This window comes from Sminthopsis crassicaudata, chromosome 2, assembly GCF_048593235.1.
Source record: "Sminthopsis crassicaudata isolate SCR6 chromosome 2, ASM4859323v1, whole genome shotgun sequence".
In the NCBI taxonomy this organism is placed as follows: domain Eukaryota; kingdom Metazoa; phylum Chordata; class Mammalia; order Dasyuromorphia; family Dasyuridae; genus Sminthopsis; species Sminthopsis crassicaudata.
This window is the reverse complement of record NC_133618.1, coordinates 665,129,171-665,273,349: the sequence shown is the minus strand read 5'-3', so window position 1 is coordinate 665,273,349 and position 144,179 is coordinate 665,129,171. Positions and strand designations below refer to the sequence as shown.

Here is a 144,179-nt window from a genome sequence, read left to right as displayed (position 1 = left end):
GCAGAGTATGAAGATGATGGAATATTACTGTACTCAGAGAAATGACAAATATGAAGAATTCAAAAGAAAAAAGGCTTATATGATGTGCTGCAGATTGAAGAAAGCACCAAGGACACTGATGTCAATAAGACAAACACTCAGTAAAACTTTAGTCTAATACAATGGACAATACTGGGGCCATATTATCAAAGTGAAAGCACACATCCATTATCCTTTTTTAAGTTCTTATAAGTTTTACTTCATCAAAGAATGAAATTCTTTGTGCTTGGCCACTTTATTATTTAGATTTCCTTTCTTTTATTCACAAGTAAACCATGGGAGTGAAATGTAACCTGCCCCATCATTTGTAATCGCTCTCTCTATCCAGTAGTTTGATGATTTTGTCCACTTCATTTAGTATTTGTTGGACAGCATCTTTTGTGTACAAACAAAATACATCAATACATTTTTATAAAATTATGTGAGAGAGAAAGAAAGACAGAGACAAAGAGAGACAGACAGACAGAGACAGAGAAACAGAGAGAGAGAGAGAGAGAGAGAGAGAGAGAGAGAGAGAGAGAGAGAGAGAGAGAGAGAGAGAGAGAGAATGCAAAGATGACTTATTGCCCTCAAGGATCAAATATAAATGCCTCTATTGGACACTGAAAGCTCTTCACAAATTGGCCTTTTTCTACATTTCCAATCTTCTTTCACTTTATCCCCTTCTTCATATGCCTGCAATCTGATCACACTGACCTACTCAGTGATCTGAATATGGAGACCCCATCTCCCACCTCCAGGCTTTTGCATTGACTCTCTTCCTTACTCACCTCTGCCTTTTTGAATTTCTATTTTCCTTTAAACTGAGAGTACAGTCAGTCTTTTTTGGTCTCTCCCCTAAGCTGCCAGTGCCTCCCAGCATGAAATAACCTTGTATTCCTTTTGTGTATACTTGGCATATACTCATATGTATCTATGTTGTCTCCCTTATGAGAATATAAGCTCCTCGAGGGCAGGGACTGTTTCCTTTTTACTTTTATATGCTCAGGGCTTCATTCATCTATGTATTTATCTCATAGTAAGAGAAAAAAAACATTTGCTGCCTGTGATTCTTTAACTGCTGTTATTTCGTGAACTTCTCTGTGTACCATAAACACATTAAGTGTATTTATTGTAGAAACTACAGTGAATAGCTGTGTGACTCTGGGCAAGTCACTTAACCCCAGCCTCAGGGGAAAAAAAAAAAGAAAGAAACTACAGAGTCAATTTTGACTTTAAAATGACAAAAAGTAATCATTAAAACCAAACTTATTTTAGAAACATCATGTAGATGATCCCTTTGCCAAGATAAACATATTTAAAATGTTGTATAAAATATAACTCTTAATTTGAAAGGAAAATCACTTACTTTTCAAGTACATTTATTGAGGCTTTAGCTGGTATCCCTGTGTGGGTCAATCTTCCAGATTCATTCTAACCCATATTATTAGCTTGCTGATATTACTGCATTCCTTTCCACTGGCCTCTTATTTCTTCCAATGAACTTTTCTTACCTAAGAGATTTTTGTTGTTCAATGATTTTTAAGTCATTTGGACTCTTTGTGTCCCTGTTTAGGTTTTCTTGGCAAAGATACTAGAGTAGTTTGCCATTTCCTTCCCCTGCTCACTTTACAGATGAGGAAACTGAGGCAGAGTTAAATGACTTGGCCAGGGTCACCTAGCTAGTAAGTTCCTGAGGTTGGATTTGAGTTCACAAAGATGAGTCTTCCCGACTCCAGGCCTGGTGATCTTTCCACTGCACCACATACACCTAAGAGAAGATCAAGATTTACTGGTTCTATGAATTTGACTTGTTAGAAATGTGTATGATTTCCAAGTAGAAATTTGCGATATGCAGCTAGCTAAATTTCTCAAATTCATTTTCAACATCTCTTTATCCCCTTTCAGTTACCTTTTCTTTCCCTGAGAGAAGCTCTCTCACTGTGGCCCAAGTGCTATTGTTCAAATTTTAATTCTATGAACATTTATTTAGATTTGTAATAATAATAGCTAGCATTTCTATAGTGCTTCACAGCTTATGAAATAAGGAGACACAAGGATAAAAACAAAACATTCTCTTCTCTCTGGTGTTTATATTCCCTTGGAGGATGCCATCAATCCCTGGATCCCAAGAGTCTCCATTGAAGACCTCTACTTAACCCCATTTTGCCTTCAGAATCCCTTCACACTCTTGGCCCTCCAATGCACTCAGCTCCGCTTTGCTCCTTTACAGACCTTCATCATCATCACAATCTACCTGTCCTGCGCACCATTCCATCAGGACCTAACAAATCAACTAAAAATATAATGAAGCAATTTAAGCTACTGGATCCTGGGAGACTCAGGAGCACGTGGGACTTACACAAGATGAACAAAACTCCATTTGCTACTAATGGCATAAATGTCATTGGAAATAACTCTTGTGGTAACATATTTTGTGGCTGATGTTACTTTAATCACCTTAGGTAAATAGCTGGTCTACTTCACCTATACATTAAGCCAGCTGCTATTTTATGAAAACAGAAAATATTCATATTTACCCACGGAAAGACTGTTGTCTGCCATATTCCTTTTTGATGTTAACTCAGTATCTAAGGAGCCAATATAATTTCCCCTCCTAGTTACCATTATTGGATTCTGAGGTATATTGTCATCAGGTGACAGTTTATGGTGGTATAACCCCATTCTGATTTGAATCAAGCTTCCCCTGAGAAAGCTTAGAAAGCTTCCAGTATGGTAGCTTTCTCTTCTAGATTATACCACATGGATTTAGAATTCTATTTCCAAGCTAAAATATTGTATATGATTATGTCCTATGAGATTCATTTAAAGAAACTGGGGATTTTGAGACTAAAGAAGTGGGTTCAGAAAGGATATGATAATTGTCACATAAAAGAGGAACAGAACTTACTCTGGTTGGTCCCAGAGGTAGAACTTGGAAAAATAGGTGCAAAATGAAGAAAAGACAATTTAGGCTTGATGTCAGAAAGAAACTTCCTGTCCCGAAATGGATCCATCTGTTCCCAGAAGTAGAAATGTTCCCTTCACTATCCTTCTTCAAGTACAAATTAGGAGGTCACTTGGCTGCTACATATCAGAGAAAATTCTCATTGTTATAGGTCTGACTGGATGGCCTTGGAGGACCTGTCTCATTGAGATTTCCATACTTACCTAGGCAATCCATTACACTGGGGAATATTTTAATTGTGCACCCTAAAGAGTACCCAACAAACAAAAAAGATCCGTTTCAATTTTAAACACGATAAGGAGCACTACTTTTTGGTACATAGTGACAAAAATGAATATAAAGTTCCATTAACAATTTCAGCAAAGCTTCTCACCCACTTTTAAAAAGCTAAATTCTTTGAGGGCAGGGACTGCTTCCCTTTTATATCTATCACCAGTGTCTTGCAATCAATCAATCAATATAGATTTATTTAGCACCTACTATGTGCTAGGCACTGAGCATTCAAAGAAAGTTAGTAGACACTTGATAAATGCTTGTTGATTGATTGATATATCCTGAAAAGTTGAAGGAAAAGGATCATCCTTACTGATTGCCTTTTTGTGTGATTAAATGAAATAATTATAATAATTATAAATAAATAAATAGTTATAATTATAATGAAATAGCTGTTGTTCATTTTTTGTTTTCAAAAAGAACTAATGATATCATGGGGCTCTGAGGTCTTGACTCAGGCATGAATTTGTCTTAAGTGAAGCAAAGTTGCACAAAATTATCAGTTTTATTCTTCCAGAATCATCAAAATTCAAAGACAAGGCAGAAGTCAAGAATATGGACAATGGTCCTGGATGCAGGAGTTGACATTGGCATCTTTAATGTCTGATCAAGCTTTAAGTACTCCACAGAACCTGCTTCGACCACCTTCATAGCCAGTGGACCAAATGGGTTTTATCATCCATTCAGACAGCGGAATCTTCATATGCCCCCAAAATTCACAGATGAATTTGAGTCAGTTACCCTCAAGCTTGTTTAGCCTGTCAGCTGAAACTGTTTGCTGAGGTCCAACTGCTGTGCACACTGCAGATTCTTAGAGCTACAGTAAAAAAGTACTAAAATGGCAAAGGAGAAATCCTGCAGGGTAATTAATTTAATGCCAGGATCAGACAGAAAAGCTGCTTCTAACCAAAGCTGAATTCAAAAATAATGCCAAATAAACAAAAAATGACAAAATATAAATACAAGTCACTTTTAGCTGTGGACTCTCCAAAAAGATTCCAAGATATAGAACTGGATGGAGATCCATCTGTAGCATAAAAAAGACCACTCTAGTTAATGATGGCTTTAATGACATGTTGAAAGGATTCACACATGTATTTCATGTGTTTTATTTTGTGCATTTAAAACTATTCTTGTTTATGATATATGAATATTAAAAAATATTATTGTTCTATAACAATTAGCAGGATGATTTCAGAAAGAGCCGGAGAGACTTACATGAACTGATGCTGAGTGAAGTGAGCAGAATCAAGAGAACATTGTACACAGAAACAAGATTATACTATGATCAGCTCTGATAGATGTGGTTCTTCTCAACAATGAGATGATTCAGGCCAATTCCAATAGAATTGTGATGGAGAGAGCCATCTGCACGCAGAGAGAGCATTATGGGGTCTGAATGTGGATCACAACATGGTATTTTTACCTTTATTGTTGTTTTTTCTCATTTTTTCCCTTTTGATCTGATTTTTCTTGTGCAGTATGATAAATATGGAAATATGTTTAGAAAAACTACACATGTTTAACCTATACTGGATTATTCATTGTATTTATTAACCTTTCTTGAATAACTGTAAATTTTTTTCAGAATGAGTGACCATGTTCATCTTTCCCCAACCCTTACAATGTTGAAATTGATTTTGAAATGACCTTTTTATGGAATGATCCTCACTAGTGGTGGCTTGATTTTTTAAAGGCTTTATTTTATTTTATTTTTTTTATTTCTTTTAAAAAAAATTTTCCCCCACTTACATGTACACTTTTGATTATACATCTACATTTTTTACATATTTTCTTATGAATCATATTGGGAGGAAAAAAATCAGAACAAAAAGAAGAAGAAAAATGAGAGAAAAAAGTAACTGAAGAAAAAGGGGGGGAGTGAACATAGCATGTGTTGATGTACGTCAGGGGGGAGGGAGGGAAAAAATTGGAAATAAGTTTTGCAAGGGTGAATGTTGAAAATTATCTTTTCCAGCTCTTTTTGTAGTGGCTAGAAACTGGATATTGAATGGATGCCCATCTATTGGAGAATGGCTGAATAAGTTGTGGTATATGAATGTTATGGAATATTATTGTTCTGTAAGAAATGACCAGCAGGAAGATTTCAGAAAGGCGTGGAAAGACTTACATGAAATGATGCTGAGTGAAATGAGCAGAACCAGGTGATCATTATATACTTCAACTACAATACTACATAATTATAAATTCTGATGGACAAGGCCCTCTTCAACAATGAGATGAACCAAATCAGTTCCAATAGAGCAGTAATGAACTGAACCAGCTACACCCAGCGAAAGAAATCTGGGAGATGACTATGAACCACAACATAGCATTTCTGGTTTTGTCTGCTAGCATTTTTTATTTCCTTCTCAGGTTATTTTTACCTTATGTCTAAGTCCAATTTTTCTTGTGCAGCAAAATAACTATGCATAAAGCTATTAGTCAACTCCCTAAGAAAAAATCTCCAGGACCAGATGGATTCACAGGTGAATTCTACCAAACATTCAAAGAACAATTAGCTCCAATGTTATATAAACTATTTGAAAAAATAGGGGATGAAGGAGTCCTACCAAATTCATTTTATGACACAGACATGGTACTGATACCCAAACCAGATAGGTTGAAATTGGAGAAAGAAAATTATAGACCAATCTCCCTAATGAATATTGATGCTAAAATCTTAAATAAGATATTAGCAAAAAGACTTCAGAAAATCATCCCCAGGATAATACATCATGATCAAGTAGGATTTATACCAGGAATGCAGGGCTGGTTCAATATTGGGAAAACTATCATATAATTGGTCATATTAATAATCAAATTAACAAAAATCATATGATCATCTCAATAGATGCAGAAAAAGCATTTGATAAAATCCAACATCCATTTCTATTAAAAACACTTGAGAGTATAGGAATAAATGGACTTTTCCTTAAAATAATCAGCAGCATGTATTGAAAACCATCAGTAAGCATCATATATAATGGGGAAAGATTACAACCATTCCCATTAAGATCAGGGGTGAAACAAGGTTGTCCACTATCACCATTACTATTCAATATTGTATTAGAAATGCTAGCTTTTGCAATAAGAGTGGAGAAAGAGATTAAAGGAATTAGCGTAGGTAATGAGGAAACCAAATTATCACTCTTTGCTGATGATATGATGGTATACGTAGAGAACCCCAAGGACTCAACTAAAAAGCTATTAGAAATAATCCACACCTTTAACAAAGTTGCAGGATACAAAATAAACCCACATAAATCATCAGCATTCTTATATGTCACTAACAAAATCCAATTTTGTCCGCCTGCATTTTGGATTTCCTTTACAGGCTAATTGTACACTATTTCAAAGTCCGATTCTTTTTGTACAGCAAAACAACTGTTTGGTCATATATACATATATTGTATTTAATTTATATTCTAACTATTTAACATGTATTGGTCAACCTGCCATCTGGGGGGGGAAGGAGGGGAAAAATTAGAATAAAAGGTTTGGCAATTGTCAATGTTGTAAAATTACCCATGCATATGTCTGGTAAATAAAAACTATTTTAAAAATAACTATGCATATACATATGTATACATATATTGTATTTAATATGTATACATATATTGTATTTAACATATACTTTAACATATTTAACATGTATGGGTGTGCAATAGGAGGGGAAAAGTTGAAAAAGAGGGATCAAGGATCAATGCTGAAAAATTACCCATGCCTATATCTTGTAAATAAAAAGCTATACTAAAAAAAATTAATGTAATCAAAATTATCTATTTTATACCTAAAAAAAGAAAATTATCTTTGCATCTATTTTGCAAAATAAAAATCTATTAGTATTAAAAACCTATTCTTGTGAGACATCCATAAACTTCATTAAAATAAGCAAGGGATCCTTGACCCCAAACCAGATTCAGAGACTCTGTCTAAGTATATCTGGCAGAGTGTAGGACATCATTATTATTGAGAGGCAGAACTTCCTAAAATAAAGACATGAGACCTCCCTTGTAGTCAAGCCACACTTAGAACTTAAAATGGTTCAAGAAACTGTAGTTATTTAGTCTGGGGAAATAGTAGCCCCAGAGGGGACATGATAGCCATCTTTATCAAAAGACTGTCACATGTAAAAAGAATTAAAGTTCTATTCATCCCCAAAGAGGGAAACTACAGGTAGAATTGGCAGAGAGGCAAAATGAGGCTTGATATTGGGGAAACTTCCTAATCATTGGAGCTGCCCCAAAGTAGGCTAGACTAGGAGCACTGAGTGGTGCAGTGGATAGAGTACCAGCCCTGGAGTTAGGAGATTCTGAGTTCAAATCTAGCCTCACATACTTGACACTAGCTTTGTGACTCTGGGCAAGTCACAACTCCAATTAACTTGAAAAAAATAGGATGGGCTGCCTCTGGAGAAGGGGTTACCTGTGAGATTTACCATTGTTGGAGGTTTTAATGTAAAGGCTGGGTAGCCATATACTGGGAATTGTTAGGGAAATAAAATGTTTTCAGATAAAGGTCAGGCTTTTTTTTGGCTACTAAAGTCTCTTCTCGCTCAGAGTCTGTGATTATGGGAAAAATAACAGAAAAACTGTCAGAGTCCCCTTAATAACTGTAATTCCTATCCTCATTATCATTTTGAGAACGTCAGCACAAGCAGTTATGATTTCAATGTACCCTAATTATAGTAATTTTTGCCTGGATAGAATTACAGGTTTATAGAATATTCAGGCTGGAAAGGACTTTAGAGCTCTTTTGAGCCTTACAGATCAGGAAACTGAGGTTCAGAGAATTTAAGGGATTTATAAGGTCAGGCAAATAGTGTCAGTTCTAGAATATCTCCATCCTCCTAGACGATGACATCTCCACAACTTTACAAATGAATGACAGATCTAGATTTAAAGTTGGAGAGAACTTGAGGGGGTCATCCAATACATCCCTTTCAAATCAAGGTGAAAAACATTATGTCCAAAGAGGTGGTGAGATTCATAACCAGGATTTGAATCCAAGCCTTAAGAGTCAGGATTTAAGAGTCTCACCTCACCAAATCTCAATTTCTTTCTCTATAAAATGAGAGGCTTCTATAATTCCAAATGCTTTAGCCTCTCTAAGCCTCAGTTTCTTCATCTATAAACTAAGTATGTTGGAATTAATGACTTCTAAGATCCCTTCCAATTCTAAAGCTATAATATAAAATATAAATATATAAAAAATATAAAGCCATAATCCTGTGGTCTCTTTATTGTTAGTATCCTTTCCATCTACTATCTCTGCTTTACTAGGCCATCCATATAATATTTGTCATCATTTAAATGGTTGCAAAATTCAATAACTTCATCTATTTATGGCTCATCTATAAGCATACCTTCTTCGCTCCTCATTTTTTAGATCTTTTAGTATGCTGTTCACTCCATCAGTGTTATCTCCATTAGTACATAAGCTTCTTCGGTGCAGAGAACCTCTTTTTGCTTGAATTTGTATTACCAAAACTTAGTTTGGTGGCTATCACATAGTTATTGCTTAATATGTTTTTGTTGACAAAATGCAAATTAAAACACCTCTGAGGTATCACCTCACACCCATCAAATAAGCCAGGATGACAGAAAAGGAAGATGACAAATGCTATAATGGATGTAGGAAAATATGTGCATTGTTCCACTGTTCCACTGTTGGTGGAATTGTGAACTGATCCAAACATTAATTCGGAACTATACCCCCAAAAACTATATATATACACACACACACACACACACACACACACACACACATATATATATGTATATATATATATGTATGTATATGTGTGTATATATATGTATATATGTATGTATGTATATATATATATATATATATATATATATATATATATATATATATATATATATATATATATATAAAACTGTCTACCCAATGACTCAGCAATAGTACTACTAGATCTATACAGGAGGCATTAAAGAAAGAGGAAAAAGACTTATATGTACAAAAATATTTAAAGCAGATCTTTTGGTAGTGGCAAAAAAAAATGAAAATTGAGGGGATACCCATCACTGAGGAATGGCTGAATAAATTATGGTATATTAATATGATGAGATAGCATTGTGCTATAAGAAATTATAAAGAGCATGATTTCAGAAAAACTTGGGAGGACCTCTATAAACTGACACAGAATGAGATGATCAACTTATACTGTAACAGCAATATTGTAGAGTTAATCAATTGTCAAAGGCTTAGCTACTCTTATGATAATAATAATTCATGACAAATCCATTTTAAAAATTAGGAAAAATGCAATTTACCTCCAGTGAGAGAACTGATGGAAGCACAGTTCAGATTTCCCTTTATTTTTTCTTGTTTTATTTGTATTGGAAAATGACTATGTGGAAACATTTTGCAGGACTTTAGGGGTATAATGGATATTGGAGTTCTTGCCTTCTCATTGGGCAAGGGAGAGGCTGGAAGGAGGAAGGGAATTTGGAATGAAAATAAAAATAAAATTGAATTTCAAAAAAAATTAAAACAAAAGTGGTGAGAAGTTTGTTTAAGAGCTATGGGGAATATTTGGTAAATAACTACATTTTAACTCTATTGAAATATTTTCCAAGATAAGTAGGCTTAGCACATAGTAATTGTTTAATAAATGTCTATTTTATTAGATAGTAATTTTGGTAAAAAGTATGTTGTTATGTTCCAAATAAAATTGTCGAATGAAAAATTCCAAGGAAATAAATGTTTGTTGATTTAGTTCAACTTACCTAGAAGTTTGAAGAGAACATTTCAAGGATCTAAGTTTTACTTTGAACAACAGAGATCTCAAAATTTTTATGATTTAGTAGACAGTCTTTGTAAATTTCGAGGACCAAAACATTTGTTATCCTGTGGGAAATTTTGTATTGAACCTTTTTGAATTTAATTGATTTCCAACAATAGAGTATACCACTGAGCTTTTCCAGCTATAATAGACTGGCCAGAACTTGTGCATAGTCATCAGCTTTCAGAACCCCAGATCACTCTATAACAAGGGTTGGGAAAACATATGGGAAAACATATTAGTAAAGATACAGTTTGCAACACAAGCATCAAAGTTCTACCAAATAGATACCTAATTCGCATGCAATTCACATCCTATCTGTGCCAAGATTCCAGCCTGTAAGCCATAGACCCTGAGGAGCCTCAACATTATTGTAAGGAGACTGAAAATCTCTATGTATCCAAAAGGGATATTCTTATCTTTATTTAGCTCCTATTCTGTTTTTTTAATATATGAAAAACCTACTATGTGCAAGGCAGAGGATTCCAAGTCAAGAAACATTTATTAAACATTTTCTGGAGGGATTGGGGTGGAAGGAGAGAGAGGGGAAGAAAAGGAGGGAGGCAGATGGAAAATGGATGGATAGATGGATGGATGGATGGATAGATGGATGGATGGATAGATAGAAGGATGGATGGATGAATGGATGGATAAATGGATTGCTAAATGGATAGATAGAAGAATGGATGGATGGATGGATAAATGGATTGCTAAATGGATAGATAGAAGAATGGATGGATGGATGGATAGATGGATGGATGGGTGGATAGATAGATGGATGGATAATTGGATGGATGGATAGATAGATGAATAGATAAATATTGAATAAAGGAAGAAAATCCAAAAGATGAAAGTTTTAGAAGCTGTGGAGATTAGAAAAGTCTCCTACAGAATGCGGGATTTGAACTGTTTTGAAGGAAGTCAGGAAAACAGAGGTAGAGATAAAGAAGGAGAACATTCCAGCCAAGAAATCAGCCAGTTCTGAGGAACAGATATGGGTGGGGGGAGTTGCAAGAGAAGGGCATAGATGATGAATCATATTCCAACAAATGGTAAAGGTAATCCCACATGAAACAGACCTGACCTTTAAGGAGGTTATATTCTACTGAAAGGACTATATCTTCTACTCAAATAAATCTAACATAAGGAAAATTGATGGGCAACAACTGGGATGATTAGTTAAGGTTTGACTGAGAAGGTGGTACTTGAACTGAATCTTTCTGCAGTTCAAAGAATTAGAAACTGATGGGGATGTCTATCAATTGGGAAATGGCTAAACAAGCCATGGTTCATGAGTGTGATAAGATACTTTTGTGCTGTAAGAAAATAAAGGAGAATCCTGGGAAGACATATGAACTGATGAAGAGTGAAGTGAACAGAACTAGGAGAAGTCTGTATGGTTAGCAACATTGTAAAAAATAAATAACTTTGGAAGACATAGGAATGCTGATCATTCACAATTCCAGAGGACTCGGGATAAAATTAACTACCCAAGTCCAGATAGAGAAGTAATTAATAGTGCAATTTAAAGCATATATGTTAGAGGACTGGCAGGAGTGGGGGGACAGGATGGCTAGTATGGGAGGCTTTTTTATTTGATTATACAATTTGTAATGTGATTTGGTTTTCTTGCTTTTTTCAAAGGAGGAGGGAAGTGGGAGAGAGAATTTAGCTGTGAAAATTAAATCAAAGTATTTTTTAAAAAAACAAGATAGTAACTTGTTACTAACACTGAAGGGGAAATCAGGAACAGCTTTCTTTTACTTAATCCAAATTAGTGAATTTGGACTGTAGTCACTGGGTTCTAGGGAACATTCTCTACTAAATAATAAAGAGACTTTCCTGTGAGGACACAAGCTACAATAGCACTCTACCGGGCTGTCCTTTAAAAATTAACATTGGCTAGTTTAGAGCGAATATTTGTGGTTGTACTTTTTTACATGGCATAGGGGAAGAACAATTTTGTAGCTAAGAGGCCTAGTTTCTGAATACTATTCAATTCACTATGTTATACTGGACTAAAACTACCAATTATTCAGAATTATGAAATTGTACAGCATGAAGATGCATTGGGATAGTTTAGTGATATAGAGGCTAGAATAGAGGGTCTGGAGTCAGGAAGACCTCAATTCAGATCTGGCCTCATTTACTAGTTATATGACTGTGAACAAATCATTTAACCATACACCTCAGTTTCCTCATCTGTAAAATGAGCTAGAAAAGGAAATGGCAATCACTCCAGTATCTTTAAAATCCCAAAGTAGCTCATGAAGAGTAAGAGATTGAAAAGACCAAACAATATGCAACTCCCTTATTTGATATATGAAAAAAATGGCAACCACTCAAATATATGACCCAGAATAAGTCACATCTCTCTGAGCCTCAGGTTTGTCATTTGTAAAAGAGAGGACTTGGACTGGGTGAGCTCTAAGATTTCTTCTAGGTCTGTCCCCCAAGACATTATGGCCAATTCAGTCATTATACATATAAAACAGTCAATCCAGCGGGAGAGTCAGAAAGCTCTAGTTCTACCATCTCAGTACTTCCTTGCACCTCTCTAAGACTATAAGTTGTCCTATTGATTCAGTTGAAATAGATTCTTGATTCCATTGAAATTATAGATCTGGGGGGCAGCTAGGTGGCGCAGTGGATAGAGCACCAGCCTTGAATTCAGGAGGACCCAAGTTCAAATCTGGTCTCAGACACTTAATACTTCCTAGCTGTGTGACCCTGGGCAAGTCACTTAACCCCAGCCTCAGGGAAAAAAAAAAAAAAAAAAGAAAGAAAGAAATTACAGATCTGGAAACTGGCAATGCAAAGGTCCCAAAACCTTCTTCCTTCTTCCATACCTCAAAAATACTGATGCTCCCAAGTTTTCTGTTAAGATCAGGTTTTATGCAGGAGAGCAAATATCCAAATACCTAGGAATCATTTAGCTACACTTTACAAATGGAAAGAAAAAGCACATTTGCTTGCAGGGGAATGCATCATCACCTGCAGAAAATATTGATTGGACAATATGGATGTGATATCAACAGCCCTACACTCTATTAGGAAAACTATCTTACTCAGCCCTCAGGGCCTCTCTTATGGTATAATTTCCCATACTTGAAAATCACCGTACTGCAAGAAGTCTAAATAAATTCTTGAACTCAGATTATTCTTTCATCTAAGCTTCTCATTTTAGCACCAATCATATGTCACTGGACAACTAGATGAGACAATTTGAAATGAGCTTAGATCTTTACACCCTCTTAATCAAAAGAGGCACTAGATAAACAGAGAGCCCTATAGACACATCAAAAGAGGGGAGGGGATGATGAGCTTTTTATACGCTTATGAAAATAGGCGAGAGGTAGGAAAAGTAATCCTTTGGAAGGTCTGACTTCTGATAAACTTGTCTCTAATAAGGAAGCTGACATCTAACAGCAGGAATATGTCTCCTTAATTCAGTAGAATTCAGTTAAGTTCCTACTCTAAGTGAGGGCCTGTGCTGAATAATGGAGCTACAAAAACAAAGTAAATAAGCCTGAACGTAAGCCTCCTTAAAAGACTTCCATTCAGCTGACACACAAATAAATATATAACAACTAAATAAAAATAAATGAAATAAATATAATAAAAATATTCATTTATTTTATTATATTTATTTCATTTATTTAGCTCATTTGAGAAGGGAGAAAACACCAATAACCAGGGAAATCTGGAAGGAATTGTGTGTGTGTGTGTGTGTGTGTGTGTGTGTGTGTGTGTATGTCTGTGTGTGTAAACACACATAGATAGATAGATAGACAGACAGATAGATAGATTATGGATAGATATAGATGATTTATACTTGAACTGGGTTTTAAAATACTAAGCATTTGATGTGACCCCAAGACAAAGGGAGGATAAAATCTGTTTAAGTCAGAGGAACAGCCAATGCTGAGGCCTGAAGGATGGAGAGGGAATGTCAGTGTCAAGGAATAATGATTAAAATAGTCCAATACAAGTAGTCCAGAATACAGAGTTTGCCATCAGGAATAACATACATGAAGTTTGGAAAACTAGGAAGACCGCTAATGGGCTTTAAATGGTAAACTGAGGAATCGCATCCCAGAGGTAACAGGAAGTTGTCTAATATCCTCGAGTTGAAGGAGTGAATGCCATGGTCAGACCCACATGTTAGCAGATTATTGTGGCCATTGTGTGAAGGATGAACTGGAAAGGAGAGAGACTGAAAGCACAGAATTAAACTAAGAGGATATTACAATAGTCAAGGAAAGAACCAATTAACCTTTGTCAACATGAAAAAGATGAGAAGGAATAAATGGTAAATGTTAAGATTCTAGCCCTGAGAATTGTTATTTAAGAGTTAAGACTTGGCAAGAATTGGGCTTCTGAGAGCTTGCAGTGGGAATGGATATGGGGATAGAAGCCAATCTAGCATGTTAATTTGCTAAGAGGAAATAAAAGGATATTATTATTCTCACTAATTATCATGTGAAACTCCTTTTCATAGATGGCCCATCCTCTTTTCAGAGCAACAGAAGAATTATGAAACCTATTATTTGTTTCTTTATGCTTGTAGGGAACTACTCAACCTTCTGTATTACAATGTAATAAGAGTGTTGATTCCTTAAAATTATTGATGTATATAGCTGGAAAGCACAATGGCAGTAATCTAATCCAACCCCTTCATTTAATACATGAGACATCTGGATGTCAGGCAGCTGATGTGACTGTTTAAAATGGCTCAACCAGGACCTCAAACCAAGGATTACAATGACTTATTCTAGTCATGTCAGCTCTCAGTTCTTCTAGTTGATTTCAGAGAGAAAAACTGATCCAACAGTCAGAAAGTGTAATGTCCTTGTAATCCTAACAAGCATCTTGTAATCCTAACAAGAAAGGACATTCATTCATTCATTCAACAAGCATTTATTAAGCACCTAATATTTGCCAGAGCTAGAAATATAAAGATAAAAATAAAAATAGCCTTTGTGCTCAAGAAGTTTACATTACACTGCACAGAAAATCAACAGAAAATCTGAACAAAGTGAATACAAAGAAATTTGGGGAGAAAAGCCCCCAACAATGGTGGAGGATCAGAAAAGGCCTTGTGTAAGAAGTAACCCTGGAGCTGGGGCATGAAGGAGTTTAGATGGCAATGGTTAGGGAGGGAGTGCACTGAGAAGATGGCCTGAGCAATGCCATGGAGGAAGGTGAGATGTAAGTGAGGAACAGAAAATCATCCCTTGGAACAGACAGTTCCAGTGTGAGGAAACAGTATAAGGAAAAGGAACAGGAAATCAGCCACCAAGAATAGCACCATGCAGAATACAATTAGAGTTTCCAAACTATAGTACCGACGGTTGTTTCGGCTCAATCAACTCATGACTGGAAGTATAACCCAAGGGGACAGAAGGACCTGCTACAAATATATATGTATTCAAAGAAATTTTCTTAGTTATAATACCACATACACACACACACACACACACACACAAACCCACACACATATATATTCATTCTCCAATCATCGGCATATGAAACATATATATTCTTTATTTATATTTGTATATATTATGCATATGTAATATGTGTGCCTTTATATATACATTATTGTATATATTTCCATATATACATTATATATAATGGACAGAATAGATACATATATAAAGAATAAATATATATATAAATGAAAAAATTATATATATATATATATGTATATATATAAAATGAGAAGGGATAGGATTATAGAGGAAGAGGACTGAAGAAAGAGCTCCCAACAGTGACCTCCATTTCTTTTTCAGTGAACTACAAAGCAAAATGATCAGCTGAGAGGAGAAGATGCCATCAAAGGTTTCCAGAGGGATGAAAGAGTTTGAAATCATGGCTAAGGAGAGTGGGATAGCAACCTGATTAGGAAAGTGTAAAAGGATTGCCTTTCTTCAGGGAGAGCCCAGTTGATTTTATGTAGCATAAATTTTAAGGGACACAGTGAATCATTTCATTATTTTCTTCAGTACGATTGGCAACAGGTGAATAAGACTGAAGAGGGCAGACTGTGGTTATCATCTAACACTGGGCTTTGGCATGGCATGGTAAGACAAAGGGCAAGGAATTTAGAGAGTAGGAGAGAATAAAACTGATTTACTGGGAGAATGAAACAGGAAAGGGAGGAAAGTCTAGCCAGAGTGGGGATGATGAGCTGGAAAAGAATCAAGGAGTAAAGAATTGGAAGTTATGTCAAAGATAAAGAATTTTATGAAAAATTGCTCTGAATCACTACTAATAATAAAATGCAAAGCCAAATAACTCTAAGGTTTTATATCCCATTCAACAAACTGACAAAAGTGATAAATAAGAGGAAAATTCAATGTAGGAGTGGGTAGGAAAAAACAGGGCACCCTACTATGCCATTAGTAGAGCTGTAAACTAGTCCAAGCATTCTGAAAAGCAATTTTGATCTATGCTAAGAAAGTGGTTAAAATTCCTATTGTCTTTGGCTTCAAGATTCCCTGGATACTCCAGGGAGGTCAAAGACTGAAAGAAGGACTCCACATGCACCAAAAAAGAACAGGAAACCAAGTTGATGGCCAACCTTTGGAGAATAGATTTTAAAATTATGGTATACAAATGCAATGGACTATTATGGGGCAATGTGAAATGATGACTACAAAAAACACAGAGAAACATGAGAAGATTTAAAAAAAACTGATGCAGAATGAAATAAGAACCAGAAACACAATATACATAATAACTACAACAGTGTAATTGGAAAGGGGAGGAAGAAAAACCTTAACCTTGTGTAATGATAACAGCCAAACTTATCTTTGAAGATGGGATGAGATAATATAAGTTCATCCTTCTTTGTAGAGGTAGGAGACTATTGGTAAGGAATATTGTACTTATCAATCAATTACAGAACAAATGTTCAATTTAGCATCTACTATGTACCAGGCACTGTGGATGCAAAAAGAGATTTAAAAATATATAGTTCCTGCTCTTGGTTCCCAAGGAGCTCACAATATAATGTGGGAGACAATAAGCAAAAAAATCAATATAAGTTCTATTTAGTATAAATAGCAGGTCATTAAGAGAGGGAAGGCCCTGGAATTGAGAGGTCTCCTATTGAAGGAGAGATTTTAGTTGGGAGTACTTGGCTGATGTACTACTTAATGGCCTGCTTTTTCATTTTCTTTTCATAAAAAAAGTCTTACTAAGGAAGTAAGGAAGAACACATTTAGGATGAAAAAAAGGAAACAGGTATTTATTAGGCATCTACTATTTGCCAGGTACTGTGCTCATGCTATTATCTAATGTGATTCACACAAAAATCCTGGGAGGTAAATGCTATTATTCCCACTTTGTTGTTGTTCTTGTTGTCATTGTATCATTCACTCGTGGCCAACTCTCTGTGACTCCATCATACGCCAGACCTTTCTGTCCTCAATTATCCAAGCCTGTTCAAGTTCATTTTGATCTATCTCATCCTCTGCTGTCCCCTTATCCTTTTGTCTGCAATCTTTCCTAAACATCACCCCATCCCCACTTTACAATTGAAGAAATTGAGGCAGACAAGTTAAGTGATTTGTCCAGGGTCACACAACTAGTCTTTGAGATCAGATTTTAATCCAAGTCAGTGCTCAGTACACTACACAATATTGCCTTCCCTTATATTCCTTTACCTTATGATAATAAAAAGCAATATCAAAGCAAAAAGAACTCATCTGGGTCTCAACCCCTGAGCAAAGGGCCAGCCTGCCCACAGGAGCATTCTCAGTGGAACTGTGATGATCCTGAGTCAGTCAAAGGTTTCCAAAAATTCTCTTTGTTACCAAAAGGACAGAACCTTCAGATCACTATAACTTTTAAGGTTTTCGATTTAAGAACGAGCCAGAGTGATTTTGCAAAAGCAAAGCAATATATACTTGCAAGAACTTTCCTTCTGGGAACTCTAATTCTGCTACCACTGATTAATCCAGCTACTAACTCCTCAGTACTGAAGATGTTGCCATCTTGTTACATCCTAAGACTTCAGAAGCAATCCTGTCAAAGTATATATTACTAAAATAGAGGTACTGGACAAATAGGTTTGGTGTCAGAAGATTAATGTGAGTCAAATTCAAAGTTATTATTAAAAGCTCCATTCTTCCCCCAAATCCAAGAGCATTTTCAGTATTGCCAGTACAGCAATTCTTCCTCCCCTCTAAAGCTGTCTGGAGACTATGAATCAAGACAAAGAGAACAAACTTCTGGGCAGATTTTAGTTCACTTCAACAAACATTTATTAAGGGTTATGTACCAGGCCAAGTCCTGCAGGAGGGGAAGAGGGAGATACATGGTAAAAAATCAAAACTGGCCCTACTCCTCAATAAGTGGTCTATTGGGAGGCTGCAACACACACGCAAATGTGCAAATAAAAGCTCTATCCAAAATCATTTCAAATGGGAGAGAGCTCAAATGACTATGGGTGGGGAGAAAGGCCTTAAACAACATAGCCCCTGAATTGTGAGTTTAAAGTATAAGACCTACAGTCTGGGGGACCTCCTACTATGAGATCCAGATCCAGATTCCCAGGGACCAAGTTCAGTCCTGGAAGGGAAGGGAATCGGCTTTTCTAAAAACTCTGCTTCATTATGCCCCATGCCAGAAAAGAAATCTAGAAGAAATCTCTCCAGTGAAGCTTATGTATGGCTGATGTTTAAAGTCTTACAAAATGAATCAGTGGGCTCAATCTAGAAAATGATTCATTATACAAACAATATACTATACAAAATATTTTGTAATTATGTACATTATATAAATAGTAGGTTTCAGGTACAGTGTGAAGACCGAGTTAGCACCCTGGATGCCTTGGAATCAGCCGGAGTCAGGATAAGCAAAAGTCCTTGGTCTTTATTCTTGATCTTTAGGGGTAGAAGTGAATTGAATGGATGCAGTTTCTCCACGACCTTCCTTCTCCTCTAGTGCCAAAGTGACCCTGGCTTGTCTTACTTCACCCTCTAATCCCTCTTACAATTCTCTGTATACACCAAAAGATCAAGCCAGCACAGAATAGTGGGAAGGGCCATTTTCCAAGCATATGCTAATAGAGTATTGTCCAATCGGTAATTAGCCTTAAGTGCTCAGTTGTCTGAATCCAGTGCATCAACTCAGAGTTTCAGCCCTTTACATCTCCCGCTTTCTTTTGTTTTAGAACCCGGGTAGTCCCACTATCCCTAACTTCTCAGGGAGGTGAGAACCCCAAAAAGGAGGTGATCATGCCCTCTACCCCATGACTTCTCAGGAAAGGAGGTGAATGCACTAAAAAGAAGATGATCATGCCCTCCCTGACATCTCAGAAAGGGAGATGAAAAGCACCAAAGGGAAGTGGGAAATCAAGCCAGATATTATTAGCAGGTTTCTAGGCTGAAGGACACTTCCTAGAAACAGGTATGCACAAACCCATCAGCATAGGAGTTATTACACAAGCACATAGCAATAATGCACAGGCTATTGGTGATGACTCTCCCCACAGTCAGTGCAGGCTCGATGTGGTGTAACAGACATGAATTGTACATGCTAGTAGTGATATAACAAACAATATAAATCAACATGGTGTTGTAAAAGATTTCCAGAAGTCCTAGAAGGAGGGTATGTAAACAACAGTCACACATATACCTTCTTCAGCAGCCAAGAGATAGTCCAAAGCCAATCTATTGTCCATTGCTATTGTCCAATGACCCCCGGAAGTTTTTGAAGTCATGCAACAGTCTTATGTTTCAGAGAATCCAATAATTCCTGAGGGTTTTCAAGTCCTACAACAGTCTTATCATGTCTCAGAGAATCCAATGATTCCTGAGGGTTGTGAAGTCCTACAACAGTCTTATCATGTCTCAGAGAATCCAATGATTCCTGAAGGTTTTGAAGTCCAACAATTTTTGATGTCCATGAGTCAAACGCCATAACTGCCAGGCTCTTTCAGTGGTCGGCACAGTCAGCAACAGAACCACCCAATGGGTCTTCTCTTTCATTTCAAGGGTCTGCTCCATCTCTCTCTGATGGATAAGGCAAATACAGCTCATTGGCACCCATCTGTTTCCTTCTCCATCTGTAGACATACAAGCAAACCCTCTCCCCCAAGCAGTTAGCCTATATGGTCCCTTCCATTCACCACTTTCTGGGTCTCTCCACATCACCTGACGATTATCTAAAGACAGTAGAGCTGCTCACACTGGACACTGTCCTTCCAGTGGGTTGTACAACCTGTCTGCTGGAGCCAATGCATCTTTGTCAAAAAATCAAGAAGTTAATAGTATAAAGAGCTTTAGAAGTTCTCTAGGGTTACCTGTGACTCCTCCTTTCTTTTGTTTTTGGAGGAACGTCATAATGTCTCTGTTTCTTCTCTCTACTATTGCCTGTCCTTGAGGATTAAAGGGTATGCCAGTAGTGTGTAAAATCTTATACTGTGCACAAAAGTGTGCAAAATGTTTAGAAGTATATGCAGGTTCATTTTCTGTTTTTATTGCTTGTGGCATACCCATAATTGAAAATGCTTCTATAAGGAATTCAGCCACCACTCAGGCTGTCTCTTTTGCTGCTAGTATTGCAAAAGTGAATCTTGAAAAGGTGTCTACCACAACATGGATTAGATAGACAAACAAAAGATTTATAATGGGTCACATCCATTTGCCAAATTTCATTAGGTCTCAAACCACGAGGGTTTTTCCCTGGAGAGAGTGTAGGAACTTAGAAAGGAAGGCAAGCTGGACAGGCTTTTCCTATCTCCTAGCTTCCTCTCTTGTTATTTCAAATTGTAAATGTAAAGCTCGAACAGCCTGATGATATTTAAAATGAGATTCTTGGGCTTCCTAAAATAAAGGAGTATTGGTCAACATGGTTAGAAAGCTATCTGCCTTTCAATTACTATCAAAAATAGGACCTGAAAGTCCACAATGAGAGTGGACATTCAAGATATAAATCTTAACTGGATGCTTTCTCACTTGCTCTGAAGTTCCTTATATTAGAGGCTACAAATTTTGTTTTTGGCTGTGGCAATTCTTTGAATAGGTCGAATGAAATATTATATTTATGTCTCCTGGATAGTAAGTAAGAGCTAGAATGATTACAATTCATTCTGCTGAGTGGATTGTAAAGGAGTTCTGACTATTCTCATTATAGTTAAGTCACAAGAGTATACAGCACAACTATTATGTTTTGATGCATCTGTAAAGATAGCTGATCCTTTAAGAGGAACTTTACAAACTTTTTCTTCAAGAATCCATCACCAATTATGTAATAGTATGGTTATCTTTAATGGAGACCCATGTGTAAAATGGAGTTGTGACCAATAAAATTTCCACTCTGATATGATTTCACAGCACACATTAATTTGTGCATTAGTATAAAAGGCATATATCTTGTCAGGTCTTATTCCAGATAATTGTACTGCTCGCTTAATGGCCTTTAATAAAATTCTAACCACAAGCACTGGGTAAGGAGTAAGGCTTTGTTCTGATTGTGCTGGGAGGTTCACCCACCCTATCACATTGTCTCCTTGATGAAGGACTGCTGTGGGTGCCTCTTGTGTAGCAAAAACTGATATTTCCAAGGGTTTTTGAGTGACTCTTTCAACTACATTGGATAAAACCAGTTCAACTTCTCTCAAAATCTCTTGAGCTTCTTTGATAAGCTAGTGTGGTGAGTTTAAAGCACTGTCTCCCCTTAATATGTCATATAATGGTTGCAGCTGATAGGCAGTCAAGCCTAACACTGGACGTATCCATTGGATATCTCCTATCAATTTCTGAAAGTCATTTAAGGTGTTAACTTCTCTATTCTTAAGGAAAGTTTCTGTACTGTAAGCACCTTAGGGTATACTTCATATCCTCAATATTGAAAAGGAGCATGTCTTTGAATTTTTTCTGGAGCTATGTGCAATTTATAATTCCTTAGTGTTTCCATGGTCTTTTGTAGACATGCTTCTAACATTTGTTCTTCAAGTGCACATCCCAATATATCATCCATGTAATATAATAACATTACTTTGGGAAATGCTTTTCTTATTAGAGTAAGAGCAGCAGCAACATACATTTGACACATAGTACAGCTGTTTTTCATTCCCTGTGGCAAAACTGTCCATTCATGTCTTTTATAAGGCTCAGTTAAGTTAATGCTGGGCACTGAAAAGGCAAATCTTTTCATATCCTCCTTATCTAGAGGGATAGAATAGAAACAATCCTTAATGTCTATAACCCAAAGAGGCCATTCTCAATGCAACTGAGTAGGAGATGGAAGTCCAGGCTGAAGAGTTCCCATAGTTTCTATCTATTAATTTACAGTCAACATCCTCCATTTTCCAGATTTCTTTCTTACAACAAATATTGAGGAATTCCAAGGACTTAGAGAGGGTTGTAAGTGTCCTTGGTCAAGTTGCTCCTGTACTATATCTGATAAGGTCTGAATTTTATCTTTAGCTAAGGGCCACTGTGCTATCCACACTGGTGTTTCAGTTTTCCATTGGATAGGAACAGGTGAAAGTGGTGGCAGGCCTTGAACAGCAGCCCTGCCTAAAAAACCGAAATACTCATTTTTAATCCTAATTGTTGTAAAATGTCTCTTCCCCACACATTGATGGGGATTTTTTCAACTATAAAAGGAGTAAAATCTCCTGTTTCACCTTCAAATATCCATCTTAAAGGGGTAGCACTAACTTCAGCTGCTATTGATCCTCCTACCCCAGACATGTAGGTGTCTGCCTTAGTCTTTGGCCAGTGACTGGGCCAGTTGGCACCTCTAATGACTGTGCGATCTGCACCTGTGTCTACCAGTCCTTCTAATGCTATGCCATTTATATAGATGGTGAGCATAGGTCAGTCAGCTGTCACAGCTGCTGTCCAGTATATTCCTGGGTTTTTCTGCTTGGAGTCCGAACATGGGTGACTGTCACCAGGTTGCTTATTAGAGGTCTGTATCAATAAACCTGAAGCTACTACTTCTTCTGGTTGATAAGTTACACATTATCTACCTGTGTTAGTGACTGGGATATTATTTACACATTCCCCAGTTTCCCACATCAGTGTATGGATGGACACTGTTTTGAAGTACTCTCAAGAGGAGAAATGGTCAAGCCTACTCTGCCTGGAGGCAAGGGATCCATAGGCTGGAGAGGAACAGATTTCACCTCTCCAGGGGGTATTTCAGTTGTCCCAGCTGCATATAACTCTATTCTCCCATCAGGTTGCTTCCTGGCTGATTGATTATGTAATCCCTTTCTCCCATCAGATGGCTTCCTGGCTGATTGGTCATGTCTGGGTATTGGAGTTCTAGGCACTCTCTGGGTGTGACATCAGCTGCCATCATGCCCCAAGTGTTTTTTGCCTGGGGCCCTGGAGCTGCGCCCCTTATCCTGTTTCCCTGAATCAGTCTACATTCTGACACCCAACAGAGTCCTCTGTTGCATTTTGGACATGGGGTTTGGGGTCTTGTTCTCCCACCCTGTTTTCTCATTCTGTCTCTATGCCAACATTGAGCTTTCAGGTGCCCTACTTTACCGCATTGAAAGCATTGACGAGTCTCTCTGGAAACCCCTTGCCAAAAGGGATCCTGTCTTCCCATGTTGGGATCTTGGGAAGTCTGCATCATAGCCTGACTATAAAAGGTATTTGTGCCCACTGTGGCACAGCATTTTATGATCTCCTCTAAAGGAACATCCTTGCATAGTCCTAGTATAATTCTTCTACAAACCTCATTGGCATTTTCTTTAGCAAGTTGCTTTACCACAGTGTCTGTAACTGCATTTTCACCATTAGACTGTATGACAGCTGTCTGCAAACGTCAGCAAAGGGCCCTTGTGCAATTTTTGTGAAAGTCTCACCCTTGTCGTTTTTACCGGGGAGAGAAGCCCATGCTTTGATAGAAGCAGCAGCAGCAATTTGCTTATATGCTGCTAAGGGGTAATTAATCTGTACTGAAATGTCTGCATAAGAACCTATACCTGTTAGTTGGTCACCGATGATTGGAGGATTAACTGCACTATGACTATTTTGTTGGAATTGTATCCTACAGAGCTCACTATATTCAGAAATCCACAGCAAGTTTTGTCCAGGTTCTAAGCATGTCCTTGCTATGGATTTCCAGTCCCTAGGGGTTAAGACTTCATAAGCCAAATTCTGTAATAACATCTTAACATAAGGTGATGTAGCCCCATAAAGAGTGCAAGTTTTTTTCAGGTCTTTAAGGATTTCTGTATCAAAAGGAGTGTATCTTCTACTCTCTTGATCTGAAGAGTTAAACCGTTGAATCACAGGATACATTTCTATGCTCAAATCAGCTATATCCTGCCCTTCTTTTGGGGCTTTAAGTACTGCCTTTTGTAATCTAGTCATAGGAGGGGGTGATTGCTGGGGGGAGGGGCTGATGGTATCACTGCCCCTCCCCCTACTTCTTTTCCCTCCATCCTGGAAGGTGGAGTTGATGGGGTTGTGTCAATGACCTGCAGCACAGGCAGAATTGAAGCTGCCTTGTGAGAGCATCACCTGTGAGAGAATCACCACCATCCTCATACCCTCTGGTGATATTGCCATTAATCTGTCCTTTGTCTTCCTCCTTTTCCTCTCACTTCCTCATCTGGCTGTTCTTAAAACTTTTCCTTTTTCTATAACTTGTAGGATTCTTTAAGGCCAATTGTATATACAGAATGTTTCCTTGGAAACTGAATGAGGACCTTTATCATTGTAGTATTCACAAAGGTGTTGTCCTACCAGCTTCCAATTATCTAGCCCTATTTCTTCTTCCTCTAAGAACCAAGGGGACATGTGTTCTAATGTACCCAAGAGTCCAGCGATCTGCTCCCAAGTTATAAGTAAGCCTTGTCCCTTAATCAACTTAAGTATGCTTTCTATAGTGTCCCCTCAGGGTACAGGTGGGGGTGAAGCTGGGGATGGGGAGTGTGGGGGGAGGAGAATCTTTTCCTAATATCTGCCCCATTTCAGCTAGAAAAAGTTACTAGTTTAGCCCTTAAAAAAGTAAGTTCCCTGTTTGTCTATTAAAACACTCCTGACTTCAGGGCTGGTGCTCTATCCAAGACTCAGCCATTCTTAAAGTCTAAATAACAAAGCTATTCTTCTTGACTTAATAGGCAATCCTCTTTGACCCATTCCCTACCACCACCATTGATGGTGACCACAGGAGCCATTCAGGAGCTTAAGAAGGGAACAAGGCACAGGCCTATTCCTATGCAAGTTCCACAACATGTCCCAGTCTGGTGGATCAAGGTGTTGCATCCATTACAGAAGAAAAATAGAGATTCTAAGTTGTAAATAGAGTGCAACCAAGCATGAGAGGCAACCTGTGCTGGAAGCCGAATGTCACATACAGGGGGACATATGGCAGGCCAGTTTGACTGGGATGAAGAATCCACGAAAAAAAATAAAATAAAATAAAACCGGAAAGGGATCCAGGGGAAGAGAAGACAGGAAGTATTGAAATGTCAGGCTGAGGAACTTGAGTTTTATCCTAAAAACAATCACGAGACTCTTAGATCATGATTGTCCTAATATAAAGCGCTAGTTTCTAGGAATTAAAAACATCATATGAGGTGAGATCCCACCCATCCTTTCTCTGAACTCAGAAATCTGCTCTTCCCCAAACTTTTATGCCTTAGGCTGGATTCTGCCTTCAGTTGGGTTGTTCAGAAAGGACATCATAGAAAAAACAGAACCCCAGCTCTCCAGTGAAGGGGGAACTTTCCCTTTATGACTCCTGAATGGTTCCCATGGTCACCATCAGTGGTGATGGGACTGTGTCAAATGACTGCTAAGTTCTCTTTCAGTTCTGACCTATGATCCTATGAACTTCGACCAAAGCAGAGTCTGCTTGGATCTGGAGTGCATCATTCGAGATACCTGCAACCCCTTCCCAGAGCGGCATCAGAGCCTGGCACTCATCTTGCAGGAAGGCACCAGCTGCTGGGGTAACTTGCACTGAATCAGCCACTCTCCTGTAAGCTCCTTTTATTCAGTTTAATCCAACAAGCAAAATAATGATCAACCAACAAGCACTGATGAAGCACCTACTGTGTGCCACACACTGTGCTCCCTGATTAAGAGAAAGACAGCCTTCAAAGATCTGAGCACAGCTACATCACCAGAACCAAGAGTGATCATCACTGGACAGGTGCTAACTCAGACATGACAGTGGAGCCCTGCTTGTGTCCCCTCTAGAACACTGCCAGTGGCCTTAGAAGGTGCTGTTACCCTAGAAGAAGTGGCATTTGATCCATGGCTGGCACCCACTTCTGAGATGCTACAAGAGCAACAGGTGTCGGACACAGAAAAGCAAAGGGGCAGCTACAAGAGAGCCCCAGAGGGCCTGCTTTGGGGCTATAGTGTAACCCATGGAAAATCACCCTGTTACAGCTTGGGGCTGCTGGAGGGCACCAAACACCCCTCTGGAGGTTTGAAAGTACTGAGTCTTCACTGCCTCTGACAATCAGTAGCTCCCTTCCAAACTCAGCTTAAAGGCCTTAGCCTCCATGAAGCCTTCTCTGAGCCTCCTTCCCCACTACCGCAGAGCCTCTCTCCTAATCCTTATATTTATTGTTCATGTGCTCATGTGTGCACAGGGGATTTCCCCCTGCAGAACACAAATTGCTTGAGGGTAAAGATTAGTTCTTTTTTTTCTTTGTTTCCAGTGCCTAGAACAGTACTAGACCCTGTGTATGTATGTGTGTGTGTAAATATGTGTGCAAATATATATGTGGACAAATATTTATATACAGATATAGATAGTATTCATATGTTTGAATGTGTATACTTTTTTTTTTTAAACCAGACCTCTAATGTCATTGTTATGGAGGGCTCCCAGTAAGGAATTTCCTCCAATCCTACTTGGCCACTTAGACTCTTTGAGAGCATAAACGCTGGATGCTCTGGATTAGTAGGGTCTGGACATGTGTCCCACAACCACTATGTTGGCAGAGGCAGAATCTGAGCACAGGTCCTTCCGAGTCTGAGGTCAACTCTGAGCACAGGTCCTTCCGAGTCTGAGGTCAACTCTGAGCACAGGTCCTTCCGAGTCTGAGGTCAACTCTGAGCACAGGTCCTTCCGAGTCTGAGGTCAACTCTGAGCACAGGTCCTTCCGAGTCTGAGGTCAACTCTGAGCACAGGTCCTTCCGGCTCTGAGGTCAACTCTGAGCACAGGTCCTTCCGAGTCTGAGGTCAACTCTGAGCACAGGTCCTTCTGAGTCTGAGGTCAACTCTGAGCACAGGTCCTTCCGAGTCTGAGGTCAACTCTGAACACAGGTCCTTCCGAGTCTGAGGTCAACTCTGAGCACAAGTCCTTCCGGCTCTGAGGTCAACTCTGAATACAGGTCCTTCTGAAGGGGAAGACATGTGCAAACAATAAGAAGGCCAGTGTCAAAAATGGTGATACCATAAGCGAATTAAGAGAACAAGGAATAGTTTATCTGTCAGATCTATTCAGAAAGGAAAGATTTATTGTAAACAAGAAATAGAAAAGACTATGAAATATAAAATAGATAATTTTATATTAAATTAAAAGGGTTTTGCACAAACAAAACCAATGCAACCAGGATTAGAAGGAAAGCAGAAACCTGGAAAACAATTTTACATCCAGTATCTCTAATAAAGGTGTTCTTTCTCAAATATATAGAAATATATATATGTATTTCTCAAATTTACACAAATACAAGGCATTGCTCAATTGATAAATTGTCAGAAGATATTTAGTTTTCAAATAAAGAAATCAAACCTGTCTAAAATCATATAAAGCAAAGATCTAAGCAATGATTTGACTAGAGAAGTGCAAATTCAAACAATTCTGATGTACCATCTCACACCCATCAGATTGGATAATATGACAAAAAAGGAAAATGATAAATGTTGAGAGGTTGTGGGAAAATTGGGATACTGATGCACTGTTGGTGGAGTTATGAACTGACCCAACAATTCTGGAGAGCAATTTGGAACTATGCCCAAAGGGCAAAATCAATACCACTACTAGGTTTATATTCAGAAGAGATCATAAAGAGAAAGGACCTACATGCAAATATTTGTAGCTGCTTTTTTTATGATGGCAAAAAAAAAAAAAAAAAAAAGGAAATTAAGGGGATGTCCATCAATTTGAGAAATGACTAAAAAAGTTGTGACATATGAATGTAATACAATACTATTGTACAATAATAAATGATGAGCAGATGAATTTTGGAGAAACCTAAAAAGACAAGAGCTGATGCAAAGTGAAATGATCCGTACCAGAAAAATATAGTACATAGTAACAACATTGTGTGATGGTTAACTATGACTGGCTTAGCTCTTCTCATCAAGACAATGATCCAAGACAATTCCAAAGGACTCATGATGGAAAATGCAATCTCCATCCAGAGAAAGAGCCGAAGGACTACAAATGCAAATTGAAGCATACTATTTTCACTTTATTTTTTCATATCCTTTTTTCCTTTTGGTCTATTTCTTCTTTCACAATATGACTAATACAGAAAAATATGCCAGTGTTTCTGGATCATAGCGTACATGGAGAGGGGAGGAAAGCATAAGACTGGAAATGTAAGAAGGATCCAAGTTTTACGGAATTTTAAAGGCCAAATACCAGATAGTGTGTTTGCTTTTGTAAGTAAAAGGGAATGACTTCAGTTGTGACTAAAGGATGACATGAGCATAAATATTCCTTAGAAAAACCACTTTGGCAAATGAATGGAGGATAAATTGGAAAGACTCGAGGCAGGGGGACTAATTAAAAGATCATTACAATAGTCCAGGAAACAGATAAGTGCTTGAATGTAATGTTCTTGCCAAAATGTAATGTTCTCTGTTGACGTTCTCTTGGGATCTCTGGAGCAGCCTTCGTTTCAGTTCAGTAATCACGAGTGGAGCCAGGCATTAAAGTCCAAATTCTTTATTGTCTCTTTCAAAGTCCTATCTCCTTCACTTGGGGCTTGGCTAGTTTTCTGGAGGCCTTCTGGAGTCTTGGTTTCAGTGGGGAAGCAAAGGAGAACCTGCCACCAAGGTGGTGTGAGATGGGATGAAGCTGTCTGAGTCCAAGGGCTTGTGCTCCAGTCTTCAGCCTCCCGCCTTCTGTCCACTTGTCTCTGAATCTCTCTGGCGAAGGCGCCCAGCTTATATGCCCCACACTGAGTACACACCAGTCATTCTATCATGAGGAAATCATTATTTGTTGTAAGTTAAATCAAGGCTAAACTAGATTTAACCATTGTCTCCTCAATTCCGCTCAGTACTTTGTTTCAAGTTCTGGCCCATAACATCTCCTTGTAGGATCAGATCAATCATACTGAACTGTGCTAAATTAGATAACTAGTCTCTATCAATTCCATTGTCTTAGTACCTTGTAAGAATCCTTTGTTTCAAGTTTAGAGTTCTGGCCCATTAACACCTGAATCTCAAAATCATATGTAAAACATGCTGGAAAATAGAACATTTAGCCGTAGATTGTTATACGAAGTGAATGAGGGAGAAATCAAGAATGACACCAAGTTTGGAGCCCAGGTAACTGGAAGGGGGTGGCCAGATGGTACAACAATTAGAGCACTAGCCCTGGAATCAGGAAGACTTGAGTTCAAATCCACCCTCAGACATGTATTTACTACCTGTGTGACCCTAGACAAGTCACTTAATCCCAATTGCCTCACTTAAAAAAAAAAGAAAGAAAGAAAGAAATTAGATAACATAAATTTGTAGTGGACCCCTTTCGGCACAGTTTTGTGATTTCTTTCACTTAACTTCAATTCTCTGATAGTATAGATGGGACAATTGGTCATCACCCTAGAAGAGCAGATACCTTAAATACATTCTGATAACAGACTTCACTGATAAACCAAAAACTAGCCTGAATATATATATATATATATATATATATATATATATATATATATATATATATATATATGGAGAGATATAACACCTATCTTGGTCACTAGGTGGTGAATTATTAGGCCATGGTAATTTATGAAATAAAAGAAATACAGAATGAGTCCCACTTCCTTCCTGGTTCCAGAGTCCGAAGTTCTCAGTTCAGATTTGGACTCTGCCATTGAATATATGATCTTGAACACTTAATACCTCTGGACATCAGTTTCTCCAAGTGTATAAGGAGGGGAACAGCCCTCAATCAGTGATCCTATGATTCTCTTTGTTAAGATAAATAAAAGGAGTTGGTGGTGGTGTTCAGCTGTGTCTGACTCTGTGACCCCATTGGAGTTTTCTTGGCAAAGACGCTGAAGTAGTTTGCCACTTCCTTCTCCAGATCATTTTACAGATGAGGAAATAAGTGACTTGCCCAGGGTCACACAGCTTCTCCGTGTCTGGGGCCTGATTTGAACTCAGGAAAATGAATCTTCTTGACTCTAGGCCCAGTACTCTATTCATTGTAAATTAGAAATAAATAATTCAGCGACATGTGTCTTTGAGAAACAAAAGGCCACCATGAAGATTACAGCTATGGATATGGAAAAGGTGGGTGTCAACATCCTCCTTGTGCAGAGGAAGAAATGGACACTCAGACATGACTTGTCCAAGACCACAAAGGAGCTAAGGCAATAGAGATGGGATTTGAACCTTTATTCTGACTCTGGCATCCTCCTCACAGTGCCATGATGGCTTCACAAGGCAGAGAAATTCTGCAAAAAATTCCAAAACTAGGCAATCTGCACAGTGATCAAATCCAGCGCCTGGCCTTCTGGCCCTTCCTCCTTCAAAACACTATCTCCTCATTCTTTGCCCTCTCATTCATTGGCTGTCCTCCTTCTTCCTCCCCTTTGCCTCCTGGCTCCCCTGGCTTCCCGGGAGTCTCAGCTAAGCCCCACTTTCTGCCAGAAGCTTTCACCTGTCCTCCTCCATCTTATTGCACCCTCTCTGAGATTACCCCAGTTTGGCTGGTCTGTCTCGTATTAGTACACAGCTGTTGTTTATATATTTATCTTATCTGCACATGCATTTTGTCTCCCTGTTACACAAGAGCTCCCTGAGGGAAGAAAATGGCCTTTGCCTTCCTTTATATTCCTAGTACACTAAAGTGCAAGGCCTGCCAAAAAAGTGGGCCTTTAATAAATGCTTGTTGACTGACCAATATATAAATAAGAAAATGACACAGCTCAAAATGCCAGCCTTTAATATCTATTATCTGGGGGCAGCTAGATGGAGCACCAGCCCTGAAGTCAGGAGGACCTGAATTCAAATCTGACCTCAGACACCTAACACTTCCTGGCTGTGTGACTCTGGGCAAGTCACTTAACCCCAATTGCCTCAGGGGAAAAAATGTATTATCTGAATCCCAATGCACTCAATTCCATGAAGGGTCCCACTGGATAATAAGAACTTTTTTCTGACATGGAAATCCCAAGGCCTTTTGCAGATTAGCATTGCTACCTACCACTAGGGGGCATTATGCTATTTTCCTTCATATAGATATCTGACATTTTGAGTTCAGGGGATTATAGCACCCTACTTGTTGCTGGAAGGGACCTCAGTGGTAATGTTCCACAACCCCTTCATTTTACAAATAAGGAAACTGAGGCCTATGGAGGTTAACTGAGTTGCTAAAGCTCACACAGACTGACTCCAGAGATAGTGTGTTCCTTCCACGATATCCCAGAATGTATCTACTTTGTTCCCATCCACCTAAGTCTTGGGTCAGCTCTTACCATCTACCTGGGAGGGCTCTACCTGAAGCCCCACTAACTCTCCACTCCTCACCCTTGCCAAATCCCCCAAAGTGAAGTTCTTCCACACTTTCTGGACACAGTCGCAAATGAAGATGACAAAGTAAGGTTCCAAAAAAAAAATTAAATTAAATTAAAAATAAACAAAGAAAGAAGGAAGAAGAAAAGAAAAAAGAAGTAGTAAGGTTCCCAGAATCACAAAACTTGAAAAGCTGGAAAATAATCTCAGCATCCCCTTGCTCCAACTTATTCCCAAAAGCAATGACTTGTCATTATGATAGCCCTAAAAAATGGCTTCCCAAGGGGCAGGTGGGTGGCACAGTGGATAGAGCACCAGCCCAGAAGTCAGGAGGACCTGAGTTCAAATCTGGTCTCAGACACTGAACACTTCCTAGCTGTGTGACCCTGGGCAAGTCACTTAACCCCAATTGCCTCAGCCCAAAAAAAAAAAAAAACTTCCCACATGACTAATATAAATTATGTTTTACATATTTGCACATATATAATCCATATTAAATTGATATTTTATGGAGGGAAGGAGGAGGAAGGGAGAAAAATTTGGAACTCAATTTTTTAAAATGAATATTAAAAACTGTCAATGTGTAATTGAGCAAAATAAAATACTATCTAAATGCCCCCCAAAAAAAATTGGTTCTCCAGCCTCTGCCTGAAGACCAACAAAAAGGAAGAACTCACAATTTCTGCACACAAGCTGTTCTACTTTGGATCCGTTCTAATTATTAGGAAGTTTTTCCTGACACCAAGCCTAAATCTGCTTCTGTAACTTTGGGGACCAAATGGAAGCCTGGTTCCTCTTCCTTTATGCTAGCGCTTCAAATAATTAAAGACAGCTATCATGTCTGAGTCTTTTCCATTTCAAGTCACAAAGAGGAGATTTAAGCAAATGAGGAGGGGAAAAAACTACTAGTAAATTCTTGGTATATTCATCCCGGTACCATCTCTTATTCACGGATCTAAGAAAGAGACTGTATGCCTTAGGAGGGAGGCGAAGGAGAGCCAATGAGAGCCCCAAGACATGGGAAGATGAGGAGATGCAATCAAAAAGCATTAACTAAGCTCAGAACGTCTGCGTGTGGGGCCCATATCTCCCACTTGTCAAGTGGACCATGGACAAGTCACCATTTCTCTGTCCACAATAGCCCAAGGTTATTCCTTTCCTCTAAGCTGGTTGGTCCCTTTACTGTCTCCCACAATTCACACCACACACACACACACACACACTCACACACACACATACACTTACACACACACACACATACACTCACACACACACATACACTCACACTCACACACACACACACTCACACACACATACACTCACACACACACTCACACACACACACACTCACACACACACTCACACATACACTCACACACACACTCACACACACACTCACACACACATACACTCACACACACACTCACACATACACTCACACACACACACACTCACACACACACATACACTTACACACACACACATACACTCACACACACATACACTCACACTCACACACACACACTCACACACACATACACTCACACACACACTCACACACACACTCACACATACACTCACACATACACTCACACACACACATACACTCACACACACACACACACACATACACTCACACACACACTCACACTCACACACACACACACTCACACACACATACACTCACACACACTCACACACACACACACACATACACTCACACACACATACACTCACACTCACACACACACTCACACACACATACACTCACACACACACATACACTCACACACACACACTCACACACACACTCACACATACACTCACTCATACTCACACTCACACTCACACACATACACTCACACACACACTCACACTCACACACACACTCACACTCACACACACACATACACTCACACACACACACACACATACACTCACACACACACATACACTCACACACATACTCACACACACACACACACACTCACACACACACATACACTCACTCATACTCACACACACACTCACACTCACACACATACACTCACACACACTCACACACACACTCACACTCACACACACACTCACACTCACACACACACTCACACATACACTCACACACACTCACACACACACTCACACTCACACACATACACTCACACACACACATACACTCACACACACTCACACACACACTCACACTCACACACATACACTCACACACACATACACACACATATGAATTCAACTCCTTCATCTCCCTCAAGTCACTGACCCTTTACTAGTCTCAGTTTCCTCATTAGTAAAACAGAAATTATGAGAGCATCTACCTCATCCAATCAAACCGGTTAATGTATGTAAAACACTTTGCAAAGCCTAAGGTATTATATAAATATCATTATTATGACCTGAAATCCAGCTTCTCCTTGAATGTCTGAGAATCCAGAGCATATAAAAACCTTTCCCTTCTTTAAATCCCTGGGGCACTTGCCTCTACTTTCCTGTAGCTTTTCTATTAGTCTCATATCTCCAGTAAGACCAGAAGCTCAGGCTGGGCACCTGGCGGCACTTTAAAAATTCACACTTCAACTATGAAGCCATTCAGTGAATTTCCACGAGTCAGCCAGGACGTGTCACTGCTAGCGTGGCACACTAGGTACTCGTTGCCGTGACTGTCTCTGACAAAGACACAATCTCACGGCTTCTCTGCAGAAATCAGCTGTACAAGGAACATCATCTTTAAGGGTCAAAGATACCCACACGTGTGTACCCTCACTGTCTAGATGGGCAGATAGTATCACTCTTGTATGTGAAGGGCCAGGGATGGAATCTAGAGCAGTGCAACGCCCCGCACAAAATAGCAAGTCAGGTTTTCTCTGGATTTGGTCTTTCTGCTCTAAACTTCCTATACCTAAGTTTCCTAGGTGTCTTAACTCCACAAAAGGGCCAGCTGACAATTATGCACCAGGCAGCAAAAGCAGGCCCTTATACTGCAGGGGAATTAAGCCAGATAGAGTCAATTCAATATTTACTAAGCATTTTACTTTGGGAACACCACCATGTTAGGCAATGGGGATATAAAGATCAAAAACAATCCTGTTTCCTCAAGGAGCTTACATTCTGCTTGGGAGACAGAGAGAGAGAGAGAGAGAGAGAGAGAGAGAGAGAGAGAGAGAGAGAGAGAGAGAGAGAGAGAGAGAGAGAGAGAGAGAGAAAGAGAGAGAGACAGAGAGAGAGAGAGAGAGAGAGAGACAGAGACGAGAGAGAGAGAGAGAGAGAGAGAGAGAGAGAGAGAGAGAGAGAGAGAGAGAGAGAGAGAGAGAGAGAGAGAGAGGGAGGGAGAAGGAGGGAGGAGGGAGGGAGGGGAGAGAGAGAGAGAGAGAGAGAGAGAGAGAGAGAGAGAGAGAGAGGAGAGAGAGAGAGAGGAGAGAGAGAGAGAGAAGAGAGAGAGAGAGAGAGAGAGAGAGAGGAGAGAGAGAGAGAGAGAGAGAGAGAGAGAGAGAGAGAGAGAGAAAGGGAGAGGGAGAAAGGGAGAGGGAGAAAGGGAGAGAGGAAAGAGAGAGACAGAGACAAAGACAGAGACACAGAGAGACAAGGAGGAGAGGGAAAGAGAGGAGGGTATACACAGAAAAACAATCACAAAACATAACAAAGCAATAGAAAATAATTTCAAGGGAAGGTGCTAATAACTACAAGAAAGACAAATAATCCTTGTTCCCGGAAGGACACTGAAGGGAAGCCAGACATCCAATGAGGTGGAGTTGAAGCAAGACCAGCCATGCTAGATATGAATGACCAACTGGACAGAGCATGGAGCGAAATGAGATGCCGTCCATGGGGAAACAGTAGGAGACCATTGGACCAAATGGAGAATACTTAAAAGGGAATAATATCAAAGTGGGTAGAAACTAGGATGTTTCATGGTCATTCAGTCATTTACAGTCATGTCTGACTCTTCATGACCCCTTATGGGGTTTTCTTGACAAAGATACTGGAACGGTTTGCCATTCCCTCCTCAGGATGAAGAAATTAAAGCAAATGCATCAATGACTTGCTCATGTCACACACCTAGGAAGTATCTGAGGCTGGATTTGAATTCAGGTCTTTCTGACTCCAGGTCCAGCACTTACCCATCATGCAGAGTTCCTTAAATGAATTCTAGAAACAATAGGGAGTGTTCCGTGACTCCAGCATAGGGAAGAATGTTACAAGATTATCAATCCAGCAGCTGTGTGGAAGACGGAAAAGGCAAATGCAGGTCCAGGAGACGGGTTATTATATTAGGAGGCTCTGACAATTTTTAGGGACAGCCGGGCAGGATCTTCATGAGTAGTGACAGAGAGGATTATCACTTCTAGGTCTCTGGAGGTGCTCTGTGCCAATTGAATTTTAAATATATGATTAAATTTGTGCTAGCTATAAAATGTCATTTAAACAAAAGTACACTTCAGCCAAACTGTCAAAATGATCAATTCTTCTAAGTTAATAAGATCAGAATTAATGAGGTGTTACTGTTTTATTTTTATACATTTTTGTATTTCATATCACAGCCAGGATCAGCTGGCCGCTCTCATCCCAACTCTAACCTTTAAACGGCTAACCATTTGACAATTTAAAAAAACAAAACAAAAAAAAAACTATTATTCCTGAATGTATTAATCAGTCTATATAATGAACACGTATCAGCATTTGGTATTCAGTAAACAACCTATGGGAAAGTTGATGGTGCAGTGGACAGAGGGCTGGCCCTGGAGTGGAAAAGACTCATCTTCACGGAGTCAAATCCAGCTTCAACCAGTTTTCTGGTCTGTAAAATGATCTGGACAAGGAAATGGCAAACTACTCCAGCATCTCTGTCAAGAAAATCCCAGAGTCACACATGACTGGGATGACTAAACAACTAAACAGGTGAAGCCAGTCTAATGTGAAAGGTTATTAGTTCAGGGCCTAGGTAGAACAACTAAGTTGGTCCCAAATTGTTCCCCTATAAATCAGGCCAATCATTGAACTAGAACGTTTGATGAGAACAAATCACTGCAAGTACATTTGTTCTATTTGAAAAACTTCAGGGCATTCAGGCCCCACTGATAATGAGACTCTCACACTGTCATCTGCAAACATAATTTTGTGCTACGTGAAAAATATGTGCGTATTTTGCACACACACACACACACACACACACACACACACACACACACACACACAGCGGGAAGGGGAACATTCCGTCTGAGATTTGAGCAGAATAGGGTATGAAATCTGTATGTGAAAACTCCCACAGATTCTTGGGTAAAATACTTCCTTCTCTGAGCCTCAATTGGTAAGAGGTTAGACTGGATGAATCCTGAATCCACAATATTATCTATGATCTTCTTTAAAATCTCTTCTACCTCTAAGGTTCTTAGATGATATCCTGGGGCTAAGAATTCTTACAGCTTCAGCTGGAACCCGGAAATGGTCACTGCCTGTAGTTGCAGAAGCCATCATAGGTTCTGTTGGAGTGTGATCCAATTCCCACCTGTACAAAAGGAATATTCACACTCAGAGCTCCCACCCTATTCAAATATGTGACAGAGTATGTGTGTGTGTATAAGAGAGACAGTTAGACAGAGAGAGACACACACACAGAGAGAAGCAGGGGACAGAGAGAGAGGAGAGAGCTAAATGCTCTCTGGGAAAGGTTTATTTTTTAACTATCCTGTTAAAGGAAATATGGAAGGAAGAGTAAAGACTCCCTTCAGCTTTCCTCACCCCCACTTTGGCTCTATGCATTCCATAAAGCTCAGTCATCCTTTCTACCAAGTGCCAACATTCACCAAGTCCTGAGAATCAAGTTCTTAATTTTCAGGATATCTTCAGGACTCACCGAATCCCAGTTCTGTACCCAGAAAAAAATTATCTGCCCAAACTGTTGAGTAGAGCATTAATCTCTGTCCTTTGAGGGGGAGGGAAGGAGCCTGCAGTGGATAGTGCACTGGCCCTGAAGTCAGGAGGACCTGAATTCAAATCCAGCCTCAGACATTTAAAACTTACCTAGCTGGGACCCTACACAAGTCACTTAATCCCAAATGCCTCACAAAAGTGTTATTTTTGATTTTCTGATCTCCATTTATTTGAAATTACAGGGGCAGCTGGGTGGCGCAGTGGATAGAGCACCAGCCTTGAATTCAGGAGGACCCGAGTTCAAATCTGATCTCAGACATTTAACACTTCCTAGCTGTGTGACCCTGGGCAAGTCACTTAATCCCAGCCTCAGGAAAAAAAAGAGAGAGAGAGAGAGAGAGAGAGAGAGAGAGAGAGAGAGAGAGAGAGAGAGAGAGAGAGAGAGAGAAATTACATAATAGTAATAAGTAACAAGTGCTTTACAAACATTCTCACAACTCTTGAGTAGACACTACTTCTCCATTTTAGAGATGAGGAAAATAGAGAATGAGTTGCTTGCTTAAAGTCACCCAATGAGTGTTTAAGGGTAGATTTAAACACAGGTATTCTTAATCCTAGATCCAGATTCACTATCCTACCTCACTCTCCATAATCCCCAACTTGCTTTTCTTTCTCATAGTCACTACACATGGTTAAATAAACTTGGCTTGGAGGTACAAGGGACTATGAATTTTTATTTTTAAATGTCATGAGCCTAGAGTATATATCCCAGGGAAAAATCAGAACCCTCCTTCAAATAAATTTGTTTTTAGCAACAAAACGTGTCAGCTTTTTTTTTTTTACATCAAGTAAATATCTCATCTTTGGAAATCACAGTAAGTTAATGCCTCACTTAAGGCCCATGCCCATAACAAGGAAGAGCCAAAAATAGAGGAGAAAGATCACTAAACCAACATGGAAGACTCCCTCAGACCACTACTTTAGGTTGGTGGCAAAATGGATACAGCAATAAAGCTGGAGTCAGGTAGGCCTGAGTTCAAATCCAGCCTCAGACATTTCCTAGTTGTGTGATCCTGGGCAAGTCACTTTGAAGGAAATGGCAAACCACCCTAGTATCTTTGTCAAGAAAACTCTTGGACTATTGGTACCTGAAGTCACAAAGGATGGGACAGAACTGATCCACTGACCAACAGCTGAATTTGTTTTAATTTTCAGCAATATTAAGAAATGTAGTTCTGCTTTTCCAGTCCCAGGAAAGAAAGCAACCGTATAAAAAGGGATGCAAATGGAAGCCATTTACATCTGTTACAACCAACAAGGAAAGAGAGAGGAGGAACACCAAGATAGACCAAGGAATTCAGTCAGGCCTTCTAATTCAGAGACAAATAATTTTATAAACCTTAATAGTCAGCAGCCATCTCTGTCTCATAGCACTATAACCATTTATGTTCATATGATACTTACTGCACTACATAACCATTATGTTCACAATACTGAGTCACCAAGAGGCTTTCAGGAAGCTGTTTAAAGAGGACATTTTTAGAAAGATTTCCATAAAAATTAGTTTTATGGATTTCTTTTTAAATATTGATACTTAAAAGGGTAATGTTGGCTTTAAAATGTACTTATTTGGAGTCCCTCATTACTCCTGGTTGGATGAACGGCAGTGCATTGTACCATGAAGCGAGTGCACACATGGTTGCAGAAAGGGCTGTTGGGATAAGCCAAGATCAGCTGTGTGCAAACACTTGGCAAAAGTCAAGATTGTAAGGAGGCTGGGAGCAAAGAGGGCTAAAGGGAATGGATCTGAAGTTTCTATCACTGCCCAATGGGACCAAAAACTAAGGTCAGAGAATCACTTCCTATTGATTGACTAGGATCACAGATCCAGAGATGGGAACTCAAAAGTCATCTAGTCCAACCCCCCTTTATTTTAGAGATAACAGGCCCAGAAAAGATAGGCGGGGTGCCCAAGGCCACCTGGATATAGGGATTTGAACTCAAATCCTCTGACTCCAGTTGTAATCATCCATAGTAAGGAATATTGCACTTGTATTTTTTAGTTTCCATTTTTTCCAGTAGCAGTGAACCCAGAGTAGGCAAGCCCCTGTCAAAGAGGAAGGCCCTCAACAGCCTCCCCCCCCAACTCTAGCTGAGAAAAAAGTGTCGTTTGCATCTCAAACTGGACTCCAGAGTGTCCTTGGGAGTCAAGGCAAGTCCTAGTCAGTCTACAGGAGGCTGAGAAAGCAGCTTGTGCAGCTGGGCTCTGCAGAAAAGCACACCATCCGATCTTTCCGGTCCATCACTTTCCGTGGTTGACTTTCACCATTGCCTTGCCCCTTCCGTGTGGGTGGGTGCCTTTTTCCACTTTGCCCCATTACCTTCAGATGAAAGTTTCCTCCTCTCTTTGGCCTGTGACAAATGTGCAAACCCATATGGATCACGAAGCCTTCTGGGTTCCATATGCATACTCATTTCACCTACCATTGTGGTGACTGCCTGCTGACCTCCATTAAGTTTAAGGTCTCTCTCCCAGCCCGAGTCCTGTCCACATAACTGCCAAACCCTTCAGCATCCCCCCCGCTGCAAGCCCGGCCTTGCTGCTGCTGCTGGACAATCCTGTCCCACCGGGCATGACCCATCTGGGCTCTGCTCGGCATTTAGTGGCCCTTTTGGATTGGCCATTTCCCTCACCACCACATTTCATATTAGAGGACAAAGAAAAAGTGAAACATGAAATGGCTTGCCAGGGGTCTAACAGTCAGTATCTGAGGCTACACTGGAACTCAGGATGTCTTCATGACTGCAGGCCCAGAACTGTGGCACCCCCTGCCTGTCTCAAATGAGAGGGGTGCTTGTGTGGGTTATGTGTGTGGTGTAGTACAGTGTTACGTGTGTGTCTCTTTCACACAAACACACACACACACACACACATACGCCTTCTTTAGTGGGCAGGAGGGTGAGAGACTCATCATTTTCCATTTCTAGGATGTGAATCTTCGTTGCTTTCCATCAGGAAAACAAAGTCCTCCACTATCTTCATTCCACACACATAGAACTGTAAGAATAAGCAGACAGCTTGTGGTCTGGATTGCTCCGAGAACATCGGTCTTCAATGGCAACTCCCAGTATTTGCTCTCCTTTTGAAACTATTACCTGTGACCACACTAATGGGGTTTCAGTCCAGAGATCTTTTTTCCAGGAGCCAAACTGGAAAGGGATTTCGTCAAGGACTCCCCAGATCCCTCTTTGGAAAGGGGAAATATCCCCAAAACTTATATGTTAGGAATCTTACAAGATGCTAAGTAGAATTGAGGAGACACTGGTTAAATCTAGTTTAGCATTGATTAAATCCTACAACAAATAATGGTTTCCTAGTGATATAATGATGTATACTCAGTGTGGGGCATATAAGGAGGCGCTCTCAGGGCCAGAAAGGACAAGCCCACTGGAAGTTCTCGGAGCCTCATCCAGGATTCAGTCTCAGAGATTCAGAAGCCAGAGAAGCCAGGCGGGCAGAACTAAGGAAGACAGAGAAGTGGTGACAGGCTGTCCTGTGGAGAACACTGAAAGCAAGATCCGGAAGGCCTCCAGAAAACCAGCCGAGAGCCCCAAGTAAAGGAGATAAGACTTTGAGGAAAAAAAGGATTTGGACTTTAACTCCTGGCTGCATTTGGGAGGATTCTTGAACTTCTGAAACTAAGGCTGCCTCCAGAAGCCCCCAAGAACCCCGATCCCAGAGAACATTATATTTTAGAGAATATTTTACACTTCTACTTCCTAAAACTTGCAAAGGCTTTCCACCAGAGTTCTGTGCCAGTCACAGTTTCGAAATTAAAAATGTGATTTATCATTAGAGAGCAGAGACTACACCACACAAATCTCTTTCCCCAAAAGCACTAATGACATGACAGGTACTGAGTTGTTAAAGAATGTTAAGAAATTAAATACTTTTATCTTAGATTTCAAAAGAGGGTTGACCAGTTGGGTAAAAAGAATTAAGAAAATGCTTAGCTGTGGCTAGACCTTAAATGTCCTTCCCAGACACACCATTTACAAAGGTCTTAGAATTTGCTGTATTTTAGAAACCAAATAAAGGGTCTATTCCCAAAAGATGCTAATATTATACCATTATAAAAACTACTGTACAATTTAAATTTTATTAGAGAAATTTTTACATTTTATCACAATTCTCAGAAAGTCCTACGAGTGTATGCATTTCACAGGGATATGCTAAAAACCAGTATCTGTAATGTTTCCTTTGACAACAACCCTGTTAACATAAAAGGTTCTTGTCATGTTTATTGTCTAGATTAAAAACCCATGTACACTTGTTTAATAGCAATCACAAGTCCCTGCAGTGGTTAATTTTAGCATAAATCCTTAAACGATAGCTTTTTGCAACTGGACCACCATTCTATGGTCTATCGATTCCCAAGAGGTTAATCTACAAAAAATACATAGGGTGTCATGTTTTGCGTGGTGATTTTTCAAAAAGAAACAAAAGCCTGCTAACAAAGTAGAACATAAGTATAAGGGAGATGATAGGTCTATAAAGTACAAACATCTTTTCCAGTTGCGTTATTATCAAATGAGAAATAGATATTTTCTATCAATCAAGGGGAGAAGCATCACTGAAATTTTTTAATAGTTTGCCAAATATACAGTTATTAGGATTATCTAAATATCACTTAAATGATAAAACTGGTGTAGATGATTCTATAAAATAATGAACAAAAGTTACATATCATCAACCCCTGTAGTCCAGTAATGGCCCCCAAAGCCCAACAGTGTGAATTACAGTCCAACACATTTTTAAGGAGACATAATTTAGACATTTAAATCAAAGAAACTAAGACCAGACTACGTACATTCATTCAAGTACAATAAATTTAGCTTTTCAGTTTTATAATCATCAGTTAAAAACAAAAGTTTAGGTGCAATTTCACATGTTCTCATATACTTTCCAGTCCAGTTCCCAGAGCAATAAAGTGTCTTTGTGCACTCCATTTTCTTTTTATAAGCAGGTGCAATATACATTGTTTATAGAATATTTCACTTCATATTAAAACTGTTAATACATACTGAAGGTGAACACCATATTAAAACAACCCCCAATAACTACAAAATTTCAAAAAGACTTGAAACCACGCTAATTATTGTTTAAACACTTAAGCTCTATGATTCCTTGTATGGGAGTTATCAAAATAATTGGGAATAATTGACTCTGACTCAAAAAAGAGGAACCTTTCTAGCCTTCCAAAATATTAATAGGATATATTACAACTTAAATCATTTCCCCTACATTTCAAAAGGAACTTTTATCTTCACTATCATTTTCATACTTTAAAAACATAGGATATCAAGGCCTAAAATAAATATTAGTACAATACTACTACTAAATTGTTCTATATGAGAAAAATGTGTAGTATTTTGCTTGTGGATATGTGATGGAAATGTACTTCACAGTTAATTTTATTACATTATTCTACTTTATATGTCACTGAACGAACATCCAAGTAAAACGTACCATCCGGATAAGAAATAAGAAAATTTAAGGCCTTTGGATGTCATCTATCATCAATACATAAATTCCAAGATCGAGCAGCAGTAATGCTGCCGTATAATATGAACACAAAATGTTTCCAGCTGTTTTAATAGCCATCTTACCTCTGAATATGGACATATTTAAACTGTAGATGCAGTTTGTATTTCATATATTTAAAGGTGATTTTTTTTAAAAAAAAGGTATATTCTCTAAGGACCAAAGTAAAATAATCATATTCTTTAAAATTGTTACTTTCTTTTAAATGGTGGCTAAACTTTAACGTGAATTTTCATTTGTTATCACATAAGCTAATTCATGTTTCTGAAAATCTGACATGTTTTTCCATACTAGCCTTGACATTTTAAAGCCTCTTGATAACTCCATCCTAAGAGGTCAAGAGTTCCATAAATAAGGTTACAAAGATACCAAATCAAGAGTTGAAGGCACTCAAGAAGGAAGGATATTGCAAAGCAATGTAAACAATGTGAAAAGCAAACAAAATCATTAGCAAATGACCAAAGGCAACTACTAAAGCCATGGCAACTCTTTAAAATGGACACTTTAAACTAGATTCCTATGTTATTGACAACAAATCCCTTAATGGTTACTACCTTCTTTCCTCCACTCTAAAATTTTTTATATAGATCAAATATATGAAAAGAACTGCAAGCCAACACCCTGGGTAATAGCAATCCTCTTAAAAATTCACCTGTATCCATGCAGAGAGGCGAAAAGGTCTTATTATTCTATTGAATGCAATCTAAAACTTGGAAATTGTGAATTGGTAATGTGTAAAAAAACAAAAAAAAAAAAAATAAGTTCTTTTTGTACATGCATAACAATTAACCAACAATGGTTTGAAAATACAAGCTTCATGGTAAAGCCATTTAATATATGTTTTCATAGTTTTTTTTTGTAAAACTATTTAGATAAAATATTGAACATTTTTATAATTGCTTAATAGTTTATGATTCAATCTATGCAACTTCCATCCATATTAAAAATACCAATTAACATAAATACTTTGTTATAAAAACTATTGTACAATTTTCATTTTATTAGAAACTTTTACATAGTTATCACAATTCTCAGAAAGTCCTCTGAGCAGGTGCATTCATAGGGAATATGCTAAAACCAGTATCTGCAGTGCCTTGAATAACTATGGCAATCCTGTTAACATAAAAGGTCTTTGTTATGCTTAGTGTTTAAATTAAAACTCTGGTTTTAATAGTTTAAATGTTTGATAGTGAGCATGAGTGGTTAGTTAACAGTGGTTCATTTTAGCACAAATTTCTAATGGATGATTGGTTGTATTTTTTTTTTTAAGGACAGTTGTTTAACCATGTCTATTCTGATTCTCTATGCTAGATAAGGAACTTAAAAGGGGGGAGGTTGGGTGAGAAACATGTAAAAATATAAACAAAAAGAATTAAATTCTAATTCTATCCCTGAAAAACAGAATTAACTGTTTTGACATAACAATTGCATTTCACTAGCCAAAGACAGGATACTGATGTCACAAAAATATAATTGAAATGGATAGGGGGAAAACAATTCTGGTATGCTTATTTCAAACTTTAATTATCTAGAATGTGCAAAAAAAAAAAAAAAAAAGTCTTCAAATAACAAATTTCATAAACTTACAGTAGCTACACAAATGCTAGTCTACAGAAAGGCTCTTACCATAGTTAAATCAGACTAAAAATAATGTTAATCTTATGAGTTTCAGGTTTAATAAACTCATAATATTAATGGCCTTTTTTTAATGGGGGAAAAAAGTGGTAATTTTCTTGATTTGGTTTTCTTTGCTTTTCTTTTTCAGCCCAAAGATTTCACCATTATTCTGCTGGCCTTATGGTGTGTGTGTGCGTGTAAAAAAAAGATAGAAATTATGGGAGTAAGTGGGGGAGGGGGAGGCAAAGAAGATGGAGGAAGAGGAGAAGAGATGGTATCCTAGAGCACATGACAAAAGCCTAATTATTGCTATTACAGAAAGAAACCAACTCTCAAAACTAACTCCTAAACAACCACACAAGCAATTGAACTTTTCTCCTGCTTATAAAACTTTAAAATGCAATGGGACTTTAAAATTTAGAATTTATTAAGGTACATTCAATCACAAAATGAACTTCTATAAAGCAGCTCTATTTTTTCATATTCAGGCATTTTAACATCCTGCTCTTTGAGTTAGGAAGTCATGAGTATTCCTATTGATCCTCCGCACCTATCTGAACAAAAGGAAGAAAGAGAGGGAAAAAGGGAAACAGAGAAAAAGAGAAAGATAGAAAGACCAAGACATAGGAGTTTATAAGCACAAATAATTCTGACCCTTACGAATGGTTTAAAAATATTTTCTCTTTTAAAAGCTATCATGTGGAAAGGCTAAAAGTTAACCAACAGCCAAGCATGTATTTTCCTGGAATGTGGCAAATTTAGAAATGATCAAAATACAAGAATAAGTATATGGATTACAATAGAAAAGATTTTTAAAAACCACAAATATAATCAACATTTCCCCTTCAACTTAGTCTAGGACTTAAATACAAAAGGATTCAAGTACTTTTGACTGATTTTCAACAGACCCTAACTATAGAGTTTGCAAGATGCTAGAAAACTAACATTGATGTGTTTTGTCTAATGTTTTCTCATTTAAGCAAAACTAGAACTAAACTCAGATGACATTTTTCCATTGTGAACTAGGCTTTCAAATTATGACTACAACCAAAATAGCACTCCCTCTTCCAAAAATGTGAAAAAGTTTCAGGTATGCAATTAAAAAAAAAAAAAAAAAAAAAAGTTATGGCATCATGAAAGTTTTTTCTTGTTCACTTATAGCAAATACTTAAGAATCCAATTTTTTTAATTTATACAAAAATACCTAAGAATGTGTGTGCAAAGTGGCATCTTCCCTCAATAAAATTCAATTCTAAAGGTGAAAGTCATCATTAATGTGATCTAAAATATAAGATTATGTTTAATTAAACTCTATTGGCTTGAATAATAGTAAAAAGTTGGATTTTATGGGAAAAGCATTGAATCCTATTATAATACACCAAAAGAAAAAAATAAAATAAAATTTGCTACTGAATAATCACTAATAATACTAATGACTACTGTCGTTGGTTATGTTGAGACATTACTTTAGCATCAAGTCCATAGGGTTTCTCTCAAACAAATGATGGTAAAATGAAATGGCCTCTAAAAGCAAAAACAATATTTAAAAAAATTACAAAGAACAAAATCTCAAACCTCCATTAAGTAAGAGTTTTGATTCTTTCAGAAAAGAAAGCTATAAAAATGCATTCATCTCTAAAAGGCAGTTGTAGTTTTTTAAAGAATTTTTTTTTTGCTTGTTTGCTTTGGGTGCGAATTAATGCCCTTTAGATTCCAAACTATTATTTCAGATAGACAGTATAGGAAGTCTATTGTTGTCTTTCAAACATGCTATTATGAAAATGAAAGGGATTATCTTTTTAAAATGCAACAAAAATATTATCCACTTTGAGAAAGAAGCACCTTAGCACCTATGATCTGCTGGTCTGAACATGGAAGAGAGAATCTAGACTATCATTATTACTTCTTCATCAACTCAGACTTTCTCCAGTTTAGTAACTTGCTCCAGGGCCACAGATGAGGCTCAGGACATCAACTTGTCCCTTCTAGTTTTCAGTCTGTTTTCGAATCACTATGGCTCAATGGCAAGGCGGGGTGGACAGGGATGCACTGATGAATTTGCTACAGGAAGCTAAAACTGAACCCTTTAAACTTTTTTTTTTTTTTTATTTAACTTAGGCCAAACAGACATAAGACAAGTACCACCACGTCCCCTGCTTAACATTTCCTATGTTTTTTCCTTTGTTCATAGTTTTCTAATGAACAGCTATTAATTAGTTTTCCTGAGTAAGAGTATAAAAAAGTGAACCCTTCTACCAAAAAGTACAAAGACAAATAAAATGTAGTTGAATCACAATACAAATTTGTTACATAACATTACGAGGGAGATTTGTTGCTGCTCTTCATTATCATTGGCCCCATAAAAAGAACGTAGCAAAGAATTTAATTATCTAAAATATTTTGCAGTACAGTAATTAGATGTTTCAGCCCATAAATATATCCCTCATCCTTCGTGTTGCTAGGAAATACATGAGCAAAATCAATCATCCGCACTTCCACATCTGTACTTTCAGGGAGCTCTGCGGGACAATGGTAGAAGACTTTTTCCAGTTGAGAAAGAACGTTCCCATTCAAGTGTTCCTGTGACATACAACCGCTGCTTTTCCATACACTGCCTCGCTCCCTGTTTTCAACTTTTAATGAAGTCTGACCAGGATGATTCTTGGAATATGCTTCTTTATGACGCACATACACTTTGCCTACAGAGGCCCCTCGTTTTCCATTCTCTGTAGAACTCAATAAATGAATGTTGTTGTTATACTCAAGTACTTCAGTGTCTGGCAGCTGCCCTTTGGCCCAAATGGTCTTCTGTGATGAAGTTCCATCACCCAATTTGTTAGCTGCTGACAGAGGTGAACCTTCATAAACAAAAAGTAAGGAACTTGCATAAAAGTTAAGTTGATTCTGGCTTTCAAACCACTTAAGAATTTTCTCAATCTTCTGAATGCTGGCAGCAACTGCATCTTTTCTCAAACAATAACCATTATGAAAAAATCTGGACACTCCTGCCAAAAGGAAAACAAGATCATTATAGGAAAATGATAAACAAAGCTATCAATCACTTTTTAGAAGAGCCTCTCACATCCCAGAGAAAACTATTGACATTCCTCCCGATTCTAGTCCCTCACTTTTTAGGGAGGAAAATAAGAATAACATTCAGACATTGTTTTTTTTTTTATTTTAGAGTAGTTGGGACTAGTAGAAAATGTCAGAATCATAGCCACAAAAAATGGAAATGTGCTTTTCAGACAAAGAGATGGAACAAAAAACAGTTCTATTCACAGTCTTTCAATCACCCTCCTTTTCAAGAGGACTCGATTCCAAACACCATTATGAGAAACTCTAATAAGGGAATCTAGTAGAATCTGAATGAAGGTCAGCAGCTTATTTCACATTTAGAAAAACCCAAAATCCCCCCCCCCCCTTCTTAGTATCTATTCATCCAAAGTAGATTCATATGAAAAGAATGTGAAAACTAGTTGGTTCTTTGGGTCCCAAAATGATATATGGTACATAGCTAGCACTTAATAAATGCTCATAGATGGATGCAGATGTAGATCTAGAATGTTAACTTCCAGATATTGCCATCTTTGCTGACTTTTATTCTATTTATTGTAATTAAAACAATATTATGTGTCATGAGGTTCAGCTAACTCTCAAGGGTGTTTAGGGTGTATGCAGTATATGAAATTAGAGCTCAATAGATCATTCATTACCCATAGTTCAAGATTTTTACTGTTTCCTTTTTATGCCCATTTGGGATTCAAGGGGCATACATACTCATCATTAACTTAGATTAAGTAGTTTCTGTATTCTAAAATATGAACTATGAAAATAATATGTATAGAATATTGGCTATTCAGCCTGGAGGATTATTTTAATCAACTATTGTGCTGAAGCCAGTCTGCTTATTACATTAAGTATATTACCATTGTAGTACAAGAAAGAAAATGTAGTCTAACAAACTAAGCAAAATTCTTACTCTTCATGTTGTAAGTATGGATGTTTCCTGCACATACAAGGAAAACTCTCGCAAAAACTCCTCTAAATTTTCTAAGTTTTCCTCTATCATAGGGTTAGATTGAATTCCCAACAAATTTAACAGGAAAGTAGGTATGCATAACATTTTTTGCTACAAAAACTTTATATACGTATCTGGCAAAAACAGCTTCCAATCTTAAAAAAGAAAAAAAAAAAAAAAATCCTTCAACTCACCTATTAAATATGGCACAAGAAGGCAAAGGAGAAAAATGCTTAAAATACCTTTACTATATAGTTTCTCCACACTAAAGTCCTACTTTGATTCATCCTTATGAATCAAAAGTTCACTATGAACCAGGGTTCTGAAAGGTGATGTGCAGTTGATATAAGCTCTAGTAAGTCCCACCCAATTTGGGAAAAGTTTCAAGTATGAGTTCAAGGATGCCTGCATTTCTGTTGGACTAGGTTAGTTCACAAGACTTTACCAAGTTGACTAAAGGATAAAAAGTTTTTCAGTCACTTCTGAAAAAAACAAACAAACAAACAAACAAACAAACAAACAAACAAACAAAAAAAAAAAAAAAAAAAAAAACCCACTCCCGAAACTTGCCTATTAAGTTGTAGAGAGGTTGAATGGAAGAAATACCTAACTTAGCAAAAAAAAAAAAAAAAAAAAAAAAAAAAATCTGTTCAAAGCAACTTGTACATTAGGAATATTCTCACTAAATATGATTATTGGCTTTGAGCTAGTAGAGACCCAGGGACATACATGTCCTTATTTTCTCTCTCTGTGGAAACTGGGTCAAAAGTATAAAATGAGTTGGCCATGATCTTACAGCTATTAAAATTAGCAGAGCTGGTATATGGGAACCTATACCTTTCCATGTTTTATTTTTGAAAATCTCTCACTCATCTACTGTAAATTCATCTTGAAAATAATTTCTCCCACTGGAGAAGGGAATAAGACAATTAATGTAGCTTCAAGAACACTGAAATTATCATAAAATCCAATTAAATAATAGACACCTTGAGCCCTTACCATCTTTGACGGTTTCTTTAGTTAAACTTCTTCCATAGTGCTGGTTCTGTGTCTCATAACTATCAGAATGAGCATGGTAGACCTGCCAGGAAAAAAGAGAATATACATATTTTAGAATAAGTATATTGGGGGGGGGGGGGGGTGTCTCAATTACAAACAGCTAATCTTTACTCCATGTGAAGAGTCAACATCATTTTTCAATGCTTTGAGCCAATGAATAATTTGAAAGGTCATCTCTTAGATATAGTAGATACAAGGCTGGGAGGCTAGTCAGGAGGTTACTGCAAAAGTCCAGATGAGAGATAAGGGCCTGAAATTGATGTCAGTGTGAACAGAGAGGAGGAAATGAAAGTGAGATGCATTATGGGAATGGATATGTGGGACAAGGAAAAGGGAAGGATCAAAGATGGCACCAATGCCAGAAGGACACCACTAAGAATACCTCAAAGGACAAGAGTATCATCAACTGGAATAGAAAAATCTGGAAGAGGAATGAGTTTGGGGAAGAAAATAATGTAATAACACTTGCAATAAAGATCACAACCGATCCATATCTGCCCCTCTTGGAAGATACTCTTCTACCAAAACAAAAAGGGCAGTTGTAGGGATCTTATTAATTCCTGCCCTCAATGCAAAGTCTGCTCTCCAAGGAGCTCCTGAAGCTGGCAAAAGGGTCTACCACAGGGGTGGAGGTGGGATGCCTTTCCAAAAGCACCTTCCCAATTGCAGCAGGCTTATAACTACTATGATAGGCTACACTGGCTTAGAAACATTGAAGCTGAGAGTGAGAATAGGACAGTTATGAGTAGATACAATTGACAGGACAGGGAGGAGACAACACTCATGTTCCCACTCTCTGAGCAGACAGATTGAAGCTCTGGATAAATGAGCCAAAAGTGACCTCTGGTTCTTCTGTCTCTCCTAATGTTTACACTGGCTGCCTACCTCATCACTTCCTACCCCCTCCAAACACACACACACACACACACACACACACACACACACACACACACACACACACACACAAAATCTCATTTCTGCCTCTCCAAATCCTCATTCACCTTAAAGGCAGTGCAAATGTCACACCCTCCATGAAGACATAGGAATCCCTGTTGCTGTCTCCTCCTCCTTCCTTCCCCTAGTTGTTCATTCTTTCTTCCTCAAATAATCTTGTATGTATTTCTCTCTCCTTCCACTGACCCTGCACCACATAGAAAAAGGTGCCCAACATTTGCTACACTGAATATTAACAGTGAAAAGGGACTTACGAGATCCCCCTAGTCCAGCTTTCTCCTTTTACAAGTGAAAAAACCGAGACCCCAAATTGCAGAGAGACAGAGAAAGTGGAGAAAGACCTGGCTCTGCAGCCTGGATGACCCTAGGCAAGTACCTTGGTCTCAACAGTATCAGATGCTGACCACCCTCTCCTGGGTTTACATGACAATCTTCTCTAGGCATAGTTTTAGCAGATGCACACCCCAGCCTCGCCACTACCACTACCACTACTACCCCATTCCTCTTCGCCCCTTCCTCCCCACTGTCCCCTGGCCAATAGTAGATGGTTTTTTTTTTATTGATTATTGATTATTTTATTGATTTTATTATTTACTGATTATTGATTTTATTGATTATTTTTATTATTTTATTGATTAATCTTCTACTTACTTTCACTACTGATCACTGTGAATCATATTCTTTCTTCCCATCCCTCAGGCCACATCCCTCTCCCCCAGATGATTAAAATCACCAGGATTCTTTCTATTATCCCATCATACTGCCTCAAAGTAGAGATTTCTCACAACTAGAAGAGAGCCATGAGATCACCACAACCAATGTCAATTGGAAGATTTACAAAGAATGCTACAGGTGAATCCATCTGATCCTCTTCATGGCCCTGTTCAAGTGGGATTCCAAGTATTATTATGCCCATTTTACAAATGAGGAAACTGTGGCTCAGAGGATTTAAGAAACTTAGCTATAAAATGGGCTTATCCTTTGATCCAGTAATGTCATTGCTAAGTCTAACACCAAAGTTAGACTTCTTTTTTTAAGACATCCAAAAAAGAGGGAAAAGAACTATTTATACAAAAATATTTATAGCATCTCTTTTTGTAGTGGCTAAGAACGGGAAATTACGGGGATGCCCATCAATAGAAGGATGACTAAAAAACCTGTAGAATATGAATGAAATGGATTATAGTACTATAAGAAATGACAAGCAAGAGAATTTCAGAAAAACCTGAAAAGATTTACATGAATTGATACAAAGTGAGGAGAACATTGTACATAGTAATAGCAATCCTGTACAGTAACTGGAAATGACTTCTAATGTACTTAAATGAGTACTTAAGATGTATCCATCTAAGATAATCTCAAAAGACTCATGACAAAGTATTCTATCTGCCTCCACAGAGAGAACTGATATTGAATACAGACTGAAGCATGCTATCTTTCACTTTTTTTTCCTTTTTGTTTTATTTGTGTCTTCTTATACAAAATGAATAATATGAAAATGTTTTACATAACTGCACATATATAACCTATATCTGATTACTGTCTGGGAGGGAATAGAATTTGGAACTCAAAAATTTTAAATAAAAATACTTTTAAAAATTGAAAAAAATATTTTATTATTATATCATGTAAAAATTTTCACAACCAGGAAATTTAGCAACAGGTTCTGTTTTTAATTTTGATGTGTAAATTTGTGTTTGAGCTCTTGTCATATCAAATAACCCCTATAAAGGGAAAAGTATTAATAAATTCCTCAAAGGGAGCAAAGAAGGCTCCAACCTCAATACAAGCATTATCATGGCATATAACTAAATTTAGAAAGGGGCAAGAGTTTTCAACCCCACCTGCAGAAATAATAGTAATGGCAGACACTTTTTTCCCTGCCACTGCCTTTACTAGATATGCTGCCATTGCCAAATTGTGTCAAATAATGGCATTTTTTGTTTATTCATGATTTTTCATCTTTTGAGGGGGGCACTTTATGGAATGTAAATATGATTAGAATGAATACTGAATAAATTCCTTATTTATAGAAAACTGTTGTTTTTTAAAAACAACTTTTGCCCAGTATACAAAGTTAAATTCCTATTTACCAATGAAGAATCTTTATTGGAGGTTTAGTGATATATCTTGCACCGAAAATTTCCTTATTTTTCTTCCGTCTATGCATTTGTTGACATCATGAGAAAAAAAGAACTGATGCAATAGTCTGCATCAAGCAAAACTTGTTCACTTCTCTCTGTAGAGAATTTATCCTCCATGTGTGGCTTTGTTCTCTCAAATGTTGATATTATTATGAACAAAAAAACAAAAACAAAAATCACACTACTTCTTGGCTTTGCTCTGTGAATAATTACTTGATCATTAAAATTTGCTCAAGCATCTTGCTATCCTTAAATGGCACCACATCATCTTATTTCAATCATTCAATGACAGAATTGCAAAACCAAGTTATGCCACTTTTTAAAGCTACATTTCCCATGATTGTAGACAATATAAAATACTTGGGAAACCACCTGTCAAGACTAAGCCAGCAACTTTATGAACACAATTATTAAACAAGTTTCACAAGATAGATCGAAACAACTGGAAAAATATTATTACAGGTAGGCTGAGCCAATATAAATTGGAAAAAAAAAAAAAAGACAATTAAAAAAAATTAAAAAGACAAAAAAAGACTAATTTATTTATTTAGTGCCATATCTATCAAACTATTAAAAAGTATATGATAGAGCTAGAAAAAAAAATAACAGAACCCCAAAATTCCAGCTTCTGTCATAAGATCTCATTATTTCATAAAAAATAGCTGGGAAAACTGGAAGATATTATGTCAGAAACTCAGCATAGACCTACATGCTACACACCATACCAAAATAAGGTCAAAATGGGTACATGACACTATAATCAAATCAGGGGAGGAAAGGATAGATAAAATCTTTGGAGGAATTTGTGGCCAAGGAACTAAAGAACATTATGAAAGGCAAAATGGACCATCTTTGATTACATTAAATTAAAAGGTTTTTGCACAACAAAACCAAGATTAGAAGGGAAACAGAAAGCTGGGGAAAAAAATTTTTACAGGCAGTGATTCTAATAAAAGCCTCATTACTTAAAATACATAAAGAACTGAGTTAAATTTATAAGAATTCATGTCATTCCCCAATTGATAAATCAAAGAATATGAACAATCTTCAAATGAAAATTTAAACATAAGAGTGATATCATAAACAAATTAGGAGAGCAAAGAATAATTTATAGATCTACATAAGAAAATTCATAACCAAACAAGATACAGAACATTACTAGATATAAACTGGATAATTTTGATTGTAATAAATGAAAAAGATTTTGTAAAAACAAAACTAATACAACCAAAATTAGAAGGAAAAGAGAAAACTGGGGAATGGTGGAGGGAGAATGAAGGGAGCTAATTCTACAGTAAGTATCTCTTATATATTACTCATTTTTCAAAGATATATATAGAGCAGTGGTCCTCAAACTTTTTAAATCGGGGGCCAGTTCACTGTCCCTCAGACTGTGGGAGGGCTGGACTATAGTAAAAGCAAAAACTCACATTCTGTCTCTGGCCCTCAGCCCATTTGCCATAACCCGGCAGGCCGCATAAACTTTCTCAGCAGGCCACATCTGGCCCGTGGGCCATAGTTTGAGAACCCCTAATATAGAGAATTGAGTCAAATTCATAATACAAGTCATTCCCTAACTGACAAATGGTAAAAACATATGGACAGGCAGTTTTCAGATAAAGGAATCAAAACTATCTAAAATCATATACTCTAACTCATTACTGATTAGAGAAATGCAAATTAAAACTACCACTCACCTAAAAAGAATGATTAATATGACAGAACAGGAAAATGACAAATCTTGGAGGGGATGTGTTAATGAAATTGTGAAAGCATCCAACCATTCTGCAGAGCATCCTGCATAGCACAGAACTATGCCCAAAGGACTGTCAAACTATACATACTCAAAAGGGGACTACCTATTTGTACAAAAATATTTATAACAACTTTTTTTTGTGGTGGAAAAGAATTGGAAATTGAAGGGATACCATTTAGAAAATAAGAAAGTTGTAGTACATGATTTGTTAGGAGTTTTTTTTTTTTTTTTTTTTGGGGGGGGAGGAAGGGTTGTACATGATTTGTGATAGGATAGTATTGTGCCATAAAAAATAAAATGATAAGCAAAATGGTTTCTGGAAATACTTGCATGAACTGATGCAAAGTGAAGTAATAAGCAAAACCAGCAGAACATTGTACATAGTAATGGCAATACTATATGATGATCAACTGTGAGTGATTTAGCTATTCTTAGTAATACTGATCCAAGATAATCCCAAAGGGTAAATAATGAAAAATGTTATCTCCTCCAGAGAAAAAACAGATGGAAATCTGAATGTAAATCAAAGTATATTTTTTTCACTTTTTTTTCAGGGGGAGGGGAAGGGTTGACTGTTTTCTTTCACAACCTGACTAATATGGGAATGTTTTGCATGATTGTACATGTGTAGCCTATATCAAATTCTCTACTGTCTCAGGGAGTGAAGAAAAGAAGGAGGAAGAGAATTTAGAAACTCAAAAAAAATTTTTGTTCCAAGTCAAGAGATATAGGGAAGCTGGGAAAGAATTTAAAATTATTTAATTTTTTTCAAATAAAAACCATACCCCAATACAAAAGAATAGGTTCTAAACTCCATGGGAAAATGAACATTTCAAAGTAGAGCATGCTATTTTTCAGATTTCAACATAAATTCTTATTATTTTATGACAAAATAAACAGATTTGTTTCTTTTGATTTTCTATGCCATGATTTCAACTCTTAATTCTAAGAAGAGACACCACTAGGGCTAGGTGGTGAAGTGGATAGAGCACCAGCCCTAAAGTCAGGAGTACCTGAGTCCAAATCTGACCTCAGACACTTAACAGTCCCTAGTTATGTGACTTTGGGCAAGTCACTTAAACCCAATTGCCCCAGAAAAAAAAAAAAAAAAAAAAAAAAAAAGGAGAGGCCACTTTATATAGTCTCTATCCTGAGTCCCCACAATGCCTTTAGACTCCATCTAAATTGAAAGTTATCCTAAGGTCAAAAATTAGTTAGGAATAAGCAGATCAATTCCACTTCTAAGCAACCACAATGACAAAAAAGAGAGCAAGAACATACTAGCCAAATGTTTTATTTTATAATGATCATGATTGGAAGTGCACTGGGATTAATCCTTTAATTCCTTGGTGAGAATTCTGGCTCTGAAGTATGTTGTTTGTGTGATCTTTCAACATACTATTTTAACTCTCAGAGATTGTTGCTTTATCAAAAAATTGATACAGATAGACTATATAACAACAAAAATTAAAATTCTTTCAGCTTCCTTACAGCTGAAGATTTATAAAGCACTTTATATGACATCTGAGCCACACATCAACACTGAGAGACAGCTACTATTACAATCTTCATTTCACATATTTAGAAACTGAGGCAGAAGTGAAGTGACTTGCCCAGACACACATAGTTAAGATGCCTGTAAGATTGAATCAGAAATCAGATCTTCTCAACTATAAGCATGGTTCTCCAGTCACTACACCAAACTCAAAAACCGTTTCTGGCTCTAGATCTAAAAATCTTTTGAACTCTCTGGGCCTCGACCTTCAATAATAAAATTAAGAGTCAGAATTAGTTCTCTTTTTCCAAGATTACTTAGACTACTTTTCTTTGAACCTATAAATACTGAAAAGAAAAAATACATTATTTATAGTAAATGAGGTTTCACTGGAAATGTTATTTTAACTTCATATTTTACTTCTCTTTATGACATAACTGTAGTACATACATTTTACATGTAAATTTCAATGTATAGTTCTAGTTCCATTCAATTTTTCTGAAACATAATCAACAGACATTGAAGTGTTTGCTATATGACAGGTAAAGTGGTAAGTGAGGAGGCTACAAAGAAAAAAAATGAGAGTATTCATTCATTAACAAGTTGTGGGTGAATATTTTTCAAATATATGCTTTTGAGAATCTTGGATGTAGCAATCCATAGAACTACCTATACAAATATTAACAAGTGAGGGAAATCTAGACTCAATCCGTTTATCTAAAATTTTCCATAGCTAATCCCAATCAAAAAATTATCTTTGTTACAATAAGAAGAAACAAACTATTTAAAATCCCTTAAGCATTATAATGTTAGTTTGCTGCAACTACTCTCTGGACAGACCCAGTCTATATTCCAGTTAAACTGCACCATCTGCCAACCATCCCCTGTGGACAACCCCCTAATTCAGTGAGTTTGATCAGAATGTTCCCTTTATCTCTCCCCCTCCTTTCTTTGACTAGCCCTCCATCACTCCTGTCAGCTGAAATCCCCCAGATCTTTCAGCAGCAAGGTCAAAAGCTCCCTTCTCCAAGAAGTGAATTTCATTGACAATGATCATGATAATGATGAGTCAATGAAACCATAGTGTTTACAGCGTAGATTCTCTATGAATCACTGAAAACAGAAAACTGCTAATCTACCCGAGAATTACCAGAGTTAACTCTGCCTTTTAAATATACAAATAGAATCTTATTACAAATTTTCTTTCTGATAAAAGACAAAATTGCAACCCAAATCTACCTTTACTGTGACAGGCCCTGTACAACTAAACTCAACATAAAAGACTAATTTTTGAATTGGTGATAAGTTAAACACAAGCTGGTAAATGCTGGAATAAAACATAACTGAATAGCATGGGATAGATAAGTCTTAACAGGAGCCAAGTCATGGCTTTCTCTCTGGTACATTAGGGAACATCTGTTCTCAGAGTTTGTTATCAATGATCTAGACTTCAAAAATCGTTTCAACAATCTGGGGGTCACTCCAGCAGTTCCAGGAGTCCTCAAGAATATCATGTGTCAGAATAACACATGGCACAGAATAGAAATAGACAAGCCTTGGATAAACAAATCACTCTAGGCATGGTGTTTACTTCTTACTGAGACTTGTAAGTGACTCCTGAAGGTTTGTTAAAAATGATTCTGTCTACTATTAGTGCTTTCCAGAAAAATCACAAAATCACTCAAACCATTCTTTTTAAAATCTATCTTTTTAAAAAAAATCTTTTAAAAATCTATCCTACTTGTGATCTATGTGACATTCTTTGTATTTTTTTAATTAATAAAGTGTGGAATGTATGCCCACATTAATTTCACAATATTCCTTTTATCTGATATTTAAACAATTCTTCTATTTATTCTGGGGTACCCCATACATACACTGTACCTTACCATGGTTTGTGGTTGGCAGTCTAGTGGTTCTCCCATGACTCACAGCTTTTAAAATGCAATTATAAAAGAAGAGGATGCCCACAGCTTGGTGACATGTTCAATGTCTGTGGGAATTTCTTAAAGGGAAGGCAGTGTTAGAAATTACAATCTGATCTCGAGGTGCCCCTATGACTGGTCTAACATCTCCTATTCAGCATGGGAACCACCCGTATCTGATTCAAAAAGATTTGAGAAAGCAAAGTTTAGGGTGGAATGAAATTAAGGAATCCCAATGCTCCCCCCACCAAAAAAAAAAAAAAAACCTTGCTTCTTCTCCCAAATACAAAGATGGGAAATCGTATTTTGGGTTCCTTCACATACAATGTTTCCCTCTTTCAACCACGTCTATAGCACTGAAACAATGATCCTTATGATGAGGTTTATTAAAAAGCAGACCAAATTCACTCATTTTATTTTTGCTTTCTGAGCATTGATATATCCTCATATAAATTCCTGCCCCTTCCAGAACTATGAGTTTAGTTAGTCAAATATTTTGTCTATTTTTTCCTCAAATATGTCAAAAAGCTCCTTTCACGGCCACTTTGGCAATATTATTGTCAACATGAGGTAAATAAATAAACAGAAACAGAAATGTTTTACACTGTTAATCTGAATCCAACAAATATGGCTTACCCTCATGCCAAGCACCAAGAACCCAATCTCTTCCATTAATGGGTACTTGCTGACCTGCTGCTGAATCTTCTCAGAAGAGGCGAATGGATCATAGCTTTTCCGCCCTATTTTTACATCCATTATACAGGGCTTGTTAAATTTATGCGTCACATCTTCCAGTTTTAGGTATAAATCTGTTTTTTTAAAAAAAATTTTAGTTAGCAATGCACAAAACTTTCGCACTATATAAATGATGCTGAAGAGTAAAACAAAAGAAAGAAGTACATATTGAAATTAACTCGACTACTTAGGTGTAATGGGGCAACTGTGTGGCACACTGGTTAGAGCACCAAGCCTGGAGTCAGGAAGACTGAAATCTAGTCTCAGACATTTACTAGCTGTATGACCCTGGGCAAATCAGCCTGTTCCTCATCTGCAAAAACAGCTGCAGAGGAAATCACAAATCATTCCAGTATGTCTGCCAAGAAAACCCCAAATGGGGTTATGATGAAGAATCAGACACGACTAAAACAATTAAACAACAGCAATCAGGTATAATAAGCCTAAACTTCAAAACCCTTGGTTTTCTACCACCCAAGTGAGCTAGCAGGTCTAGTCAGGAACAGCACACTCTGGAGCTGGCTGGCTGCCAAGGATGGATGAAATCATGCTCAACCAGAAGTGAAAGGCATCCAACAACCAATCTGTATGGCCTGCAAAAGACACAAACAGCTTCATTTTAAGGCAATGGAATCATGTGAAACAGCTGTGACCAGGCCTATTCCTCTGCAAATCCATTGTAAACCGTCAAGGCATCTAAGCTTTAGTACTAATTTTTAACAGTTCTGTGACAGGCACCAAAAACCCTGAGTTACTTATATACTACACAGAGCTCTCAAATTTAATATAATTGGGGGGAGGGAAGAAATATACAAAAGAAAACATGATGCAAAAGAATATGTGTACTGAGATCCAAGTAATGGGAAAGTGAGATGCCTTTCCTCCTTCTGAGGAAGGCAGAAACAGGGGTGCTTTCATAGATTATTAATAGATGGACTGAAAGAGAGAGAGGGATTCACACAGATAGTGCAAAGCTAAGTCCCAGCGAATGGAAAAGAGGATGAGAACAAGGAGGGTAGTAAACTGTCTAATTCACCTATAACATTGAATTGGACAAGGACTAATATGAGGCGAGGCTGGAAAAGTTGACTTAGAAACAGACTTTGGAGAGACCCTGAGTTCTTGGATGAAAGATTGATGTTGTACTCACTAGAATAAGAAGTCAACAGGCTTTTGAGCAGAATGATAGCATGTCATGAGCAATGCATGAAGAAAAGCACGTTGGCAGCAACATAAAAGACAAGTTGAAAAAGGGAGAAACAGGAGACAAGAGAAGCTCAGTTAACATACTAGTTTAATAGATGGCCACTTAGCACAGAATTTTGAAATACAGAAGGGTAGGGAGGGTTGTTGGGGGCAGGATGGGAAGAAAAACGAATGGTATTTTTCTGAAGAGAACAGGATGAAAATATTTCATTAATAAAATAAAAAGTAAAAAAGAAACAGGTGGTCACAAAAGGAGTAGAAAGAAGACAGCCATTGTTTATTATGGAAGGAGAGTCCTCGGGACTAACTGGCTGTGGGAGATGAGACAGAAGTGTCAATAACAGAAAGGATGATGGGGCAAAGACTTCGAGGGAAGGGGATTTCAGCTTGGGGCTTGAGCCTGAGATGCCAATAGGACAAGCAATTGAAGATATCTCAGGGTTACCTGAAAGAATGAGACCGAAAATCTCTCTGGAGATCTGGAAGTCATCTTCATTGAAATGAGAATTTAAGCCATAGGAAAAAGCAAATGAGGAACAGAAAAAAGTGGTACAGGAACCAAAAACTTTCTTTTGGGGGGAAAGAAGAGAAATAAGCAAGAAAGATTTGATTCTGAATTTAAGCACTATTATATCAATGAATTCTCACTAAAAAACAACAACAGTTGGGAAAGAATTTGGGTTGGAAAAGGCAAATAAAAAGGGTATTTGCTAAATGCTTACTATGTATCAGGCACTGTGCCCAGTGCAGAAGTTTACACTCTAATAGGGAAAGATAATATATACTGCAGTGTAGGAAGGGAAAAGGACAATTTGACAGACAAAGAAAAGGTGATTGGAGTCTCAAGAATGGAAAAAAATGAGGTGAGGAATGGCTAAGATTCTCCTAATATGGCAGGCCCAGGGAGGGAGGATCAGTTACTCTTTATTTACTAATAAGGAGAGGAAAACCAGAGCAGACACAATTATTGGTCTGGTTGAGCAGCTCTATTTATGCTGTTGGTTTCAAAACTGAAAGATGTAAGGGGAATGAATGAAATAAATGAAAAAAAAAAAAAATCAAAACTTTATTCAGTATTTATGATGTACCAGGCACTTTTAAATAAATAATAGCGATACAAATCCATGATATAAGATAGTCCTTGACCTCAAGAAGCTTACATAACATGTAAAAAGAAGGTAATCCATGTTGGAGCCAGAAAGGGAGTATTTGGTCTAGGAAATCACAAGGACAGTAAGTGAAGCCAGAAGACTCTGCCCTTTCCAGGAAGAGTAGTATTGATTCATTGCTCCCAGAGATAGAGATACAATAAGGGTAGGGCTAAGGAGAATGACAGAAAGATGGCATGAAAACAAGAATGCCAATCCTAACTCTGCCACATAGTTGAACTTAGGAAAATCAAATAAGGAAACTGAGTCTGATAAACATTTGGAACTTTTCTCTCTCCACTATAAAATGAAGAAAAATATGACCCCTTAACAGGGCCATTGCAGTAAACATAAACCCTTTGTAAATGCAAAGCATTACACAGAATCCTCAAGAGGCTATTGGTACATTCTACAAGTTCCTTTGTAAATTGGCTACTAGTAAATTGGAGCAAGTTTTCCCACTGAGACATTGTTTTAAGGGGTGATCAAGTTCCCAAATTACTATGAAGTGGCTGTCCTAGCTGAAGTATAACCAAACCACTAACAGCACTAGTACTACATGTTCAATCTGTAAGCAAGCAGCCACCTATCTAGAGAAAGAATAGAGACAATGTCCTTCCTTTTCCTGAGCTTACGATAAAATCTGGAGATAGCTAATGGTTTTGCCGACATATGGACTAGGAAAACTAAAAAAGGATGTACAAATCCCAAGCATTGGATGCTTGAAGAGAGAGCTATGTGTTGACGGGGGTGGGAGCAGGGAAATAGAGAAGGAAGATTACAAAGGCATTATCTCTTCCGATGATTTATTTTGGCAGCCATAGGAAGACTGGATTTAAAAAGGGGAGGCAGGGCAACAAATTAGAAAGCTCTAACAATAGTCTGATCAGCAGAGTAGGTAAAATTAGAGCAAAAAGTGAATCATTCTACCAACCTCAGAAAGCAAAGGAGCTTTGAGTAACAACAAAATGGTAGGTAATGGGCAGTAATTACAGGTTTATAGTTAAGGAGACGATAACTAAAATCATGCTTTCAGTAAGTCAGTCAAACATTTGTTAAACACCTACATGTGCCCTAGGCCAATGCTAAGTATATAAAAAGAGACAAAAGACAATCCTGGGTCCTCAAGGAGCTTACAATCTAATGGACTGAGACAACTCACAAATATACAGAAACAAGAGATATATAGGGAAAGTAGAAATAATTAACAGAGAAAAGGCACTAAAATTAAGAGGGGTTAGGGAAAGCTTCTTTTAGAAAATGGAATTTTGGTTGAAATTTAAAGGAAGCCAGGGAATGATAATAAAGCAGAAGAAGGAAAGCATCCAGGTATGGGAGCTGGGTGGCAAAGGACCAAAATGCCATCATTATGTTGGAACCAAGTTATGGTGTGTCTGACCATAGTTGATCAGACCAATATGAGGTAAGAAGGCTCTACCACATGTCGGACACAAATGGTCCCTATGAAGATTTGGCGCGGAATGGGGAACACTAACCTAACCCTAACCCTAAGTTAAGAGTGGAATGGGGAACAGCAGAAAGAATGTCCAGGGTCAGGAGATGGTGTCTGGTTAATGCAATAGCCAGGAGGCTTCAGAACTGGGTCAAAGAATATGGTGCTGGGGAGTGTGAGAAATAACCTTCAGTGAAGTTTCTTCATTGCTACAGTCTTATCTCTACAAACAGGCTCAGCTTTACAACCCATATAATGAGGTAATGTTAAAGCTATGATTATAATAATAAAGGAGTGATACCATGCTTGGATTAGTTAGTATTAGTACAAAGATTGTGAGGAGCAAAGGTGAGGAGAGACAGAGGATTAGGACAAAGGAAGCTTCAAGCTTCTCTACGTTGTACTCTCTAGGGGTCACTGCCCAAGAGATGAGCACTGAGCTCTTTCTCATGAGAAAGAATAAAGATCTCTTCTGAGCTTTGACTCAGGCTCTAACTTTTGCACAGGAGTGCATAAAGAGGAATGAGTGATGCAGTAAAAAAAAAAAAAAAAAAAAAAAAAAGGAAGCATTTTTAAAACAGTAGAACAACCATATTAAAGATGTCATTTAAAAAAATTAAAACTGTCCAAAATAAATTCACATTAAATAATGAAATAATTCACATGAAATAAGTTTCACAGGCAGTCTTCTCATTTTTCCATATGGCAATGGACATGTTTGTTGATGATTTCCAGTTTTCTAGTTCATAACAATGATTTTAAAAGAAGGCTTCTAACTTATTCCTTTTTTTCCTGTTTTTTTTTTGGGGGGGGCAGTGATAATAACTAAAAAATCATTTGGAACCCCCTCAAAAAAAAAGTAATTATCAATGTGAACTAATAATGGTTCATTAAGAAAAATTCAAATCAGACAAACCCTATTTGTTTTTTTCTTGACAAGGTGAAAAGGTAACAAGAGCAACAAATCCACAGAATACCACAGATAGAAAATACTTGGATTTTAGACAAGAATTTGGGGGAAAAAAAATGAAACAAAACAAACAAAAAACAACTTTCAAGTAATCTTTGTTGGGAAGATAAAGAAGTTCATGGGCTAAATGACAACATATTAAAAGGCATCAAAAGTCTTAAATAAATGGAATTAATGAAGGCTGATAAATGTTTTGTCAACTTTCATCTCAAAAATATTCATAATCTGACCTATACCCATCTTCAAGTCAGATCTTTCTTCTGTTCTACATTAATAACTTTAATTAAGGCTAAGATTTGGTTGTTTGTTTGTTTCTTTTTGGTTTGGTTTTTTGGCAGGAGGAAAAGAAGATATATTTGCCCACTAAAATCTGAAAGATGGTCATTCAGAAGAAAGATTAGATTTGTTTTTCTTGGCTACAGGAAGCAAAACTGAAGGTGGAAACTGCAGAGGCAGATTTTGGTCCAATATAAGAAAAAACTTTACAATGGGCAGAATTGTCCAAGAGCAAACAGGTAGAGATCTTTATGCAGAGGTCAAGCATATCATAAAAAAAGAATGTGTACCCATTAAAATTCATCTTATAGATTAAACCAGATCACCTCAGGAGACAGTTCCAGTTCAGAGAGTTTATGTTCCTATAAATTTATAATCTAAACAGGATAAAATGTAAGACATGCAAAATAAAATAAAGGCAGCTATTGTGACCTGTTGTTCTTCATCTCCTCCCAAAGTCCAAAGCTAGGTAAATCATTTGCATTGATATGACAAAAGACAATCTGTGAGAGAAATCAAAGATCAAATACATCTCTAAGGTAGGGCTGCTAAGCAATTGGCATTACAAATTCTAAAATTTTTAAATTGGAAAGCTTTAAAACAGTTTATATGAGGAGCAGGGAGAGGTAGATATGTGATATGTATGAGGATACATGTATATTATATTGATCAAATCATGTGAAAAAAATCTTTCCAGGAGGGGAAAGGCCCAGCTTAATCACCTTTTTTCCAAAATTATTATTAAACTGTGAAGTGAGCAATCAAGTATTTATTTATCTTTGTCTAAAGGTTTATTTTTAATCATATTTTTAATGATGAGATTATGTTTAAAAGTCACAACTTTAAGAAAATTTAGAAAAGACCTCAGTGATCATCTAGTTCTAATTCCCTGTTTTTAAGCAAGGAAAGAGCTTCAGGGTTGTTGCTCAAGATCTCAGATCAGGGGCTCTTCTAGCTTTCCCATTTTTTCCATGTCACCATAGCTGCCTTCCCAGACTCTCCTGGATACAAACTATCAAGAATTCAACTAAAACATATTGCAAATCATCAGTAGTAAGAAAAATACAAATAAAAACAACTCTGAGGATCTGGATACAAAAAGAAAAATGACAATTACTGGAAGGGATGTGAAAGGACAAGCACACTAACACTGTTGGTGGAGCTATAAATTGGTTCAATCACTCTGAAAAGCAATTTTGAACTATATCCAAAAAGTCACTGAACTACATTTGCCATTTAGACCTAGCAATACTACCTGAAAAAGATCAGCAAAAAAGGGGAAAGATCAAACTGTACAAGAAATATTTGTAGCAGAACATTTTCTTGCAGCAAAGAATTAAAAACAAATAATGTGCCGCCAACTGGGAAATGACTGAACAAACTGTGGTTAGGGACATAACCGAATATCACTGCACACTATCAGAAATGACAAAAGATTTATTCAGAAAAACCTGGGAATATAGTAGAAACTCAGTGAGCTAGGAAAAGCATTTGTACAGTTAAGATAATCTCATAAAAGAAAACAACTGTGGAAGATTTAAGAATTATGATCACTTGTAACTTCATAATCCCCATGATGAATCCCTCCCTACCTATGCACTAGTGTGGTAAAGAAGGAAACATAACATCTTCAGATACAAACAATTGTTTTTCATTTTTGTTACAGGGGAAGAATTTTTTTTTTTAAAGAATTATAGGGGGAATAGGAGGGCAATGATGATTTCCCAAAAATGTATGAATACATTAAAGAAAAATAGAAAAGAGTAGGAAGAATTCAGATAGAAACACAGATAAACACAAAGCAGTTTTGGAACTGATTCAATTTCAATTTAATATATATTTAAAACAAGCTCTACATAAAGAATCCCAATTTCCATTCACTGTTTTTATGTTCTACTCAGTGAATATGGATATTCTTCTATTTCATTACCATAAAAAAGAAAAAAAAAGAGAAAGTCTTAAGAGGTCTTATCGTTATAAACTTGTTACAAGAGAGCTTTTACTTGGAGACAGCTGTGAGAGACACAGTGCTAGAGATGCAAGAAAAAATAATAGGAAAAAGCAAAGGAAAGAAAAGGGATGGGGGAGGAAGAGAGAACAAAGCAGAGAAGGAGGAAATGGAAGGGGCAAAAGAGGAAAAGTAAAAGAAGAAAAATTTTTAGAAAAAAGGTCTTACTATCCCCAGGGAGTAACAAATAAACAGTGTGGCTTGTGCAGCTATTTTCAGGTCTTGAGATCAAACTTCCAAAAACTTGTTAGCCATTCTGCACTAAGAACAGGACCACAACCCATTTGTGATCCATTAGCACTGACAGCTCAGGGGCAGCTTTACTCCTGGTCATCAGACCACACCAGAGTCTTATCATGGTCACTAGAGTCCCTTCCACTAAAAGGTCCCAACACTACAAGCCTTGTCAGCGGCTCCCAAACTGAAAACTGACATAAAGTTACTCTGAATAAGAAGCAATCGATTTGTTGATTTTAATGACAAGAAAGAACCATGGAAAACAAGTCACGATTTTTAAGCTGAAAGCAGCACCTATAAATAGCTTCCTGCCTGAGCTCAGCTTGAACAGGCAGTTTTATTGTGGCTAGGCTCTGGTCTTGGCAGATTCAAATTGAATGCCTGGTCTGGATCCTAATGACAGTTCTGAGCTTTCTGTTCTGCCCCCTAATTGGGATTTTCCTTTTCTTCTTCATAACAATCACCTCTAAGAGATTCCACTACAGTTCAGAAGTGATCAATCCAGTCAAGAGCACAACTGGCAACTGCTGGATCCAGGACACTTCTATTAGGTGATAGAGATATAATCACAAAAGAGGTCCCTGCTCTAGAGGCACTCGGGGCTGGGGTGGGGGAGGTCCAGAAAGCTTCTTGCAGAATGTGCTTCTGGAGCAGACTTTTGGAGGAAACAAAGAACTCTAAATGAAAGGGTGTTAGAGGCACAGAGATGACAGATGGAAGGGCAGGTGTGAGGAATAGCAGGAGGCCTAGTTTGCTAGAAACAGTGGAACTCAAAAGGTAGAAAGACCCAGTACAGATGCCTTTAGAACCAAAGAGCAGCTTATCTAACTGAATGGATTGCCTCAAGGCAAGAAGCAGCCAAGAGCATGTCCAGAGAAGGTACCAGTCAGAGCAGAGGTCCTTCAGCTGTCTTGGGCTCAGATTGGAGATTTAGGGCAGGAGATCTATAATAATAATACAGATGAGACATCCCCAAGATGGTGGCCATGGAGGAGTCAAACAGGAGGAATGTCAAGGAGACAGAAACAGCATTTGGCAATTAGCGACTAAGTAGGGTGAACAAGAATGAGGAGTTAAAGGTAGCAAACTTCTGTGCCCAGAAGATTGGTAGTGCCTTCAACATTTGGCGGACAGAGAAAACAGGTTCCCTTCTAGACATAGTCCAAGAAGCCTGATGGATGTCCAACATGGCATGTATACCGAGTCTGAGAGCCAATGAACATTTTACACACTTTTGCAACTATGGGATGATGAGGCAGTAGGAAAAGACGTGATGTTCAACGACTGGAAAGACAGGAGTGCAAGCTTTATCCCCACTTTACAAATGATCAAACAGAAGCTCAGAAAAATAAAGCGACTTGCGTCTGGTCCCGAAGACGTAAATGTTAGAGCAGGGCCATGAACTACATCTTTCCTAGAGGGGCGAGGCCATGGGACCCCAGCAAAGCTCTCTGTTATTAGGACTCAGAGACTCATCCCCATTCTCTTTTCTTTTTTTCTTTTTCTCTTTTTTAAATAATACTCTCATATTCCTGCTCAATCGAACACATTATAATGCTAATATTTTGAAATGTACATTTGTCCTATTGTTTTAAAGGAAGTATCATTATGGCAGAATTAAGTTTAAATACAATTTATAAACATTCATAATCATATCCTGCCCCCAAAACTAAGCATCACACAAAAAGATCTGCATAAATTCAAATCATTTAAAAGTTGCAATTATCAGACTAGTCCAAAAGGCAACACTCTCTAAAAGGTGCTAATGACATCTTCAAGTTTTTCTATCCTTTAGTAAGGCAGCTTTAGTTTGCACAGTGGATAGAGCTACACCTGGAGTTCAAATGTAACCTGAGATCCTCACTAGCTGGATGGCTCTGGACAAATCACTTCACTCTGTGTGCCTCAGTTTCTTCATCTGTAAATGAGCAGGAGAAAGAAATGGCAAACCTCTCCAATGTCTCTGCCAAGAAAACCCCGAATGGGCTCATGAAGAGTCCCGTGCAACTGAAAAACAACTGAATGACTATTCTTCAGTATATGAGATTACAATACCCGATGTCTCTTGCCCAGGAAGCTACAATCACTACCCACTTCTTTCCATAGTGATTGATTGTAGACTAAAAGAATCATATTAGAAAGCCCAGAGGATATCTGGGCACAAAGCAAGATCAATTAATAGATACAGTAAATTGGAAAGCGGTTTGAAGAGGCCATGATTTATGAAACTTGGAAAAAGAAATCCTACTATTCTGTAGAAATCTACAGATTATCAAAGGGGCAAGATGGTGGCTATAAAAGGGTCAATCAGTCTATAAGCATTCATGAAACATTTACTATGTACTGGGTATCCCTGTTCTGACAGAGCTCATGCTCTTTTGGGGAAAACCGCATGGCCTTCACAGAGAGGTAGAAGAGAATCTCAGAGGGGAAGCCAGAGCTGATTGACCCGACGATTGCTGGCTGCTCCCTTGGTTTCTACTTTGACAGTCCAATGCTGTCTGCACTAAACTCTCCAGCCTCTCTTAGCCCCAAGAAAGAAACTAAGAGGCTATCCTGGGGCATCCTGCTGAAGGTCCCAGCAAGGCTTTCCAATGTGAAGCAATCCCCCAGGCCTCATCAGCTGTGCCAGAACCCAAAGTCAGATGGCAGTAACAAGCCAGGAAAGAGGAGTCTGACTGGTCGGGTCTGAACAAGTCTCAGGGAACAGATCACCTTCTAAAACTATGCCATCAAGACCCACTGTGGCAAAGCACTTTGGTGAAATGACAATGAAGAATCTTGGACCCTACAAATCCTGGCTGTTGTGGTTCAGTCATTTCAGGCATATCTAATTCTCTGTGACACCCCCCCCCCTTTCTTTTAGAGACACTAGAGGGGTTTCCCATTTCCTTCTCTTGGAAGGATCCACCAATTTATCATTTTTTTGTTTGTTTTTTGGTCCTTGCCACTGCTAGTCTCAATCTCAGAACTGCTTCGCCTGCTCATTTTACAGTTGAGGAAACTCACATAGGGTGAATTGACTTGCCCAGGGTCTCATGGCTATTGTCTGAGACCAAATTTGAACTCATTCCTGGTGTTCTAGGCCATCTAGCTGCCCTCCAACTGTATTTGACTCGAGGATCAAAATGAGCTCACTATAAGCCTCAATATGCTCTGCAGATAACAGCTATCAAGTGTTAGGTTCTAATGAGATAATAAGATATTAGGTTCTTACCAAGTGCTAAGTCGGTACTTGACAATTCTCTAGTTCCGGCATGACTGGGAGTTTTACTTGGGAAATTTCTGGGGAAGAGCTTGCATGCTTAGGAGGAGCAAGTTCATTGGTTGAAGTAATTTTCCCCAGAAGCCCTTGCATTATCCCATGCCCGTTCTCTGGGAGGATAAAAGAGGGAAGTCACTACTTGGGATGAGAGTTGACTGTCTGGAGACAACTGCTCTCTACAGGAAAAAGAATCTGTCAGAGAGATTTGAGTTGACACAGCAGATCTCCTCCCAGAGAGTGACCGGCAGCTTCTGGAGACGACAGCATGTTACAATCAAGAATCTTCATCTTATACAGAAAATGTTTTATTTTTCCTTAGATACTTAGGGAAAGTTTGTTTAAACCAAATGGCCAGAGAGTTCATGGGATATTAGACTGCTCCTGCCACATATGGCTATGGGGGTGGCCACAATGCAAAAGTTCCCCCATTAGGAGAAAGAGAAAGCCTAAGGAAAGAGGTGGGAGACACTGGAAACAAAGAACCATGGAAAGTACCAGCTGTGAATGTGGGCAGCTGCTGTATCCCAGAGGCTAATGCACTATTTATAATCAGGCAGTGAAGAAGAGAAGGATACCGCTCTTTTGGTAGCAAGCCATACAAAGACTGCTTTCCTAAGCATAAGTATAATTTCTTGGAATTCTCAAGGATCTTTTAGTCCAACTCATACTGAAATACTTCAAGGCTCTGTTTAAAGATCTCCACTGATGAAGAATCTACTCCTCTCTGAGGCGTCACTGTACTTGTGGAAAACTTCAGTTTATTTTTGCACTACTGATATTATAAGTGCTTCTGGTTCTGCTCACTTCACTCTATCAGTACATTTAAATCTTTCCAGATCTTTGAAATCATCTTTTTCCTCATTTCTTTCAAATACAATAGCTATTTTTTCTCATTCACAGGTTACAATTTCTTCAGCCATTCCTTGATTGAGGGGTGATTGTTTTCCAGCTTTCCACCACCACAAAAAGAGGTTTTTATACACAAAGGATCTTCTCTCCTCTTTCTTTGATCTCTCTGGAAAACACACCTAGTCATGGTATAGCTGGATCAAAGGGCACACATTTTGTAATAATAATAATCACTAACATTCACTAACAATCACTAACACTTCCAATGTGCCAAGCACTATACAAATATTATCTCATTTGATCCTCACACAATCCTGGGAGGTAGCTACTATTATTACCCACAGTTTATAGATGAAGTAACTGAGGCACACAAGGTTACATGACACCCCCAAGTCAAAAAACAAAATTAATGTCTAAGGCAAGATTTGAACTCACTGACCCTAGGTCTCTGCTCTCTCCCTACTTCACACATAATGCTACATTGCCTTCTAGACCCATTCACAGATTCACCAATAGAGCATCCCTCCACTACTGGCCGTTTCCTTTGTTATCATCTTTGCCACTATGAGAGATGTCAGGCTCAACCTCAGAATTGCTTTAATTGGCATTTCTCTAATTGGTAGTGGCTTGGAACATTTTTTCATATTCCACACATCACCTACATTTTCTCCCTTGAGAACTACCCATTCATATCTTAGACCATTATAAATTCATTATAAATTTTGGAAAGAAGATCTTTGTCAGTGAATTTTGCTGTGAACAATTTTTCCCACGTAACCATTACTCTTCTATTCTTAGCTTTATTCATTTTGTCTGTATAAAAACTTAAATTTGATCTCCATTTTTTGTTTGATCCTTCTCTATTTCTCTTATGCATGGATCCAATAGGTAATTTGTCCATATTTTTCTAATTTGTCTACAATGTGACCATTTATGTCAATTTATACAACAATGTTATAAAAATGAACAACTGTGAAAGAACTAATAACTGAAGACAAGTTCAAGGGCTTCTTGAATTGATGAAATAATCCATGGATTACTAAGATAAGAGAGATGTCAGAATGGGGTGGAGAAAGAGACAGCCATTTCTGAACAGATTTGCAGGAATCAATTTTGCTTGGCATAGCAGCTTATCCCAGGAGAGTTAGGTGTTGAGGAAGAAGAGGGGTGGGGGAGGAGAAGCCAGAGAAAAGACATGCTCATTAAAAAACAAATAGAAGAGTGCAACAGATGTGAAGGATGAAGTCACTGTATTATTAGTTTTACTTAAATATTTCATTTGGGGGCAGCTCATTGGTACAATGGATAAAACACTAGCCTTGGAGTCCAGAAGACCTACCAGACTTTTTCTACCTATGTGAGCCTGGACAAGTCACTTAATCTCGATTGTCTCCTTCCTTCCCACCAAAATAGCTTTACTTTTGTTCCAAGAGACTTCTCACAAAATATAAGCAATATGTAAATGGGTATAATATAAAAAATTGAATACATCAATAAAACTTTAGAAAGCATAGATTTTATGGGAAACTGGGAAGTTTTCCCTCTTAAACAACCCAACCCAAACTCTGCTTCTACAACTTTACTACATTCTGCCCTCCTCGGTAAAGTGGACCAAAGCTAACCCTTCTTCTACATGATCACTTCAGAGGTCATCCTCCACCCTGTCATTCTCTGAAAATGCCCCACTCACAATTCTATAAAGAAACACCAGGGCAAAGGAAACCTAGAGGGCCTCTATAAAGCACTCATCCTGGATACCGTTTCACACTTTTTAGTTATCATCACGCCTCACATCATGGCTTACAATGAACTAACATTCTGCTAAAACTTCTAGTTGTATACATACTTGTCAATTAATAATGATAATAATTGCTTCTGTATATGCTCTAAGGTTTGCAATGTGCTTTACATAAAGTATATTTCAATTCTCACAACAACCCTGTGATGTAAATTCTATAATTAAACATATTTTACAGAGGAGGAATCTGAGACTTAGACCAATCTCTCTGAACACTGAGGCAAGATTCGAACTCAGGTTTTCTTCCCGCCTCCAAATCCAGCACACTACTCACCATGTTACCTGTCTCTCCCTTGCATTTAATGTGTTCTTTTTTAAAAAATCCAAATAGCTTACTGAGCCAGTCCCAATCTTGTTAAGGTTTTTAAAGAATCCCAATTGTGCCATTTAGGATGTTCACTGGCCCTCTCAAACATCACAAACTCAACACTCTGAAAAAGATAGTCATCAAAAATATTCAGGATATATGTGCTATATTAATGTCCTAAGGGACAACTAAAAGTAATGAGATGTGATTGATATGATAACAGATGGAGCTGGAATTGTTTAAATGACTGATGCCAAAGGACAGTCATTAAGTGGATGAGGTCAAACTGAAGAGAAATCTTGCAGAGTGCTCCAGGGATCCATTCTTGGCACTGTGTTGGTCAACAGATGGAGAAGATCGAAAAAGATGGATCAAGGGTATGCCTAATATAGGTCACAGTCCAATTGGACTTTGTTTCCATTCCCTCCAGATGAGAAGTTGATTATTTAAAATGATCATGGAAAACAATTTTCCCCCAAAGATAATATTTATTAAGTAGAAAGTCTTAGTTTCAATAAAGGATCACATTAGATTTTTTTTTTTTTTTTTTGCTGAGGCAATAAGGGTTAAGTGACTTACCCAGGGTCACACAGCTAGAAAGTATGAAGTGTCTGAGACCAGATTTGAACTCAGGTCCTCCTGACTTCAGAGCTGGTGCTCTACCCACTGTGCCACCTAGCTGCCCCTACACATCATTTTTTACAAAGATATTCATGAAGTAGAACTTCATGTGGTTCTCTGAAAGATTTTTTTTTTTCAAGCTCCACATTTATATCAGCCATAAAGATTTTTGGGAGGAACTTTTCACCAACAAATGAGGTCAACAGCATGCCTTGATGGCCAATTCAGAGCTCTGGCTCTAACTCCTCCAAGTCCACACCCTGAACCAGTCCCTATACTTGCTTTAAGAACACTCACATAACTCAGGTCTACCTGATGACAAACTTCCTTATCCTCCCAATACCCAAGAGCAAACGAAGGTTTGAGAAACAAGTGATATTAAAGAGACTGACAGCATCCATGGCTTCACATGTGCACTACATACATACACATCTATATTCTGACTTCTACATGGAGAACTGGCATGTACCCAGATAAAGGATGATCCAGAATCCTCTGGATTCAAGTAAAGTGAGATTCAAGCCAAGGAGATTATAACAAACTGTTCTAGGAAAATCTAAAGAGGGAAGATGAACAAAGGTTTTCACAAAGAAATCTAGAGCAGCACGCATGCACGCACATACACACACACACACTCTCACGTTATCTCACACAATGACTTAACCTTCCTATTTGCTACTTCTTTTTCTCAAGTTAAAACATTGCCTGGATGACAAATTACTTCTTAAGATTCTACTGTATTCTTGTAAATGAGATGTGTGTAGTGGTACTTCAGAATGTTTGTTCATTTACTAATTCAGACAACTTTCCTCTTGCTTGTTCCTGCTAAGTGAAAGCATCACGGAAATAAAAATGCAGATCAAGAAAATGACTGTAAGCATAGATGGAGAAATACCAACAGGACAAGAATTAAGTGGCAAATAATTCTAATCCAAAACAATGAAAAGGTGCAAAGAATCTCCAGTTCTTTAAGAGGAGCCATACCTACCTTGACCACAGTATATCACTGTGGGCAGAATGATGTGTGGAAAGCCAGGGAAAGACCCCTCTCTCTGCCAAGTGCTGACTATCCCATCCACAGGATGGTCAATTGCCCCACCACAGTGGATGTTCCCAATCTTTTCTTTCCTGAAATTGCCCAGACTCCTCCTCCTCCTTCTCCTTCTGCTCCTCCCACCCTCAAACTGAAACCCATTGAGGCTACTCACTATAAACTACTTTTTCTCCCTTCTTCTTCTCTGGAAACTCCTTATCCTCCCCCACTCTCTCTTTTTTCCACTCTCCTCTCCCTGAGAACACCATCTCCACAAAAGGGCTCTACTTCTTTTCTTCTACATGTCTTCAATTTGTTTTCTCCAAAGCTCCAGAAGCCTCTTTATTTTCCTATACTGGAGAACCCCAGAGCCTTCTCTTCCACCTTTTCCTCTCTAGCTTTTTTGTGGCACTGCTACCTCTTGGCTCTCACCCACTCCTCAGGCTCCTTTGTGGATCACCATCCACACACATCACATCCACTAACTCCCTGTCCCTCCAAGCTCTTTTCTAGAGCCTCTCTCTATATATACCATCTCAGCAGCACCCAGGGGTTCAATCATCATCTCTATAAAGACGATTCCCAGATTCATCCTTCCTGATGTGAGCCACTAAGCTAGATACATATCTCCAACTGCCTAAGGTCCCCCAAGCAACTCAAAACTCAGCATATCCAAAGTATAATTCATTGCATTCTCTCAAACCTTCTGCCCATCCTATCTTTTCTTTTACTGTCAAGATTACTACCGGCCTTTTAGTTATCCAGGCTAGCCATCTCAATGTCACTCTTGCCTCCTCATCTTACTCACTCCATGATGTCCAATCCAATACACTTTCCCAAATCTTGTCATTTCTACCTTCACAGGCCTTCATCACCTCTCACATGGACTATGGGAATATCCTTACTGACCTCTTCTTACTCCATCACATCTCCTCAGCTGCCAAGATAATTATCATGTCACTCAATGGTCTCTAGTGGCTGCTGGGAATAAATAATGCATTTAAAGCTCTCCCAATCTGGCTGGAGTCTCCTTATACCTTATCCTACCCAAAATATTCTCTTGCAAACCAAGTATGATAGCTTCCTAGAACTTCCCTTTGGCTTTCTTTAAGGCTGGGCTCAAAGGCCATTTTATGCAGTAAGCACCCCACTCCCAACCCCCAAGCTGGCAATATCTCCCCCTTTCAGGATTACCTCCCTAAGGATAAATCCTCTCACCAATCCTAGGGCAATTTGATGCTATTAAAGCTTATCATCTCTAGCTAAGGACATTGTCTCCCCCATCAGAAGGGAGGGAGAGGCTTTTTGCCTTGGTGTGCTCCTCTCTAGACTAGTTTTTACCTGGATTTCTCAACACAAAGTATCTATCCTGAAGTGCTGCCAAATATTCACCCCTCCCTTAATTATAAGGCAATAAAGTATTTTCTTTGTCCATAAGGCACCTTTTTGTTTTACTCTAAATAGTAACAATCTCATCACATTTGCTCACAAAGTTGCACTGGAGGATTATTCTGAAAAAAGACAGATTGGGTGGCAGGCTTAAGGAGGAGGAAATCATGTTGATGACTACTAATTTAACAAAATACTCTGTAACAGTGAACTTTATTACTATTGTAAACATGACTCATCCCAAGTTACAAAGTAATGACACTTGCTTTAGTTATAAAACTATTCTTCCATTAGGTAATACTTTTTCACAAGAAACAATATGTACTTGGTTCTTTCTAGGGCAGATGCCTAGCAGAATCCAAGGGCAATGTGGACCTGTTTTTGTCCATGGTTAACTTCAGAAAAGAATGGCCTAGCCCACTCATTTCTCTCTCCACTCCAGCTGCCTAACCTCCAAGCCCTGTTTCCCCTCAGTATTATTGGGCACCAAGCAGGTATCCATGGGCACTCTTCAGCCTTGAATCACCCTATAGAACATCATGCACACACTGCTTCTTGTGAAAATACTTCTCACAAGAAAGACTAAGAATTTCTAGACTCTTAGTCAATTCTGCTTCAAGGCAGGGGACAGCAGTGAACGTGGAAAGTGAATGAGGAAATCTGGAATATGCCCTTGAGTTCAATTATTAGAAAAGTGATCGTCTTTATGTATGTCACTGAAGAAATTTTAAATAAACTAGTAAAAACTAGTTATTAAATCGATTTTTGAGGAAAGGAGTAAGTTTACTATTTAAGTTCCTTTTTTTTCCAATTGTTCTCAGGTTTGATTTCAATCCCATCCTAATTCTAAAAGTTATTTTTAGCAATCAGAAATAGGAAAAAAGAAAAAAAGAAAAAGAAAAAATACATTACCATTTGGTGCAGTAGGTGGTGACCAGATGCCATAATATTTTGGCAAATATTTTCGTAGCTCTAGGAGAACATTGTCCCCACAATCAGCAGCATAAACCTAGAAAACAATAAGAAAAAAGATACATTTTTAAAATCATGCTTTCTAATAAATCAAGACCACCATTTAGCCCCAAAGAATAAGGTTATATACCCATAATTCCTTGCCAGCCTTGCTTGTCAGAGATAGCTGCTCTCTTAATGTATGAGTAACCCACCCAGTGTGGAATAGTATTAGGACTGGGGTCACCGCGTGGGGTCCAACCCCCAGCTCTGCCACTTTGTTTCTGTGGAGGATCAAGCAAGAACCTAAACCTATCTGGTCCTTAATTTAGGCAAATAAAACAGGGGAGCTGACCCAAGAATCCCTTCTGACTCTCCCTCAATGATCCATCTAGCCATTCAGTCCAGTGAAAGTCTAATTATTCCTCATCAAATTCCTTGCTAATTACAATTAATTGGCTAATCAATCAAATTACATTTGGACAAAAAAAATATCCAAAAATATGAAAAATGAATTTCACTTTTATTTTCCAAAATTATTTTAAAAGCTCTGTTTGGAAAGGTATTAGAACCTAAAGTAAAACTTTTTTTAAAAAATCTAAGTAGAACAAATCTTAATTACCTCTAAACTAGAAGAATTAGTATAGCAACAATGGTCAAGTCTCATTTTTAAATTATTTTAATTTATATTTAATATATTATAATTAATTTATTATATTATTTATTACATTAATTTATTATATTTATTTTAATTTAAATTATTATTTTTAAAAAACCATTCATTAGTGCTTGAAAATGCAATTAATTTCAATTAAATTCTGTCATTTGGGGGAAGAGAGGAAATGTACTGGTTCCCCCTCCCCAAAAGACCATAACATGCAGCAGGAATGACAAATTGAACCTCCCAGCTCATTTTGTCCATCTGCTATCAGCCTCCCTAACCCTAAGTCTTGCCTCTTAGCTTTCTTTATCCCACAATTTGTCAGCCTACCCATGTCACAGCATATTGAATGAATTGCCAACTACTTACTAAAGTCTGCACCCTCTGGCTACAGGAAGCCCTCCCAGCCACCCCAACCCCACAGAGCTAGAGCCTCTCTCCCCTGCTACCAGGCTAAAAGGCTCATCCTTTTCTGGAAGCCATTAAAATCCATCCTTTCTTTGCCTTCACCATTTATTTAGCCAAGGACCATGCCCTCTGTGCAAACAGTGGCTGGCACACTGACAGCCAGCTCCAAGTCCTCTTTCCCTCCTCACATTGTTCTAGAACAAGCTGTTGAGATCTCGGGCGTGCAGGCATCTGACTGACTGTCTTGACACATGCCATCGGGAGCCAGGTCACATTACCAGCTGGGTAGGGCCATATCTAGAATGCTGCTCTTTGGAGTCTGGCACCCACTGGCTGAATGAGCCTGAAGAAAGTTACTTAACATTCTGTTTGCCTCAATTTTCTCCTCTCTAAACCAGACAGCACCTCCCTCTCAGGGCTTGTGGTGAGGATGGAATGAGATAATCCTTGGAAAGACCTTACAAATTCCCTGCAGACAGGGAAAGTGGGATTGATTGTGTTCCTGGTCTTTATGCCCAGTCCCCAGCACAATACCTGGGCTCCAGCAGCTCCTTCACAAATGCTTGTTATGATAAACATGCACAAAGAAGGTTCCTGGCAACATCCCCAGCCAAACAAGGTTCTAAAGGAATGTTGGAGTGACAGGAAAGAGCAGAGCTACTTCTGAAGATCCAACAGAGGGGCCACAGAAATCTGGGAGAACTATGGCTCTGGATCCATGAACCTGGGGCCAAATCCTGCCTCTGCAGGCACTTAGCCAGGCTCTGTGCTAGGCCCCTTGAAAAAATGCCACGTTCTAATTAAGTTTATCTAATTGTTGCATTATATCCAAATCCTCCAAAACCCCAATTTCTTTTGGAAATGTTTGGTCACATCATTTTTTTGTATTCAAATTCCATTAATATGGTGACAAAATTGGTTTCTATTTGTTTTCAAAACAAAATCATATTGAGGTCAATGTGTATCATACAAATTACACCACAGATAAAAATCTTTTCATGTGAACAAGAACGCATGCTCTCCAAGAAGGCAGACCCAATCACATTCTACGTCATAGCAATTTCACCAGCTGAGGTTTCTTCTAAGCCACAGTGTCCCAGAAGCCATTGCTTCTATCGCTGAAAAACATGCTATTACTAAGCCAAGTCTGGGCAAACCAGACTTGGTTACAACCTCATTTCACAATAAAAAGGATAAGCTAAGAGGCAGCATGGTGTGGCATAAGTCACTGGCCAGCTGCCTTTCTGAATCAGACTTAAGATGACCTGAGTTCTAATCCCAACCATTTCTCTAAGCCTGTTTTCTCATCTAGCTACTTCTGCTAGCCCAGACAGGAAGATCATATGAGCAAGTGCCTGGAACGTGCTTCCTAAAACTTCAAGCACCACAGAAAGGGGAGCTGTCCTTCTTTCTGGAACCAGACTAGATGCAGACAGCTTAAGTAGACACAGGTCCATTAAGCCCTTCGTGCTCCAGGCTGCACAAGGAGAGTTTCCCTATCCCTATACTACACATGAAATACTGTACGAGAGTATTACACGTATTATAAAACAACAAAAATAAAAAAATAGGAAAATGTGAAAAATAAATGTTAAAGTACTGTTAACAATGCCAAAATATTTGCTTTCACCATTTTTTTATACAAGCTATGCAACTGAATAGGTCTTTTTTTTAATCTTGGTTTAGCAATGTCATTGGAACTGCTGCCACCATTGCATTGTTTTTCTTTGTCCCCTTCTCTTTCTCCTTCCTTCCAGTCTCCTCCTGCTGCATCACTCTCCTAATTCCCTCAGCTCCCCCAGGGCCCCAAAACATTCAGATGTGGGCTGTGCTGGGAGAGAATGAAGGTGAGTGGTGGCTGAGCAGGGATGAGACCCTTGGCCCTAGCCATCTGCTCAGCCCCAATTAGGCAGCCAATGTCACCACAGTGCTGCAGATGGCTCCCTATCAGCCCCGGGATCAAAGGGAAAGTCCTTGTTTGGTTTCCAAAGCCCTCCATCACCTTGGCTCCTCTCTCCCTTTCTGGTCTTCTTCCACCTGCTTCCCCAGCTGCCCATCCTTTGAAACACCCAAACTCTACATTCTATAAAAAGGACCTTCCGTTCTTGACTCCAGGCATTTTCTCCAGCTGTCCCCCATGCCTGGCACACTCTCCCTCCTTTCTCACCTGTAGCTCCTGTTTTCCCTAGCTTACTTCAAGTCCCATTCCAAATCCCAAACTTCTGTAAAAAAAACTTTTCCTGAGACCTCTTAATGCTGCTTAAAGAAGCTTTAAAGAACTAAAGAATGCTTAAGGGAGAAAATGTCAGCTTCTATTCCAATTGGTGAACAAAGAGTAAAGGGGTGGACCACCCAATGAGGCTGTGGGCTGAAAATTTTCAGGTGGGGCTGAAAAGATGGCTTAATCAGGAGTCTCAGTCACCTCCAGCAAGCAGGACAGAGGGAGATTGCTATCTGTTTTTGACTTCAACAGTTGGGTCACCCTGAACTCTAATGGGGTGGGGTGGAAAGGAGGTATGTAAAGACTGGAATTCAACAAGATTACATTTTGTTTACACTCTCAACTGAAAGTCTCCTAGCAGGAGTGGGTCGTGCCCAAAACAGAGCAGCAAGTTCCCAAGAGGAACAGGCTCCTTATGGAACTCCCATCAACCATGTGCTTCAGAAACTGATTGACCTACTGGGGTTGTCACTGAGTGAGGAAATTAAGAGGAAAGATCTCAATCATAATTTAACAATTAGTCATTAATATAATCAAAAATAAACATTTCTCTCAGTCCCTGCCTTTCTTTGTATTTCCAATACTTAGCACAGGGTCTGACACACAGCAAACACTTCATGACCAGCTAAGTACTAAATGTCCAAGTGCTAGCCCTGAAGGGAGAGGAACAGGCTGGATTGCCTTAAGAAAATGGCAAAGCTCCTTTAATAAGCCCAACTTCTCCAAGAAACCACAACCCATCTTTGAAACTCTTTCAATAGTCCCAAAATGTGGACTGCAGCTCTGAAGTTCTGACAATGAAGAGTCCCACAGAGGGAAGTAGGCAGATGCATGTTGCAGGTCCACATGAACCACATAACTCTGGTCAGGTTCTCTGAACAAGGGAAATGATGTCATCAGGAAACATCTTACAAAAAGGACAAGTCACATGGTAAGGGAGGATCAGGGGTCAGAGAGCCCAACTAGCACATTCTCAAATTCAGAAGAAAAATGAAGATAGACCCAGACCCTAACGCAATGGAAGGAGCCACAATGATTGGCAAGTGCAGCTGGGATCATAGAATTCAAATAAGTCTCGCTTGAGGGAAGCTCTGAATCTATGCTACAAATCTGAAATGATTTCATCAAGTCATTGATAAAAATGCTCCCCAAGCCAAGTCTATGCTTAGACTCTGAAACACAGAAAAATAGGTATTTTTCATAGAAAAACTATGGACATGTTAGAAGAGCTTTGAAAAAAACAAAAAATTTCAAAATTACAAGCCCCTAATGTCCCACTTAGACTTTTCAATTTCATCTTGGTTCTTAGACTCATTGTGCAGAAAACCATTTTCAGATAAGTCTTTAGGCCATATAATCTGCTTTGGGGATTATTTTTTTTTCCCCTGCTTTAGGAAGGAGAAGAGCAAAGGAAATTCCTCTCAATAGCAACATAACAAATAAAAGGAAAAAACATGCCTCTCAACAATACAAACTTTCCCTTTATATTTTAATGAGAATGCATTAAAACAGTTTGTTATACAAGCAAAATCAGATTCCCTCACTCAAATCCTATTTCATATGTAAGAAATACTAATTCATATAAAATACATTCTTAAATCAATGTCAGGTGTTTGGCAAATTATTCCTTTCTCTTTTTTATTCTTTAAGAGTTGGTCCTGGATCATTATACACTTCAACAACAATCCTATATGAGGATCAGTTCTGATGAAAGTGGCTCTCTTCATCAATGAGAGGATCCAAATCAGTTCCAATTGTTCAGTGATGAACAGAACCAGCTACACCCAGAGAAGGAACACTGGGAAATGAATGTGGATCACAACATAGTATTTCCATCCTTTCTGTTATTGTTTGCTTCCATTTTTGTTTTTCTTCTCAGGTTATTTTTACCTTCTTTCTAAATCTGATTTTTCTTGTGCAGCAAGACAACTGCATAAATATGTATACATATATTGTATTTAACATATACTTTAACATATTTACCATGTATGGGACTGCCTGCCATCTAGGGGAGGAAGGAGGTGGGGGTAGGAGGGGAAAAGTTGGAATAGAAGTTTTTTCAAGGGTCAATGTTGAAAAATTACCCATGCATATGTTTAATCAATAAAAAGCTATAATTTAAAAAAAAAAAAGTTGGTCCTCCAAGAGAGGAAGAAAGAATAAACAGACTGGGAAAGGTGGCATAAAAAGATCATTTTGAAAATACAGCACACCAGAGAAACTTTTAAAAATTAGGTGAATTGAGGTAGAAACACTCTATCCTGTCCATGAGAAACATGACTGCCAAAGGATCTTGGCTCTACAGGTTTCTTATAGCTCAGACCACAATAATAGACTCATCCAAATGCAAATCTGTCTTTCCTCACCAGGACTGGGGCTCAGATCAGAATGTAGACAGAACAGAAATCAAAAACTCAGGCCTTAAAGCTTCATTATCTATCCAAACAGCTGGACTGTTAACTCAATCCCAGCTTCAGCATGCTGGATGCTCCTAGGGGAGAGCTACACAATCCACCATCCATGCTCCACAACTCTCTCATAACTGATTCCTATGAAAAACTGACTACAACTCCCATCTGCCACCCAGATTACACTCATTTATTAGAACTCATATCTTCCCATCATTTAGTCAGGGAAGAGATCAACAAATCCAAGGATTTAACTTACCATAAGGATTATCTTTTTTCTGAGTAATAACAATCCAATAGGTTACACTGAAAAAAAGTCTTGAACTAGTCTCTCATCTAGCTTTGCAGGCCAAAAATAGAAATGCTATCCTAAAGAAGCAAGAGATCAGTTCCATAACAAGAGACTGCCCACTCTCACCAACAATATTTTATTAAATTTGGCTTTGTGTTCTTTTCACCAGAACAGGCCCTGAAGACACAACCAGAGACTACAGCAGAGAGAATGGGGATGGGGTCTCAGCGAGACCCAGGCTTGACACTACTTGTATGATCTTGGATAAGTCGCTTACCTTCTGTTTGCTTCAGTTTTCTCATCTATAAAATGGGGATACAAACAGCACTTGGCTAACAAAGCACATTGCACTGTTCTTGACACACAGTAGGTGCTATTCTCCAAAGGGAATAGCAGTCACAAAAACCACCCACAGAAGCATTAAAGTACAGGTTATCCTAGATAGGCTAACCCTAGATAGGAGGAGAGGAAGAAATAATAAGTCAGGCCTGGAAAAAGAAAAGAACACCAGAGAATCCCTTCTAATTACTTGATTAATTACTAGACAATAAATCATTCTTTAAAAAGTCTGAATTTTTAAGAATGAACAAATAGTAGGAAGTTACTGAACATTTCTGAACAGAAGAGAGGAAGATATGACTGAACTGGTACAGAAGGAAGGCTACTGTGGGAACAGTGGGAAACAGTCTTAATGGAGAAAATGACAGGGAGTCTATCTCCGAATAGTTGGAAAATTCAAAGTCCCACTACAAATCATATTCACACTCTAATATAAATCTCACCCCCACTGATTGATGTGTATTATTCATCCAATGATCACCTCCTCCCAAGATCCCATTGCAAACACTGTTCAGGAGGCTCTCCAAAGATGAACCTGGCTTCCTATTTTATAGGGAGGGAAAAAAAAGCTGAAATCATCTCCAATGAGCTTCCTTATCAAAACCTTTCAACAGCTACAGCTGTCCTCTTTTGCCTCACTCCTGGATTAAGAGGCTCTCCTTAACATGAGGAATCCTTCTACATGTGTCCTTAATCTCATCCACCCAAGTCTGCTTTAAAAGCTTACTTCAACTATCATTTTCTGTTTGTTACATTTGGGTTCAGAGAATTTTGGGACATCAGGTCTTCTTCCTCGTCTCACCCAGGCTACAAGACAGCAACCACTCATGAGCCCCAACCCTATTGCTGATCAGCATAGTTCTGACCTGCTCCAGGATGGAAACATCCTGATCTGGCTTGCCCCTCCTTAGGCCCCTGGGTGGCCCCTGCACTCCAGGCCTCACCAAACTAACTGGTGCAGGACTTAAGAGATCCCCAATGGGCCTAGAATACTGGAGCTCAGCCTCTTCAAGTTCAAGCATGCAGCAATCTCAGCATACCAGGAGCAAGAGCTACGTATGAACACCATCACATCCAGAGCAGCCATTTTCCCTTCTCTCACACATCTTTCTTTCATTGTCTGTATCTCCTGAATCATTCCTCACTGCCTACAGACATGTTAAACTTGGTCTTAATCCCATCATCCCCACAACAGAATAAATTTCCAGAAAATCCTCTCCACTTGATTCTCTATTCCCTAGCTACCCATTCTTAGGAGTCAAGGCAGTGCAATCTGTTTTTTAAGCTCCATTTGAACCAAATCCATTCCAATAGAGCAGTAATGAACTGAACCAGCCACACCTAGTGAAAGAACTCTGGGAGATGACTATGAACCACTACATTCCTAGTCCCTGTATTTTTGTCTGCCTACATTTTTGACTTCCTTCACAGGTTAATTATACACTATTTCAAAATCTGATTCTTTTTGTACAGCAAAATAACTGTATAGACACGTGTGTGTATGTATATATGTATATAACATATAAGTATTTAACTTATACTTTAACATATTTAACATATATTGGTCAACCTGCCATCTGGGGAACGGGTGGGAGGATGGAGGGGAAAAATTGGAACAAAAGGTTTTGCAATTATCAATGCTGAAAAATTACCCAAACATATATCTTGTAAATAAAAAGCTATAATAAAAAAATAAATAAATGAAGCTGCTCTCCCACTTATTGCTAGATTGATCATGACCTAGCCTCCTTGCCTTAATAGACAGAAGAGAAACCATAGATGCCCATAACTCCTAGAGTAAAATTTTGGCAGAAGAGAAAGCAGATGAAGTCAAAGCTTAGTAACTTCCTAGTAAGGAAGAGGGATACTTCTTCTGTTCTAAGAAAATAAGAAAGTGGATGCTGATACTGGGCAGTTTTGAGAAATAGAAAAGTGGGGGAAATCTTAGCTAATAGCCTCATTCTTCACAGTGACACAGATTGTTTTTAAATTTCTGGGGGAATTTGATAAGCCCATGAATTAAGATGAAAATGTTTCATCAGTCTATTTTAAGAATAAAAATGAAGTAACATATTGAGAAGACTCTCAAACAGCAGTAAGGGGTCTCCTAAGATGCTATTCCATCAATGGATAGCCTGAAAATTCAGCTTCATTTATGCCTTTCCCCACCTACACTTATCAGCTCTGCTATAGCCAAATCAGAAGGTAGATCTAAGGTAGTCGGGATCAGAAGTCCTCATCTGCAGGTTAAAAAGAATTACTATATCAGGAACAACAGAAAATTAAGGAGCAAAGAAATCCAGTTAGGGCACCAATGAGTTATTCAAGTAGCAGATTCATTAAGTCAAGAATAGGTACAGAGGAAAGATATTAAAGAAGAAAATGGGAAAGAGATCTAGAGTCTGGGAGTCACCATAAGATCAAGGAGATGGCTTAATATTAATAAAATATGAGAGAAGGATGGGTTAAAAGGAGCATTTTAAAGGTCAGGACTCATTTCAACAAGGATCCATCAAGTACATGCTGTGTTCTGAGCACAGTGTGAGGCACCCAGGCTACAAAAAAAAAAAAAAAAAAAAAAAAAAAGAGGAAGAAAAGGCCTTGTCCTCAAGGATCCTCGGATTGGGAAGGGCTTTGTGGAATGACAACATAGGAAGACAGATAATTAAATATAAAATTCACATAAAAGAAATACAAAGTAATAAAGAGGGGAGGGATGCATAGAAATGGCCCAAGAAAAGCTCATGTAGGAAGTAACATCAATCCTCGATGCACTGAGGGGAGTTTGCTTATAAGAGAGAGCTCTCCAAACCAGTAAACAAAAAGTCCAACTTCTCCTATCCTATCCTAAGGTTGTATCTACACAGGGATAGCTGAGCCCTGAAGTTAATAAAGAAAGGGAGGAGTCCCCAAGAAGCAGGACTTGAGGAACAAGTGCCTTGGTCAAGGTTTTCTGTTGAGGTCTTTGGTGTTCTGTGTATTCAACTCTGGTCAAGCAGGAAGAAAGGCTTTGCTCCCCCCTCCAGAGTGACTATGCCATAGGAGAGTGTGCCATTCTAATCCTTTTTTCCCAGTGGCAAAGGAAATGGCTCTTCCACTCTCTAAGGTGGAAACATGGAAGGACCCACTAAACTAAAAGAGATCAAATGATAGCCCACTGTCATCTTTTTAATAATCATTATTTCTCTTATTTTTAGAAACAGTATCATAGCAGAGCTCATCTATAATCAATCACTCCTCATTTTATGGAAGGGAAGCTAAGGCTCAAAGGGGTTAAACCACATGCCTAAGAAATCATATTGGTATTAAATGGTTACTGTTAAGAATTCTATTTTCTTTTCAGTAGAGAGTAGAAAACCATAACACTGAAAAATGTGGACATTGCCTGAAGCAGCCTTGATTTCCATTACTTTTTCTATTATAAGAGAGAGCTTAAGGAAAGGGGGATTCAAGGGAGGAAGGGACATATAATGAAGATAGCCACAAAGAATGGCAAAGTAAAAACAAAAGGCATCAGAAAAAAATTTAAATCTATTCCTACTAAAAGGAATGATTCTAATTCACTTATGTTTGTAACTGAGCAAAGAATTTGCCCATGTGCCTGATAATTCTCATTAAAAGCTTCTCAAGCCAAATTTTATCTTCAATGTTCAGAGTTTAGTTTCTAAAAAGATCCTCTAAGGTCAACATCTCACCTATCATTTGAATGCTTAATGACTTTTAATATATCTGGGGTATGAAGGCTCAGTAACTCACAAGAGGATACAAACCAAGCCCAGATGGACCAGTCACATTGCCAGAGTTACGGGAACAGATGGCCAACCGCCCTCCCAGGTTAGATTTTCTGGAAAGCCCAAATGCCTGCTTAGAGGCCCAAAGGCATGCAGAGCTGATCCCCTTCTAATTTTACCTCTACTGAAGGAAAGTCGATCATAATAGAATAGTATGTTGCTAAGTCTTCAAGAATAGAGAGAGAGAGCAAATAATAGTGCTAGGAAATGAAGTAGAGAATATTACAATCAGCTCTTTCTTCTCTTTTTCCTTATTTAATTTTTAGGATAAATCTCCAAGTGAAAAATACTTTGTAAATTGCTGATAAGAGGTTCATAAACAAGCAATAAAATCGTGTTCTGTGCCTTGTGGTGTTTTAAAAATAATTTCCCAATAGCTAGCTGCTTGTATTAATAATACTAACTGACCAAAGATGATTTCTACATGAGTTAAGATAACCCAAAAGAGGTTTGGCGTAAAGCCATCAAGTACATATCCTGAATCACGTCCCCTTCTGACATGCTTCAGAGCTGAATTCCAATTAGAAACATTCCATAAATGCTGAGGCATGAGCAAAGAGCAGACCAGCCTGCTTCCAGCCAATCACATGGGCTAATTTTGTGGATGGTAATGTCCTCCCTTGCACCTGGCCAGCCATGTATAAACTTGGCACTAAAGGACTCTGGGATTAGGGAAAACAAAGTAATCTCCTTATTGGTCATTGCCCGGGAAGAGATGCTGACTTAGTGGGTCTGTGTAAAAAGGAATGACCTGCCCTCAGTAACTTCTCTTCTGGGATACAAATGCAGTTAAAATTTTGTTTCTTGAGGAACAAGAAATGGAAGCTACTCTTCCCCCCACATTGGCCCTATAGCAATTATTCCCACATGGCAACTATAGAACAGGGACTATACCAAGTAATCTTAAATCTGGGTCACTGGCTCTCCTTTCCACTTTAAACAGAAAAGTGATCCTATCTTGGAGGCAACCCTGTGAATTCAAGCTCTGATTGTAGATCTTGAGTCCCTTGATTACAGCTGAATGGTGGCAAGAAATTTTTGGTCCTCCCAAAAATGATTTGTACCCAGAAGATATGCCCAATCCTTGGTCTGGCTTGACAGAAGACACTGAGCTTGAGATCTAGTGCAGAGAAGGGTGAAACATAAAAAAGCTACTTTGTGTTTCGATGTTTAAATCTCAACTTTATAGGAAAGTGGATCTGTAGCTATTCCTGTCATTTGGGTAAGTTTCCTAATGGCAGCAGACACTTTTGTGTATCTATGTCCCAAAACTCCTTTGTGTGAAATAAATAGTAAAATTCTGCCTGATTTATTAACACTGGCCTCCGAGTACCTTTCTTTTCCTCACAGTTTTGGGGACAACTTGGCCAGAAGCTAAAAGCTAAGCTTTATAGAACTCTTCCCGAGACATCAGGGGTGTGAGTGTAATGAGTAAAAGGAGTAAAAGGAGGCTGTCATTTTCTTTTGGAGGTGAGGTTCCTGAGAGCTAGACCTCATTTAGACATATGATTCCATACATACAGACAGACCTCCAATTGAGGAGGTACAGAAACAATGTTTGGTCCACAATTGTGATTTTATCAGTAGAAAAACCTCCCCATCCAAATACTTTCCACACTGCCAACCGGGAGCTCTTAAGTAAGTGATCTGGAAACAGCTGAGGCTCCATGATCTGCCATGGCCTCATGGCATCTACACTACATGACTACTACTACTACATCTACTATTACATGACTCCATCCTCCTGCCTCATCCATAATGTCAGAGCAGAATGCTGCAATGCCCGCATCAGAAGGCTGCTGTGATGCTCACATGAAATCAGACGTGCATAGTGCTTTCCACAAGGGTCCAAATTCCTTCATTTTGAAAATGAGGCCCCTGGACTCTGAAGAGGTTGTGAGGTATGAAGAGGATGACACAACAGCCAGGAATTGGTTAAGAAACCAGAAAGACCTGGCCTTCCTGATGCCTTTGAGTCCTCCCACCTTCCTACTCTTCCCCTCTCTTAGTCTCAGTTCCCTCACCTATTTGGTTTCTAGAAGGCTAGATTATTTAACAGGGAACTCCCAAGGTGGGAGTTTCCTCCATTGAAATAATTTAATAATTCCCTCTTAACAGCAGAATAAAAACAGAAGTGAAGTGGTTTCTCCTTGGCTACAGAACTAATATTATGTAAAAAGTAAGATGTCAATTCAGGTCTTTTCCGAAGCCAGCCTTCGCTTACTCAATGCTGCCTTTCTTCCCAGTATGTAGTTAACTGCTAGACAAAGAGCTTTCTAAGCAACAAAGTAGTGCTTATTACAATTATTATTAAATAACCTATTAAAGATCATTCATGCTCGTTACAGCTAAGTCAATAAATCAAGAAGGATTTATTAAATGTCTGCCATGAGCCAGGCACCATTGGCCATTAAGGACCAAAAACCCAAACCATTCCCTGTCTTCAAGGGGTTTTCTATCATGCAACCAGACATATACATAGAAGCATATACAAATAATAATGCTGTGTCATTCTGGAGGGAGGGCAGAGGGAGCATTAAGGTGTCCTGCAGGAGATGGTGCCTGAAGTGAGCTAATAAAAAAAACTAGCAATTCGAAAAGACATAAGTGAGTAGAAAGTACACTTTCTGGCATGGAGACAGACAACTAGAGCAAAACCACAGCTCAGACAACCAGGTCCATCCACCTTAGCTGCATGGTGAGTCTCATGACTTCTGAGAACCAACTTAACTATATTCAAGAAAATATGTCCCTAACATCCCACACCACTCTCAGTCCTGCTGTGGGAGAAAAGTACTTTCAGATGAGGGATCATGAATTTCAAATGCTTCCCAAATAAAGCAAGAGGGGCCAAGGTGCTCTGAATTCTGCTCACCAAGATCAATGATGGCATCCCCTGACTCTGGTCCCATAGACCAAACTCTCCTGCTCTCACCTTAGGTGTAAGCTACCAAATGCCCAATCCCAAACCAGGAGGACTACTTTTCAATTCTACTTGATATGTGGCCCAAATAACTGGACTTCTAATAACAAAAAGGATCTGAACCATCCTACGAACAGACTAAAGAGGCCAAGTGGAAAGATTCCTTCCAAACAACAAAACCCATCCCACTCAAGGTCTCTTACTGTGCTGTAGAAATCCAGCTCTCTTGGGCCTCGAGGTGGCGGTTGCAACTGCTTCAAGACTGTGCCATCTGGGTGTTGCAGAATGCCTAGGAGGCAAAAGGCAAGGTTGTCAACAGTTTAATACAGATATATTTTGCTTTCATGTACAGATTTGCTCCTGAAAAGGTAAATGTAACATTTTTATAGCTCTCATTTCCCTCCCCCCCCAACAATAGTATATTTGTATTTTTTTGTTTTTTGGGGAGGGAAATGATCAGAAACATGATTTCACCACTGGATGGTACCCATTATGGACACTCCCTCTACCCAAATACATCAGCAAGAGGTCAGTAACTTAAGAGACATAGATGATGCCTGAGGCATTAAAGGAATATACTATAGTCAATTCAACAATTGTCAATTCAACAAGATTTAAGTGAAGATTTCCCTCACTCCAGATCCAGTATTTTATTCACTATGCCAAGATTAATGCCTTACCCCAAAATAATTTTATTTAGAAAATATCTGCAAATCAGCCTTCTATTATTAAAATTTCTCTTCAAAATATCAGTAATCTATAAACTAATTTATAAACAAGAATAATTGGGAAGTTAGAATTCTTTCCCAAAAAATCAATAAAGGTTGTTTCCCTTATAAAGTCTTGAATATAAGGTTTGCAAAGCCTTCACTCACACATCCCATTTGGGTGAATTGGGATTATTCTCATTTTACAAATGAAGCAAATGAAGATTTAAAACAAAAAGTGTTTAAAATTTAAAACAAAAATATATTCAATGTAAGGCAGTAAATGCTAATAATGCTAATAGCTCTCCCCCATTAGTTTTTGTATCATTTTCATTATTGTAGCTAGCATATTCAAAGTAATCTAAGGATTACAAAGTGTTTTCTATGTTTTCTCCTTTGATACATAGAACAAACTAAGGTAGATACTATTATTTCCATTTTTCAGATAAGGAAACTGAAGCAGAGGTGTTAAGTGACTTGCCAGGGATCCTATAACTAGGAAGTGTCACAGGCAGAATATGGACTCAAAATACAACATCCTATCCCAACCCTCAAAATAGGCATCTGATGGATAAAGAGAGATTTAAGAAAAGGAGGGGTAGAGGCAAGATCTACTAGAGCTAAATGAGTGGAAAGGGGAGGTTAATGGAAGAATAGTAAAGGCAGGAATAAGCCATGGATCAACTCCCTTGTCCATCCTCAGCCAAAAAAAAAAAAAAAAATCAAATCAACTCAGCAGAATGTAGGACAAACAGAGAAGTCAGAAAGCATGACCATGGCAAATATGGGCAGACATGCTCACATAATTGTTGTTTCTTTAGTTAAATGTTTTTCTTTGCAAGAGGGCAGGATAACAGGAAAGCCACAGGTATATCCAGAAACAAGTGGTCCAGAAAAACTAAAAGACATCAACAAGAGTATGGGGTATACAGGGAGGATTAGTACCTCTGGAGGACTTATCAAGACCCAGCTTGGACTGCTTTCCATCTTTGGTATCTACATGTCACCCAATTCTCACCTGTGGCCCCAGTAAACCATCTTAGCAGGTGAGCTAACCTTGGTTGACAGGCTTCAAACCCGGTAAGATAGGGGGATGTCTACCCCAATCAGGTGAAGACTTTCTTTTCCCAACTGAATGTGTAGATAAAAACAATTTGTTCCAATAACTAAGACTTAAAGCAGAGATAGAGAAAGTAAGGCCTGTGAAATCATTTATATCATCAACCACAAGCAATGAGTTGAAAGTTACTTAGCTTCCAACTTCCCTCTACTTGTGTTGTTAAGTTGTATGATTTTGTATGATTCAAAAATGATATAAATATCCAAATGGCCTTTAGAAGAAAAAAGGTTCTCCACTCCTGACTTAGAGGTTGATCAGAAGCCAAGGTTATCTACTGCATCCCATGCCTTGCCCATCATCTTGACTTTTGTTTACTACTGGATTTCGATGGAAGAGAGAATGAAGCTGACTATTTTGTGCAACTCTGCCTCTCACTTCCAATTCCTGTGCTAGAGACATCAAGTCATGATGATATTGGTCTTGTTCCAAAAAAATGAAAAATAGTAAGAAAAAGAATCAATAACAAAAATAGGAGGTCAAATACACTGCAAAAGGAAGAAGCAGGGCAGAAGAGAACTGAGGTATGATTTAGTTTACAAGTATTTACCAAGGACTTGCTAGGTCTAAAGAAGACTCTGAAATAGATGCTCCCTTCCAACTCCAGATTTATGATCCAGTGAGTCAGCACTGAGCTATGTGATAAGGATACAAAGATAAATGAAACTGTCCCAGGCCTGGGCAGTCACACCCTAGTACTGTGACTTCCGAAAACAACATTCATGAACTATTCACATGTAGCTAAGTCTCAAAGATTTGGTATAGAAAGATAAAAGCATATATAAGTCAGACCTTATAAGTGTTTTCTCCATAGTAGTTATTTCTGCTTTGAGCAGAAACTTTGAGGATCTTCCCCTCCCAGATTCATTTACTTATTTGTTTGTTTATTTAGTTTGGGGGGGAGGGGGAACTGGATGAAAGAGATTCTTTGCCTCCAATGCTACTGAGACTTAATCACTAAAAAGATTCAGCCTCAGTCAAACTGAGATTTATTGAAGACCTTAGGCCAGGGTCTCCCATTCCCATCTCCAGTCATCTTAATCCAAATCTTGCCACTGAACTCCAAAGACACTGGAGAAGAATGTGAGGCAGGTGACAAAAATCCACCTAAATTCACTTGTACATCATGGTATCACCTCCCTGATGGTAACATTTTCAAAAACGAAGGGCAAACAACAGCTTTTCAGTATTAATAAAGCCCAAGGTAGGAGCAGCTAGGTGGCACAGTAGATAAGAGCACCAGCCCTTAAGTCAGAAAGACCCAAGTTCAAATTTGGTCTCAAACACTTCCTAGCTGTGTGACCCTCAGCAAGTCACAACCCCAATTACCTCAGCAAAAAAAAAAAAAGGCTTTTTTTTTCCCATCCCTTTGTTATCTTCATCTCCCCTTCAGATATCTTGGGAATTGATTCCCTTGCAATTATGTCTTCTCTTTCTTTGACTCTACAAAGGTACTCTGGTACCTTTCATTATCATAAGAGGTACAAAGAGGACCACAGAAGATAAAATAGACAACTTGGATTACATAAAATTGTAAAGAGTTTACAATAACAAAACCTAAAAGATAAACAAGGAAATAGAAACGAATTTTTGACAAGTTTTTCTAATAAAGGTCTCATTTCAAAAATATATAAGGAATATATTCAAATCTATAAGAGTAAGAACTATTCCTCAAATGTCAAGTGGACAAAAAAGATGGACAGGCTGTTTTCAAGGTTAGAATTTCAAGCTATCAGTACGCTCATGAATAAGTGTTACAAATTACTACAAATTACTACAAACTAGAGAAATGAAAATTAAAGCAACTCTGAGATTCCACACTTTATACTTCTCAGATTGTCAAAGCTGACAAAAGGAAAATGAAACATGTTGGAGACATGACAAAAAAAAAAAAAAAAAAAAAAAAATAGATGCACAATCCATACTGGTATAGTTGTGAATTAATATAACCACTTTATAAAGCAATTTGCAACTAGGTCCTAAAAGTTAGCCTAAATAGCCAGCATTTATACAGCACTTTACAATTTGAAATGAGCTTAGATACACTACCATTGGTAAAACCAACAAAGATATACCTCAAAAAAAAAAAAAAAAAAAATCAAAGAAAGAGGAAAAAATCCAAATGTACAAAAATGTTTTAGCAGCTTTTTTTGTAGCATCAAAGAACTGGAAACTAAAAGAACCTTATCAATTAGAAAAGCGATGAAGAAATTATGGTTTATAAATACAAAGGAAAACAAGAATTATAAAGGAGTCAATTTCAGAGAAACCCAGGAGTATTATATGAAATGATGAGAATCAAAGGGATTAGAACGAGCAGAACACTTTATATAACACTGCGAAAACAAATAACAGAGGTATAGGAACTCTTTCAGAGGACTCATAATACAGCACATTAACTGCCTTGTGACTAAGAGGTGATGGACTCAGGGTGTAGAATGAGAAATATTTTTAGCCATGGATAATGTAGAAATTTTTTGTTTGACCATGTATATTAATAACAATTTTTATTTTCTTCCCCACCTCCCAAGGGAGGGAAAAAGAGAAATGCAATTACTAATAAATGAAAAGAATAAAAGTTTATTTTTTTAATGGCATTTAAGTGGAGAAACTCAAAAAGGCTTATTTGCCTAAACAGTAAGATTTCATAATGATGATTATGGCATTTTAAGATTTTAAAAGTACTTATATATATCACCTCATTTTATTACCACAACAATTATGGGAGGTAGATAGTATTATTATCTTCATTCTACAGATAGGGAAACTAAGACAGAAACAGGTTAAGTGTTTTGCCCAGAGTGACAGTATCTGTGGCTCAATTTGGAGTTCAGGTATCCCCGACTCCAGAGTGGATGTTCTATTCCTTGGCCATCCATCTGGCCATAGGCATGTTGGAGATTAAAGAGACTTGTTTTGCTTGACTACATATTTGATAAAGACTTTGTTTTTATTCTTTGGGGAGAATAAAATATAAATTCCTATTATTTTTTTTAAAGGACATAAATTGGAGACTTTTAAGGTTTGTCAAAAATTTTACATACATTTGGTCCTCACAACAACCCTAGGAAATACAAACTGTAGATACTGAGATACTCAGTTTACTGAGGAAACTGAGGATCAAAGAAATTATATGACTTCTCTTGGGAATAGAGGCAGAGATTTTATTCTGTACATCTTTGGTTCCAAAATTGTTTCTCTAAGGAAATTCCCTGAGGAATCTCAATCCATAGATCAATTCATTCTATTGGACATTTAAATAATAATCTAATACTAAATTATTCTTGAAAATAAAGAAAGCATTTCAAAGTCCTTTAATCAGATAAAAATATATTTAAGCAAGGTAATAATAAATATGTACATATATATTGCATTTAACATATAGTTTAATACATTTCACATGTATTTGACTACCTGCCATCTAGGGGAGAGGGGGAAGGAGGGGAAAATTTGGAACAGAAGGTTTTGCAAGGGTCAATGTTGAAAAATTACCCATGCATGTTTTGTAAATAAAAAGCTATAATAAAATAATTAAAAAAAAAAAAAGGAATTCTTAGCTATTCTGATTAGTGCAATGATACTTTCCATTCCATTCCTTCAATTGCAAAGGGCTTATAATGAAAAATACCATCTATCTCCAGAAAGAGAACTGATGAGTTCTGAAGGCAGATTGAATCATATGATTTTTCATTTTATTTTTCTTGCAACATGGCTTAATATAGAAATATTTTTGCATTACTCAACATCGTGCTGATCACCTTTTCAATGGGGAAACAAGAGACCATAAGGAGGGAAAAAATTTAGAACTCAAAAATGAATGTTAAAAATAAATTTAAATAAATAAAAATTTTCAAAGAGAAAAAAAGATGATATGCAAACCAAGATGAGATTTATAGCTCAAACTCACTAATGATATACACGGAGAAAAAAATTTTTTTTTCTCACAGAATCTAAGACCACAGCAATATAGCCTGAAAATTATTTCCTATAGCCAAAGTGGCTTCAAATCAGGGTTACAAAAGTAGTTCAACATTAGGAAAACAATTAACATAGTCATAACAGCAAGAAAAATAATAAAAACTACAAGGTTATTATAATAGATGTAGAAAGAACTTTTCACAAAATCCATAAAATACTGAGACCTGTGACTTCACTGGAACAAGTTAAACTTCTGGCAAGAAAACTTCTTTTACTATTCCCTGTCAAGTTTATATCTTGGGAGTGGCATAGGCCTCAGGCACCAACAAAGAAGGCCTTGCCCTGGATCATCCAGTTAATATATAGCACTGGCAGGGCTTGAAATGAAGTCACATGGGCTTCAAAGCCAGCTCTATGCACTACACCATTCTGTCTCTCATTTAACCCCTAAAAGCAGGGGTATGGAAGAGTTCTTCAACATGGCCAAAAGCATCTATTTAAAAACAGAAGCTCACATTTTTTTCCATGCAGCACGTCTACCCTCTTAGACATTTTCCCAATACAAATAGGGGTACAGCAATGATGCTCCTTTCCCCCATTGATAGTGTAGTTGTCTAAATGCTAGCTATGGCAATAAGACAAACAAAAAACTCAAAAATATAAAAACCATAAATATAAAAATCAACAAAAGTATCCACATTTATTGATACAAAAGACAATTTACTGATACAAAAAAATAAGCAAGGAAAACTTAGTTAGGATTACAATTAGTTAGGATACAAAATTAATCAAAAAATTATTAGCATTTCTATACACAATAATAAACAGGAAGGAAATTTAATTCAAAATAATTATAAAATGAATAAAATAATCAGGGAGTCAGGAAGGACTACCAAGGAACATGCAGGAATTATACTCTTTGCAGAAATAAAAGGAGATTTAAATAGCTGGAGAACTAGTCACTACTCAGAGTTAGGCCACAATTAATCAAAAGAACAAGAAAATGCACTTGGAAAACAATGGCCTTAGAATCTCAAGGGATATAATGAAATATATATGAATGAGGGGGACACAGCATTATCAGATTTAAAATTATATTACAAAGCAGTATCCACCAAAATTATTGAGTACTGCTTAAAATAACGAACAGAAATAGAAAAGTAGGCCAGTGGAACAGATGAGAAAAGAAACAGGGAAAAAAAAGTGAGAAAAGCAAGCCAGTCCAGTGTGGGGATTTGTTTGACTCTACATATCTGTTACAAAAATTTTTCTTTTTCCAGCTAGGGGAAGAGAGGTAAAAGGAAAAGGAAGGTTAAAGACAGAGTTCCTGAGAAGGGAAGGAGAAAAAAAAAGTTTAAAAAGAGAAAAGAAAAGGTCATTGGAGCTTTTTTTTAAAAATTACTCAGAAGAGAACATTGGGACAGAAGGAATCCCAGGCAAGCAGAATGGCTATGGGGTACATGTGCTGAATTAAACTTAAAAAGAAAAGAAAGCTGGACCTAACAAAGGCTGGAAGTTTCAATCGTCTTTTTCTTTTCTCCTTAAGTATATGGAAAAGCTCATTTTATTTAGTGTAAAGTTCAGAATAAAAAACATTTACATATATATCCATGTGTTTATGTATTTATGTGGATATATGTATTATAGATTATCTATAGAGATATATTGTTCTGCTATTTCCAGAATGGCACAGAGAACACATCTGTTATAAGCAATAATGACACATTTATTCTAGAACTTTTCATCATGGCCCTCTGCTTCCATCCCCACTTTTAGATAGGCTGTATTCACTAAGCCTTCTGGCTTCAAGACCTTACTTTTGCTTCCAGAGATTACTGGTCAGTTTCATTTCCCTTGGAATTCTCTTTTATAGGGAGACAAGAACCCCATTTTATATCTCTGAGACTCTTCTTCATGTAAAAAGAAGCAGCAGATCTTGCTGAAACACTGAATCTTTCAAAAGCATGAACAGCTGATAGAAAATCAAGATGAAATTTCGAGAATATACAGAAAATGAAAATGAGAATCTCTTAATCTATAACAATAAAACTGATGAAATTATTGTTAAAAAGGGAAAAAGGAAAGGCTATAAAAGTAATACAAATACAGAGCAGAAGGGAAAAATGGAGGATGCTAAATAGTGGTTACAAACACTTGAAAAGTCAAAGAATTCAACTGTTAGTCATTATTAAGAAAATCAATGGCATCAAATTTCTGAGGATTTTTACTTGGCCATGGCTTCTTGTTGCCACTACAATCACTGAGAAATTCTTTCTATTCATAGATTTCCTCTTGTATAAACTCCAATTTTCCTTCTACTGTGTGGCACTGCATTCAGTAATGTGCATTTGGCAAAAGACTTCATGGAGAAAAGAGAATCAAGGAAACATTTTTAGATTTTGTTAATTCTAACTAATTTCAAAGATTCTAAGAAAACTGTAATTAACAATAACTGTAATATCATAAAAATATGGCATACCTAATGCTGATTAACTAAAAAAAGTTAAAGTTCCAAAAATCAGAAAATTCAACAGGAGTGTAGGACAGAGAATTCTATATAGATGGGATCAGATTTGGTCAATATTTGTATCATTTGTATTTGCTTATTTTTTGTCACAAAGGAGGATCATAATCTAGGAAGGTACAGGCATTTGGAAAGACTGTGATAGGAACACCAAACACTGTTATTGTCCTTTATATTTTATAATAACCCAAAATGACATCACTGTGTCAGAAACAGTGGCTGATGAGACCAATATGAGCTTGGAATGCTCTGCCACAGATCAGTGTATGTAAACATTTGGAGTGGCTTCTCTAATTTTATGTATTTCACCGTTTCCTTTGGGCTAATTCAATTCTGCTTTGCACCTTCTCTGAGGCGGGTATGCCATGCTGGGTAATCCTATACCAGTATCATATAATCGATTCTGAAATTCTTAAAAGAGAACTTGAGGGTATCCTTGGGTCACTTTTTCTAACCACTTGGTGAGAGCTTGCCCTGTTTGAGTTCTCCACAAAAAATACTTTTTGCCAAGTATACATTTGGCATTCGAACAATGTGGCCAGTCCAATGGAGTTGTGCTCTCTGCAGGAGTTGGAATGCTTGGCACTTTAGTTAGAGAACGGACTTCAGCATCTGGTATCTCACCCTGCCAGGAGAATTTCAGAGTCTTCCTCATACAATTTAAATGGAAGTGATTCAATTTCCTGGCATGACACTAGTATATCATCCAGATCTTATAGGCATACCACAATGAGGCCGTTACAATAGCTCTGTAGACCTTCAGTCTAATAATCAGTCTAATATCTCTCCTCTCTCACTTTCCTTCAGAGCCTTCCAAACACTGAGCTAGCTCTGGCAATGCACATGTCAATCTCAAAATCTCAAAAGAAGCAAAAAAAAACACGCTCAAAAGAGCTTCTTTTAAAAATTCTGAAAAATCACTCTTTGATGTTCACTTGCATTTTGTTTTCTTACTCATTTTCTTTCATTTTTGATTTGATTTTTCTTATGTAACAAGAGAATTGTATGTTTATACATATTGGACTTAACATATATTTTAACATGTATAACATATTAGATTGCTTGACATCTAGGGAAGGGGGTTGGGAGAAGGGGAAAATCTGAAACACAAATGTCAATGTTGAAAAATTATCCATCCATGTTTTGAAAAAAAGCTTTAATTTAAAAAATAAATAATAAAATTCTGAGTAGAAAAATGAAATACTTGCCACTAGGAATCTAATTCCATTGAAATATTTTATATATTCAGTAAATGGAAACTGGAAATGACACCAGAAGCTATTATTCCAAGAGTTAGTACTATCACATTAATTTTATAGCACCCTTTCTGAAAGAATTCTAGAACCAATTTTTTTTTTAAATCTTCTAAAATAACGGGTAGTTCACTTACTATTCTTTATGGATCACCACACTCTTTAGAGGGTCAGGGGGCACTGAATGGAAGATTACTCATCTGAAGCAGCTAGAGAGGCCTATTTTCAACTTTCCCCACCTATTGATTTTTTCTTAAATCATCCTAATTCCTAGATTATTAAATTGCAACAGATAATATTGTATTTAATCAACCAGTTAATCAAGCATTTTTAAAAAAATATTCTCTCCCTCAATCAAAGCTATGGGGGAAAAAAAGTATACCATACCATCAAGGATTACCTCCAAAATATGGAAATTTTAAAACCTGATGAATATTTATTTTTAATAATTTATTTAAGTAATATTATCAACATTTTACTGAAATTAGTCTCATCTACAAAATCAAAGAATAAATTCTGTTGCCACAGCAAACCAAGGAAGTAAGATAAAATATTGCCCTTTAAAATGAGGAGTGGTTGATGATAGTATATCATAATTGTTGTACTTTGAATCATGACAGTTTAATTATCAACAATTATCTGATTTTAAAAGGTGAATATTATTTATCTAAGTATGCTTTTACTGGAAATATACAAACCTATATCAATATCTAAATATAATCATTAAGTAACTTCAGTACCTACTGGGTTCAAAGCTTTGTAATGCAATATGACATATGAAGCAACTTTTATAATCTATTGGACAACAGTTTTGTCCATGGATCCTCACAAAACATTACCAGCAGACCCAAGAGTAACTCAAAACTTGGCATCTTGGAGGAAGTCCTACTCTAGTATATGACTGTCTTTTTAAAAATGGTAAAGTTATTAATTTCTAATGCTCAACCACACACCCAAAAAGTTAAGCAAATAGTGAATAATGAAGGATAATTCATTTAACATCTTTATTAGAACTTCAAACAAACCAGAAAAAATTGAATTAAGAACAAAGAGCACAAGATCTAGTATCTTTTATCTCTGAGAGAAATCAATATTGAGCATCTATTAGCAAAAAGTTGGGGGAGTCTAAGAGTTTCTGTAATTACATCATCCTGGAAGCAGATGCACTTAGCTCATCTGAATAAGATCAATTTATCTCTTAGATCCAAGTTTGTTCTTAACTAAAATTCAACCTAGCTAACATTTATTAAGCACCTTAGAGCAAGCAGCACACACTCATACACAATGAAATCTTCCAGCTCCTACAGTGATTGAGATGAAAGGGGATAAAGAAGGGTAGTGTCAGCCCTCAGCAAGAGAACACTACAAGAATTATTGGCTGAAGACATTAATATTCAGGCAGGGTCTCAAGATGCTTGTCCTAGAAATCAAGAAGTAAGCATAGTATTAGAGGAACTGAGCCCTACCAATCTTGATAGTCCAATTTTAAATGAAACATGGCCTACACCCAGACAAAATGGAGATGCACCTGGAGAAGAAGTCAAATCTTTTCTCCTCAGAAGTTTGGAGTTGGTTTCATCAGGAATCTAAGGACAGAATCTTGGTCTTGAGTCACTTGGTCTTCTCCTATTATAGTGCTTATAATAAGGATTTACAAATAGCTGTCATGAAAGTAATTGCAGCATATTTACTTTTATACTTTTGTAGAGGAGGAGGCATGAACAATTTAATTAGGTCCCACCAAACCAAATCAATATTCAATTCAATTTACATTTTATTTTTACACTTTTGCATTGTGCAAAGTATGGAAGCATACTGAGCTCTGCTCTTCAATTAATTTCCTTCCTTATACTATATATTACTATTAGAACCATTTAATCTGAAGTCCCATATCAATTCTGAAATAATGAAATTGTTTTGCATAATTCTTATTGAAGGTTTAATCAGTTTTTAAAGGGAGGGCCTGATTAGCCTAAGGACTCTTTCAAATGATTAATGATCAGACTAAGCATGAAATCTATTTAATTCTGTCTATACAAGTTTATATCTCCTGAGTTCATCTTTGACCATATGGAAAGGAGACTCTTTAAACTCTACAGCTTAGAGGGAGTGGTTACAGAGAATTAGACAATTTGGGGGAAATAATTTTTCAGAATGTGCCTAGGTAATCATGGCTCTGGTGAAGCAAAGTATTTGCTGAATTCTTAACTATGTCCTACCTTATTGCAGATTTTTTGTAACTCAAAACTGGCTTATATGATAGATTTTCATGGGTAGGATGAATTCTGTCACTTTGAATTTTCTAAGCAAACATACTGAGAATTAGAAATAGTTTAATAAAATTTGTCTTTGGCAGGCCTATCTATATTCAAAACAGAATATGATATTTTTCTTCCACACTAGGCACTAGGAATACAAAAGGAAAATGGAAAACAGGCTCCACTTTCCAGTGTATCAAAGGAACTGATATAGCATGAAAGAACTTTAATACCAAAAAGAACCAGAAAACACTTCCTATAGGAAGTACTAACCAAGCTCATTTTGAGGGAAGATTGTCATCAAAAAGTTTCTTACCTCTGTTATGGAATTGTGTATATATATTCTGCATGGGAAACAAAACCTTCAAAGCAGTGATTGTTCTAGCAAATCAAATTCTTTTGTGAAGCCAAATGTACAGAATGAAATCTTGTATTCTCCATACTTTTTTTGTGATAAAACAAGATAGTAAACAAAATAGTAAATATCCTCACAAATGCCACCATCCTACAGGATGTCCATTCTAGAATCTAAATGGAAGAGGGATTCCAGAGTCACAAAATTTTAAAATTGGAAGGGCCTTTGGTGCCATTTAATCCAAGTGCCAAAGAAATCCTTTTAATATCCATCCTCTTCTTGAAGAATTCCATTGATCAAAAACCCAGCACTTCAAGGGGGCGGGTTCTATTCTGGGACAATGCTAAAGAGTAGGAAGTCCTTGGCTAAAATGACAGGAAAAGATAATGCCAAATGTTGAAGGAGATATGGGAAAATTGGGACACTGATACATTGTTGGTGGGATTGTGAACTAATCCAACCATTCTGGATAGCAGTTTGGAAGTATGCTCAAAAAGTTACCAAACTGTGTATACTCTTTGACCTAGCAGTGTTACTACTAGGCTTATATCCCAAAGAGATCTTAAAGAAGGGAAAGGGATCTGTATGTGCAAAAATGTTTGTGGCAGCCCTCTTTGTAGTGGCCAGAAACTGGAAACTGAGTGGATGCTCTTCAACTGGAGAATGGTTGGGTAAATTGTGGTATATGAATGTTATGGAAAATTATGGTTCTGTAAGAAATTATCAACAAGATGATTTCAGACAGGACTAGAGAGACTTACATGAATTGATGCTAAGTGAAATAAGCAGAACCAGGAGATCATTATACACAGTTAACAAGACTATACAATGATCAACTTTGATGAATGTGGCTCTCTTCAACAATGAGATGATCTAAACCAGTTCCATTTGTTCAGTGAGGGGAGCCATCTACACCCAAAGAGAGGACAGTGGGAGCTGAGTGTGGACCACAACATAGCATTTTCACTCTGTTATTTTTTTTGCTTGCATTTTGTTTTCCTTCTCAGGTTTTTTTCTATCTACATCCAATTTTTCTTGTGCAAGATAACTGTATAAATATGTATACATATATTGGATTTAACATATACTTGAATATATTTAATATATTGGAGTACCTGCCATCTAGGGGAGGGGGTGGGGGGAAGAAGGGAAAAAGTTGGAACAGAAGACTTTGCAAGGGTCAATGCCCATGCATGTTTTGTCAATAAAAAGCTATAATAATAATAATAATAAATAACAAGAATAAAGAATAGGAAGTCTTTCCTGGTATCAAACTTATATCAGCAACTTCCATCCACCATTCCTGATTCTGTCCTTGAAAGCACAACAGGTCTAGTCATGTCATCCCTTCAAAGATGGAAGGGCAAGAGGCACTCCTGGCCCCATCCATGCCAGCCTTTTTTTCTGCAGATTAATCAATCATCAATTAATAAAATATGCATTAAGTAGCTAATATGTGCCAGACACTGGATAAGAAGACAAACACCACTAATTTAAAGATGGATGACAACAACAAGCCCATGGACAGGTGCAACACAGATAGAAGATGATTCAGGATGGCCAAGTGCTAGCAGGTAGAAGCCATGGAGTTCTAAGAAAGGCTTCATGTAGAAGGTGGCAGCTGATTTGGGCTTTAAAAGAAGTCAGAAGAAACCCCATTCCAGACACTGGCATAGCCCATGCAAAGCACCAACCTAGAAACTGGAGTACCATGTCTGAACTCGAGGAAGGAGGCTACCAGTTTGGTTACAGGATGAAAGAAGCCTAATGTATAACAAGCCTGGAAAGGCAGCCAGCCAATGCTCATGACAAGGACTATAAGGACATTCCCCATTCTGGTGAGATGCTCCAGATTTCTTGATTGTGAGGGGCATTGCATTAAGCTCGAAAGCTCTGCAACCCACTCTAAATGAGGTTCACACATTCAAAAAATAAAAGAGGTACAAATATTCCCACAAGAAAAAACAAACTAAGGGTGCCTGTCATACAGAAAATGGCATGTGTGGATGTGAACTTGTGTGTAAGCTATAAGCCCACATGCATGGAAGTACATACGCATCATGGACAGAAACAGCAAATGGTCCCATACTGAAGAGACTCCACTGCTTTGGAAAACTGAATAGCACTATTAATGACCCTAAGCTTCTCCCTGTAACTAAAGCCCATCTTTTTAACCATATTCTTCTAATGATTTGGAAAGGTGAATGACAAGACAACGATAGTGTCCAAAGAACTAAATTTGAAGGGCATTCCAGAAGAGGAAGGTAACTGGCATCTGCATAACAGCAGAAAAGAATGTGCTAAAGAAGTACTTAAGGGACATCAGTGCCCACCTTGTTGCCCATACACTTCCTAACCTGGCATTTAAGACTGGGAGAGCTAGTGACTAATCAGGACTGAAAAAACAACAATAAAACAATTTTATTCTATACTCAAAGGGAGTAAATGAGGCATTAATAATGGGTAATAATAATAACAATAACAGCTAGAATTGCTAGTGCTTTAAAGCTTACACTTTCTCATTTCATCTTCAGTAACCCAGAGATTGGTGCTTTTAGTAACCATATTTTACAGATAAGGAAACTGAGGCAGCAGAAAGGATTACATAATTTGCCCAAGGTCATATAGCTAAGTATGTGAGGTAGGTTTTAAACTAAAGATCAAGTTTCAATTGACTTATGATGGAGAAAGCCATCTATACCCAGAGAGAGGACTTTGGTAACTTGAGTATGGCTCACAACATAGTATTTGCACCTTTGTTGTTGCTTGCTTATTGTTTTCTTTCTCATTTTTTTCCCTTTTTGATCTGATTTTTCTTGTGCAACATGATATTTGTGGGAAATATGTATAGAATAATTTCACATGTTTACCATATACTGAATTACTTGCTGTTTAGGGAAAAGGGTGGGGGAAGGGTGGGAGAAAAATTTGAAACACAAGGTTTTGCAAGGGTGAATGTTGAAAACTATGAATGTTTTGAAAATAAAAAGCTTTTAAAAAATAATAAAATGAAATTTTGAAGAAAAAATAAACTAAGGGCCAATACTGCAAGGTTGACATTATCTAGGCAGAGAGGTTAAATTATTATGAGTCCACATGAGATACAGGGAATGTTTAGCTATATAGTGAATTATAAAGTGTTAGGAGAAGGGAAATAAGGAAGGCATATCAACTGGCCTTGGCAAGTGATTAGATATGGAACATGAAAAAAGAGAAAAATAAAAAAATGATTCCAAGGAATTAAACCGGGATTATGAAATGATTAAAGGAGTCATCAAGAGTAACAGGAAACCTGGGAGCATTGACTGGTTTGAAGAGAGAAGGATGAGCTGACTTTTGGATATGCTAGGAATCCCATGTGTACCATGTTTTGACATTCCGTCAGAAAGGCTTAGATTCAAATCCTGCCTTAGACAGTTACCAGAAGAACAACTTTGGATGGAGTTCAGGCAGATCAGATCTAGAAATATACATTTATAAGTCATCTGCTAAGATGTGATAAATGAATCTGAATAAACAGGTAATAAGTCTAATAGATTGTAAAGAGTGAAAAAGGGCCTAGGAAAGTCTTGGGGAAAGCAAAGGGGAGGGAATTGAAAGATCAAGACAGGGCAAAGGAAACAGAAATGTCACATAGATTTTTAAAAAAAGAAGAAGAAAAGAAAAAACAGAAAGGCCAAGGAAAAAAGAATAAAATCAGGAAAAGGGGGAATCAGAAACAAGCCTGGAAGGACAAGAATCCAAAAGTAGTAAAGTAGAAGATCCTAATAGCTAGGAGATTAAAATTCTCCTTAAGAGATGAAATGATCAATGGGATAAGCTCCTGGAGAGACTGGAAGAGATAAGATTAAGCACCCAAGTAAAGGTTTAGTTAGCCCTGATAAACAGAGCCAACTCATCTTCTGGATGAATGGCAAAAGGACAAGATGAAGATGCAGTAGTATTTAGAGGGATGGAGTAGGAGAAAAATAGAAATTCACAAGAATATATGGCCTCACTCTGCTAAAAGAAAGGGCATTTCCTGAGGGCTGAGGAGAGAGAGAAAAGCTCTGATCAGACAAAAGGAGGGGAGGGAAGAGAGGCAGACATATATGTTCTGGGAAAAAGGATGTTCCAGAGAGTGGCAATCAACTGTGGGTAACCTATTCAAAGAATTTATCCCCATCCAAACCAGAGTAAAAAGTTGGGTAGGGTCAGACCAAGATTGAGGAGAATGAATTCAATCTTATCAATACTATCTTCAAGAGACTGAATTTTTGAAATGAAGACCAAATTTTTTTTCTTTAGGATAATTGAAGAGTTTTCCATTAAACAGCATCTTATTGAAGTCAGATAATACTGAATACTCTGATAGGTGAATACTCTGGCTTTTTAAGTCAATTATATTATACAAAAGATTCAAATTGCCCATTTTAAAGGATTTTCATGGATAGTCAATATTACTATAAAATTCCTATCAATTTGAACTTTTTAAAGATTTTGCCCTCTGAAGACATCCACATTTTTACAATAAAATTTTAATAAACTGCAAGAACTCAGAAGCAATATTCAATAGGAGGAAAATAAATCCCTTACTTCATTCAAGTTACCAAATCTCAATTAACTAAAACCATTAATTGCAACCAAGATGTAGCTTTTTGTAATAGCTACCTATAACACAAATCATATCTACGTAATTTCATTAATTCTTCAAGAACAACTTTCTTTTAAGTGAACCGGTTTACTAACACCTCAAATCCCCAAATATTTATTTCCAAAAAGCTACCTAGGACCATTATCACTCATGAGAACATTTCTTATTTAATTCATGTCTAAACAAAAAGACTAGTTCTCCTAGAAATAAGGCTTCAAGCATGACTTAAAAGTTCTCAAAATTCTGATTGCTTCACATCCTCAGTGGGGAATTTTAAGCCTCTACCATAAGAAAACTTAAGAGACGCTCAAAAATTGCCCTTTGACCATCTTTCTCTACTGCTGGATAACTCTGCCTACTCAAAAAAGCACAGCGGTACCTTGTACTTTCCCCACTGATGGTCCTTTGAAGAACAGGGCCCATGCTGCCAGAGCCTGATAGATCAATGCTGATTTGCCTGCTCCTTCTAAATCTGCTCTCTTCAGAATCTGACACTTTCCACATGGGTGTAAATAAAGAGGATTAAAAAACAAAGCTAAGCCAGATGTCTCATTAGACAACTGGATCCAAAAAGTTGCATCAATAGACAAGTTGAGAGGCTTCTTCCCTACATCATTTCTCAGTAACACTGACTCCTTTCTCCAGGACAATACATCAATTATCATACATCTGTTATATGACTGATATGTGTTAAAGTGCTGGGAATACAAAGAAAGGCAAAACACCTCACATAGGCAGCACATAGTCTAACAAGAGACACAACACACAAACACCTAAGAACACACAGCATACAAGATAGGGAAAAAATGGGGGTAATCTCAAAGGAAAGGCATTAAGATTAAAGACTAAGGAATTTGCAATAACAACAACAAAAAAATTCGGTTCTGCACATATATATTGTACCTAGGATATACTATAACATATTTAATATGTATGGGAATGCCTGCCATCTAGGGGAGGGGGAGGAGGGAAGGAGGGGAAAATTAAAAGATTACACACAATCAGGAATGTTTAGTCAGAGGGACCTGAACAAGGTATATGATAGCTGCTTTCAAATACAGAGATCAGCTTTACTTAATGACAAAGGAGAGAAGAACAAATGAAAGGGCCCTACAGAGAAGCAGATCTGGGTTCAATATAGGAAAAATGACCTAATTACAGCTGATCGCAAATCTCGTCATCTGCCTCCAGATGGTAACAAAGCTGCTCACAGATCACAGATTTCAGGATGGAAAAGACCCTCAAGGCCAGCTAGTCCGATGGTATCTTTCTAGAGATAAGGAACTGGGGTTACATGGCTATAGTCAGAGGTGTAATCTGACTCCTCTAGCTATTGCAAATCTTCAATTTGTAGCTGAATAACCAAGTCAACAAGCATCTGTTAAGCCTGTACTAGGTATACACCAGGCACAGTACTAGCTCTGGAAACTCAATCAATCAATGAAGAGATAGTCTCAGAAGCAGTCTGATTATTGATATTGAGAGATAATGCATAAAATGAAAACGGCCATCATGATAAGACCTAAATGAATAAGATAGCTCTCATTTTACAGAATCAAACTAAGGAAGTGATTTACTCCATACTAATTTAACCAGAACTGGTTTTTTTCCTATCAAATTCTAGGCAAAAGCCAGCTGTATGTGGATTCTCTGCATGGACACAGTTGATACAGACTCGATAATCAACCCCCTTCTCGTACCTGCCCTCCCCCATTACCTGGAGATATAAGTTCAGGGAATAACGTCTAATTAGCCTACATACAACATCGGGCTGCCTTCCAAATCTGACTCAGTGTTTTGATCTGCAATCAGGCCTTTCAGGACTCTGCCTACCCCAGGAGAGATTAGCTTATCTGATTTAATCATCTTCATAAAAGGATCAAGGTTAGTTTCCCTTTATCACCCTCCAGATGCAAGGCTGACAGGGAGGCAAACTGCTGATGACCTGCAAGGTCTCCCACTGCACCCCAAGCCATCTGCTGCCATCCTGATGTCTTATCTGGCCACTGGACCCAAATGGCTCAGAAGGACAGAATGAGGCTGATGACTGTGCACAGGCCTTCCTCAGTGAAATCCAACTGACTTGCAAGTCACAACATCACCTCCCCCAAGGCATGGTCAACCGCAGCCCACTCAGTTTTCCTTTCAGATGGGGAGGCTGACTCGGGCAAAGGCTGGTGACCTGCACTCAGAGATCACAGGTGTGGAGGTGTTGGCTGCAGGTAGCAGCATTTACATCAAGTGTGCTCCAATTCTACTATTGCACAACTCATCCAGATCCATAATCTAAACAACCCCCCTCTGCCCCCTCCAACTCAAGCTGGCCGGAGCAGGAACAACATCAGTGTGGACAAGCAAGAACTTTTGCAAAATCCAGCCTTTTCTGATAACAAAGGCCACGTGGAAAAGGAATAAACTGTTTTCCACCCAGGAAAAAGTTTTCAATTCACAAAATTATTTAGATTTTTAACTCTATCGCTAACCAAGAAATGAACTTGGAGGGGTAGCAAGAAGTTGCTACTTTTAAACATAACGACATTGTTTCTTTTAATAACTATCTTTAAATCCTACTCCTCCCACCTTTCCCCAGAGGGAACAACAATGTATAATTTTGGCCTCTGGAAGTCAAATTTGTCAGACAACGGGAGATTAAATGAGACTGGGGCGGCTTTGCCAAAGGTCTGCCACTTTTATCAGAAGTCGAACGAGCCCTTCCATTAACATCTCCATTCTCTCACTCCGGCCAAGTCTCGGCAGTAAAAGCTACCTAAGGAGAGGGTATGAATGGGCTTCGGCTCCACCCCAACTACCCCTACAGGGGAAATCAAGGCTTTACTAAGAATACCCTGGAAAAGGAGGAGGTGGAAGGGAAGAGAAAAGCTGGAGAAGCCAAGATAAGGCTGACTCACCCAACTGAAAAACAAAAACACCAACACCACCAACACCCCCCCCAAAAAAAGGGCCCCTCGGGCTAAGCAGCAGCGCCCGGACATCCCCGGCAAGAGAGGCGACTTCCCCACCCAGCCCAGTAAAGGGAAGTTCCTGCCTGTCACAACTGGGACCGAACTAACTCCCCAGCCCCTCCTCTCTGGGGGAGAGCTAGAGTGCCTCCCCCCATTTTAAGCTCCGATATCCCAGGCCGGGGAAGTTACCTCCACGTTCCAAGGCAAGATCTTCGACCCCTGAGGCCTCAGTTTCCTCCCGTGTAAAAATGTCAGGATTAGGTGACTCGGGAGCAGCTTAGAGCTCAAATCCCGCTTCAAACACTTACAAGCCCCCTCCCCCTCCTGCCTCAGTTTCCTCCACTGCAAAGCAGCCAGGTGGCCAGAGATAAGTTAGCACAGCCAGGCAGGGAGCAAGGGTGCCCCACGAATCCTTCCCCTTCTCCGATGCCCTCCGTGTCTTCAGGGGGGAATCCCAGGCTCCCCAGCCTCAAAAGGAGGTGGCTCCTCTGCACCCCAACGCCCCTTCCTCACGCCTGGGCCTCGGGTTCCTCACGTTTACGGTTCAGGAGGCTGGAGATGAATGAGCAGGGTACTCCGACCGGAGTGGTCAGTGCGCAAGCATTTATTAAGCGCCCACTAGGTGCTGGGCACGATGCTAAGCCAGAGGATATTTAGGCAAAAAGGCAGTGGTGGCTCCGAGGCCCCGGTCCCGGACAAGCGCACCACGGCCTCCCGAGCCCTAGACGGAGGAGCCAGGGACGTGCTGGCGGGGATTCTCCCCACTTTACAGAAGAAGAAACCGAGGCAGGCGCAGGGGCTGGACCACAGTCACAAACCCGCGTCATGCCGACCCCAAGGCTCACCCCGGACCACGTCTGTGCCTTACAGCCCCAAGGGCTCGGACCCCAGCCCTACCCTGACAAAGCAGACGGGGGTCTCGGAGGGGGAGGGGCCGCCTCGGCTCCAGGCTCCCCTTCCCGGCTCGGCCCGTCCCCGGGCGTCAGGAGGAGCCCGCGGGACACCGAGTCCGGGGGCGCGGGGCTCCGGCCGCGGCTCGGCCCTTCCCGTCCCCAGGAGGAAATCCGGGCCCGGGGGGAGGGGCGCGGCGGCCTCGGGGCGCGCGGCGGGGCCAGACTCACCCACTTTGTCCTTGCCGTACATGTGCCCGGCCACCTGGTGAGAAAGCGGGACGCAGCCGTTGAGGAGGAGCGGAGGGGGCGGCGGGGGCGGCGGGGGCGGCGGCCTGGGGGGCGCGGGGGAGGGGGCGGCCTGGCGCAGCCGCAGGGCTGGGGGCTCGGTGGCCATGGCGGGCCAGGGGCGAGGGGAGCTCAGGCTCCGCGCCGCTGGGGGGCCCGACACCCAGGCCCCGGGGGGCCCTCCGGGGCCGGGACCGTGACGGGCGCCGCCGCCGCCGCTACTGCTTCAGCTGCCTGGGGCGCGCGCTGGGGCGCGGGGCCGGCGCCCATGACGTGCCTAGCACCCGCGGGGCTCCGGCTCCGGCCGCCGGCAGGGATAGCGCTGCTGCCGCCGCTGAAGTCGCTGCTACCGCCGCGAGGAGAGTCGACCAGAAGCGGCCGCACGGGCGGCCCCACGATAGCCCTCAGGGCCGCGGAGGAGGCCCCGCCCCCTCCCGCACGGACCCCGCCCCCGGCCGGGACGGCTCCGCCCACTGCGTGCAGCCCAAGCCCCGCCCCTTCGACGGCGGTTGGAGGGGGACAGAAGGGGAGGAAATAAGGGAGAGCGCGAGAGGGAGTGTCGCGCGTGCGTCCTCAGCCCTGCCTCTGCGCGCCGCTGCCCTGCGGCTACCGAGCACGCCTGGGGGGCGGGGACAAAGCCACTGAGCATGCCTGAGGGAGTCGCCTAGTCCCTCTTAAAAGGACAAGAAAAAAAAAAAAAAAAAAAAAAAAAAAGCCCCTCTTCTCTGGACTCATTCAGCCACCTGGCCGCTACTGAGCGTGCACCGACTCTGCCCTGTGAAGGGGACCGCCCAGCCTCCCAAAGCCTCCCTGAGGACTGTGGCCTCCAAGTTAGCCCAGAAGTGAGCACGCCCGCTCCCGGGGCTGAGAGCGGCGCGTCAGTCCTTCCTTAACTATTGCTAATTATTTGTAGTAAATAAAAATTGAAGAAAGAAGTAGGCTGGGGAAAATGAGCCAGCAACAAAAACTAGACCAGCCAAAGCTGCTCCGGGGCAGTGTCAGGGCAGACTAAGACTCCGAGCTGGAAGAAGACAAAACTTCTAGCCTCAAAGAAAAATGCCGACGAGCCCCAAGGCTAATAAGAATTTCTGGAAGAGCTAGAGGAAAAACTGGGGAAAGAAATGAGAGTGATGCAAGAAAATTATGAAAAGAGAATAGCTTGCTTTGAGGCACAAAAAGTCACTTTCTTTTAAAAAGAAAAATTGACCAAATAGGAAAAATAGAAAAGTTCACTGAAGAAAAGAAAATTTCTTAAAAATTGGAATTTGATGAGTGGAAACTAGCAACTCCATGAAAAAAAAAAAAAAAGACACAATTATTTTTCTGTTATTTTAATGAGCAATTATTAAATTAGAATTAAGTTGTTTTTTTTTTTTCTCCTTATGTCCTCTATCTGAAGGACATCGCTGATAAATGATATTGGCCAAAATGCTCCGGGGAATGTGCTTGGAAATCTTAGGCAGGACCCCTAAGGATATTGGGAGATCTGGTTAGAATGTAAATAGAATCCAATCTAGGGAAATTCCACCCAGTTCTTGAAGGAGAAAAACTACCGAAGTGATCTTTGTCTAGATTGCTGAAGACTCTTGATCTAGCCATGTTCTCAGCAGGAGGAGCTGAAGAACGTTAGCCCAACTCATTAATATACCCAACCTCGCATTAATTGTTCACTAATCTGTGTTGATTCTCATCTGTAAGGCATTTTCTAAAAGGATATTAAGGCTTTCAGTGTCTCCAAAGGCACCACTATCAATTTGTTGACCATCAGGTAGTCTTATTAACAAACTGATTATTAATATTTGGAAACTGTCCTTTGGGCTTCTCATCTCAAAACAAAGCCAGAAGAATGAAAAAATAAAAAAAAATGTAAAATATTTTATTAGAACTGACCTGGAAAAAAGATCGAGAGATAATTTAAGAATTTGATGATTTGAAAGCCATAATTTCAAGAAGAACCTGGATATTTTATTTCAAAGAATTAGTGTTTTCAACAGAAAACTGCTCTGATATTTTGGAGCTACAGAATAAATAGAAATTAAACAAATTACTTCCTGTAAGAGATTGCAAAATGACAATTCCCAGGATTATAGCCAAATTTTAAAGTTCCCAGGCCAAGAAGAAAATATTTCAAGTAGCAAGAAAAGTTTAAATATGGAGGCCATGGTCAGTATCCTATAATATTCTATTTTAAAGGAGCAGAAGGCTTAAAATATGATTTTCCAAAAGGCAAAACAGCTAGAATTACAACCAAGAAAGACCTACCCAGGAAAACTGAATATATATAATTCTTCAAGGGGAAAATGGACATTGAAAGAAATAGAGGAGTTCCAAGCATTACTGATGAAAAGATAAAAACCGAATAGAAAATTTGACATAGAAGACTAGAAAAGCACAAAAATGTAAATATGATGTACCTAGGATAGACTATAAGATATTTAATATGTATGGGAATGCCTGCCATCTAGGGGAGGGGATGGAGGGAAGGAGGGGAAAAACTTGGAACATAAGGGAGTAGAAAGGATAATGTTGTAAAAAAAAAAAAAAAAAAAAAAATTACCTATGCATATGTACTGTCAAAAAAAAATTTTATAATTATAAAATTAATTTAAAAAAATAAAAAATGTAAATATGAAAGAGGGATCATAAAGAACTCTATTGAGTTAAATTGTTTATATTCCTACATGGGAAGAAAATAACATGTAAGCTGTAAAAACACGTGTGTGGGATAACAAATCCCAATTCAAAACTACTCAGAGATATTTCAAAGTGAAGAACAGAAGCTTTATTAGGACCATGTCAGAAATGGACAGTTCTCTCACTGGAGTCCTAGAGGGTTGGTTTCACAAAGGCTGTGAGATCATTTAAGTGCTCAGAAAAAAAAAAAAAAAATTACAGAAACTATTCCCCCTCTTCCCCTCTTCCCACCCCACCTCCCAATCCTCCTAAAATCATTGACAAACTAGACCTTTATTCCTTTATTTGTCTCTGGAATATAGGTGAGCTTTTGTGGCACTAGGGTTTTGGTTATACAGGACTTGTTTTAAAAGAAAGTCTGTTCTTCATCTAAGGTTAATAATTAAAATAGTTTAAGAAGACTTGGGTTTTACCTCTGGCTTTTCTCAATCAACAAATAGAGATTATCCAGTTTGTAGACTTCCCAAATATCTCCAGGCCATTAAATAGTTAGATTCTTCTCCAATCTCTTAAATGTTTTTCTCTTAGAAAGTCTCTGTTCCTCTTTCCAGAGCCTAATGCTTAACAGACTCTTAGTTCTAAATCTGGAAATATCAAGTGATTATTGTGAGAAGTCCTCAGTTTCCCGGTTCACTCACGGAACTCCTAATAACTTTATCATTATTAATTAAAAGAAATCTTCAAAAACAGGACATGAGTGAGCATGAATCAGTTATGTTGGGATAATCTCCAAACACAGAAATAAAATGTAGAGGTGAGAAAATGGTATATTTTGGAAGAAAAGGGAAGGGAAAAGTAGGATGGGGAAAACAGTTACTTGAAATAACTTGAAATAAAAGAAGACCTTTTATAATGCAGGTGAAAATGGTGAGGTGAACAATGCTTTAATTTCACTCTCATTGGAATTGGTTCAGAAGGAAGAATATCTATATACATTGTTGGGCATGAAAATCTATTTTGCCAAGCAAAAAAGCAGAAAAGGAAGGGAAAAAGAGATCGGCGGCAGTGGAGTAAAATGTTTGTCCTTGAAGAGGACCATGACATCAAGGTTTAAAATGAGGGAGGGCTGTACAAAGGGCTGTGCTCCAGAGCCATCTGGATACTATAGCACATAGGAAGATATAGATAAGAACAACTGGAGATGGCCCTGGATGCTGGGGAAGAACTTAGCCTTTTTAAGATAAAATAATTAACAGGTCTTAGGGCATGTAGGCGGGACAATAGTGAAGAAGGGACCCCAAATAAAAAACTACTTGAAGGAGAAAATCTCCTTCATCTCTGCCTCAATGAGGGACCCTGCCCAAGGGAAACAAGATACAAGAAGCAAGACAGTTTCATTCTGTTATCTAGGTGGGATTGGGTCAGTCCTGAGCAAAAGAATCCCAACCCTATTGAATTAAAGAAACTCATTCAATTCTATTCAAAATCCACTCAAGCTGAAACCCAGCTTGTAGATGAACCAACTTGGGACTCCACCCACTAAGCCCTATTGGGTCTGACCTGCTCAGTCTGTCTCAGCCTTCACCAAGACACCCAATATAACAGCTTCCTTCAACAAAGGTCTTTTGCAGATGTACCTTGGTTGCTCCCTTTGTTGCCAGGACCTTCTGTCCACTGAGAATTGCATTCTCAGTGCAAACTCCATTTTCCATAGATCTGCCGCTATAAAAGTTAGTCTCTTGATAACTGATTTCTATCTAACAATAGATTTTCATTTTGCAACTAATAATAAAGGAATGAGTGGATTCTTTTACTCCTGAAATCTGTGACTGATTTAAAGGGGATTCTTAACAATTCTCTTATAGTCACTAATCTGGACCGTTAATTCCCAGCTGCTTACCTCAGTGGATGGGGGGGAGGGGGGTGTCAACTGGTTTCTTACCTTCCCCAGGTCTTTGGACGTCTTAGACTCTGATTATCTCAATCCTCAAAACCTCAAACCTCTTTTGAGGTTCCCTCACAGAAAACCCAAGTCACTCAAGTATGCGGCAAAGTCTTTATTCTATCTCTTTACATAGTGTTCCTTCTAGCTTTCCTTCCGGAGTTCTTTCTTCCCTCTCTGGAGTTCCCTTGGAGTTCCCTCCTCCCATCTTCTGCAACCCCCTTTTTATAGTCCCCAGGTCACATGACTGAGAGTGCATGAGTTTGAGCATGATCAGCAAGATCAAGGAGGCTTTTCCTCCTTAATGAGGTTTACTCAATACCTTCAATGCCCTGTTATCAGGGTCAGGCAGAATAAGCCTCTTAGTGCCTCTTATACTCTGCCCTTGAGATCTGCCCCTGACTCTAACACTGGACCACTCAGCATCAATAAAATCATTGACTTAAAATCAGGAAGACTCAAAATCTTTCTGAGTTCAACCCTGGCCTCTCCCACTTACTATGTGATCCTGGGCAGGTCACATCATCCTGTTTCCCTCAGTTTCCTCGTTTTGGAAGTTGGAGAAGGAAATGGCAAACCATTCCAAAATTTTTGCCAAGAAAATCCCAAATGGGGTCATGAAGAGTTGGACATAACTGAACAAAAATATTAGAATGTAAGTTTGTAGTGGGCAAAGAACTGTGTGGGGAAGGAGATGATAAAAGGGTATTGTATTAATGAAAGGTTAGGAAGTGAAACAGATTTTTGAGGAAGACAGAATAAAAAGAGAAAAAAAAGAAAATGGGATGGAGGGAAATATATAATAATCATAACTGTGAATGTCAATGTGATGTAATATGATTTTGTGATTCCCTGATTTTAGGGGGGAACTTCTGTTCTAACAAGTCTGGAAATCCTAAATCTTCTAGTTTTTTAATCTTCCTCCAGAACTTCCCACACTCCCAATCTAAGAACAATCTGTTTGATTTTGAATAAGATTACTCAATTCACTAAAGTCTGATAGTTTCTAGCCTCAGGATAATCTCACTATATAATCTGGTCAATTAGAATCAAATTCCTTCCCACCTAAGAGCCATAGAATTAGCATATCAATGCTAAAAGGCTGGATAAATGTCTCCTTGCTTCTGTTTTTCCGTTGAAATTTTCTTAGAATTCCAGCCTACTTTTGTAATGACATTACAATTACTTTCAATAAACTTTGCCCCTTGACTAGGAGATGAGTTCAAGCTTGAAAATTCTTTTGAGACACCTCCAGACACTAGTCTGGGACCCCAAACTTTTGGGATGCCCCGTAAAAAAGGAAGCTGAAGGCAAAATGGATTAAAAACTGGAATCAACAATGTGTTCTAAACAAGAGACACACTTTTTAAGAAAGATCCACACAGTCTAAATAAAGGACTGGAGCAGAATCCATTGTTATATCAGAAGTCCAAAAAAAAAAAAAAATCTCAGACAAAGCAAAAGCAAAAAATAAGAATTGAAAGAGTTAATCAAGGAAATTACATTTTGTTAAAAAGTACCACAGATAATGAAATAATATAAATAGTTTACAACAAATTTCTCTGGTAAAACCTTATTTCTCAGCTAGGAAACTGATCAAATTTATAAAAATAAGAGCAATTCCTAAATAAATGGTCAAAGGATATGAACAGGCATTTTCCAGAAGAAATAACTCAATAACTATTTTTTTAAATGCTCTGAATCAATATCCCATAACTCTTGATTGGAGAAAGGCAAATTAAAACAACTCTGAGGTCCCATCTCACACTTATCAAAAATGACAAATGCTGGAAGAGATAAAGGAAAATTAGGTACTTTAATAAAATGATGGTGGAGTAGTAGAACTGATCCAACCATTTTGGATCTGGAACAATCATAGCCCAAGGACTATAACATTGTATATACACTAATCCAGCAATCTACTACTAAATCTGTAACCCAATGAGAACAAAGAAAAAAATATACAAAGTAGTAATTGTAGCATTGTTTACTGTAGCAAAGAATTGGAAGTTGTGGGGATACCCATCAATTGGGATATGGCTGAACAAGTTGTGGCATATGATTATGTGATATGCTTATGCTCTAAGAAATGATAAAAGTGGTGTTTCTAGAAAATTACAATAAGACCTAAGTGAACTGCTACAAAATGAAGTGAACAAAACCAGGAGGTCATTGTGCACAGCAACAATGTTTTAATGATGATCAACTGTGAAAGATTTGGCTACCCTTATGGATACAAAACAATTCCAAAATATTCACAATGAAAAAAATGCTATCCATCTACATAGAGCAGATGAACTCAGTGCAAATTGAAGTAGAAAAAAATTTTTTTTGCAATATAGCTAATATGGAAATATGTTTTACATGATTTCACATGTCTAATTGATATATTATCTGCCTTCTCAGTGGGTGGAAGAAGAGTAGGAGGGAGAGAAACTGGAACCTATAATGTAAAAATAAAATAATACATTTTAAAGGAAAAAAAAATAAAACTATATAATCATTCCAATATTTAAAAAAGGAATGATTATATTTGAACTGTGAGTTTCCATTATGTACAGTTTTAAAATTCATTTCCATTATTGTGTTCTTTCCCAAATTCCTTTTTAGATTTTCTTTGCCTCTGCTTTTTCTGAAATATTAATGTTCTTTCTTAGATTAGATTGTACTCAATAAATCACTTAGTTCTAACCTACTATAGGCCAGGCAGTGTGCTAAATAAGCACTACAAATACAAAGAAGAATAGATCAGGATGGGGAAGTACATAGAATTACAAGACTATTGTCATTATCAGTGAGAGATCAGCAGATCTTGACTGTGTGAACAGAGAGAGCTTTGAAGACAGTAGGGTTTCTAAGAAAAAGAGTTTGAGATATCCATAGGACATCCAGTTTGAAATATCCAATAGAATAGGCAGTTTAGGATATAGGCCTGGACCACAGGAAAGACAAGACAGGTATAAATCTAGGGCTCACTAAATAAAGCTAATAATTTTTTAAAAATTTAATTAATTTTTACAAAAATTTTATGCATGGGTAATTTTTCAACATTGACAATTGCAAAACTTTTTGTTCCAACGTTTTCCCTCCTCCCCACCCCCTCCCCCAGATGGCAGTTTGACCAACACATGTTAAATATGTTAAAGTATAAGGTAAATACAATATATGTACACATGTTCAAACAGTATTTTGCTGTACAAAAAGAATCCGACTTGAAACAGTGTACAATTAGTCTGTGAAGGAAATAAAAATTGCAGGCGGACAAAAATAGAGGGATTGGGAATTCTATGTAGTGGTTCATAGTCATCTCCCAGAGTTCTTTCACTGGGTGTAGCTGGTTCAGTTCATTACTGTAAAGCTCATAATTTAACCAATAAAAACTAATGGCACCCAGTGAGAGAATATAGATACAAAATACAAGAAGGGGAGAGTCACACATCTGAGGCTACCTTTGAACTCGGGTGTTCCTGACTTCAAGCTGGGTGTGCAATCAACTATCACCTAACTCAATGGAAGAGCAGTTAGGTCTGGAGACCTTGGGAACAAGGGTGTGCTAGTAAATGTTTAAAAAATACATCTGGGAGAAAACAGAAAATTTCACAATACACTTCTAAATTTAATCCACATTCTTTTATCATTTCTTCCATTTAGATAATAATCAGCAATAAAACAAGCCATTAAATTAGTATGGCAGAAATTAGGCATGGACCCACATTTAACACCACATACTAAGATTAGATCAAAATGGGTCCAAGATTTAGGCATAAAGAACGAAATCATAAATAAATTGGAGGAACATGGGATGGTTTACCTCTCAGACTTGTGGAGGAGAAAGGAGTTTGTGTCCAAGGGAGAACTAGAGACCATTATTGATCACAAAATAGAACATTTTGATTACACCAAATTAAAAAGTTTCTGCACAAACAAAACTAATGCAAACAAGATTAGAAGGGAAGTAACAAATTGGGAAAAAATTTTTACAGTTAAAGGTTCTGATAAAGGCCTCATCTCCAAAATATACAGAGAATTGACTTTAATCTATAAGAAATCAAGCCATTCTCCAATTGATAAATGGTCAAAGGATATGAACAGACAATTTTCAGATGATGAAATTAAAACTATTTCCACTCATATGAAAGAGTGTTCCAAATCACTATTGATCAGAGAAATGCAAATTAAGACAACTCTGAGGTATCATTACACACCTGTCAGATTGGCTAAGATGACAGGAACAAATAACGATGAATGTTGGAGGGGCTGTGGGAAAACTGGGACACTGATGCATTGTTGGTGGAGTTGTGAAAGAATCCAACCATTCTGGAGAGCAATCTGGAATTATGCCCAAAAAGTTATCAAAATGTGCATACCCTTTGACCCAGCCATACTACTACTGGGCTTATACCCCAAGGAACTACTAGAGAAGGGAAAGGGTCCTGTATGTGCCAAAATGTTTGTGGCAGCCCTTTTCATAGTGGCTAGAAGCTGGAAGATGAATGGATGTCCATCAATTGGAGAATGGTTGGGTAAACTATGGTATATGAATGTTATGGAATATTACTGTTCTATAAGAAATGACCAACAGGAGAAATACAGAGAGGCTTGGAGAGACTTACATCAACTGATGCTGAGTGAAACGAGCAGAACCAGAAGATCATTATACACTTCAACAATGATACTGTACGAGGATGTATGCTGATGGAAGTGGATTTCTTCAACATAGAGAAGAGCTAATCCAATTCCAATTGATTAATGATGGACAGAACCAGCTACATCCAGAAAAGGAACACTGGGAAATGAATGTAAACTGTTATTTTTACCTTCTGAATCCAATTCTTCCTGTGCAACAAAAAGTTCGGTTCTACACACATATATTGGATCTAAATTATACTGTAATATATTTAACATATATAAGACTGCTTGCCATCTGGGGGAGGGGGTTGGGGGAGGAAGGGAAAAAATCTGAATAGAAGTAAGTGCAAGGGATAATGTTGTAAAAAATTACCCATGCATATGTACTGTCAAAAAATGTTATAATTATAAAATAAAATAAAAAATTAAAAAAAAAATGAAAAAAAAAAAAATAAAACAAGCCATTTCTGAAAGTAAATACTCAAAATTTAACAAGGTTCTGAGACACCCGATGAAATCACTCTTTTTTTCCCAGTGAAATCTTGAAGTTGGGATTTTGTGCCAGGTGCGACAAGAAGACATGCTCTTTCTAGACCACATGCCCGAATACTTGCCCATCTGGAAGCAAAACCGAAGCCAAAGCTGGACATTCCACCTCCCTTTTTCTGTACCACTCTGGCTTTGGTAATTACCTGATAGCCTATTTCCTTTTCCCTTCTCCTTTCTTCAAGCATCTCCCTTTTCTCTTTCTCTTTCTAAAATAAAATAAAAAATTGATAGAAGGAAGGCCAGGAAAAGGATCTAGTACTTGTTCAGTCAAAAGGTCATGCACCCCAGGAGGTGGTGATGAGGGGGCAGAGGGTCCCAAACTTGGGGTGCAACCAGGAGATGGAGCCTTAAGAAGGCCACTGTGCAGAGAGGAGTAATGTGTCTGAGACTGCGGGGACGGAGGCCCTGAGGGGGAGCAGCCGGCCGGGGAGTTCGGAAGAGAGGTCAGGGCTGGAGATGGGAGCTGTGCATTAATCTGGTCCGGTCATCACTGTGCATGCTGGTCCCCCTGGCACCTGGAGAGCCGGAGCCAGCCGTGGAGCATCCGAGGACCCCCGCCTATCTAAGGAGAAGCCCCTCCACGTCTGCTCTGGGAATTCCCGGCCCGTGCCCCGGGTGCCTTTCCACCTGCTCTCGCTCCCCCCGGCATCGCTGCCTCCCTTCCAGCCCCTACTAAAAGCCCACCTGCCTCCCTCGGTTACGGTTTAGTAGGTATTTACTTGCGTTCGATTGTAAGCCCCATGAGAGCAGGAGCTGTCTTTTGGCCTCTCAGTGTACACGCGAGCTCAGCTCAGTGTCAGGTAGACCATAGGTGCTTACTAAATGCGTACCGAGCACCAGTTTTGCTTTGCTCATTCATGCCTTTAAGGATCAGAGTTACAGATACCAGAAGATAACTGAACTCCAGGGAGCCGAGCAAGTCACGTGGGGAGGGAGCCGAGCCAATGGGATAAATGCCGGCCAGTAGGCTCCGGCTAGACAGGAGAGAACCGGCTGGGGAGTGCGCATGCTCGATGCCTCCCGTCTCCGGCCTCTAGTCCCACCCCTTCCACGTGCGTCGGCTGCGCCTGCGCTGTGCTCCCCGGCCCGCCGGCATTGCTTGCCCTCGAGTCGCCTCCGGAGCGTCGGGGTCCGCGGACGGCGGGCGGAGCGAGCTCCGGTGTGCGGTGAGGGCCGGCCGGCTCGAGGTTGCGGCGGCACCCCTTCTCCCCCGCCCATATCCCCCCCGCGGAGCGCCGGCGCCGCCATGGGCCTGCATTCCAACCTGTCGGTGCGAGGTGAGCGCGCGGCCGCCTAACCTTGAGCGAGCCGCGCCAAGGACGAGGCGGGGCGGGGGAGGGGCCGGCCGCGGTCCGGGGTGGGAGTGGGGGTGGGGGAGAGACCCCCTCCGCCCACCCCTCTCCGGACCGTGGAGGTCGGGGTTCCCGGGGAGGGCCGAGTCGCGGCCAGCTCCTGCCCGACCACCTGCTGCCCTGACGCCCTGGGCCGTCTGAGGACCCTCAGGGCCTCTTTGTCTCGAGTGGGGAGAAGGTGGTGCGAGACCCTCGGCCGGGGGTCCCGAGACCATTCCGGCCGAGCCTCGTCCGCCTCTGGGCATGTTGGGAGCCCCTGGAGGGCCAGGATCACCACCCCCCCCCCGTGGAAGCTCCGAGGTGGGCTCCGAGCACCCCTTCCCCGTCCTTCGGGGGACCGAATCTCGGATCCCGTGCCCTGCAGGGTCACCACGCCGCGGGCGGCCGGGAGCCGAAGGGTCCGGGGAAGCCGAGCCGAGCCCGCTGGTTACCGGCCCCTCCCGCCCCCCACGGCTGAGAGCTGTCGCGGTTGGCTGAGGTCCGAGGGGGGGCTTGGGCTCCCGGGCTTCCCGGGCCCGGCCTCTTGAGCACCTGTGCCTCGGCAGCGCTGGCCCGGGGGGCCCCTGGGCTGTGGGGGCTCGTGTCGGCCCACGTGCGGCGGAGTGGGCAGGGCCCGGCCCCCAGCGGTGCAGCGGCCGGGAAGCAGCCGTGGCCCCAGCCAGAGTGCGCAGAGGCTGCCCGGACGCGCGAGAAACATCCCGGTATCTTGAGTACAGTTTCACCCTTCATAAGAAATGTCCTTCTGTGGGTCCCGTTAGTAGTAGCAGCAGCTTCGTTTATTCCCTGTGCTTGAATGGAGAGCATGTCTAGGGTGTAAAAGCGTCGGGAACATTAGCAATGACATTAGCAAAGCTCTCCCATTTCCCCAGGAAACTTGCTTTTTCAAACCTGTAGGAAAACTGCCCCAATCTGACCCGCCAGCAGAATTGTTAGTCATCCCAGCTAACGCGCGGTCAGGTTTGCCAAGCGCCACGGCTTAGTAACACGGGTACCATAAACATCATTGTTCCACAGAACGTGGGTGCAGGTGATGGAGCCTGGGGCCCTGGCACAGAAAAGGGCAGCCTTGCCCCCGCCACGGGGCTACCCTTCTTCCCACTGAAGCAAAGGACTTGGGGATAACTGCTCTGGAGTGAAATTTGCAAATATTCGCCTGAGTGACAGACTGGAGAAGGGCCTAACTTCTCCATTCTATCTGGCCGTGCCCTGCAAGGGCTTCGGATGGATTCAGGGCCCAGATGTCAGATCCTGATGGTGTGACTGAACAATGGGTGAACTTTCAGTTTCCTCCTGTGGCAGGACGGTCTCCTCAAGTTCCCTGGCAGGTGGAGATCCATTGTCTCCGGGGTTGTGACACAAAAGCCACCTTGAGGCTTTCTATTGTTTCTGTTTGCAAGCCCAGATTATTGTGACATAGTTTGAAAATGTGAACTTTCTTGTTGCTCCTACAGCCACCGCTGGGTGAGCTTTGATCATGTTTACACTGGCATCCAGCTGGTGGGTGTTTTTGGGTTCTTTGTTTATTTTGGTGGGATAAATACTTGCAAAAGCCACTGGTTTATTTAAGCTAGGGGTCCCTGGCTTTGGGGGTGACCTCGGAGGCAAGCTGCTGTTAATTGTCTCCAGGAACAAATAGGCCGATTATTGTCCCTCTCTCTCCCATCGCTCTCCATGGCTACTTGTGTGACTGGTGTTGTCATCCCCATTTTACAGAGGAGGAAGCTGAGGTAGATGAAGTTCTAGCCAGACTCGGGGTCTCACCGACTCGAGGCTCTGAACATTGGGGTGCTCTAGGTACGCGTGCTGGACGGTGGCGGCTGCAGCCAGTCTCACACCATCTTGTAGAATTAGGCATTTGCCCTTTGGGGTAAATTTGAAGCTTCCCTTTGCCTCATGTAGTCTTATCTAGTTCTTTCAGCCGGGGGGTCCTTGTTTGCAGTTATAGAACAGTGGCCTTCCATGTTTCTTGGTTCTTTTCCCAAATATTGGAGTAATGGAATTGGAAAAAGAGCTTCGATTTTAATGCCCATAAAGGCAGCTTGGAGGGAGTGAGGAGAGAGAAGAAGGGAACTAGAGTGTGGCGTGACATAGGAAAGAGGATAAGATCAAACCCCATCCATAAGCCAGGCATCTGGAAGGAGGGGGATGCTTGGGGAAGGATCTTCTGAAGAGCAGGGTAAAGATGACTCTTCCACAGGTCCTGCTTTCACTTAGTTGAGTTTGTCTTGCATCTTCCCTTCTGTTGAATATAATCTTGCTCAGAGCCAGAGCAGTTTTAACTCAGTTCCTCATTATTGCCTTAGCTCTTCAAAGGGACAGGTAGGTAGAATGGAAGGCAAGAGCCTGGGCCTTCCAACAAATTATTTTGTTTTTCTGTCCCCAGAGCCTTTCACACACAGGCCCTTCATAGATGTGACTTGATTGGAGAGAACTATGTTTCCATAATTCCCCTGTTTATAAGGATCAAGAAAAAAGTTTTGACTAGAGCTTGAAAAGCTGTAGCAAGATTGAATAGGAGGCTGAATTTATATATGTAAATAGCAACTAGTCGTTCATTCCCACAAGTACTTATTGCTGTGTTAGGTTCTTACTAGGTGCAAAGTCAGTACTTAACAATTCTCTAGCTCAGGGTTCATACCTTTCGTTTAGCTTAGTGTACCACACACTGTTATATTCTGAGTATGTCCCAAAAGGCCACACATACACACACATACACAAAAAATATAGATAGTCCCTACTCTTAAGAAGGTCATGGTGTAATCAGAGAGACAACACAGAAATAGTTGTATATGTACAAAATATAGAATAGATAAGAGGTAATGGAAGGTGTTTGAGAGATATCAGGAAGGCTTCTTGTGGAAGGTGGGAATGTAACTGGGACTTGAAGGAAGCCAGAATCAGAGAATATTCTAGACAAGGGTACAGTCACTGAAAATGACCACATTTGGGAGGTGACACTTCTTTTTTGAAGAGCAGCAAAGAGGTCAGGGTCACTGGGATTAAAAAAACGGCCAAAGGGTGAGTAAGGTTTGAGAAGACAGAAAATAGGAGGGGACTAGGTTTATCAAATGCTTTGAATGCCAAAGGATTTCATCCTGAAACTAGTAAGTCATTGGAATGGACTCAGTGTCAGGCCTGCCCTGTAGGAAGATGGTTTCTATGGCAGTATAGAGAACAGGCTAGAAGTAACTTGGCCTGGAGAACAACAAGCATTCTCTTGCAGTAGTGGTGAGGTAGGGGGATGGGAAGAGTGTCAGAATGAAAGGAGCCAAAGGATAGCTGTTATAGAGGTAAAGTTGATAGGTTTTAGCACTATTATGTGAGATTTACTGAGCCCAGTTACTGAAAGAAAGTGGAGAATAATTAGGATCATTGAAGGCACTGTAGGGGATCATGCTTTTGAAGCTGGCAGGGACCTACATGAGAAGGCTTCAAATTTAGCCCCCTTGTTTTCCAGAAGAGGATACTAAAGCCAGTAGGGATTAAGATCTTGGCTCAAGATCATCCTTGGAAGCACAGAGAGAGGAGAGCCAGATCCTGTGCCACCAGAGCCACAAAAGACTGGCCAAAATGGAAAGAAACACAAGGTTGGAAAAACTCCATCTTAAGAGTTGGAACAAACTAATTAATGGCACCAAGAGAAAAGGGACCAAAAAGACCTGGGAATGTCTGGACAGGTGGGAATAGTGGCCTGGTAAATCCTGGATTACCTGGAGAGCTAGATTTCTGTTGGGCATCAGTGTCTGTGGTACTTTGGGCATACTGGGAAGATGCCAGGGAGCACCCCTCTTTCTTCTCTTAACCTCTTTCCATCTTCTGCTGCTCCATGTGTGGTGTAACAAATATAGTCACAGGATTTGGGGATCGCTTAGACTGGAAGCTGGCTTACCAGGGTGCAATGCCTGCCTCTGGTGTTTGTTAGCTTTATGACCCTAGACATTTGGGTAACTTCTCTGGGCCTCAGTTTTCCTTATCTGAAAAAGGCAGGTAATAATATTAGTGGATCCCTTCCTCACAGGGTTGTGATATTCAGATGAGAGCCTGTATGTAAGGCAATTGAAAACTTGTAAGTATTGATGAGAACCAGTTATTATTGTTTAGTATTGAAGCTACCAGGGGGTGCAGAGCTGGCTTCTCGAAAAACTTCTCCAGAGCAGGATCATGAAAGACCACGTGAACAAGGAAACAAAAATGTACAGGACAGAGTGGGAGCAAATTCAGAAAGAGTCAGATAAACTGGTCAGTGTAGTTCCCAATGAGGAAGTGCCCTCTACCAATCTGGGTCTGGGAGTACTGCCTCAGCTCTCTGACTGGGACTCACCTCGACACAAGACTACCCCTCTATGTGCATTGGGCAGGATGTGACCCAGCACATCCCGGCTGTGTGGCCATATAGCTGACAGTACAGTTGGGTTTGGTTACCCTGTTTCTTCTGCCTTCTCTTTCTGTTTTCTCCCTCAACTTCCTGGGCTCCGGGTCCCAGTGGCAAGTTCCTTCTAGGAGATCCACTAATCATGTTTCACTTTCTCTTTCTTCATCTTCCCCTCCTGGGGCCCAGTCTGCCTTTTCAGATTTCTTTGCTGTGTTGTCTTTCCCATTAGAATGTAAGCTTCTTAAGAGCAGGGCCTGTCTTATGGCTCATGTTTGTATTCTTAAATGCAAGGATTTTAAATATTAATATTAAATACAAGGACGATAAAAGATATCATCAAGGAATTGGGTGATAGGATGAGAATTGGTCCTGTGGCATGCAGCGGTGGAGAACCCAAGAACTGTCCTGGTTCCTTTGTGTCAGAAGAAAGCTAGGAACTCTGGGGTTAGCCAGAGGCAGCTAGATTGCAGTCATTGTGACTAAAAAGGCAGTCTTGGATTTGTGAGTATTTGCTAGCAGCAGAAGGTTTCATCTGTGTTTGCCTATCTGACATTTTAATGTGAATCTGAAGATTAGCATTTTTCAAGGTTTCTGTGAGTAGTCTTTTTCCCTTTGAGCCTTCAAGTGGATTTCTAGATTCTCCCTTCTATTTCTATTTAAATTGTGTTGGCTCAAGGATGTTCTCAGTATTGCCCCTGCAAAGGGCTGTGATAGAATGCAAAATGAAAACATTGTAAAGACAAAATCGTTGCTTATTGGGCCTATCCATCTATTTTTAAAATTGTAAAACTTTTTCAGTGAAAAAAGGAAACTGAGGCAATTTTTAAGCATCCTTCTCACATAACCTGTCCCATTCCTGATTCAGTAACTTGTTCCTTGAAACAAAGATTGAAAAAAAGGGGGGGGGGAAGCCAGGATAGCCAAATCAACAAATTATTTGTGTCTTATTAGTATATGTAATTTTCTTTACCCATAGTCCTTTCCTTTATCAAAGAGGTGGTGTACTTTTTTCCTTCTCTAGGGTCATTTTAATTATTTAGCTTTTGTTGGCCTCTAATTCCTTTCATTTACATTTTTTGCAGGCATGGTATAGATTGTTTTCTTATTTCTACTTTACTCTTTATCCCATGTTTCTTTGAAATTTTCAAATTCATTGTCAAGCAGTGACATTATTCCCACTGTATTCCCACGGTATTTATGTTCTACAGTTTATTTAACCAGAATGCACAAGCTCTATTGATCATGGTTTTCTTTTTCTCCTTATTTTAGTGGAGTGCATCGCAGCTGTGGCACTGGCTGCTGGGACTGCTGTGGTAGGATACCTAGCTTACAAAAAGTTTGTGGTGAAAGAAAAACGCTACAGGTCCATGGTCAACCTTACCATCCAGAAAGACAACCCCAAGGTAGTGCACGCATTTGACATGGAAGACTTGGGAGACAAAGCTGTGTACTGCCGCTGTTGGAGGTCCAAGAAGGTGAGGAGATGAGGGCCTTCCTGAATATCAGCAGATTTGGCCATTCTCAGAAATCCTTTTCATCAGATAATTTTTGCTTGTTCACCTTTTTCAAGAAGCAGGATCAGCTTTTAAAGGGTTCATTTTGCTCAGCTGCAATGTGCCAGGCTTAGTACTGACAGGACGTGACAAAAACATAGCTTCTTTGAGAGGAATGCACGGTGTCAGACCCCAATTTGAAATGTCCTGTGTAATACCAGCAGCTGTTAACCAACCGTATTGGGCTAAGATTAGAGATAGGGATCTTGAAATGGGTGAAATAGTTTCCTGAAGCCAGAGGGGAAGAGGAGATAAATTCACTTCTCAGCATTTCTGGTGATTTTTGTGGTCACAGAAAGAACTTTGTGTACTGTCATTGTTAATTAACAAATAAAATAGATTTCACTAAAGCAAACACTTGAAAGGCTAGAAAAAAATTAGAGAACCGAGATATCCATGTTCCTGATTCTTTTCCTATTAATGTGTTATTTTTTGTTTTTCACTGAAGAGAATTTTTATGTCAACAGAAAATTGTCCCTGGCAAAAACAACTGACTGGCTGAGTCTGCCAAAGTCTAATGTTGTCTTTCGTCACCTCATGGCTCTCTTTCTTTGGACAGAGGGCTTGAGTAGGCTGATGGAGTACTTCTGCCAAGAAGGCCAAAGCAACATAAGGCAGGGGCTAGAACCTAAAGCTTGGGAAGTTGGAATTCTACTTCTGCCTTAACTGCATATTAGCTCTGTGGTCCCTTAGGCTGGGGAGCCCCTTGCCAGCAAGAACCTGCTTCACTTTTTTTTTTTTTTTTTTTTTTTTTTTTTTTTGCTTTTCTTTATGTCTCCAGCAAATAGGATTTAGAACCCCATGGGGTCCTCCCTTTCTTCCCACTCCCATTTTACTCTGTAAATAAAATATGTGTGATTCTATATAATAACTACTAAATAAATGGTAAATGTTGTTGGGCAATTGACAAGCATTTATTAAGTATTTACTAAATATTAGACACTGTATGCTGGGAATGAAAAAAAAAGGCACAAATATAGCTGATGATATGGCATGATCAACAGGTGAGTCACTTAGTTTCCAAGACTCACTCTTTTCTTGTAGAATAGGGTTACAAATGCTTGTACCACTTTCCCTTGCACAGGGTTGCTGTGAAGGAATCACTTTGTATATCTTAAAGTGCTCTAGAAGTCTGAAACATTTGGGCTCTGGCCTTGGGGATACCTGGGCTTATAAAGCTCCGAGGAAGCCTTCTGGAGGATGGACAGCCCCCTGGGGTAGATAATAGGGAAGTTATTTCAAATCATGTTTTTGGCTCAACTGAAACTATTAGACGCAAACACTTCTCCAGCTTCAAACCCTTCTAGACCTCTTCCCTTCCCCAAACCTAACCCTTTTTAGGAAAGTGATTAAAGATTCAGGTCTTTGAAAGTGAGCAAAGAGTGGTTAGAGGGAAAATTCTCTCCTGTCTAGTGAATTTGGCTGTTTTCTCTCACCCCAGGAGGATTCTAATTGGGAGCCCCCCCCCCCTCTAAGCAGGACCCCCTTTGCCCATTTCCTGTAGCTCTGATGATAATAGGTCAAACAGAAAGAAGAGGCCCCTTTGATGACTAAAGGATCCAATAAGAATGAGGGGTTTGGATAGTCATTCTTCCTGTGGTTTTACTGAAAAATTAAATGAACGATAACCCTGAATTGTGCTTTTGCACAATTCAATCTCTTATGAGAGAGATTGGGAGTTTGAAAGGGCTCTGCTGCTCTGTTCACTAGCTCTGGGCTGGGCTGGAGCCTTGAAGGTCTCATCCAGCTCCCAGATCCAGGGATCAGTGTGTCACAGAGAGTTAAGAGCATTGATGTGTCTCCAACACCATCTCCCATGACTCGTGAGGTGGTGAGATTTAAGTAACATCATGTCAGTAAAACCAGCTTGGACCATTAAGTGCCAAGTACCTCATGCAGGTCAGAACTATGAACATAAGGCATCTCTCAAGGCCCTTCTGGATCTAGAACTGGGACTAACTCCTGGATTCAAAATCTCTTATCTGCCACTAACGCTCTGTGATCTTTAGGTAAGTTGTTCAGACTCATCGGGCCTCATCTGTGAGACAGAGCAGGAGGTTGTGCCAAGATTCATCTGGTTTTAGTGTCTAGGACAGGTGGAGAGTATGGATGCCAGAGGCAGAAAGACCAAATAGGAGACATAAACGAGCATAATTAGGGGACGATAAAGCTAGACTAGTGCCGGATCTAGAAAGAGGAAGATGGTGTTGCTAACAATTATCATTGATATGGCACTTTGCTAAAAACTTTGTGAGAGGATCACCTTTGATCTTCATAAATAAAGAGGCTCAATTATAATCATCTCCATTTTACAAATGAGGATGTTGAAGCATGTGGTGAAGAATGACCTGCCCAGGGTCACATAGCTAGTACAAGTCTTGAGGCTGGATTAGCTGGAGGTTTGCCACTTTCAGGTCTAGTACTCGTTCCAGTGTGCCCCTAGCTACATGAGGATGGATACTAACATAGGACGAATCTTAAGGGTTTTGAATCATCAGCCTTTAGTAACTTTTCAAATGAGGACATAGGTAAAAAGATAGGTTGGAGATGGCCAAAGAAGGGTGGTGGTGGTGGGCAGACCAGTTCTTCAGGCTGAGGAGCTGGACCGAGGGGGGGAGGAGAAGGGTTCCATTTTAACCATACTGGATTGGAGGTATTTGGTTATAAAAGAGTAAAAATAACCATGAAACAGTTTGACACAGGTTAAACACTAGAAGATAAGGGAGAGATCCTGTAGTTAGAGTTAGCTAACCCCAACTGGAGGTCAAAACAGACTGGAAGTTAAGGGAGAAGTGGTTAATGAGAACAAGAGCTGATGGAGCTCTGCAAGATTGAGTAGGAGGGGGAGGGGGAGATGGCTGAAACCTCCTTGAGGGAGCCAGTAACTTGAAATTAGCTGTATTGTTAAAAAGCTGCCTTTTAGCAGTGACTCAAGGTCCAGTCTTTGAGGGAGCCACACTCCAGATCACAAGATAAATTGGAGGTAATCAGCATTAGGAACAGCTTCCTGAAAAAAAGAGAGATTTAGTTGGCATTTGAAGGTAGCAACAGAAGCCAGTTGGAGAGGGAGAGAATTCCAGGCATGGGAAATGGCCAGAGAAAACTTCTTAAGGACACAGAGATTCTTGTTTGAGGAACAAGTGCATTGCAAAATATATGGCGGGGTCAACATGAGGTGAGACTTGCAAAGTTGGGGGGAGAGATGGTTAAGCAGTGCTCTGAATGCCAAACAGGATTTTTTATCTCCAGGTCCTGGAGATAGTGGGGGCAAAAGATGTGACATGGTGGTATCTGTACTTGAGGAAGATTGCTTGACAATTGAGTGGGGAGAAGTCTGAGACAGGCAGACATCTTCTTTCCCCTAAGCAGTTCAGGGCTAAAAGGAGGACCTGTCCCAGGATAGAGGCAATCTCAGGAGAGACCAGGGGCTTTGCTCGAGAGAGGTTGAGAAGAAACATAACAGGCCTTCTTGGCAAGTCCTTGGCTACGCGGCAGGAAGGCTGGGAGTGAGCCCATGTAAAACTAGATCCTGAACTGAGCTGGAGGCTGCAGGGTCAGAGAGGGAACAGTGGCCCCAGCTTGTCCCCTGAACGGTTCTCCTTAGGACATTTCTGAGTCGGAATGCTTTCTGCTCCTCTGATCTGTCGTGCCAGGAGGCATGTATGGAGCTTCCCTGCTGAGTCAGATTAGTTCCCAGATTCATTTATTCTCCTTATAGTGATGTTCAGTGCCAGTCACCTTGGAGGCACCAGGGTCCAGGGACAGGCAGATGTTCTGAAGGCCTTACCTCTTATTAACTCTCTAGCCATGGTCAGTCATCTGGTCTTTTGGGGCCTTAGTTTCCTCCATATGAAATGAAAATTGAGCTAGCTGGGCTGTGAGGTCCTTTCCAGCTCTTCTTTATAATACTGTAATCGGCAAACCTTTATTAAATTCTGCTTTGTATCAGATGTCATGGTAGGGTCTGGGCACACAAAACCAAAAATATTCCCTGCTTTCTCAAGCAGCTTACTTTCCCTCGGGAGAGATGATGTTACACATATTAATATGTATACACATGTTATGTGTATACACATTAATATATATATACTATATCTAAAAGCTCATTTTAATTATCACATAAATGCTGCTTTAATTAGGAAATAAAGCAAACTGGAATTGGATTTTGTGGCTTGTGGTGGTGACCGCTTCCCTTTCTCAGTATTTAGAATTAACTCCTTTCATGTTACATTGTAGAATTTTGCCTCGGTTCTCTGGTAAGTTGATCAGCCTGTAGTATGTAGGATTAGTTGCTATTGTTTTAACGATAATAGCTTTTTATTTTTCAAAATACATGCAAAGATAGTTTTCAACATTCACCCTTGCAAAACCTTGTTCCAAATTTTGCTCCCTCCCTCCTGACTTCCCCCCTCTTCTAGACAGCAAGTAATCCAATATTGGTTAAACATGTGCAGTTCTTCTAAACATATTTCCATTTTTATCGTGCTGCATAAGAAAAATCAGATCAAAAAGGAAAAAAAAAAAACAAGCAAACAATAACAAAAGTGAAAATACTATTTGTGATCCACACTCAGTCCCTACAATCCTCTCTCTGGATGTAGATGGTTCTTTCCATCACGAGTCTATTTTAATTGGCCTGAATCACCTAATACTGAAAAGAGCCACATCCATCAGAATTGATCTTCATATAATCTTGTTCTTGTACAATATTCTTGTCTTATCCCAGAAGCTGGGGTCTTTGAATTTACCAAACATTAGATTCCTCTACTCATTGATTATTGTGTCTTGTGAACCTAACTTATTCCACTGCTCAACTAGTCTGTTTCTTAGCCAGTATCAAATGGTTTTGATGACTGCTGCATTCTAATATAGTTTTATCTCTGGTACTACTAGGCCACCTTCATTTGCATTTTTTTCATTAATTACCTTGAAATTCTTGACTTTTTGTTTTTCCAGATGAATTTTATTATTATTGTTTCCTAGCTCTATAAAATAATTTCTTCTCAATTTGATTGGTATGGTACTAAATAAGTTGATTAATTTAAGGCAAAATTGTCATTTTTATTGTTAGCTTGGCCTACCATGAGTACTTCATATTCTTCTAATTGTTTATTTGTCAGTAGGATTAAAAAAAAAAAAACCCTTGTGTACACAACTCTGTGCTAAGCACATTAAGCGCTAGGGAAATTGAAGAAGCCATCTTTCCTTTTTAGAAATTTTAGTCGCCATGCATCCCTTTCCATCCTTAAGCACTCTTACCTTAAACTTTTAAAGTACATTTCAAAGTGACGATAGATAGCATTTGCATAGACCTAAGTTTGCAAAGAACTTTAGAAATAATTGTCTCACTTTATCCTCACAACAACCCTAGAAGGTAGGTGCCATTATAAACCCCATATCACAAATGAGGAAATTAAGTCAAAGATGAACTGATTTGCTCGTGGTTCTGCTGATAATTGTTTTCTTTTTTGGTAGTATGTATTTTAATCTGTGTTTAAAAACATGACCGCTGTAGGGGGCCCATAATTTTTATCAGACTGTCCAAAGGGTCCATGATCCCAGAAAGTAAAAAATTCCTGATCTACAAGCCTTAAGTATTAATAGATGCTTAATTTCAGCTTAGACTATGTATTTCTCACCAAAGAAAACAAGCTTCATGACAGTAGTTAGTAGGAAATGCTTGCTCAGCCCTGTGATCAATCTATAGGTATATCTAGAATAAATTCTTTGTCTAAGAAAACATGGTCACAAAAAGGTAAATGATTACTGGAACAGAAGTAGACTGACTAACGTGAAGGAGACACTCTCAAAATATGAACAAGGAAAGAAAGGTGGAAACCACAGGAGGAAAGACATCATTAAAACACATCTGTCTCTGTTGTGAAATGTAGAGTGCATTACATTGATCAAATGAAATTTATACTTTGTTAAGAAAGACTGTAAGCTCCTGGGATGCTCTTAGTCTTTGGGGTGATTTGAATCAAACCCATTCTGAGTTATAGGCAGAAGAGTTTTGTAGTCTATCAATACCCCTTTTCCTTAGATATATTTTCAGATTAGTGTTTATCCAGGATACTTTTTTTTTTTTTTTTTTTCTAGTTTGAATTGGGAGCAGGGAAAGGTGGTTAGAATTTTGGGGTTTTTTTAGGTTGTTGAACTAACCTGAATGCAGGACCAGCATTTGCTGAGATGGAAGCAGGAGATTAGAAGGAAATGAGATACTGTTGTTTATCTCTTTGCTTCCTAATATAAATGCCCTTTATGGACTAAAGAATGGTGTTGATCTCAGCAGTTTCCTAAGCTTAAAGCAACCATCCCTAGAGGTTTCTTGGCTAAAGCTGCTGTTGATGTGCGATAGTTGGGAAATGTATTTTATAACATTGTTATAACATATAACAAATTCTTTGCCTTCTGTATCCTAAGGATCATGGGGACTTCCAATCTACTTTGTAGCTGAAATCTCCTAAATAGATTGTTTCTATGCATTAGAATGAGGAGGAATGCATTCCTCCTTGAAAGCAGGAACTGTTTTGTTTTTTTTTCTTTGTATCACCTTGCTTTGCACATAGCAAGTGCTTGAATTATCCATTTTTTGAAAATGGGAAAGAGCGAAATCATATTTGTCCAACAACTGAGATCAAATGGTAGGATGGGTCAGGGTCAATCAGGGGATTGCATTTAAGACTGCACTGAGATATTTTTAATTGAAGGAAGAAAGGTACTTTATTGGAATTTTTGGAAATTGGGGTTGATTTCATTTTCACACTGTGAGCTAAGCTGATAAACTGATATGTGTATATCAAGGTAACTGAATTCTCCTGTCTTTATATATAGCTGTTGAGTTAAAAAAGAAATGGCAGATTGTAATGCTTCTTGAGTGTCATTTTCATTAACAAAATGCTAACTGTTTTTGAGCATTTTGACAAAGGAACCCTCCTGAATTTCATTAAACTACCTCCACAAACTGAGCTCAGCAATAACCAAAACCATGTCTGGAAAATGATTAAATATCATGTCCTTTTCTGTCTGAAGCTGAACCCCAATGACTCTGCCCTTTAACATATGGTCAAGCACTCCTTAGTCCTATATTAAGAAACACCCATGGGTTAGCCTGGGTAAAGAACACACACATCATTGATGTGAATGTCAGCATCTTCCTTTTCATTTCCAGCTTGAGGTTTTCCCATTGGGATTCTGATAGTTTAACTTGATTTAATTTGAAATGTTCCTGGGAGGTTAAGAAAACCATATAGCCCATACATGGACTAGAAATCAAAGAATTGCCTGATGCTAGCTCAATTTGTTAGTTTCTAATGCTTTCTGTCCTTCACCCTTGTCTTCTCTTTTACCTCTTAAGTTATCCATATCTCCTCTTCAAGCCCAGCTCAGCTGCCACCTATGACATCCTATCAACTTGTTAGCTCCTACTATGTGACTTTACTATTTATTTGGGATATACTTTGCATTTGCATATTTCCATTTAATTTAACAAATATTTGTCCAGCACTTGTCATGTGCTGGGGTCTGGTTGGATGCTGTGGACAAATACAGAAAAGAACCAGTTTCTCCCTTAAGGAATTTAATATTCTGTTTGGGGAAACATAAAGTAGTTCAGTTGGGGATAATGCTGATAATTAGAGGATTAGCAAAACCTGTGATGGAGGGAGCCTGGAGCTGAATCTTAATAAGAAATAGAAATCATACAAGCAATAATTAAGGAGAATAACATCAATGAGACATCATACCAAAATTTGTGGGATGCAGTCAGAATTTTAGGGGGAAAATTAAATTTCTAAATGCTTACATCAATAAAATAGAGAAAGAATAGATCAATGATTTGGACAGACAACTTAAAAATTATTTTTTTAATTAATTCCCAATTAAAGACAAAAATGGAAATCCTGGAAAATCAAAGGAGAGATTAATAAAATGAACATAAGAAAACCATCGAACTAATAAAAAAATTAAAAACTAATTACTGATTTTATGAAGGGGAAAAATCCCAGTAAAATAGATAAATTATTGGTTAATTCAATTAAAAACAAGAAAGAAGAAAACTAACTTGTCAGTATCAAAAAATGAAAAGAATAATACGTTACCAATGGAGATGAAAATAAAGCAATTATTAGGAATTATTTTTCTCTGTCACATATCAATAATTAGAACAATCTAAATCAAATCAGTAAGTATTTACAAAATATTAATTTGCCCAGATTAATTGTAGAGAAAATAGAGTACTTAAGTCTTTTAGAAAAAGAAATTGAACAAGTTGTAAATGAACTCTCTAAAGAAACCCCCCCCCCCCAGCACCAAATAGATTCACTAGTGAATTCTACTAAACATTTAAAGAATTTCTGTACTATATAAACTCTTTGGGAAAATAGGCAAGGAATCCTACCCAATTTCTTTTACAACATAAATATGGTGCTGATACCTAAACCCAAAAGAGTAAAAACAGAATAAATCAAATTCCCTAGTAAACATTAATGCAAAAGTTTTAATGAAATGTTAGGGTTTATTTACTCTCCCTAACTAATGCTAATCGGTCCTTATTCCTGGGCCTATCAGAAATACTGGTAAATATAATATCATCAATCTTACCTCTATGTTGAGGTCCTCCGGCTACTATCTCATAGAAAGTAGTTTGAGGGGCAGCTAGGTGGCGTAGTGGATAGAGCACCAGCCCTGAAGTCAGGAGGACCTGAGTTCAAATCTGATCTCAGACACTTAACACTAGCTGTGTGACCCTGGGCAAGTCACTTAACCCCAGCCTCAGAAAAAAAAAAAAAAGTAGTTTGAGCATAAGAGAGCACCCGAGAGTTTAAATGAGCTTAAACTTTATTCCCATAAATCACATCTACTCTATGACCTCCTGCACATACCTTAGTAGAGACCTTCCAGTCCAGACTCTAGGTGATAAGAAGGAGAAAAAGGAAGAAGAAAGAGAGAAAAGGGAAAAAGGGAAGGGCGCTTCTTGTCTGGAGATTAAACTGGGTCAATGAGATCACAGACACAAGCCAATCAACGATGAAATGTACTTCAAGAATACATCGGGGATGAATTCTTTAAACTTTTAAAGGGTGATAAGAAAATTAAGGAACCATGAAATATTTCACAGGTCATAGCTAAATAAAGGAATGATTTTTGTCCAAACAAGATAGAGCGCATTAGAAAATGTAAGATGGATAAATTTGGCTATATCAAATTTAAAAGATTTTGCATAAACAAAACCAGTGCACCCACAATCAAAAGGAAAGCAAGTATACAAGTCAATCATTAATAGGTATATGGCCTAAGGAAATTAGCTAGCAGTTCTCAGAAGATGACCTCAGCACTATCTTTAGTTATCTGAAAGAATGCTCTAAATCATCATTGATTAGAGAGGTGCAAATTAAAACTTGTGATAACCATCTCACTCTTATCAGTTGCTAATACGATTGGAAAAGAAAATGGCAAATGGAAAAATAGGGACACTAATGCATTGTTGCTAGAATTGTAAATTGAGCCATCCATTCTGAAAAGCATTTTGAACTATACCCAAAGGAGAATAAAACTCTGCATACCGTTTGATTCAACAATAGCACTTATTAGGTCTGTGTCTCACAAAGTTAACAAGAAAAGGACCTATATATATATATTAAAATATTTAGCGGCTCTTTATGTTGTGGTAAGGAATTAGAAATTGAAGGGAGTGAACAAATTGTGGTACATGATTGTGTTGAAATACTGTTGTGCATAAGTGACCAGTGAAATTCTTTCAGAAAAACCTGGGAAGGTTCACATGAAATGATGCAAAGTGAAGTGAACAGGACCAGTCCATAGTAACAGTTATAATGTAAGGATGATCACCTGTGAATGACTTAGCTATTCTCAGCAACATGAGAATCCAACACAATTCTGCAGTACTTATGATGAAAAATATTATCTGCCTTCAAAGAAAGAGCTGATGGAATCTGAATGTAGATTGAAGCACTTTTTAAATTTAATTTTATTCTTAAGTGGTTGGTTGGGAATGAATGGGTTTGTTGAGAGGTTGATTTTGGTTTGGTTTGGTTTGGTTTTTTCCTTTTTTCTTTTTTTTTTTTTTTTTTCTTTTTCTTTTGCAACATGGCTAATATGGATGTTTTCTATAATTGCACATGTATAATCTATCAAATTGTAGAGGAAGGGAAGGATACAGAACTCAGATTTTTTAAATGAGCATATTAAAAATTTTTTTGCTTTCATGTAATTGAGGGGAAAAAATACAAATTAATTTTTTTTTAAAGGAGATAGAGGGGAGGGAAAGTACATTCCTACGTGATACATGCAACTTATGATGTGTCATAGAGTTAGGAGAGCACATATATTCTACAGAAAGCAGTAAGTTGGCCAATTATGCATTCAGTTTTTAACCCCTCCTTTCTTCCCCCAGCAGAATGTCAGCTACTTGAAGGCAGGGATTTGTGGTTTTGCTTTTGTTCTTCTAAGATCTGCTTCTGTGCCCATCATATAAGAGTCTATTAATAAATGTTTATGAATTTGTAAGTTTTATAACTGTATAAGTTTATAACTGTTGTTATAAACTGTTGTTTATAACTCTAAATAGTTGAATGCCAAACATGCCAACATTAATTTTTTTTTGAGTTAGTAAAATCCTATTTATTTCTTTTTATGTTCTTCTTTGAAGAAGAAGAAAAAAGAAAAAGAAAACCCTTTAGACAAATATGCAGTCTCAGACAAAACAGATTCCCACATTGAACATAGCCAAAAAAAAAATGTTTCAATCTGTACCTTGCGTCCAGGACTTCACTGTCAGTGTCAAAAGCCCTTTAATATTGCGGCTAGTTATTGAGTTTATCATAGTGCTTGAGTCAGAGTTGTTTGTCTTTATGGCACGGGTTGTTATTGTACAGTTATAACAACAACAATTTCTTGTTGCTCACTCAACCAAGGCTCCCCAAAATTTCTCTGAAACCACTTTTTCTATATTTTTAATTGTGTGATTACATTCCATCATATTCATAAATAACATAATTTGTTGGATCATTCCTTAATTGATGGGCACCTTTTTCATTTCCAAGTCTTTGCCACTTTCTAAGACTTTGCTACTTCTGGGTCCTTTAATTTTTTATTTTTTTTTTTATTTTTTTTACATTTTGAGGTATAGGATCACTGGATCAATGAAATATGTATGTTTTCACAGCTTTTGGGACATAGTTTCAAATTATTTTCCAGATATGCTGGATCTTTTTAAAATCTAGTGGCCCAAAGACAGTAATAGCTACTAATAAAAGCTGATATGAAGCTCTACTGAAATTAATTTGCAATTTTTAAAATTATGTTTTTGATGGTAGAAAGTTTTAGTCAGTAACAGCCAACCATCAGTTACACATATCCCAATCCTGTCTCTCATTAGGTGATCTTCCGTAGGTCATATCATCTGCAGTAGAGCTCTGGCTGGACTAAATAACCTAAGTTTCTTCTTTGCTCTAAAAGCAAGCAATAAGCATTCTTGGTGACCTGCATTTAATATGGTAAAGTTCAGTGGTTGAAAAACTTAGTCCTTTTGTGAACATGTCATGATAATAAGAATGTTGTATGTGAACAGATACCTTGAAAGATAAACTGAGAACAATACTCCTTTTCTCCTCCTCTTCCCTCCTCTTATATTGAGTGCTTACCATTTGATTCCTCTGGCTTTTAGGCTGCTAATTATGTGAATTGATTTTTGTTTGTTTGTTTTTTCAAGAAATTGCATTTGATCTAACAAGCAGCACTATGGTATGATATTATTAAAAGATATAAAAAAGAGATTGGTTTGCAAACCATTCTATATCCATTGTTCCCTTTAATTCTCAACAAAAACCCAGAGTTCAAATTCCATCTAAAACCTTTAGAAGCGAGTGACTTTTGGCAAGTCTGGTTTTAATCTCTCTGGGCCTGAGTTTCCTCATCTGTAAAATGAGAGTGACAGGCTTGAGACCTTCTAAGGTCAGCTCTAAAGTTGTGTTCTTAAGAACCCAGTGGGGCAAATTCTATTATTATCCCCATTAGAGGCAGCAAGATGGCCTACCAGATAGAATCAGGAAAACCTGAGTTTGAATTTTACCCTGGGCAAAGTGGTCTCAGTTTGCTCATCTAAAATGTAAAAATGGGCATACTAATAGTTTCTACCTCTCAGCCTTGTTGTAAGGATCAAATGAGATAACATTAGTAAAGCATTTTTGATTCAGTTGTTTTCAGCTTTATTCAACTCTTCATGACCCCATTTAGGGCTTTCTTGGAGAAAATACTGAAGTGATGTGCCATTTTCTTCTGTACAGAAGGAGCTGAGGCAAACAGGGTAAAGTGACTTGCCCGTTGTCACTGGGCTATGAAGTGTCCACTTCACCCACAGTACATTCACTTTTACCTCAAAGTGACTAAGTACATGCTAGTTTTTGTTGTCCATTTTCCAAATAAGGAAACTGAGGATATGAAAGGTTATAATTGTACAGGGTCAAAGAACTATTAATCGACTGAGCTGAGATTTGAATTCGATCTGCCTATTCTCCCAGTGGGCATCAAATGAAATAATATATGTGAAGTACAAAGTAATAATAATAATAATACAGGAAAAAGCCAGCAGCTGTCAGCTGGGATTATCATCTTAATTGATCCCACAATCACCGTTCATTCCTCTCTCTCTCTCTCTCCTTTCTAGTTCCCGTACTGCGATGGTGCCCACACAAAACACAATGAAGAAACTGGAGACAATGTGGGACCACTGATCATCAAAAAGAAGGAGGCATGATCGGTGGCCAGTGGAGACTACTTTGTCCTGATGTTGCTGATTGTTTTTACAAGGAATTCTTTTGCTTCTGTCCAGTTCCCTTTCCCCCAATAAGCTAAGGCTTTCATTGATGTGCCCTCTGCCTTACTACCTGTCCAAACACCGTGGTGACCCTCTCTGTAAAGCATCCTTCTAGCCTGTGGGTTGTTCTTCTGTCTTGTAGGGATTGTGTTCATTGGTTTCTTCAATTTCTAATAATGACAGGATTTTCTTGGGTCTGTATGTTGATGTTAATATATTAAATTATTTTCAAAATCATGTATATGCAAATTGTAATTGCATGCCACAAACAGATTCGTCACAAAGGGCCTTCCAAAAAGAGTATAGTTTTTGTTTAAAACTTAGAAGGCCTGATGTGGCTGGTTAAGAATTTGGCTTTTTACTCAGCACACAATAGATAAGGAAATGGGATATATAAAATTTATTTGCAGAGTTGATGATCTAAAAGAAACCATTTTTATTCATGTTTGCACATGACTGTCTTCAAGGAATGGAGAGACAGATTCGCAGGGATCTTTGAGATGATTTAGTTCATGTCCTTGCTTATTTTTCTCTCACATAAATACGTCATATATTTAGGAGGCAGAAACCAATCCTAGATATGTTTATCCAAGAGTCATTAGATGCAAAATAGTTGAGCAAGCACTAAGATTCCTTGAAATGTCAAGGTGTTGGTTTTTTGTCTACAAGCTGCTGTTGAAAACTAGTCACGGAGGGCAGATGGGCTAGAAAGGGAGGTCAATATCTCTTCTTTCATAATACTCTTCCTTTTTGGAAAGAGTAGTTAGAGCAGAGCAGTTGAAAGGCCCTTGCTGCTGGGAATGGGGAGAGCATCTAGATAGTTGGGGAGAATTTTCATTGCTTTACTGATGGTTCTGTTTAATATCATTGTCATTCAAATGGCACATGCACTTCCACACCTCCATTGGAACCCTCCCTTGTAATACATAGGTCATCAGGCCAAACAAGTCAGTAAATTTGCCATGTGTGCACAACGTATGCCTCTGAAGTCTACATCTACTCATGCTAAGAGTGTGAGGCATGTTTCAAATGTAGCTGATGTTAAGGACATTTATTTGAAGAGGAAAATAGCATTAAATCATATTCTTCTAAATGTGTGAGGTTTTTTTCTTAATTTCAAAAAAGGCAGAAACTCAATAATAAGTGGTTACATTTTTGTGACATAGACCAAAGAAAAACATTTCAGATTCTTGGAGGAGAGAGAAAAAATAGGAAAATTGAAAATAACTATTAATAACAGAAGGGTTAAAACTAGTTCTTATTTATCTTAAATAGCAGAGTTTGAGGTTTTTTTCCAAAGATTTAAAGTAGAAAGATGAGAATTTTCTGATCAGTATATTTAAATAAAGGAAATTAGGAGTTTACTGACATTATTAGTTAGAAGAGTTTGAAAAGATGCCACATATGAAATATAAATGTTTGAAGACAGAAGAGAAACAAGTTTCACATAAACCTGGTTCAGAAAACTTGCTAATTCCAAATATCAGAATTTAATCTGAACTGACCAAATCCATGATAAAGGCAGAAAGTGACTTTTAGCCATTCCTTCTGATAGAGTTGGATTCTTAGGAAGCAAAGTGTTTCTCTTATAATCTGAAGTGTCTTGAATTGATATTTACTAAGGGCCAGTGAGTGGCCAGCTCACCATCACGAATACTGTGATGAAAACAGATGTTACTCTGTTGCCTCACTGGAGCCTTTTGCTATGAAAGGAGCAGTATTGTACACTCTGCAATATGTATGCAGAATATCCAGCTTGATCTAATAGATGTCCTCTGTGTAATACATGGAAATCTATCAGTTTCCCATAACACTTTTCCCATGAGTTAGATTTTCTTTGATCAATTTTATGTTTTTCCTAGAAGTGAGTTCAGTAGAGGCAGCAATGATCTTTAAAAAGCTTACAAGTTGTCTTAATCAGAAAACCTCATCCAAGAAATCAGCTCTTCTTAGATTTAACCCCCAAATTACGAATGAACATATACATTGAGTGTAGATTAATTCAGTTGACCGTGGTTTTAACTTGGAAACGTCCTACACTGTGACTTTGGTCAGGTGTTTTTTACAATTTTACCGAATTAAAAGTTTGTGATAGTTCTCAGAATACCTGTTGAGCAGCAAGATGAGGGTTTTTTTTTTTTAATCTGCTCTTGATCACATCTTTGATAATAGCAATATAATATACTAAATGTACTTTCAAGGGCATGTTCACATTTTGTTATAAGATTTTGAACTAAAGTTACTTCATTCTGTGAAATACTGTGTTTCTTTTTTTTGCTTAATTAACTTAGGAACTGGAGAACTGGTCGAGATGGCATGAATGTTGATGGGAATTCACATGTACAGTGTCACATGTGAGGGGGAGACATCTTGATTCTTTTCCTCCTTTAAGGCCCTTCCTGGAAATTGAATGTAGAAATGAGTTCCAAATGGCTTTTGTTGGTAGCTTAACATTAGGAAAACAGTTTCTCCTCTTTAATCATTTTCTCTATAATAGGAATAATTTACCTTAAATTCACAAACATTTTCTGACTTTTTCTTTTTCATCCCTTCTTCCCCATATATACACACATAGTCTATAATGTAAAATATATAGCATGTAACATGTATTTAATTTATATAGAGAATTATAATTTAATATAATTTTTCCTTTGTAATCCCATATAACTGTAAATTTAAAAACATAATTCTGAAAATGGGTTCAGACCAAAGGAGTCCAAAGGCCCTAACAGATTATGATATTCCAAGTCCCAAAGACTCAGGTCAGATTCTTTTCTTCTCTTTTTTTCTGTTAGCTGTGGGCATTTACTGCTAGGTTGAAAACAAGCATGATTGATCCTTTGCAGAAATATGAGTTTTAGGATCTTGATTAAGCTAACATTTATATATTGAGAGACAACAGATCTGGTTTTGGAGTCACGAAGACAGGTTCAAATCCTGCCCTCATGTTGTTGTGAAATTCAAATGAGATACTACACATGTCCCAAAAGATATGCTAGCTGAAAATTTCATTGCCTTTTGGGTTACTCTGTCAAAGTGCTTTGCAAACCTCCAAAGCACCAGGAAAATGGCAGCTATTATTTTTTTTAAATGTCTCAGCTTTGAGTCATTTTTAGTAGCATATATAAACAGCCTGTACCTCCAGCTTGCCTTGACTTGAAGTTTCAAGGTCATCAGAAAGGAAGATAGATTTCCTGGGATAAGCATGAACCAGTCATTTTAAAACTTGTTTGGGAGTGGAAATTTTTGCCACTTTCCTAACTGCAGAGAGCAGTTGCTAACTTGGTGTTCATGCACTGTGTGGAGTTTTCCTTCACTTGGTGGAGCTAGGAATCAAAGCTATTTTCACAAGTATAGGATGATTGGGTACTATGTTAACTAGGTTTAAAAAAAAAAATGAAATTGAGATGAAAGTTTCCGTTCTGGGATCAAAGCTCCTCTTGATCCCATTTGAAGGCAGCAAAGTAGCTTTGGGTAGAAGACCTGACTTCAATGACCCTAGGCTTCCTCATCTATGAAAAGATAATGTACTTGCTTTTAAGATCGTAAGATGGTTGTAAAGGCAAAACAGCACAATTATAGTACAAAGTATGAAGTTAAACGTGTACCAGTCCCAGGCCTAACGCGGTTAGCTCTGTGACATTTGAATAAGCTGCTTAATGCCTCCAGGCCTCTTCTGTGAGACTAGGTCACACGACTAAAGGATGGAAATAAGCATTTATTAGGCACCATTTGTGTTCTAGGCAGTGTGCTCAGCTCTGTTCAGGTATCTTATTTGACACAACAACCTTGGAAGGTAGGTGCCCCCCTTTTTACAAATGCACAAAATAAAACAGCAGATGAGTGACTTGTCCAGCTAATGTCTGAGACCGGATTTGAATTACGATCTT

The 144,179-nt window shown here is 38.7% G+C and overlaps 2 protein-coding genes across 2 annotated transcripts; one reads left to right on the top strand and one right to left on the bottom strand.

The window, feature by feature from the left end:
* Positions 1 to 41,793: 41,793 nt before the first annotated feature.
* On the bottom strand, positions 41,794 to 110,799 carry IPMK (inositol polyphosphate multikinase). Its single transcript, XM_074297066.1, has 6 exons — positions 110,367 to 110,799; positions 89,721 to 89,806; positions 76,436 to 76,532; positions 58,865 to 59,037; positions 49,895 to 49,976; positions 41,794 to 47,879 (listed from the first exon to the last, which is right to left on the bottom strand). The coding sequence occupies exons 1-6, from the start codon at positions 110,530 to 110,532 to the stop codon at positions 47,257 to 47,259; spliced, it is 1,227 nt and encodes a 408-aa protein (XP_074153167.1). The 5' UTR covers positions 110,533 to 110,799; the 3' UTR covers positions 41,794 to 47,256.
* Positions 110,800 to 121,234: 10,435 nt separating this feature from the next.
* CISD1 (CDGSH iron sulfur domain 1) lies at positions 121,235 to 142,546 on the top strand. The gene is made up of 3 exons (XM_074297065.1): positions 121,235 to 121,454; positions 127,171 to 127,376; positions 140,140 to 142,546. The coding sequence occupies exons 1-3, from the start codon at positions 121,424 to 121,426 to the stop codon at positions 140,227 to 140,229; spliced, it is 327 nt and encodes a 108-aa protein (XP_074153166.1). The 5' UTR covers positions 121,235 to 121,423; the 3' UTR covers positions 140,230 to 142,546.
* Positions 142,547 to 144,179: the final 1,633 nt, after the last annotated feature.

Coding starts and splice junctions, on each gene's coding strand:
- IPMK (XM_074297066.1), bottom strand. CDS start 110,532: ATGGCCACCGAGCCCCCAGCCCTGCGGCTGCGCCAGGCCGCCCCCTCC. Junction 89,807..110,366: donor GTACGGCAAGGACAAAGTGG/GTGAGTCTGGCC, acceptor TTTGCCTCCTAG/GCATTCTGCAACACCCAGAT. Junction 59,038..76,435: donor ACCACCTACTGCACCAAATG/GTAATGTATTTT, acceptor TTAAAAAAACAG/ATTTATACCTAAAACTGGAA.
- CISD1 (XM_074297065.1), top strand. CDS start 121,424: ATGGGCCTGCATTCCAACCTGTCGGTGCGAG. Junction 121,455..127,170: donor TTCCAACCTGTCGGTGCGAG/GTGAGCGCGCGG, acceptor TCCTTATTTTAG/TGGAGTGCATCGCAGCTGTG. Junction 127,377..140,139: donor GCTGTTGGAGGTCCAAGAAG/GTGAGGAGATGA, acceptor TCTCCTTTCTAG/TTCCCGTACTGCGATGGTGC.